This window comes from Marmota flaviventris, chromosome Y, assembly GCF_047511675.1.
Source record: "Marmota flaviventris isolate mMarFla1 chromosome Y, mMarFla1.hap1, whole genome shotgun sequence".
In the NCBI taxonomy this organism is placed as follows: domain Eukaryota; kingdom Metazoa; phylum Chordata; class Mammalia; order Rodentia; family Sciuridae; genus Marmota; species Marmota flaviventris.
In genome coordinates this window covers 12099076-12243254 of record NC_092519.1, presented here as the reverse complement: position 1 = coordinate 12243254, position 144179 = coordinate 12099076, and the positions used below count along the sequence as shown (strand labels likewise).

Below are 144179 nucleotides of genomic sequence, written 5' to 3'. Positions count from 1 at the left end.
CAGATCATCTGAAGCATGTATATCCTGAATTCTTTATCTGACATTCCATCTGCTGCAGCTGTTACCTCTTCTAAAGTTGCATTGACCTGCATTGCTTGTGGTCCTTTCTTTCCTTGTCTTTTCATACTGCTTGTGTTTCTTTCCTGCAGTCACGGGCGGCGGCTCTGCTCTCTCCTTATTCCAATTGGGGTGTCGTGACTACCATGCCGGCAGGTCACTGGGCCTGTTCTGGGCGCTGGCGGCGGCTCTGTTCTGCCCCTACTCCAATTGGGGTGAGGAGTGTACCACGCTGGCAGGCCACCGGGCCTGATCTTCCGGTTGGTTGCAGGTTTGCCTACCCTGCAGGCGCGGGCAGCGGCTCTACTCTGCCCCTACTCCAAATGGGGTGACGTGTCTGTCGTACCGGCAGGCCACTGGGCCTATCCCGCTGGTTGGTCGCAGATCTGCCCACCTTTTGGGCACGGGTGGTGGCTCTGCTCTGCCCCTACTCCAATTGGGGTGTCGTGACTACCCCGCCGGCAGGTCACTGGGCCTGTTCCTGGCACGGGCGGCGACTCTGCTACCACGCCAGCAGGCTCCTGGGCCTGATCCGCCGGTCTGTCACAGGTCTGCCTACCTTGTAGGCGCGGGCAGCGGATCTGCCCTTCCCCTCCTACCACGCCTGCGGACCGCTGTGCCTGATCTGCAGGTTGGTCACAGGTCTGCTCACCCTGCAGGCATGGGTGGTGGTTTCGCTCTGCCCCCACTCCAATTGGGGTCACGTGACCACCACACTGGCAGGGCCTGATCCGGGCATGGGCGAAGGATCTGCTCTGCCCCTACTCCAGTTGGGGTGACGTGTGTACCACGCTGGCAGGCCACTGGGCTTGACCCGCCAGTCTGTCACAGGTCTGCTTACTTTGCAAGTGCGGGCGGTGGCTCTGCCCTGCCCTTCCTACCAGACCCGTGTACCACTGGGTCGCGGGTCTGCCCACCTAGCGGGCGTGGGTGGCGGTTCCGCTCCGCCCCCTCTCCAATGGGGGTCACGCAGTCACCACGCCGGCGAGCCGCTGGGCCTGCTCAGGGCGCTGGCAGCGGCCCGGCTCCTCCCCTCTGGCTCGACGACAAACTGAGAGAGACTCAAGTGTCTGTGCCTCACCCCCCCCTACCAGGAGACCAACTGTTTCTGTCGCTGCTGGTATTGATGAAGTTCTCTCCTCCGCTGCTTTCTGATGACATCAGATCTCTGCCATGTTGGTATCCTATGCGAATGGCAGCATTTCGTTCCCCTTGCCGGGCAACCAAAGCAACGGGTGAGTCCTGACCGGCCCTCAGCAGGACCCGGACCGAGAAGCAGTTTCCGCGGGCTCCTAGCCCCGGGCCAGGGAAGTTCCGGGAGCCGGAACTCGGCCGCTCCGTGCTCGGTGTATGCTCTGATAAGAGCAGACTCCAAGAAGCAGCCTCCACAGGCTCCCCAGCCCTGGGCAAGGGCGGTTCCGGGAGCCGGAACTCAGCCGCCCCGCGCTCGGTGCTCGCTCCATTAAGAGCAGGCACTAGGAAGCACCCAGGCACTGAGCCCGAGCAATCTGTCTGCAAGCCACAGGCGAATGGCAGCCTGAAATTACCTGTTCTATGGCTGAATGAGCTGCAGTCAGTCAAAAACAGGGATGGTGACGTCAGCTTTCCAACATGGTGGCCGCTGGCCTCCTCTGTGGTCTGACCGGTGTGGAGAACTGAGATGGACCACTTCCTTCCCCGTCTCAAACCCAGAATTCAGCCCTGAGTAAGGTGCTTGCACAGCTGGCAGAAACTGCAGCACTGTATCCCTGCGTCGCTATCTCCTCGTTTCCCAGCACGTGCTGCAGACTCTAGCCGCGGCACGATTTGCTGAATAAGCAGTGTTACCCTCCGTGCGACAAACCTCTCGTGTTTGAGTCCCCGTAGCCGATCCTCATGCGATGGAAATCCTTCCTCCAGGTTCCGGAGCACCCCACTATTGCTGGAAATTCCTAACAAGATAGCCTTTAGCTGTCCTGACTTGTCATACTCCCACACAGTGAAGCAGCACACGGGGGCAATGCACTCCCCTCGCCACCATCTTCCCAGTCAACTTCTTCTCCTTTCTTCCATTGACCTTCTTTCATTTTCTACAGATATTTCATGTTAATAATAATAGTTTTGTATATACTATAACATACATGAATAATTCACACGTTTTAAAATTTCCACACACAGAGAAGGTAATAGGTTAGAAATCATCAACATTAAAAGCAATAAATAAGTATAGCTTACATCTGGCTTTGTAACTAGGTGTAAAGTATCTACAACATGAATAGCACAAGTGGGAATTTTATAAATCAATTATTTCTAAATTTGGGAAATATAATTAAGGAAAAGAAAAAAATGTATAAATAGCAACAGGGAAAATGATGAAGAGTTGTAACAAGTTTGTTTATAATAAATGAGGAGAAAATGGAAAACCTAAGGTAAAGATAGAGAGAAAAAAAAGAACAAGGGATTTCAATATAAGAGAAGAAAAACAAGAATGATCATTAACAAACAAAAATAAAAACAAAAAAATAAAGCAAAACAAAATCAAGAAATGTAAAGCAAACACACTTATCCTCAAAATAAAAGGCAAGAAACAATAGTATTAAAATGTACAAATAAGAAAAAAGTAAGATATATCTATATCTTTATGGAAGTTAAATAAATAAAATGAGGAGGGAAGAAAAAAGTTTATTATATTAGACAAAGGAGAACAAAATGAAGAGAGATAGGTATAGTGAAGACAGCAAAATAAATCTCAGATAATTTTCTTATGTGCACATAAAAATACTTAAGTGAATTCAATATTCATGCTACCCAAAACAATGAGGTTTTTATTAGAAAATAAATATTTCTTTGCTTGTAAAATTTTGTTAAAATGGATTCAACAGTCATTTGTAACTAAAAGAAACCAATTTAAAAAATCAGCAAAGCAGAAACACTGGAGAGAATGAGAGAATGTGTGTGTGTGTGTGTGTGTGTGTGTGTGTGTGTGTGTCGTGACCCCTTGCCCGCAAGGAAGACGCAACTCAGGAATCTTCTTTCAGCAGTTTATTCAGGTCCTTGGTATTTCTTCTTCTAACCCTCGGATGCCCCTCCCAGCCTTAATAAAGCATCTCAAGCCCCACGTGGAGCTTTCTCATAGGGTGGTGAAAACCCATGCGCCAACTCTCCCAAATAAGGAGTTGTTTGTTACAGACCACAGAGGAGCCAGCGCCATCTTGTAATGGCGACCACGGTCTAATTAGAATGGCTCACCACAGTTCCCCCTTTCTGTTTTCTTAAAACAATACAGGCGAGAGTAGAGGTCCTATCCCACTGTGCAGAAGTGGCTGCATAGTATGGCTCAGTCCTAAGGAGGGCCCTTCCCCAGATCCGAGGCCATATCAGCCGACGCCTTTTTCGTGGGGCGGGGCGTGGACGCGTCTAACCCTCATGCAATAGGACATGCTCTCCTTGAGGTCCACGTCAAGGATCACTCAAGTGCAGTGCCTTGCCTCGCATCCTGTATCGTGACAATGGTGGACGAAGGGGGATAGCTGAGGCTGAACTGTGGCTGTATTAATGACAAACAAGTTGACAGCACCCTGAAAGAAAGGCACGGACTTTAAAGCGATAGTAAAGCACTAGTGTGGAAACCCATCTGCGTGCAATGGCAGCAAGACCAGCAGAGTGCAAGGGCTTTCCAACACTAAGAGAATAACAAGGAAAGTCATGTCGATCCCAGTGCAATGTTATAATAACTTGGGGTGCAACGACCATGACAAAGGTTTACTGTTTAAGATGCGCAAGCCAGACTTGAGGTGAGTTGCCATTTTCTAAAGCTGCAAGAGCTTGTATGATCATAGCCTTATCGTGAGCACTGCGGGCCTTAAGGTGACAGAGAAACCACAAACAGAGGAACATACCGAAACAACACATTGCACCAAAAATGCCTACCCCCACCCACTCTTTGAAGAAGGAAAAAGCAGAAGATATCCAATCGGTGAATTGACCCAAAGTCACGGGATCGACACGGGTACTGTTTAAGACAGCTATCTGGGTTAGTTGAGACTGGATCAAGTCTTCCGCTGCCATGGACCAATTTCCGGCCAAGTATTCGCCAATGATGCTGGAGGCATTCCTGGAATCATTAAATCTGACAGAGGTTATGCATAAATGTGCACGTTGGTCAACACAACCCAAAAGCACCAAGTCAGCCAATTCTTCTACCTGAGCTTGGAGTAAATCTATTCTTTGGTTGGCAGCTAAAATCCCTGACAAAATAAGTTGATTAATTGTATTTTGGGATTCAAGTATGGTGGAAGTTTGTTGAACAACTTGATTAATGGTGGCAGCAGTTTGTACTTGACTGGCCATGGCCACTCCGGCCGTGACCGCTGCAGCAGCAGACACTGCCACAGCTGTCACTATAGCTGCCGTAATTCCAAAATCCCTGCGGACTCTAAGTAGCTCAACAATGGGGAATTTATCTGGGTCCACAGTGACTGGGATTGGGACAAAAGTTGGAATTTTCATAACCACTGCTACAGTCCAAGAACCATTCCAACACTCAGATAAGAGACAGGTAACATTAGAACAATTAAGCATCCCCTGTAATGTAACATTAGCCAAAAGAAACAGGAACGGAGATTGGAGACAGACTGCTGCAGAGGGTAATGTAGCATTAAACAATTGTGAATTATTTGCAAAAATTTTAAGCCTCCTACCTCGCTCCGAGTCTTGGGTACTGCCAGAAACATTAAACAGCCAACTTTGGACTCCTAATATTTCCCTGGGGAAACACAAGCGTGGACTAGACTAGCCCAATCTGAGGGAGTCATACAAAATCTAGTAAGTCCCTCCACCTGAGTGAGAGTGAAAGCGGCATCTATGCCATAAGTGCGGACGGATTCTGCCAAGGTTTTAACTATCTTAAAGTCTAAAGGCTCATGATATCTTCCTCTATTATTGTCCTGAAACACCGGGTATGCAAGTCCCATATCTGTATTAACTGTCCTCCAAACTTGCGCATGAAAAGATCTCCCGGAACTTTGGCTCACCCCACATACGGGGGTGGGGCAACAGGCATCATATCTTCTTCTAAATTTTCAACCTCCTCCTCCTCAGAATTCTGTTGACCAATATTAGATCCCTCCCCCTTCTTACAGTAGGCATGCGTGCCTTGTGTCTCCTTTTTCTTCTTTTTCATTTTTATCTTATGTAGTTGTTGTAACAATATATCAAGGTCCTCAGAACACTCTGAGCCGCTTGTGTCCTCAGATGTTTTGAATTCGGTCAAGTCTGGATAGAGCCTTCTCCTATTTTTATCTTCAGGCTCTTTTGCCTTCTCACTACTGTTACTTTTGATACTCTCTGCCACTTCACTATGTGATCTTTCAGATTTTTCCTCATGTAGTTGTTCAAGAACGGCCTGGCCCTCACTCACAGCTTCTTGGCATTTACCATCTGTAAGGCAACTACGGACCATTTTCCAAAGGGGTATCACCCCACCCTCTAATATGCCCTGCTCAGATGCAAAGTCAAGATCTTTGCCTAATTTATCCCAACTAGGTACAGTAAGGCTGCCCGAAAATGCAAACCACGGTGCAGCGATATCTATCTTCTGTAAAAATCTCTGTAAAGTACTATGTTTCACTTCCAGGCCCTTGGAACGTAACAGGCCATCTAGGGCCAGGAGAAGCGGACTTGAAGATGCGGCACCCATGACACAACAACAAAAGAAGCACAAAAAACAAAAGCGAAAGTAGAAGCAAAAGTACACAGTGCAGCTGCAATAAAATGTAAGGCTCTCTCTGTGTTTACAGAGGAGCTGCCCCGCTTTGGTCGCGGATCCCACTTACTAGGGACTAACCCCGTTTTGGTCGCGGATCCCACTTACCTGGGACTAACCGGTGCACCACCCCTGACTGCTGAAAGTTCTGGTTCCTGGGTCTCGGCACCACTTGTCGCAACCCCTTGCCCGCAAGGAAGACGCAACTCAGGAATCTTCTTTCAGCAGTTTATTCAGGTCCTTGGTATTTCTTCTTCTAACCCTCGGATGCCCCTCCCAGCCTTAATAAAGCATCTCAAGCCCCAATGCAAAGCTGCCACGTGGAGCTTTCTCATAGGGTGGTGAAAACCCATGCGCCAACTCTCCCAAATAAGAAGTTGTTTGTTACAGACCACAGCGGAGCCAGCACCATCTTGTAATGGCGACCACGGTCTAATTAGAACGGCTCACCACATGTGTGTGTGTGTGTGTGAGAGAGAGAGAGAGAGAGAGAGAGAGAGAGAGAGAGAGAAATAAGGGAGAGAGACTTCTTATGGCAAATTAAATTATTATCTACTATAGTGAACAAAACAGTCAATGAGAATGGTGATTAATTTACTGTGACAAACTGTATTTTTCCTTTTTTTTTTTTCAGGCTATTTACGGCAAAAAGATCGAGGGTTATTAACTGCTTCTAATGTTTCCTGTTGTTCACTGAGTAGCCATTTTTAATTGCCTAAGAATAAAGCTGTTTAAATGAGTTTCAGTTTTCCTTCTTATCAGTGCAATGTGGGATGAAATAGAAAGTTTTTTTCAATTGAATTCTCATCTGCATAGACCAGTCCAAGGCACTCTCAGGGTAGGACTGCTGAGAGTTCTTTTAAGCAGATTCCAAAAAACTTTAGTTTATATATAAGCTGGGGATTTATTAGGTGATATCTTTTCTGTAGAAATTTAGTCAACATATCTTGTGGGCCAAGTAGATGACAATATGGGATGGGAGTCTGGTTCTTAGGAGCATAGATTGAATTCTACTTGTGGGAAAAGAAAGACAATTTCAACACACTTGACTACCAAATAATAATTTTCTCATATATAGTTCTTCAGTTTATTCACACATACATCTTCAGATTACTGACCTTCTTCTTGTCACTTAGGTCACCAGACTCAAAGAAGAGTCAAATTTTGGTGTTGCTGCAAACATCAGTGAGAAATATAGGAGATTTATAATGCTCTAAAAGAATTTGAAGTGTTAACCAAAAAAGAGGTAGTAAATTAGGATAAAAATGAGGAGAGCATATCTCTGTCAGCAAAGCAGCAATATGAGCAAATTTTGGCCTTGTTAAGTAGGAGAGAAATCTCAGTCCAATGATATAGTTGACTATCATATTGAAAATTACACATAGCTTACTGATTAGAAATCAGTACCAGCTAATGAAAGACAGGCATCAAAAGGCTACTGAAGTCATTAATTATTCTCTTCTCTCATTACTTGTCCAATGTTTGGAAGAGTCTCTATTAGGGTGGAATTGTTTTCCCAAACTCTGTGGACTGGGAGGCTGAGTGAGGAGAAAACTCTTCTCATGCTCCATGTTTGGAACCAGTGGTAAGAAAAATAAAGAGGGAACACAGAGACAAGTTGCAGAGGCAGGAGAGATGGCAGAATGGCACTGTGGCCAAGCTGCCAGTTTTATATTAATAAATAGGTTACTTTAGGTCATTGACATCCTTAGTATATGTTGTTCATTGTACTACTAGACAGGTTGCAGACTTAGTAACATTATGAAGCTTATTTTTCAGTTACATACTAAATTGCAATGTGAAATATTGAAGATTTGTGTAGCTTTCAAGAAAGTCCATTGTGTAATGTTACTGTTATATGGACAGCTCTAGGCTCAGTGAAACATTGTGGTTTTCTAACAAGAGAGTTTCTTTATTCCCAAGAGCTGTATGCTTAAGATCAAGGTTTAGAATATAGAGCACATGTATCAGTTACCTTACTTGTTCCTGTGAAAAATTGCAGGGCATTCTAAAGTAGGAAACAGTGCCAGTTACCCCCGCCTCCTGCCTTGAGAGTTTGATTATCAGAGGAACACTTTCCTGTATATTCCCATGGTCAGAATCCCTACAATTTATGTCAAATTTAGTTAATTTATTTTAATTGCTAAAATTTTTAAATCAGAAAAATGTAATTATTAGCACTAATCACCTTTTTTGTTGAAGAAACTTTCAGAAATAATGGATATTATTTTAATTTTTTAATTTTTTTAAAGAAAACAATGCTTTATTTTCAGGACAACTAGAAAAATTGTGGGAAAAATGTAAGTTAAAATTTTAAAGCTAGAATTTTAAAAATGTCTATATTTCTATGTAATTATTTGTTTTGAACTAATTATTTGGGTCTATTTACTAATTTGTATTTTAATTGATAAGAGGCTCACCCACCTGCCCTGTCACATTGCAGCCAGAGAACTGGAGAAAAGACTGCCTGACCTTCTCACCACACATTAGCTGGAGACCCAAACAGAGGCCCACATGCCCATCCTCCCCATGACACCAAGCAGGAGACAGGGACACAGGACTGTCCATCTTTTGTGACAAACTGTGGCCAAGTGATACAGACAGAAGACCAACCCATACCCATATATGGAGCCACCCCACTCTGGAGTTCTGTATTCACCAAAGAATGTCTCCCAACAGCAGGGTACATATAGATTTGAGGATTTCACTGATACAAAACTGGGTTATCTCCACTTCTATCAAGGCACAACAATAAATACCTTTTAAGAAGTCACCAAGGTTTCTGAGGGCCTGGCTGCACCAGAGCTTTCTATACTAGGGGTGCTAACAGTTATCCTCTTGCTGAGGTAACTGGGAGTCTTGCATGGGTTGCCTATCTCTTGTTTTTCCTACTAATAGACAGCTTCTTATGATTACCATCTCACTAGTCATATAATCTAATACCTGCGTATTCTCACATCTTTGTCAAAAGCATCTCAGCCAACCTCCCAGTTTCCCTTTCTATCATTAGAAACTGGAAAACATTATGCAAACCTATTGACTATATGGTAGAAGATAAACAAACTCATTATTTCTGTATATAGCAACAAAACTATAAATGTAAACAGAAGATAACTGATATATGATTGCACACTGGGTATATTGAGTACTGTAACAGCAATCTCTCTCTTAAAATGAGGTATTGATAACATTTAGGGACACTATAAGTCAATAAGGCAGAAGCTGTAATATCTTAAATCTACACTGCAAGAAAGGAAGACACATAGGCACTATGAAAAAAGAAAGAAAAAAGGTGGAGGGAGGAAAGTGCCCCAAAGAAACCAAGATATTATACTACAAAAATAGAATCCATAGATAGTGCAGTAGGTAAAAAGTCAGAGAAAGAGTTCAGAAAATCCATAACTAAAATGATTTGGGAATTAATGACATAAGTGAGCTGATACAGGCAAAAACTGATCAATACAAGAAAAAAAAGAGAACAAATACAGTGACCATCAATCATACTAACAAAGAGATAAGAGAGCAAATACAGGTTTCAAGAAATTAGTTCAAGAAAAAGAGACACTGAAAAAAATTATTGAAATTAAAGAAACAATAAGCCAAATAAAATCTTAACAGATAGCATCACCAACATGGTAGATAACTTAGAAGGCAGAACCACAGGTAATGAAGACAAAATATGAAACCTTGATGCTAAAGTTGACCTCACAGTGAAAAATAAAATAAACCATGAACAGAATATCCAAGAATTATGGGATACAATCAAAAGATCAGATTTAAATTTCTTGGGATAGAGAAATGTTCAGAGACTCAAACCAAAGGGATGCACAATCTCTTCAACAAAATAATATAAAAAAATTTCCCAAGCTTGAAGAATGAGCTAGAAAATTTATATTCTAGATTCTTCTAGTACACCAATTGAACAAAATTATAATGATATACACCAAGACACATTATAATAAAAAATTTACCATACAGAATAAGGGTAGAATTTTAAAGGCTTCAAGAGAGAAAAATCAGATTACCCATAAGGGAAGACCAGTTTGGATCTAAGCAGATTTTTTAACCCCGACTCCCAAAGCCATAAGATTCTAAAACAACACACACCAAGTTTAGAAAAAAATGGATGTCAACAAAAAAATTATATCCAGAAAAATAAAACTTCAAATTTGACAATGCAATGAAATCTTCTATGATAAACAAAGCTAAAATAATTTACAGCAAAAAAACACTGCAGACATACTTGGCAAAATATTCTATAAAGAGTAATTGAAAAACAATAATAAAAATCTACAAAGGGAAGAACTACAATGAAGAAAAAGCCAACCAAAGGAGAAACATAGTTAAGCTAAATTTAAAAAATATATATATATTGGCAATACTAGTTATATCTGAATAATGACCCTAAATGTTAATGCCTAAACTAACCAACCAAAAAACTTAGGCTGATAGATTAATTTTAAAACAACAATATGCTGCTTTCAAGAGAATCATCTCAAAAGAATAGGCTGAAGGTGAAAGCTTGGGATTAAAATATATTTTTCACATCAAAAGGACATAACAGTTATAAATATATATGCCCCAAACAATGGAGCAGGCTATATTCATCAATCAAACTTTCTCAAGTTCAAAAGTAAAATAGAGCACAATAATTCTGGGAGACTTCAACACAACTCTTTCACCACTTGATAGATCTGCCAAACACAAGCTAAACAAAGAAACTGTAGAATACAATAATGCAATCAATAACTTTGACTTAACTGGCATATGTAGAATATACTATCCATTAATGAGTGAATTCACTTTCTTCTCAGCAGTAAATGGATTCTTCTCTAAAATAGACAATATATTATGCAACAAAGCAAATCTTACTAAATACAAAGAAGTAGAGATACTACCCTGCATTATATCGGACCACTATGCAATTAAATTAAAAAATCAATGATAAAATAAAAAAAACAAAAGCTACTCCAACACCTGGAGACTAAATAATTTGCTATTGAGTGAAAAATGCATTGCAAAATATATCAAGAAGGAGATTAAAAAATTCTTAGAGGTTTAAGGGATCAGAGACAAAACATACTGAAATCTCTGGGACATTACAAAGACAGTTATAAGAGAAAAATTCATTACATGAAGTTCATTACTTAAAAGAAAAAAAAGTAAACAAATAAATTGCCCAACATTATATCTCAAAGTCCTAGGGAAAGAATAACAAATCAACCCCCAACCAGTATAAGACAGGATATAATGAAAATCAGAGCTGAAAGCAATACAATTGAAACAAAAGAAACAAAAAAAATGACAAAACAAAAACTTTGTTCTTTGAAACACTAAATAAAGTTGATAACTATTAGATATGCTAATAAAGAGAAAGAGAGAAACTCAAATTACTGACATTTGGATAAAAGATAAAATACTATATTGGAAACTACAGGAATGCAGAAGATAACTAGCAATTATTTTGAAAATTTGTACTCCAATAAAATAGAAAATACTAAAGGCATTGACAAATTTCTAGAGGCATATGATATGCCCAAACTAAATCAGAATGGTATACACAATTTAAACAGATCAATTTTTTTTAATCTTTTATTGTTGGTTATTAAACAGATCAATTTAAACAAAGAAAATAGAGGATGTCATCGCAGAGCCTACTAACTAAGAAAAGCCCAGGACCAGATGGATACACAGCAGAGTTCTACAAGACTATTAAAAAAGAACTAACACCAATATATCTCAATCTATTTAATAAAATAAATAAAGAGGGAATGCTTCCAAACATATTTTATAAGGTCAATATCATCCCAAACCAAAGACACAACAATGAAAGAAAATTTTAGAGGACTCTCTAATAAATATAGATGCAAAAATTCTCAATATAATTCTCACAAATCAAATACAAAACATGAAAAAGATAGTGCCCCATGATCAAGCAGGGTTTATCCCAGGGACACATGATTGTTTCAACATATAGAAATAAATAAATGTAATTCATCACATCAACATACTCAAAGATAAATATTATATGATCATCTCAATAGATGCAGAGAAAGTATTTGATAAAATACATCATTTATTCATGTTCAAAATGCTAGAAATATAAAGATATCAAAATGCTAGAAATATTAAGATATCTATAATAAAATAGATATTGAAAAAAGCATACTGGTTCTGTTGCAGATGTAAGAATAGCCAAACTGGAGTTTTGGATATCAGTTGTTATGGATTTGAGCCAAATCATCTTCTTTTTGGTCTGTAGAAATCGCTTTAGTTAATCTTTCTGGAATCCAAATCGGCTGCTGTTCTCCCTGTGGAAACACATAAACAGACCCCCGACTCCAGACAATCACTGGGTCAGGACCTTGGTAAATCTCTCTGGAATCCAAATCGGCTGCTGTTCTCCCTGGGGAAACACACAAACTGACCCCTGACTCCAGACAATTACTGGGTCAGGACCTTTCCATTGTCCTGTTAGAAGATCCTTCCAAAGTACCTTGGGCTTATGCACATTTTTTGGACACATATGCCTTTCTGCAGCACTAAGTCCTGAAGAATCCAAATTTAAAAAGTTTAGAGTAAAAAGGGTTATTTTAAGTTTATCTTTGGGAAATATATACCCCTTGCCAATTCCTTCTTTTTGCTTTAATAAGTACATTTTAATAGTTTGATGAGCTCTTTCAACTATGCCTTGTCCCTGTGGATTGTATGGGATTCCTGTTATATGAGTAATGCCAAATGTTGAGCAAAATTGTTTAAAAGAGGTAGAAGTATAACCAGGGGCATTATCTGTTTTTAACTGTTTTGGAACACCCACAGTGGCAAAATTTTGTAAGCAATGAGCTATAACATCTTTAGTTTTTTCTCCGGCATGAAGGGAGCCCATCAAAAATCCAGAAGAAGTATCAACTGTAACATGCAAATATTTTAATTTTCCAAATTCTGGCAAGTGTGTGACGTTCATCTGCCAAATATGGTTAGGTATTAATCCTCTAGGATTGACTCCAAGATTAACTTGTGGTAAAAAGGTCACACAATTTTGACATTGTTTTATTATTTGTCTAGCTTGTTCCTTAGTTATTTTAAAATGCTTTTGTAAAGTATTAGCATTGACATGGAACTTTTTATGAAAATTTATAGCTTCTTCTAGTGTAGAGAAAATATGTATGTCATGTGTAGTTTTATCTACTAAATCATTGCCCAAACTAAGGGCTCCAGGCAATCCTGTATGTGCCCTGATATATCCGATAAAGAATGGATCTTTTCTGTCCCAGATTAGACTTTGTGTAGTGGAAAGCAAAGAGAAAACAGTAGAAGAAGGGGAAATCCTACCAGCATCTTCAAGAGATACTATAGCATTAACTACATACTGACTATCAGAAAATAAATTAAATACAGAATCTTTAAACATCACAAAAGCTTGTAATACTGCATTAAGCTCTACCTTTTGAGCTGATTGTTTGGGTACTAAAAATGTAAAAGTTTGATCAGGTGTAACTATTGCTGCTGTACCATTATTTGACCCATCAGTGAATATATTTGGAGCATTCATGATAGGTGTTTTTCTTGTCATTTTTGGAAAAATTACAGGATGCAATGACCAAAAAGACAATAAAGGATTAGATGGTAAGTGGTTATCAAATGAAACATTAGATTTGCACATGATTATTGCCCAAGTATTTAACTCATTAGGTAACTCACCAATTTAGTATATGGAGTAATAATTTTATTGGGAGAAATTCCAAACACTCCCTTTGCCCCTTTTATTCCTTTGAGTATTAATTGTCCTACAGCCTCAGGATACCTAGTAAGAATAGTGTTAGGAGAATAAGATAAATGTATCCATAATAATGGACCTTCTTGCCAAAATACTCCTATACGAATATTTTTGTTGGTAGGACAATAAATAATAAAGGCAAACTTATATCAATTCTATCCAAATGCATATTTTCCATATATGTTTCAATGATTTTTAATGCCTTTCTTGCTTCAGGCGTTAACATTTGGGGTGAATTTGGATCTGATGGACCTTTTAGGATATCAAATAAAGGTCCCAACTCTCCTGTTGGTAGACCTAGATAAGGCCTTATCCAATTTATGTCTCCTAATTACTACTGAAAGTCATTAAGTGATTTGAGTTGATCTACTCATATTTGAATTTTTGGTGGACAGACCATGGTTGAGGATAACAGAACTCCTAAATAATTAATTGGAAAATTTAATTGTACTTTATCTATTGCTATCTCTAGATTATAATTTTTTAATAAGTTTGTAAGTGTGGCATAACATTCTAGCAATGTGTTTTTATCTTTGTGTGCTAATAATACATCATCCATATAGTGAAATATTTGTAGTTCAGGATTTTGATTTCTAAGTGGCTGGATTACTTTGTTAACATAAATTTGACACATAGTTGGGCTGTTAGCCATCCCTTGAGGGAGTACTTTCCATTCATATCTCTGATCAGGACCTCCATGATTTAGTGCAGGGATAGTAAATGCAAAACGTGGACTATCCTCAGGATGAATTGGAATTGAAAAAAAACAATCTTTAATATCTATAACTAAAACATACCAGGTTTTTTGCAAAGCAAACAACTGAGGAATCCCTGATTGAGCAGGTCCCATAATAACCATCTCATTATTAATGGTTAAATCTTGCAATAATCTCCATTTACCAGATTTCTTTTTGATGACAAAAATGGGAGTATTATGGGAAGATACAGAAGGTTGTATATGTCCTTCCACTAATTGTTGTTTGACCAGGTCATGGGCTGCTTGTTTCTTTTCTTTAGTCAGGGGCCACTGAGGAACCCATACTGGTCTTTCTGATTTCCAAGTAATTTTTATTGTCTCAGTGGCCCTTTCTGAATATCCAACCCATGTCTGTCTGTTCCTTGATCTATTTGTATTGGTGCTGCTATACCTTGTTCTTGTTTTTCTAATCTTTTTCCTTTCCTAAAACCTTGTCTAGTCATAATAGTGGGTGCATTTGGGTTGATGTTATTTGTTAATGTCAAACCTAATTGATCTAGGACATCTCGTCCCCATAAATTTACGGGAAGATGATCCAATACATATGGCTGTATAGTTCCTTCACATCCTTCAGGATCCTTCCAATCTAATACCATTGCACTTCTATGGGGATTAGTCGCCACTCCTAGGCCTCGAAGCGTTTGAGTGGCTTGTTGTAATGGCCAATGTTTTGGCCATTCTTGACGAGAGATGATGCTAAGGTCTGCACCTGTATCCAGTAGCCCATTAAATTCATGTCCTTGAATATTTAGTTTTAGCATGGGGCAAGAATCTAAATTTAAAGAAAGCATAGCCCAATCTACACCTGTGGAGCCTAATCCCTTGGAACCTCTTTATACAGTACTACTGGAAAATTTATCATGTAGGCTGGGTATTATTAGTAACTGTGCTATTCTATCTCCTGGTGAAATTACTGATATACCCTTTGGAGAACTGGCTATAATTTTTATTTCACCTTCATAATTGGGATCAATTACCCCAGGACTTATCATAAGTCCTTTTAGAGTAGAAGAGATGCGTCCCAATAATAAGCCTACTGTTCCTTTGGGAAGAGGTCCTTTCACCCCTGTGGGAATGATTTGAACTCCCATCTCTGGAGTTAGTACTGCTCTGGCAGAGGCGCAGATGTCCAACCCTGCGCTCCCTCTGGTTTGTCTGATGAGGGATCTGATGGACAATGTGTCCTGGGCACTACCCTGATGGGGTTGCCGGGTTCCTCCAGTGCTCCGTATATTTGTGGTTTTGGGACCCGGAGCACTGGGCCCCCCTGTCCATTTTCTGGCAATGGAGCCCGATGCCTTTCTCCATGATATCGTGGATAAACACCTGGTCCTTGTTCGTTTTTTGATAATGGAGTGCCCTCTATGGTGGTTTGAGAACGGCATTCATTAGCCCAATGTCTCCCTCTATGGCATCGTGGGCAAATACCCGGTATTCTACTCCTTTGATACCTAGTTTTGTTAAACCCTCCTCCAATGGGGCAATTGCTTTTAAAATGTCCTGTTTGTTCACAATTGTAGCATGTTCTTGGCCTGGCATCTAAGGCCTGTTTTACTGCAGCTGCCACAATTTGCCCTTGTTCATTAATGTCTCTGGCATCTAAAGCCTGTTTTACTGCAGCTGCCACGACTTGCTCTTGTTCATTAATGTCTCTACATAATTTAATATATGTGTTTAAATCTTCATGTTTCCATGGTCTAATGATATCTCTGCACCAACGATTCGCTTGCTCATAAGCCAGGTGTTTTAGTAATGGCATTGCTTGTTCTGTATTCCCAAAATCTCTGGTAGCTGTTTGAATAAGCCTATCTACAAATTCAGCATAAGGTTCATTAGCTCCTTGTATTATTTTAGATAATTGACCTTGTAAACCTCCATGTCCTTGTAAAGTCTTCCATGCCTTAATTGCATCTACAGCAATTTGTGCATATACACCAGGATCATATGCAATTTGTTGCTGCTGATCCTCATAAGGTCCCTTTCCTAAAAACATATCTAGATTTCTCTGAGGATAACCAGCTGCTGCATTTCGCCTAGCCATCTCCTTGCAAAATTCCTCATTGGCAACCTTCCATAACAGGTATTGTCCTCCATTTAGCACAGCTTTACACATATTAGCCCAATCTGCTGGCGTCATGTTCAAGTTGTTAATGGATTCGACCATGCTTACAGTGAAGGGTGCTTGAGGACCATAGGTTGTTACAGCCTCTTTTAGCTGCTTCACTGTTTTGAAATTTAAAACAAGGTAAACTCGCTGCCCTCCTGCCTCAAATACAGGGCATGTTAATATTTGAGATCTTGTCTCAGGATCCCAACTATCAACTGTGGGAGTTGGGGACCTCCCAGCATATGGAGGTGGCCTTGTTAGTTGGAAATTTATGTCCTCTGGTGATAGAAAGGTGTTAGTAGCAGTCTCCTGTAGAGGTGGTGCTGTTGGTTGGACACTTACACCCTCTGGTGATAGAAAGGTGTTAGTAGCAGTATCCTGTTGTAAATTTCCCCCTGATGGCTTTTTCTGTTTTACACTTTCTTTCTCTGTCTGACTAGCTTGAGAGGCCTTCTCTTTTACTTGAATCTTTTCCTCTGTCTGACTAACTTGAGAGACCTTCTCTTTTACTTGAATCAATATGTCTTCTCCTTCCTCTACCATTGTCTGAACTGAAGGCTTTGGACTAAGCAAACAAGATATGAACGTCCACAATGGCAATGTGCCAACTGGCAGAGTCCCTGGGCTTTTCTTTTCTATTCTTTTTAAATCTTCACCATGATGGTTCCATTGTGATATATTTAACAACTCCTCCTTAAAAAGCCATGGGCTACATTTTTATATTGTATCAACGTATGCCCTGACTGTTCTTGATTTTACTGAGATGCCTCCTTCCTCTAACAATTTACTTAACACTCTTTCAGTTTGTTTTTTTTACTAATTTCTGATCCCATATTTCTACTATAATACAACCCAACAAGATGATGCCAAACAAAACCGAGACAGAATGAAATAAAAAGGGAACAACAAAAAGTCATTATAGCCTTTCTATCCTCCTGACATGTGCATCCGTCCTTTCTCCCTATCTGTTCCTCAGACGTAAATAGTTTTTCCTCAGATGTGAGCGGTTTTTCTTCCATCTCACTCATCTCCAGGGACAGGCAACTTAAAACAAAAGTGAAGCAAAATAAAAGAGGAATCTTAAAATGGCTACCCATCCTCTCGCCCTGCCCTCAGGGGCGAGCAGTTTCACTTACCCTCAGTCGCTCCCCGTGCGAGCCACCAAATGCCGCAGTCTGGCTGGACACAATAAGGAGCCACTTTTCAAAAGAAACTAACTTTATTTTTAGAACCACACACACCAAACAAAACAGCCTCTCAGGAAAAACCCTCAGAGCCCCAACTGCCACCACCGGCTTTCCACAAGCCTCTCTCTCCAACACAAGCTTCTCTCCACCTCCCACAATCCTCCTGCTCTTGAGGCCGATTGGCTGGGTCACATGGGCAGAGCCAAAAAAGTCCCCCAATGAGCAGCTCCGTGGTCTGAAAGGGCAGGGAAACAGCCCAATGAGCATCACCGCAGAGGAGCCAATCAGCTAGATGTTGCTGGGGCCGCTGTGAGCCAATAATCAGCCGGCAGCTGGAAGTTTGCTGGCAGCTGGAAGTTTGGGCCCCTTCTGCTGTGGCTCTCAACACACATGGTTGTTTCAACATATAGAAATAAATAAATGTAATTCATCACATCAACATACTCAAAGATAAATATTATATGATCATCTCAATAGATGTAGAGAAAGTATTTGATAAAATACATCATTCCTTCATGTTCAAAATGCTAGAAATATTAAGATATCAGAAACATACCACAATATTGTAAAGAATATCTATACTAAGCCCCATGCCAACATCATTCTAAAGAAAGAAAAATTAAAATCATTTTCTCTAAAAACTAGAACAAGACAGGGATGTCCTCTTCCACCACTTCTCTTTAACATAGTCATTGAAACTCTAGCCAGAACAATCAGATAGATCTATATATATATATATATATATATATATATATATATATATATATATATATATATATAGATAGATAGATATAGATAGATATAGATAGATAGGTATATATATAGATATAGATAGATAGATATAGATATAGATAGATAGATATAGATAGATAGATAGATATATAGAGATAGAAAAAGAACTTATCACTATTTGTAGATGATACGATTATATACCTATAAGACCCAAAACATTCTACCACAAATTTCCTAGCTCTAATAAATTAATATGGCAAAGTAGCTGGATATGAAATAAACACCCATAAATCAAAGCCATTTCTGTACAACAGTAACAAATCCTCAGAAAGATAAAATAGAAAAACAACCCCATTTAGAATAGCCTCAAAAAATAAAACACTTGGGGAAAAACTTAATAAAAGAGGGGAAAGACCTTTATAATGAAACCTACAGCATGCTAATGAAAAAAATTAAAGAAGACCTTAGAAGTTGAAAAGATCTATTTTGTCTTGGATAGGCAGAATTAATATTGTCAAAATGAACATACTACCAAAAGCACTATATAGATTCAGTGTTTCACAAGCAAGAAATTGGGCCAAATAGCTCTGGCAATATTTTCAAAAACTGAGTTGAAAAGAATTGGTAAAGAATACCATCTTTGTTTTGTATCAGACTTAGAGGTATTTTTTCTATTTTTATACATTTAAAATGATTTTGACCTTAGACTTGTTATATATGATTTTTCCACACTGATGGATGTCCATTCTCTTATTATTTTTTCCTAGGGTTTTAAAAACAAATAGATTCTGATTTTTTTATTGGTTGTTCAAAACATTACATAATGCATGACATATCATCTTTCATACATTTGATTCAAGTGGGTCATGAACTCCCATTTTTACCCCAAATACAAGTTGCAGAATCACATTGGTTACACATCCACATTTTTCCATAATGCCATATTAGTGACTGTTGTATTCTGCTACATTTCCTATCCCCTACTATAACCCCCGACCTTCCCTCCCCTCTTCCCTCTCTACCCCATCAGCTGTTGTTCAATTCTCTCCCATTTTTTCCCCTTTCCCCTCAACATCTCTTAAATGTAATTATGTGTAACAATGAGGGTCTCCTTCCATTTCCATACAGATTCCCTTCTCTCTCCCTTCCCTCCCACCACTCATCTCTGTTTAATGTTATTATTTTCCTCATGCTCTTCCTCCCTGCTCTGATCTTAGTTGCTCTCCTTATATCAAAGAAGACATTTGGCATTTGTTTTTTAAGGATTGGCTAGCTTCACTTAGCATAATCTGCTCTAATGCCATCCACTTCCCTGCAAATTACATGATTTTGTCATTTTTTAGTGCTGCGTAATACTCCATTGTGTATAAATGCCACATTTTTTTATCCATTCATCTATTGAGGGGCATCTAGGTTGGTTCCACAGTCTAGCTATTGTGAATTGTGCTGCTATGATCATCAATGTGGCAGTATCCCTGTAGTACGCTCTTTTAAGGTCTTCAGGGAATAGTCCGAGAAGGGCAATAGCTGGGTCAAATGGTGATTCCATTCCCAGCTTTCCCAGAAATCTCCATACTGCTTTCCAAATTGGCCACACCAGTTTGCAGTCCCACCAGCAATGTACAAGAGTACCCATTTCACCACATCCTCGCCAGCACTTGTTGTTGTTTGACTTCATAATGGCTGCCAATCTTACTGGAGTGAGATGGTATCTTAGGGTGGTTTTGATTTGCATTTCTCTGACTGCTAGACATGCTGAGCATTTTTTCATGTACTTATTGATTGATTGTATGTCCTCCTCTGAGAAGTGTCTGTTCAGGTCCTTGGCCCATTTGTTGATTGGGTTATTTGTTATCTTATTGTCTAATTTTTTGAGTTCTTTGTATACTCTGGATATTAGGGCTCTATCTGAAGTGTGAGGAGTAAAAATTTGTTCCCATGATGTAGGCTCCCTATTTACCTCTCTTATTGTTTCTCTTGCTGAGAAAAAACGTTTTAGTTTAAGTCCCATTTGTTGATTCTTGTTATTAACTCTTGTGCTATGGGTGTCCTATTAAGGAATTTGGAGCCCGACCCCACAATATGTAGATCGGAGCCAACATTTTCTTCTATCAGACGCAGCGTCTCTGATTTGATATCTAACTCCTTGATCCACTTTGAGTTAACTTTTGTGCATGGCGAGAGGAGGGGATTCAGTTTCATTTTGTTGCATATGGATTTCCAGTTTTCCCAGCACCATTTGTTGAAGATGCTATCCTTCCTCCATTGCATGCTTTTAGCTCCTTTATCAAATATAAGATAGTTGTAGCTTTGTGGATTAGTCTCTGTGTCCTCTATTCTGTACCATTGGTCCACCCGCCTGTTTTGGTACTAGTACCATGCTGTTTTTTTACTATTGCTCTATAATATAGTTTGAAATCTGGTATGGCTATACCGTCTGATTCACACTTCCTGCTTAGAATTGCTTTTGCCATTCTGGGTCTTTTGTTTTTCCATATGAATTTCATGATTGCTTTATCTATTTCTACAAGAAATGCCATTGGGATTTTGATTGGCATTGCATTAAACCTATAGAGAACTTTGGGTAATATCGCCATTTTGATGATGTTAATTCTGCCTATCCATGAACACGGTATATTTTTCCATCTTCTAAGATCTTCTTCTACTTCTCTCTTTAGGGTTCTGTAGTTTTCATTGTATAGATCTTTCACCTCTTTTGTTAGGTTGATTCCCAAGTATTTTATTTTTTTTTTGAGGATATTGTGAATGGAGTGTTTTTCCTCATTTCTGTTTCAGAAGTTTTGTCGCTGATATACAGAAATGCCTTTGATTTATGCGTGTTGATTTTATATCCTGCCACTTTGCTGAATTCATTTATTAGTTCTAGTAGTTTCTTTGTAGACCCTTTTGGGTCTTCTAGGTATAGAATCATATCATCCACAAATAGTGATAATTTAAGTTCTTCTTTTCCTATTTTTATGCCTTTAATTTCTTTCGTCTGTCTAATTGCTCTGGCCAGTGTTTAGAGAACTATATTGAATATAAGTGGTGATAGAGGGCATCCCTGTCTTGTTCCAGATTTTAGAGGGAATGCCTTCAATTTTTCTCCATTCAGAATGATGCTAGCCTGAGGCTTAGCATATATAGCTTTTACAATGTTGAGGTAAGTTCCTGTTATCCCTAGTTTTTCTAGTATTTTGAACATAAAGGGATGCTGCACTTTGTCGAATGATTTTTCTGCGTCTATCGAGATGATCATATGGTTCTTATCTTTAAGTCTATTGATGTTGTGTATAACATTTATTGATTTCCGTATATTGAACCATCCTTGCATCCCAGGGATGAATCCTACTTGATCATGGTGCACAATTTTTTTGATGTGCCTTTGTATCTGATTCGCCAGAATTTTATTGAGGATTTTTGCATCTAGGTTCATCAGAGATATTGTCTGTAGTTTTCTTTCTTTGAGGTGACTTTGTCTGGTTTCGGAATCAGGGTGATGTTGGCCTCATAGAATGAATTTGGCAGAGCTTCATCTTTTTATATTTCCTGAAATAACTTGAAAAGTATTGGTAATAATTCTTCTTGAAAGGTTTTGTAAAACTCCGCTGTATACCCATCTGGTCCTGGGCTTTTCTTGGTTGGTAGTCTTTTGATTGCTTCTTCTATTTCATCCATTGTTATAGGTCTATTTAAGTTGTGAGTATCCTCCTGACTCAGTCTGGGCAAATCATATGACTTAAGAAATTTATCGATGTCTTCGCTATGTTCTATTTTATTTGAATATAGGTTTTCAAAATAATTTCTAATTGTCTTCTGTATTTCCGTAGCGTCTGTTGTGATATTGCCTTTTTCATCCCGTATGTTAGTAATTTGAGTTCTCTCTCTTCTTCTCTTCATTAGCATGGCTAAGGGTCTGTCGATCTTATTTATTTTTTCGAAGAACCAACTTTTAGTTTTGTTAATTTTTTCAATAGTTTCTTTTGATTCAATTTCATTGATTTCCACTCTGATTATAATCATTTCTTGCCTTCTGCTACATTTGCTGTTGTTTTGCTCTTCCTTTTCTAGGGCTTTGAGATGAAGTGTGAGCTCATTTATTTGTTGGTTTTTCCTTTTTTTGAGGAATGACCTCCAGGCGATGAATTTCCCTCTTAAAACTGCTTTCATTGTGTCCCATAGATTCCGATATGTTGTGTCTGTATTTTCATTTATCTCTAAGAATTTTTTGATTTCCTCCTTTATGTCTTCTGTAACCCATTGATCATTCAGTAACATATTGTTCATTTTCCATGTGATGTAGGATTTTTCCTTCCTTCTTTTATCATTGATTTCCAGTTTCATTCCATTATGATCAGATAAAATGCATGGTATTATCTCCACCCCTTTATATTTACTGAGGGTTGCCCTAGGGCATAATATATGGTCTATTTTTGAGAAGGATCCATGTACTGGTGAGAAAAAAGTATATCCACTTGATGATGGTTGATATATTATATATATGTCAGTTAAGTCAAGGTTATTGATTGTGATATTGAGTTCTATAGTTTCTTTATTCATCTTTTGTTTGGAGGATCTGTCCAATGGTGAGAGAGGTGTGTTGAAGTCACCCATGTTTATTGTGTTGTGGTCTATTTGATTCTTGAACTTGAGGAGAATTTGTTTTATGAACGTCGCAGCACCATTATTTGGTGCATAAATATTAATAATTGTTATATCTTGCTGGTGAATGGTTCCTTTTAACATTATATAATGTCCTTCCTTGTCCCTTTTGATTAACTTAGTCTTGAAGTCGATTTTATTCGATATGAGGATGGCCACCCCTGCTTGCTTATGAGGACCATGTGCGTGGTATATTTTTTCCCAACCTTTCACCTGCAGCCTGTGTATGTCTTTTCCATTCAGATGTGTCTCCTGGAGGCAGCATATTGTTGGGTTTGTTTTTTAAATCCATGTTACCAGCCTATGTTGCTTTTTTGGAGAGTTTAAGCCATTAACGTTTAGAGTTACTATTGATATATAGTTTGTACTTCCAGCCATGTTTGATTATTTTCTTCTCCTTTTTTTTAATTAGTTTGTTTCTCCATGATTAACTTTCCCCCCACCCTCTGTCTTTACAGAGGCACTTCCCACTGATGGTTTGGTTATTGTTTTTCATTTCTTCCTCGTGTAGTGTTTTGCTCAAGATGCTTTGCAATGCTGGTTTTCTGGCTGCAAATTCTTTTAGCTTTTGTTTATCATGAAAGATTTTTATTTTGTTGTCATACCTGAAGCTTAATTTTGCTGGATACAGAATTCTTGGTTGGCAACCATTGTCTTTCAGTGTTTGAAATACGTTGTTCCAGGATCTTCTCACTTTCAGCGTCTGTGATGAAAAATCCGTTGTTAACCTTATTGGTTTACCCCTGAATGTAATCTGCCTCCTTTCTCTTGTAGCTTTTAATATTTTCTCTTTGTTCTGTATATTGGATATCTTCATAACAATGTGTCTTGGCGTTGGTCTACTGTGATTTTGTGTGCTCGGTGTCCTGTATGCATCTAAAATTTGTATATCCGTTTCCTTTTTTTATTTCTGGAAAGTTTTCTGTAATTATTTCATTCAGCAGGCTACTCATTCCCTTGGTTTGAATCTCTGTACCTTCCTCTATCCCGATGACTCGTAAGTTTGGTTTTTTTATATTATCCCATATCTCTTGGATGTTTTCCTCATGATTTTTTACCAGCCTTTCTGAGTTGGCTAGACTCTTTCAAAGATGATATATTTTGTCTTCATTATCTGACATTCTGGCTTCTACTTGCTCCATCCTGTTAGTGATACTCTCAATTGAGTTTTTAATTTGGTTTAAAGTTTCCTTCATTTCTAGAATTATTGTTTGATTTTTTTTTATAATCTCTATCTTTTGATAAAGATGCTTAACTTCTTCTTTTATCTGTTTATGTAATTCACTTTCAATGTGTTCTTTCACTGTTTGCTTTTGCTGTCTCGTATCCTCTTTAAGGTTCCATTCCATCTGTCTAAGGTATTCCTTGAGATCTTCATATGACCATTTTTCTAATGACTCTAGATCCTCCTGAATATTTAGGCTGTCCTTCATTGTTTGTACTCCTTTTCTTCCTTGCTTTTTTATCCTGCTCATGTTACTTCTTGTTCTATTTGACTGCTGAGTTACTGTTTATTCTTATAAATTTATTTGATGCTTGTGAGGAAGTATAATAGAAGGGAAGGGAAGAAGTCACTAAAGAGAATGAGAGTAGGCAGGTAGAATTAAAGGAAGGGGGAATAAGAAAATTGAAAAGAAATGAAAAGACAAAAGAAAAAAATAGAAAATAAAGAAAGAAAGAAAAATTTTTTTAAAAAAAATAATAAAGATAATAAAAAATAAAAATTAAAATTTAAAGAAATAATACTAATAATAATAAAATAGAAAAATTTTTGAAAAAATTAAAAACATTAAAAAAAGTTAAAGAACAACAACACCAACAAAAAAATGAAAATGAAAGAAAAAGAAAAATATAATAATAATAAATGTAGTCATAGAGTTCGATTAACTTCTCTTCCAGTAGGTGGAGCTGTGCCCACTGGGCCAAGCTTCTCCTCTCAATAGGTGGGAACCATTCACTGTGCAGCAGTTCTTCATCCCAGACTGGGCTGGTCTCCAATCCTGAGTGCCTAGGGCCTTCTCTTGTGTTTCCTCAAGCCAGGCCCCACTCACCTGTGACGCTTACCACAATACTGGTTACACGCCAGGTCTGCTGCTCCTGGGAGCCCTGTGTTCATGAATGCCTGGGCACACTCTCCCTGTTTGCCTCCCTCAGACCCTAAGTTTGTAGAACTTGGGGGTGAGAACCCCCAGCGAATTTGCTTGCCCTCCAGTAGCCACGCTCCCGGTAGCTGGTGCAAGAGGCCTCAGTTGTCAGCACTGGTGGGAGCGGTAGCCGGGAGTTCCGCGCCGCCAGTCCCGCGCCTCTCCTGATTCCCTCGGTCTGGCTATGGAGCTCACAGGAGAGCTGGGAGGGGCTCTTAAGGTTTCCCCGCTGTGTGGACAGAGATGGCTAGGGGATTACACACCTGTCGTGCTGGTTTCAATGAAGTTATCTCCTCCACCCGTGACGTCAGCTCTCTGCCAAGGTGGTATCCCGTTCCCCGTGGTGTTCGCGGGGGTGTTTGCAGTGCCGCTGGGCGGGCGTGGGCCTGTTCGCTGTGCGGGCGGGGCTGTTTGCATTGCGGGGCGGGTGGGGCTGTTCGCAGAGCCGGGGGTCGGGAGCTGTTCACCCGAAGGGGGGGGGGGTTCGTTTGCAGCGCCAAACCGCCGGGGGCGGTTTACAGAGCTGGGCCAGCAGGGACCCGGGCAGGCAACGGCTGTTTGAACGTTCGTCCCCGGGCTAGCAGCAGCCTTTCGGCGGTGGCCAGCGGGACTGGGCCCCTGTACCTCGTGGCCGAGACAAACTGATACTTCCAATAGACTTACTAATTCCCGGCAGGTCTCCATTCAGCTGAATTTTGCTAGAAGTTTCTCAGCAGGTAGCATGTAGGTGTATTAATGGGTCTCTCTGATCCCGTTACTGTGGAAGTATTGAAAGTGCTGCTTCCTCACCGGCCGCCATGTTGGGTTTCCACATATTTTATTTTTTTTGAGGATATTGTGAATTGGGTGGTTTTCCTCATTTCCATTTCAGAAGTTTTGTTGCTGATATACAAGAATGCCTTTGATTTATGCGTGTTGATTTTATATCCTGCCACTTTGCTGAATTCATTTATTAGTTCTAGTAGTTTCTTTGTAGACCCTTTTGGGTCTTCTAGTTGTAGGATCATGTTGGCTGCACTATTTGCGTTCTTATTTAAGTTGTTCTTTTCCTATTTTAATGCATTTAATTTCTTTTGTCTGTCTAATTACTCTGGCTAGTATTTCAAGGACTAAATTGAATAGAAGTGGTGAGAGAGGGCATCCCTGTCTTGTTCCAGGTTTTAGAGGGAATGCCTTCAGTTTTTCTCCATTTAGAATGATGCTAGCCTGAGGCTTAGCATATATAGCTTTTACAATGTTGAGGTATGTTCCTGTTATCCTTGGTTTTTCTAGTGTTTTGAAATTAAAGGGATGCTGTACTTTGTAGAATGCTTTTTCTGCATCTATCAAGATGATCATATGGTTCTTATCTTTAAGTCTATTGATGTGGTGAATAACATTTATTGATTTCCGTATATTGAACCAGCCTTGCATCCCAGGGATGAATCCTACTTGATCTTGGTGCACAATTTTTTTGATATGCTTTTGTATTCAATTCGCCAGGATTTTATTGAGACTTTTTGCATCTAAGTTCATTAAAGATATTGGTCTGTAGTTTTCTTTCTTTGTAGTGCCTTTGTCTGGTGTCGGGATCAGGGTGATGTTGGCCTCATAGAATGAGTTTGGAAGAGCTCCTTCTTTTTCTATTTCTTGAAATAGCTTGAAAAGTATTGGTATTAATTCTTCTTTGAAGGTTTTGTAAAACTCCGCTGTATACCCTTCTGGTCCAGGGCTTTTCTTGGTTGGTAGTCTTTTGATGGCTTCTTCAATTTCTTCCTTTGTTATTGGTCTGTTTAACTTGTGTGTGTCTTCCTGACTCAATCTGGGCAGATCATATGACTTAAGAAATTTATCGATATCTTCACTGTCTTCTATTTTATTAGAATATAGGATTTCAAAATACTTTCTAATTATCTTCTGTATTTCTGTAGTGTCTGTTGTGATATTGCCTTTTTCATCCCTTATGTTAGTAATTTGAGTTTTCTCTCTTCTTCTCTTCGTTAGCATGGCTAAGGGTTTGTCGATCTTATTTATTTTTTCAAAGAACCAACTTTTAGTTTTATCAATTTTTTCAATGTTTTTTGTTTGTTTGTTTGTTTCAATTTCGTTGATTTCTGCTCTGATTTTAAGCCACTCCTGCTTGCTTCCGAGGGCCATGTGAGTGGTATGATTTTTCCCAACCTTTCACCTTCATCCTGTATATGTCTTTTCCTATCACATGAGTCTCCTGAAGGCAGCATATTGTTGGATTCATTTTTTTGATCCAGGTTACTAGCATATGTCTCTTGATTGGTGAGTTTAGGCCATTAACATTTAATGTTACAATTGAAATATGATTTGTACTTCCAGTCATGTTTATTTATTTATTTATTTTAGTTTGGCTAATTTTTACTTTTTGGTTATTTTCCTCCCCCTTTACTGAAATACCTCCTGCTGTTAGTTTTGGGCGCTATTTTTCAATTCCTCTTCTTGTAGTATTTTGCTCAAAATGCTTTGTAGTGCTAGTTTTCTGGCTGTTAATTCTTTTAGCTCTTGTTTATTGTGAAAGGTTTTAATTTCATTGTCAAATCTGAAGCTTAATTTTGCTGGATACAGTATTCTTGGTTGGAATCCATTATTTTTCAGCATTTGAAATACATTGTTCCAGGATGTTCTGGCTTTCAAAGTTTGTGATGAAAAATCAGTTGTTAACCTAATTGGTTTACCCCTGAATGTAATCTGCCTCCTTTCTCTCGTAGCTTTTAATATTCTCTCCTTGTTCTGTATGTTGGCCATCTTCATAATTATATGTCTTGGAGTTGGTCTATTATGGTTTTGAATGTTTGGGGTCCTGTAGGCTTCCAGGATTTGGCAATCCATTCCATCTTTCATCTCTGGGAGGTTTTCTAGAATTATTTCATTTAATATGTTGTCCATTCCTTTGGTTTGAATCTCAATGCCTTCTTCTATCCCGATGACTCTCAAATTTGGTTTTTTTTATGACATCCCATATCTCTTGAATAGCTTGCTCGTGGGATTTAAGCATCTTTTCTGTGTTGACTATATTCTTTTCAAGTTGATAAACTTTGTCTTCATTATCTGATGTTCTGACTTCTACTTGATCTAGTCTATTTGTAATATTCTTGTTTGAATTTTTAATTTGGTTTATAGTTTCCTGCATTTCTAGGATTACTGTGTTTTGTTGTTGTTGTTGTTGTTGTTGTTGTTTTTTATCTCCTGGTAAAGCTCGTTCTTTGCCATTTGAATTTGTTTTTTTAATTCATTTTCAAAATATACTTTTATTGATTGGACTTGTCGTGACCCCTTGCCCGCAAGGAAGACGCAACTCAGGAATCTTCTTTCAGCAGTTTATTCAGGCCCTTGATATTTCTTCTTCTCTTTCCCAGATGCCCCTCCCAGCCTTAATAAAGCATCTCAAGCTCCAATGCAAAGCTGCCACGTGGAGCTTTCTCATAGGGTGATAAAGGATTACGTGCCAACTCTCCAAAAAAGGAGTTGTTTATCACAGGCCACAGTGGAAGCCGGCGCCATCTTCTAATGGCGGCCACGGTCTATAGGAACGGCTCACCACAGTTCCCCCTTCTGTTTTATAAAACAATGCAGGCGAAAGTAGAGGTCCTATCCCACTGTGCAGAAGTGGCTGCAATGTATGGTTCAGTCCTAAGGAGGCGCCTTCCCCAGACCTGATCCCATATCAGCCGATGCCTTTTTTCGTAGGGCGGGGCGTGGACGTCAAACCTGCATGCAATAGGACATGCTTTCCTTGAGGTCCGTTGAGGGATCACTCAAGTGCAGTGCCTTGCCTCGCATCCTGCATCGTGACGACGGTGAGAAGTAGGATAACACAGGTAGCCTGGTAATGATGACAAAATTTAAGTTGGCAACACAATCCCTAAGCCCCAGAGGAAGGTAAAAAGTCTGCAGCCGAGAAGAAAGACCAGTCCTGAAACCCATCTGCGTGCAATGGTAACAAGACCTGCAGAGTGCAAGGGCTATTCAGTACCGGGAGAGCATAAAGAAGAGGACATGCCAATCCCAGTGCAATGTGAAACTAACATGGGGTGCAATGGCCATGCCCAGAAATCACTGTTTAAGATGTGCAAGCCAGATTTGTGGAGAAATGCCATTTTCTAAGGCCGCAAGGGCCTGTACAATCATAGCTTTCTCTTGCGCATGGCGAGCTTTAAGGTGACAGAGAAGCCACAAACAAAGTACAACACCGAAGCAACACATTGCCCCAAAAATGCCTACTCCCACCCATTCCTTAAAAAAGGAAAAGGCAGAGGACAGCCAACTGGTGAATGGACCCAAAGTCACTGGTTCGACACGGGTACTATTCAAAACAGCAATCTGAGTTAGTTAAGACTGGATCAAGTCTTCCGCTGCCATGGACCAATTTCCGGCCAAATATTCGCCAGTGATGCGGGAGGCATTACTGGAATCATTAAATCTGACAGAGGTTATGCATAAATGTGCACGTTGATCAATACAACCCAAATGTACTAGGTCAGACAATTCCTCAACTTGAGCTTGAAGCAGATCTATCCTTTGATTAGCAGCCAAAATCCCAGATAAAATGTGTTGATTAATTTTACTTTGGGATTCAAGTACAGTGGATGTTTGTTGAATAACCTGATTAATAGTGGCAGCAGTTTGTACTTGGCTGGCCATGGCCACTCCGGCCATAACCGCTGCAGCAGCAGACACTGCCACAGCTGTCACTATAGCTGCCATAATTCCAAAATCTCTACGGGTTCTAATCAATTCAACAATAGGAAAGGATTCTGGATCTGCAGTAACCGGGATCGGGACAAAGGTTGGAATTTTCATAATCACTGCCATAGTCCAGGAGCCATTCCAACACTCAGACAAGTAGCAAGTAACATTAGAATAATTAAGTATCCCCTGTAATGTAACATTAGCCAAAAGAAACAGGAACGGAGATTGGAGACAGACTGCTGCGGAGGGTAATGTAGCATTAGATAATTGTGAATTATTTGCAAAAATTTTAAGCCTCCTACCTAGCTCCGAGTCTTGGGTAATGCCAGAAACATTAAACAGCCAACTTTGGACTCCTAATATTTCCCTGGGGAAACACAAGCGCGGACTAGACTAGCCCAATCTGAGGGAGTCATACAAAATCTAGTAAGTCCCTCCACCTGAGTGAGAGTGAAAGTGGCATCTATGCCATAAGTGCGGACGGATTCTGCCAAGGTTTTAACTATCTTAAAGTCTAAAGGCTCATGATATCTTCCCCTATTATTGTCCTGAAACACCGGGTACGCAAGTCCCATATCTGTATTAACTGTCCTCCAAACTTGCACATGAAAAGATCTCCCGGAACCTTGGCTCCCCCCACATATGGGGGTGGGGCAACAGGCATCATATCTTCTTCTAAATTTTCAACCTCCTCCTCCTCCTCAGAGTTTTGTTGACCAATATTAGATCCCTCCCCCTTCTTACAGTAGGCATGCGCGCCTTGTGTCTCCTTTTTCTTCTTTTTCATTTTTATCTTATGTAGTTGTTGTAACAATATATCAAGGTCCTCAGAACTCTCTGAGTCGCTTGTGTTCTCAGGCGTTCTGAATTCGGTCAAGTCTGGGTAGAGCCTTCTCCTATTTTTATCTTCAGGCTCTTTTGCCTCCTCACTACTGTTACTTTTGATACTCTCTGCCACTTCACTATGTGATCCTTCAGATTTTTCCTCATGTAGTTGTTCAAGAACGGCCTGACCCTCACACACAGCCTCTTGGCATTTACCATCTGTTACACATCCTCTAACTAACTTCCAAAGTGGTATAACACCACCCTCTAAGGTGCCTTGCTCACGAGCGAAATCTAGATCTTTCCCTAATTTGTCCCAGCTGGGAACCGTAAGACTCCCTGAAAAAGCAAACCAAGGAGCCACTATATCAGCTTCTCTTAAAAACATCTGCAAAGTACTCTGCTTTATCTTAAGTCCTTTTGAATGTAACAACCCATCTAGGGCCAACAAAATTGGGCTTGAAGAAGCAACACCCATAATGTTTTTAGAGCTATAAAGAAAGTGAAAGTACAAAAGTCCCCGCTCTCTTCCTTTTACAGGGGAGCGTCCCTGTCGTCACAAAAACAAAAGAAGCACAAAAAACAAAAGTGAAAGTAGAAGCAAAAGTACACAGTGCAGCTGCAATAAAATGTAAGGCTCTCTCTGTGTTTACAGAGGAGCTGCCCCGCTTTGGTCGCGGATCCCACTTACCTGGGACTAACCGGTGCACCACCCCTGACTGCTGAAAGTTCTGGTTCCCGGGTCTCGGCACCACTTGTCACGACCCCTTGCCCGCAAGGAAGACGCAACTCAGGAATCTTCTTTCAGCAGTTTATTCAGGCCCTTGATATTTCTTCTTCTCTTTCCCGGATGCCCCTCCCAGCCTTAATAAAGCATCTCAAGCTCCAATGCAAAGCTGCCACGTGGAGCTTTCTCATAGGGTGATAAAGGATTACGTGCCAACTCTCCAAAAAAGGAGTTGTTTATCACAGGCCACAGTGGAAGCCGGCGCCATCTTCTAATGGCGGCCACGGTCTATAGGAACGGCTCACCACAGACTTGCTGTCTCATGTCTTCTCTAATATTCCTTTCCATCTGCATTAGGTATGCCTTGAGTTCTTTCCATATCCATGCTTCTGATGCTTCTAGGTCCTCCTGTAGACTTAAGTTGTCCTGCATTGTTTGTAATCCTTTTTTCCCTTGTTTTTTCATGGTTTTCACGTCACCTTCCAGCTCTGTTTGACTGCTTTGTAACTGCTTTCTCCGATACATTTGTTTTGGCTTTGTATATCTCTGTTGTCTCTCCTTTGTGGTGGGAGATTATGCCTAGAGATGTTGGACTTTATTGTACTTTAAAGCTGATTCATTCAATTTATAAAGGGCTTCCGGATTCTATATGCATATAGTGATTTGTTGTTTGTTCTTAGGACTTTATGTTTAGGTTAGGTGCTATGAAGGTATAAGGGTTAGTATGTCTTGGCTACTTTAGAAGGTTGCTCTACTGAAGGGGGATACTAACCGTTGATTGGATCAGGGTGTTGGTAGTAGCTAGGTATTTAGGAGCCCTGTAGACAGCCTCGAAACATTCACCTATTTGCATTTAGACAATTACACATAATGGAGGACGTAATGCTTGGGATGAAAGTTGGGGATAAGGGGAAAGAAGGTGCTCTTAAAAAGAAAGAAGGAGAGGGAGATAGATAGAATAGAAGAGAATGGAAAGAACAATAAAACTTGAAAGGGGAAAGAAATAAGGAAAAGGGGAGAGAAAAAATAGAATAAAATAAAATAAGAAATTAAATTAGGTCTTAGAGATCCATTTTCTTCTCTTCCCGTAGGCAGAGCTGTGCCCTCCGGGCTGAGTTTTGCCCTCTATGTGTCAACAGCAATCCCTGTAAAGCAGCTCCTAGGAGTCTCTCAATCCTTGTTAGTCCAGAGTCGTTCCACTTCTCCGGCCCCTCCTCCCCTTCCTCCTGCCAGCCAGCCAGGTCCTGCTCACCAGAGGTGGTTCTCCAAGGATCTGGTTACACTTTCAGCCCCACTGCGTGCCCTATTTCCCGAATGACTCAGCACTCTCTCTACCATTCATCTAAGCCCCAGTGCTGTGGAGCTGTGGTCTGGGAGTCAATAGTTTAGTTTTTCCAGACCCCTTTGGTGGGCACGCCCTGGGAAGCTGGCGGCTAAGACCTTGGGTGTCGCCATTGGTGGTAATGTGAGTTGGGGGTCGAGAATCCCCTCTGCTACCCTCAGCCCCTATAATCACGACCACTCCACTGGGGGTAGGAGGAGTTGGGGGTCAGGAGTGACCTCTGTTTCCCTCCGCCCCTACCATCACGCCCTCTCTGTTGGCGGTTGGGGGAGTTGGGGGTGGGGAGTCTTCTCTGCTTCCCTCCGCCCCTACAGTCACACCCACATCACTGGCGGTAGGGGGAGTTGGGGGTCTGGAGTCCCTTGGCCCTTACGGTCACGCCCACGGAGAGATTTTTGAAGTTTCCCGGTTGTTTGTATCTGGTGTTGATGGGGGTCACACACCTGCTAAAGTAGATTCTGCTGGGAAGGAATCTCATTGGCAGAAATCTGGTGACTTCCCCTCTCTGCTATGGCGGGACCCTGGCTCCTTGCCGGAGTATCCGAAGGGAGGGGTGGGACTGGCTTGTCTCTGGTCTGACTCAATCTCTGGTTTTAGCTCCCAGTTCGCTATTTCATAAAGGCTTGGTTAGAATCCCTTCACGTCGCCTCCTGAGCCGGGCGGGTGAGGCCTTTTGCCGGTTGGGCGGAGCTGTTCGCAGAGCTGGGCTGGCGGGAGCTGTTCACCCGAGGGGGTGGGAAGGGGGGGTCGTTTGCAGCGCCTAACGGGGGTGGGGTCGTTTGCAGCGCCGAACCGCAGGGGGCGGTTCACAGAGCTAGGCCGGCAGGGGCCCGGGCAGGCAGAGGCCTTTCGGCGGCGGCCGGCGGGACTGGGCCCCTGCGCCTCGTGGCCGAGACAAACTGACACTTCCAATAAACTTACTGATTCTCGGCAGGTCTCCTTTCAGTGGAATTTTGCTAGAAGTTTCTCAGCAGGTAGCATGTAGGTGTATTAATGGGTCTTTCTGATCCCATTACTGTGGAGGTATTGAAAGTGCTGCCTCCTCACCGGCAGCCATGTTGGGTCCCTTCGATTCTGAATTTTTTAATATATTTTCTGCTTTTATTTAAATAATCACATGAAACCAAAGTTTATTTAGGTGGTTGGTGAAAGAGTGATTTCACTATGATTTAACACCATGCTCTCAAAAGAGCTTGTGGACTCAAGATGCTGGGTACAATAAAATTCCATTTATTGATTTCTGTACATTAAAACCTAGCTTCCCATTAAAGATCCCCTCTTGATCATGATGTACTATATTTTATTATATGTAATTTGCTAGTAGTTTATTAATTATTTTCATCTATGTTTATCAAGGATATTGGCTGAAGTGTTTTTTCCATGATGGGTCTTTGTTTTGTTGGTGGTGAGACGCTAGTTTTATAGAAAACATTAGGATATCTTCCTTTTTTACTTCATGAAATAACTTGAGGGTGTTAATTGTTTTTAAAGATGTAGTAGAACTCAATTGAGAATCCATGTAGTCGTGGGTTTTTCTGTGCTGTTAGCTTTTGATGGCATCTTTAATTTTATTATTTCAAATTTATATGTATAAATTTTCTATATTCTTTTGGATCACCTTGGTTCAGTCATATGTCTCAAAAAACGTGTCAACCTTTTTTTAAACAAATCCTTCACCAGCTCCATCACCCAAAGATGCCCTTCCTACCATTCCAGACTCGGTTCCCAAAGACACCATCATTACTGCCTTCATGTTCAATTGCCAGATTATCCCTGCTAGTTTTCAAACTTCTAACTTCAAAGGGAGGAACCAAGTATCGCTCAGGTCTCAATCTCTTATAATTTTCTGAATAAATCACTTTCTATGACAGATGTTTTCCTAGTCTCTTAAGCATATTCTAAATCACATCACAGACCTCTAGCTGGTCTTTTTTTTTTTCAGACCCAACTTATATTTTCCAGTTTTGGGCTCCTGGATTTGCTCCAATATGCTCAGTGGCTTTTTACTGTCTTGGTACTATCTTGGAAGATGCTCTGCATCTTTTCCGTTGAAGTGTAGAGTGAAGCACAATCTCTGGATCTATCTGATTGTGTACTTGATCTCTGATTTCTTTATACCAAGATATGGCATTGTGCCACCTGAAATGCTGTTTGTCTTAGTAACACTCTCTAGTTTGCTCATGGATTGTTTCTGGAAGTTTGTGGCACTGACAGTTGGCTTTCTTCTTGAATTTTATTGTATCCAGCATCTTGAGTCCACAAGCTCTTTTGAGAATCCAGTGTATTAAATCATAGCGAAATCACTTTCACAAATCTCATTGAAAAACTGCTTATCAATATGTTTCATCTCATGTCATGGAGCTGCTGGGAAAGCTATGTATTTACTCTGTCATCTTCCAAATTTTCCAAATTACTGTCTTTTATTCAATGTATTTTTAATAACTTGTCAACGTCAGATGACTGTTAGTATTTGTATTTTTCATCTGTTCCATTGGTCTTTATGTCTGTTTTGTAATAATTATCATCCAGGTTTTGTTACCATAACTCAGTACCATAATTTGAGTTCATAAATTGTGCTGCCTTCTGTATCACATTTCTTGAGAATTGTTTACTTGTTCTGAGTTTCTTATTTTCAAATAAGTTGCTCTGTACAGAACGTCATGGTTATTTTTAAATAAACATTAAATTCTTTAGATGTCTTGAAAATATGATCCTTTTAGCAAAATTAATTTTAGTTATTCAAGAATAGAAAATGTTTTTCCATATTCCAAGGCCTTTTTTAATTTATTTTTTCAGTTTTCCTTAACATTGAAGAGATCTTTCAACACCTTTATTAGATTAATTTCCAAACTTTGTGGTTGTTTTTTTTTTTTTTTTTTTTTTTTTTTTTTTAATTTTTAGATTATAGCACATGGAATAGAATTCTTGATTCCTTTCACAGCACAATTGCTAGCAGATTGTAGACAAACTGTTGAAATATTAATATTGATCCCATATTTTACTGCATTGCTATATTTAATCACTGATTAAAATTCTCTACAGTTTTTATGATATCTAGATCTGGGGTTATGCGTATAAATATAGTATTATATATATTTTTGAAATTTCCTTTGAAATTTTTCTTTTGCCTGGTTTCTCTTTCTGGCCTTACAGTACTTTATTAAATTATTTAGGATTTTAGAGTAAAATTTTTTTATTTTTTTTCCAGGTAATAAAATGCTTTCTTTGGGTTTCTCTTTTATAACCTTTATAATGTTGAGGAAATTTTTTCTTTCTTAATTTCTCCATTTTTTGAAAAAATTGAATAGGTGTTTGGTTTATGAAAGTAATGTTTTAAATATATGCAGTCATAAAATTTTGGCATTAATTACATTTATATTGTGAGTTACATTTATTGAATTTTATATGTTTTAACAATCTTACATCCCCAAAATTAAACTCATTGAGCTAGTATCTTGATGTATATTGACATGTAGTTTGCTAATATTATAAAGCAATTTTGTCATCTAACTTCTTCAGTGATATTGGCTACTAGATTTTTTTTCCTTGAATTTTCTCTCTGGGGTTAGTTTGAGGATTATACTGGCTTTGTTAAAAATATTTTGAAAGATTTCCTCATATTTTGTGTTGGAATAACTTTATGTTTACAGCCAGCAGCTAGCAGCTATGAGCAGCTCAGAGTGCTTGAAGAATCTACATTCCTTCAGGCCTGATATGGAATGTCTGCAGGATGGGATGCTCTCTTCTAGCAAGCCATTAGTTTTACCACATTCTTAACACTTGTGATTAGTATTGCCAAGCTGCCAGATAAGGATAATAATAGCCAGAAGCTTCAGACATGAAAATCCTAACTTAGAAATCCCCCTCCCTTAGGGACAAAGACCCTTTCTGATGATAGCAATATTTACAGCATCCTCATAGTGTGGTTACATTAGGCATAAGATGATTGGCTTATGGATATTATCTTGCTCATGCATAATTGATGGGAATGCTCCACTCAAACCTTATAACAATTGTATGCATTTCAAAAATAAACTGAGCTACTGGATGTCAGCTAGGTCACCACCAGCCAGTTTTCTCAACAGCTCCCAGTGTCTGTGTGTTGATTCTGTGTCTGTACCCCTCACAACTGAGGTAGCTGAGCAACTAATTGACCATATCAGTGACCAGAACTTCAGTATTTTGCTCCATATAATAGTTTGAGAAGGACTGGTGTTGATACTCCAAAACTCTGTTAGAATACATCTGAAAATTCATCTGGTATTGGACTTTCCTTTGTTGGGCTTACAATTACTGTTGAAATTTTATTGTTTTATATTGTGCTTTTTAATTTTTTAAAATCTTCCTGATTTAATTTAGGCATTTCTGATTGTGTTTATATTTCTCACCATCTTTTCAATTTTTCAGTATATTGAAATATAAATATTCAAAAGATGCTAATGACTTTCTGCATTTCACAAGTGTTCATGACTATGTTTTTTTTTTATCTCTGATTATTCTAAGTTGATCCTGTTATACCATCTCTTTTAAATGGCAAATGTTCTATCATTCTTATTTATCTTTTCAGAGAATAAACTCTTTGTTGCCTTAATCCTTTGCCCTTTCAAAACTCTAATTTTGTTAATTTGGGCCTTCATTATAATCAATGCCTCTCTTCAGCTGGTTTGGGCATTTATTTGCTTTTCTTTTTATAAGATCATGAAAAATATTATTAGATTATTTATTTCTGAACTTTTAATTTTTAAAAGTTTCCATTGCATACTTTAAACCTATCTCCAGAGCAGCTTTTCATACTGTCCCAGAGATTTTCATATGTTCTGACTTTGTTATTGTTTGTTTTTAAATTTTTTATTTCTTCTCTCATTTCTCTATTATTAACTCATTTAAAAGAGTACTTCAGCTCAATCTTCATATCATATCTCTCTCTCTCTCTCTCTCTCTCTCTCTCTCTCTCTCTCTCTCTCTCTCTCTCTCTCTCTTTTACTTTTTAATTGCCTTGATTATTTTTAGGTTTCTTTCATTCTGATCTTACACGGGTGACATAGAAAATGGTTCATTTTGGAAAAATTTGCATGACCTGTGCAGATAAAGGTGAATTCAATTGTTTATTAAAAGAAATGCTGAATTGATATTTTAGTTCCATTTGATTAATGGTAGTATTTAATTCTAATATAACTTCATCAATTTTATGTTTGAACAAATACTGTATTTATGATATTAATATGTTGAAATCATCCAGTAATATTGTATTGGGATCTATCTTGAACTTATAACCTAAAAGTATTTTTGTAGTAATTAAATGCACTGAAATTTGTACATAAATATTTACTACTATAATATGTTCTTATTTGTATGTTCATTTTATCAGTATGGAGTGGTCAACTTTGTTCTCTCTGTTTAGACTTTGCTTTAAGTTTGAATCATCAGGAACTAAAATAACTAGTCCCATTTTTTTATGGACTTCATTTGCATGGAATAACTTTTTTATTCTTTCATACCTTCTGGCTTTTTGTTGTATATGACAAGAATTATTTGCATATATCAAAACTGCTAAGTATATTGTTTTAGATATTTCACCATTATATAATTAAGTTAGGAAGCTGAGGCCATTTTCCTTCAATTGTGTAATCAATATGTGTTTGTTAGTTTCATTGTTTTGCTTTTACTATCCACAATTATTTCATAATTTTAATTTACTTTATGTTGTGATGGTTTTTCTTTATTTGAGACTGTTTTTAGTTCTGTGTATTATATCTTTTACTATTTTTAGAGCTTATTTAATTATTATCATTATTATTATTATCATCATCATCATCATTATCATCATCATCATTATTTAGTTTATTCTATAATAAAATATTTTTTATTTCATCATCATCATCATCATCATCATCATCATCATCATCATCATTATTTAGTTTATTCTATAATAAAATATTTTTTTATTTCTCCAAGACAGATTTACCAGATATAGCAATACTACTTTGCAATTGGCAATACTACTTTCAGAGGTTGTACATTCTCATTTTAATCTTCATTGATTTTTAGGGTAGGGTTTGTGTATGTAATTGAAAAGTGTGCCTTATTGATTTGTGTCTAAATGTGACCTGGCATTTTTATCATGTAATTTTAATGCCTAAAATTTTCAGTGACATGTGTTGGAGAGTCTCTTTTTGATTTTATTTATTGAGGTTATACTTACTTCTATATTTGACTGCTTATCTCATTTCTAAGGTGAAATAAAATATATTTTTATCTCTCTCAAGAATTCTTAATGCCTTTAGCTCATATCTCTATTTGCATTCTATCCCAATGATTTTAAATTTGATGATACCTTGATGTTGTCCCAGAATTCTTCTCTGTTTAGTTTTTTTGCATATTAATTAAGTTTTATTTCTTGTTGTTATTATTAAACTTCTTAGTTTCTTTCTTATGAAAGAATGAACCCATTATCATGTATAATTATAACACAGTAGTATAAACATTTTTCCAATGTAAGTGTTGGTAAGAATGTTGGAAGAAAATCCACTTTAAGTGAGAATGCAAATTTGTGTAGTTTTCTTTACAAGATTGAAAGACCTCAGCTGAGATTAAATCTGTCCCTAGACTTTTGTTTTTGGGAGACTTTTAATTATTTCTTCAATCTTCGTTTGATTTGATCTGTTTAAGTTTTCTGTGCTCTCATTGCTCACTTTATTATATGAAACTAAAATTTTTATCTACATTGTTTATCTTTTTTAAGTAATCAACTCTCTATTGCATGGATTCTTTTTATTCTCAATAATTTTAACTTTTATCTTAATGTTCTGCCTTCTATTGGTTTGGAAATTAATTTGCTCTTTTTCTAGAGTCTAATGTGTAATATTAATTTGTTCAAAATATTTCTATTTTTAATGTATGCATAATTACTTGAAGTTTTCTCTTCGAATTGTTTTTATAATCTGTGAGAGGTTTTGATATGTGTGTATCTGTTCTTACTAATGGTTCTAAGAATTTTTTATTTCCTTCCATGATTTCTACTATGACTCATTTATTATTTCAAAAGTGGGTTATGTAATCACCAGGTTTTATTTTAAATTTTTTATTTATTGATTTTTAATCTTTCCTTTATAATTTCATAGGATGCAAGAAATTAACTCACTTTTTGTGTTGCTAAAACTTTATTATATCCTAACATATAGTATTTTAGAGAGGGTTTTGGCTGAGAAAAATGTAAATTTGGTTTTTATAAAGAAAATACTCTGTGAATTTTAGTCTGTTCCATTTAATAATAATAACTATTATCATTTCTGAAGTATCTTTATTTAGCTTTTGTCTATATAATCTATTTATTGAGAAATGTGTGAAAATTATCTAGTACTTTAATATTGGGCCTTATTTAGACTTTATATTGAGCATATTGCTTTTTATGTATATAAGTGCACTGATGTTTGGAACATAACATCTATTTTACCTGGATTTTGAATGATTTTACTAACCAGTATGAAGTGACCTTTTTGTCTCTTTTGATTAATTGTGTTCAGAAGTTTACTTTGTCAGATTTCAGAATAACTACTACTCCTTTTTTTAATTGGTCTTCATTTGTATGGTATGACTTTTTTATTCTTTCACTTTCAGTTCAAGAATGTCTTAGAACTTTGTTCTAAACAACATATGGTTTGGCCTGTTTTTAAATCCATTTTGTCAATCTATGTCCTTTGATTAGACAGTTTAGAATATTTATATTTACTGATACTTTAAAGAAATGATTTTTAATTTCTCTCATTTTATTTCCAATGCTTAAATCAGACTTGATTCTTCTTTTTTGATTACTCTAATGATGTTCATCCATACATTGGTTTACATTTTTGTTGTTGTTGTTATTATTATTATTATTATTATTATTATCATCATCATCATCATTATCATTATTCATTATTATAATAATAATAATAATTTCTGTCTGGTATGTGATGTATATCAAATCAATTTGATGTATAATATATAGAAGATCTAAAATGTATTCCTTGATTTTGACTGTATGGTGTCCCCAACAATAATAGAGTTGTGTTAAAATCACCCAGTATTATTTTATTAATGACCGAAAGTTTATGTTAAGCAGTGTTTTTTTACATAAATAACTGCACCAACATTTTGGTCATAAATATTTACTACCATTACATCATATTGTTGGATTTTTTTTTCTTCACCAATTTTTAATGACCCTCTTGCCTCTTCTGACAAATTTGGCTTGTATTCTACTTTGACAGACATTAGAGGAGTCACTCCCACTTGCTTTGGTTTTTCATTTCCTGAAATATCTTTTTTCCATTATTTCATTTTTGAGCCTGTGGATATCTTTGCCTATAATATATAACTGTTACAAACAACATAGAGAGTGGATCCAAGATGGCAGAATAGAGGTGGTCCCATTTCTGGCTGCTCTGTAGTATAAAACAAAGAAGGCAGACAGGCATTTCTCCACAGGGTCTAGATATAATACAACATCTCAGAGAGTGTGAGGAGACTCCTATACAGTAGATTTTCACAGAAATCAACACTGCTGAGACCACCCACAATAAATCACATCCTCTGTGCTCAAGTAAATCTCTGGATTCCAGACCCCAGGCCCACAGTTCTAGCTCATTCGTGGCTCACAAGTGGCTTAGCAGAATCACCTATCAACACATCTGCAGAAATCCAGACTGATCTCCACTCCCACACAAGCCACTTGGCTGCTTCCTATCCACAGCACAAGGCCATTGCACAGCTCTCCCCACCTCACCAGAGGCCCCAGTGCTGGAAACAGACCAACTCCATTTTGGAAAACCTTCCTCGCCATTTTCTGGTGGACATGGCTATAAGATCAGATCACCATTTGAGCAGGTACTGCTTCCCAATTATTTGCCCCTCCTCAGGGTCAATAACTTAGCACAGTGAGCACCCAAAACAAAAACAGCTCTCAGTTGGACAGGAGTGCAGGCGAACAGGGCACTGCTCACCTGGTGTGAGCCTGGGGGTGAGATGTCCCACAGTTGGAACCTAATAAGTAAAAGAGGGAAAGGACTAAAGTATGGAGCTTACCATAGAGTCCAGGATAGTAAAAATCTCCAGGCAAGAGAGGAAGACAATACTAGGAGCACAAGTCAGATGAGTGGTCACAAAAAAAAATGAACCATGAGGTGCAATTTCCAAGCTGGGACTGGTGGGTAGCACTCACTGCTTCCAGATTCTCCACACCAGGTCCAGTCTTCTCACCCTGGTTACATACACCATCCTGAGGGCAGAGACACCAGCTTAAAACAGACAATTCCACCTACTGGATAAGAAGAGAAGCAGGAAAGAAACAGATCTCTAAGTGTATTTTCTTCTTTCTCTTCTACTTTTCTATCCTCTGGCCCTCACATCCTCAACATATGTAAAACCAAGAACTTTGCATGAAATAGGACTTTGAGGACTGAGTTATCTGAATAATATAATATACAGGAGTTGAATAAGCTCTTTTTCTATCTCTCTTTCTTTTTTCTTTTTCTTCTCTTTTTTCTTTCTTTTTCTTTTTTTCTCTTTCTTCTTCACTCACCCTCCAAATTTTACTATTTTTACATCCTGTATTTTTTGAATACACATGTATTTGTTTAATATACTATATTATCTTCCCACATAATTGTCTACCCTAAATTATTTCCTGTTATGCACCTCCTACTAACCCTTTTCATTAGATTTCTCCTTCGTATTTTCTAAGATATATTAACTCTATACCACAACATCTTTTCCCCTCAGCATATTTTCCTATACCAGATCCCCAGTTCATTGTTCACCACCAGAAACTGTAAACCTATTTTGTAAAACTACTGATTATATTTTAAATAATAATTGAATTCAACATTTCTGGACATTGAGACTAAACTGTAAATGTCTTAATAACAAAAATTTTTTCATAGGTGATGTATTGTTGATATTAGTATCTGTTAACATTGTTCTTCCCCAAAAAGGAGAAATCTTGTAACTCTACAAGAGCACTACAAATGTGTAGGGTAAAAACAATAACACATAAGATCCACATAGCTGGATAGGAAGACTCATGAGCAACATAAAAATACAGGGAAGAAAGTACCACAAACAATCAAGACCACACATCATTAGAAGCATTGGCAGCTACAGCAGGAAAAAAATGATAGAAAAAGATTTCAGGATATACATGGTTAAAACGTTTTGGGATCTCAAAAAAGACATAAGAGAACAAATACAGGTAGTGAAAGATCACATTGACAATGACCTACATAAACAAATCCAAGAAGTAAAAAGATCTCCTCAACAGGAAAATGGAGGCTCTAAAAATAACCAAACAGAATGCCTTGAAGTGAAAAATAATAATAATAAACCAAATTAAAAACTCAAATGAAAGCATTACCAACAGCGTTGACCATTTAGAATATAGGACATCAGACAATGAAGATAATATAAATCATCTTGAAAAAAACAAAGACCACACAGTGAAAATCATAAGGAAGCACAAGCAGAACATTCAATGAATATGTTATAGTATAAAAAGACCAAACTTTTTTAATGGGATAGAGGAAGTCATAGAGGTAGAAACCAAAGGAATGAGCAATCTATTCAATGAAATAATATAAGAAAACTTTCCAAACATGAAGAATGAATTAGAAATTAATTCAAGAAGCCTACAGGATGCCAAATGTATAAGATTACAACATATCCACACCAAGGCACATTATAATGAAAATGTCCAACATATAGAATAAGGAGGGAATTATAAAAAGCCACAAGATAAAGGGATTGGATTATATATAAGGAAAAACAAATTAGGAAAATGGCAGATTTTTCAACACAGACACTGAAAGCTACAAGATCCTGGAACAACATATATCAAGCTCTGAAAGATAATGGGTGCCAACCAAGAATCTTGTATCCAGAAAAAATGAAACTTTAGATTTGGAGAAGAAATGAAAGCCTTCTACAATAAACAAAGTTAAAAGAATTTATAGCTAGAAAACTGGCACTAAAAAACATCCTTGGCAAAATATTTTATGAAAAGGTAATGAAAAACAGCAATGAAAATCAGCAGAAGGAGGTAGTACACTAAAGAAAAAAAAATAATCAAAGACAAAAACCAATTCAAGCAAAATAACAAAAACAAAAAATATGGCTGGAAACATAAACCATGTCTCAATAGTAACTCTAAATGTTAATGGCTTAAACTCACCAATCAAAAGAGATGGGCTAGCAGATTGGATTTTTTAAAAAGACCCTACAATATGCTGCCTCCAGGAGACTCATCTGATAGTAAAAGGCATACACAGACTGAAGGTGAAAGGTTGAAAAAAAATCATACCACTCACATGGACTGTGGAAGCAAAGCAGGAGTTTTCATACTCATATCAAATAAAGTAGACTTCAAGCCAAGGTTAATCAAAGAGATAAAGATGGACATTACATACTGCTCAAGGGAACCATACACCAACAAGACATAACAATCATAAATATATATGCCCCAAACAATGGTGCAGCTATTTTAATCAAATAAACCCTTCTCAAGTTCAAGAGGCAAAATGACCACAACACAATAATTTTGGGTGATATTAACACACCACTGAAAAGATCTTCCACACAAAAGTTGAATAAAGAAACTATATAACTCAATTACACATTAATATCTTAGACTTAATTGACATATATAGAATATTTTAACCTACATCAAGGGTTACATCAAAGGTTACACCAGATACACTTTATTCTCAGCAGTACATGGATTCTTCTCTAAAATAGACCATATGCTATGCCACAAAGCAACTCTTAGTAAATAGAAAAAAATAGAGATACTATCATGCATTTTATCAGATCATAATGGAATAAAATTAGAAATCAACAACAAAAGAAAAAAGAAAAATTTCTTCATCACCTGAAGGCTAAATAATATGCTACTGAATGAACAATGGTTACAGAATACATCAAAGATAATATTAAAAAATTCTTAGAGGTAAAGGAGAACATAGACAAAACATATCAAAATCTCTGGGACACTATGAAAGCAATACTAAGAGGGAAATTACATTGCACAGAGTTATTCCTTTAAAAAAAAAAAGAAAAATCAACAAATAAATGACCTCACACTACATTTCAAAACACTAGAAAAGAAGAACAAATAAACAGCAAAAAGTGTAGAAGGCAAAAAATAATTAAAATTAGAGCGAAATCAATGAAATCGAAATAAAAGAAATAATTGAAAAAATTGACAAAACAAAAAGTTGGTTCTTTGAAAAATAAATAAAATTTATAGACCCTTAGCCATGCTAATGAAGAGAAATTATCAGCATACATGATGAAAAATGTAATATCACTACAGAAATACAGAGGATAATTAGAAATTATTGTGACATTGAAAGCATTGACAAATTTCTTAAGTCTTATTATTTGTCCAGATTGAGTCGGGAAGATATACTCAATTTAAACAGACCAATATCAAGTGAGGAAATAGAAGAAGCCATCAAAATCTTATCAACTAAGAAAAGCCCAGGACTGGAAGAATACACAGCTGAGTTCTACAAGGCCTTTAAAGAAGAATTAATACCAATACTCTTCAATTTATTTCAGGAAATAGAAAAAGAGAAAGTAAATCCAAACTCATTCTATGAGGCCAATGTCACACTGATCCCAAAACCAGATAAAGACATATCAAAGAAAGAAAACTTCAGACCAATATCTCTAATGAACATAGATGCAAAAATTCTCAAAAAAAATTCTAGCAAATTGAATACAAGAGCATATGGAAAAGATTGTACACCATGATCAAGTGGGATTTACCCCAGATATGCAAGGTTGGTTAAACATACAGAAATCAATAAATGTAATTCATCACATTAATAGACTCAAAGATAAGAATCATATGATTATTTCAATAGATGCAGAAAAAGCTTTTCACAAATTACAGCACTGCTTCAAATTCAAAACACTAAAAAAACTAGGGATAACAGGCATATCTCAACACCATAAAGGCTATCTATGCTAAGCCTCAAGTCAAAATCATTCTAAACATAGAAAAATTGAAGGCTTCCCCTCTAAAAATTGAAACAAGACACAGATATCCTCTTTCACCACTTCTATTCAACATAGTTCTTGAAACACTAGCCAGAGCAATTAGACAAAAGAAATCAAAGGGTTATGTATAGGAAAAGAAGAACTTAAATTAGCACTGTTGGCTGATGATATGATTCTGTACCTATAAGACCAAAAAAAACCATCAGAAAACTTCTAGAACTAGTAAATGAATTCAGCAAAGTAGCAGGATATATAATCTACACCCATAAATCAAAGCATTTCAGTATATCAGTGACAAATCCTCTGAGAAGGAAATGAGAAAAACTATGTCATTCACAATAATCTCAAAAAAAAAAAAAAAAAGACACTTGGGAATCAGCTTAACAAAAGAGGTGAAAGACCTATACAATGAAAGCTAAAGAATCTTAAAGAGAAAAAAAAAGAAGAGCTTAGAAAATGGAAAGCTCTACCTATCTGGTTGGATAGGCAGAATTAATATTATCAACGTGACCATACTACCAAAGCACTATTTAGATTTATTGCAATTTTAATCAAAATCCCAATGGCATTACTCATATAAATAGAAAAAAAGTCATTAAATTCATCTGAAAAAAATAATAAACACAGAGTAGCTAAAGCAATCCTTAGCAGGAAGAGTGAAGCAGGTGGCATCGGTATTCCAGAACTTAAACTATTCTACAGAGCAATAGTAACAAAAGCAGCATGGTTTTGGCACCAAAACAGACTGGTAGACCAATGGTACAGAATAGAGGACACAGAAACTAACTCACAAAAATTATAATTATCTTATATTAGACAAAGGTGCCAAAAACATGAACTGGAGAAAAGATAACCTCTTCAACAAATGTTGCTGGGAAAACTGGAAATCCATATGCATCAAAATAAAATTAAACTTCTATCTCTCACCATGCATAAAACTTAACTCAAAATGGATCAAGAACCTAGGAATTAAACCAGAGACTCTGTGTCTAATAGAAAAAAAAGTAGGCCCTAATCTTCATCATGTCTGATTAGGCCCTAACTTCCTTAATAAGATTTCTACAACATAAGAATTAAAACCAAGAATCAATAAGTTGGTTGGAATCAAACTAAAAAGTTTTTCTCAGCAAAAGAAACAATCTGTGAGGCAAACAGAGGTTTCACATCCCGGGAGAAAATTTTTACCCCTCACACATCAGAAGAGCACTAATCTCTAGGGTGTATAAAGAACTCGAAAAGCTAAGCACTGCAAAAACACATAACCCAATCAACAATAGGCCAAGGACTTGAACAGACAATTCTCAGTCAAAGAAATGCAAATCAAAACTAAACAATATGCTACTGAATGAACAATGTAAACACTAATCAGTTTTTCCTTTAGTGTCATTCTTCAGTCAGAATTGCAGCTTATGAAGACAAACAACAATAATTTTTGGCAAGGATGTGGGGAAAATGGTATACTCATACATTGCTGGTGGGACTGCAAATTGTACAGACAATATGGAGAGAAGATTTTTTGGCAATTTGGGAATAGAATCACCATCTGAGCAGCTATTCCACTCCTCAGACTATACTCAATGGACTTAAAAACAGCATACATAGCTGCTGCAGTCTGGCTGGGCACAATTCAGGAGCCACTTGTCAAAAGAAACGAAATTTATTTTTAGAACCACACACACCAAACAAAACAGCTCCTCAGGAAAAACCTTCAGAGTCCAACTGCCACCACTGGCTTCCCACAAGCCTCTCAACCTCCCCCACTCCTCCTGCTCTTGAGGCTGATTGGCTGGGTCGCATGGGAGGAGCCAAAAAAGTCCCCCAATGAGCAGCTACATGGTCTGAAAGGGCGGGCAAACAGCCCAATGAGCATCACCACAGAGGAACCAATCAGTTGGCCGCTAGAAGTTGCTGGGGCCGCTGTGAGCCAGTCATCAGCTGGCAGCTGGAAGTTTGCTGACAGCTGGAAGTTTGCTGGGGCCCCTTCGGCTGTGGCTCTCAACACATAGCCACATCAATGTTTATAGAAGCACAATTCACAATAGCTAAATTGTGGGGCCAACCTAGATGCCCTTCAGTGGATGAATGGATTAAAAAAACAATGTTCCATATATACACAATGGAATTTTATTCAGTAATAAAAGAGAAAATAAAATCATGGCATTTGCAGGTAAATGGAGAAGATAATGCTAAGTGAAGTTAGCCAACCCCCAAAAACCAAATGCCAAATGTTTTTTGTGCTATAAGGAGGCTGACTCATAGTGGGGTAGGGAGGAGGTGCTTGGGAGGATCAAATGAATTCTAGATAGAGAATGTGATGGACATCATTATCTGAAGTACATGTATGAAGAATCAAATTTGGTGTCAACATACTTTATATATTAACAGAGATATAAACAATTGTGGTATATTTTTGTAATAAAAATTATAATGCAAAAAAAACTGAAAAACCACATAACCCAATCAACATGAATTGGTGTGAACATACTCTATATACAAAGATATGAAAAATTGTACTCTATATGTGTAATAAGAATTGTAATGTATTCTGCTGATGTGTATATAAAAAATAAAATCAATAAAACTAAATAAATGAATAAAATAATGGAAAAAAACATAGAATTGGTATTGTTCTTTAATTCACACTACTCATCTGTAGCTATTAATTGAGAATAAGTTACATTAGTATTCAGTTTATTATAGAGAAGTTTATTATTTCCTGCCATTTTTATTTGTTTCTAATGTTTAATTTGTTCAAAATTAGCTCAGTTACTCTTCTAATACATTTCATCCACTCAAAAGATTTGGAGTTGTTTTTAAATTTCTTCTTTACTGTTTATTTTAATCTAATCTGATTTGATTATTTTCTGCCATGTCTATTTGGGGGGTTCTAACTGTGTTGTGTGTCTGGATGTCCACTTCATTCCACATGTTGAGAAATAAGTCTAAATTATTTTATTAGTAAGATTATTCATGCCCAGAGTTCTTGTATAGCATGATCATGTTTACTTAGGGTTTTTATTACTTAGTTTTTAAGTTTGTCTTGCCTTCAATGCCTGAAATTCTACCTTTGCATGATCTATAACTGAGATTACAATGGAATTTTTAATTATTTTTAAAAATTACTAAATCAATTAATTACTTTAAAATTAACTAAATCAATTAATTACTAACTAAATCAATAAATTATTATTTTTTAAAAATTAACTAAATAAATCAATTAATTATTATTTTCAAAATTAACAAAACAGTTCTGGAAATGAAAGACCATCAGCTATAGGGTATCTGTAGATTTGGGGGAGCCTGAAATTTGCCCCACTTTATTATTATCTGAATTCTGTTTTTGTGCACATATTGAAATGTGCTCCTATTTTAAGTGAAGGTCTTCTAGTGAGTTAGCTCTTACTATTTTTTAGGTGATTCTATGGATAAAAACATCTAGCCCCATTTGTGTATCTCTTGATGATAAACTCTAGGCTGGGGATATGTATTATAATGGACACATAGAGTCCGCATAATCAAAGTGTTAATTTTAACCACCAGTATCTCTTTGAAAGGAGAAAGTAAACACCAGTAACATAGTTATTTAAGAACAAACCATATATCAACATTAGCAATACATGTCAATATTTTTGGTCTCTGAAAAAAAATTTGTGAGAATTCAGAGTGGGCTGAGAGGATTAAGCATTTATGACAGTATATTAAGTTGTATAGAAAAAAATGATTAAAATTAATAAAAGCTAAAAAAAACAAAAAAAAGAAAGGAAAAGTGTGAAAAAAATTAAATTGTGGTACAAAGGGGAAAAAGAGGAGAAAGAAATTGAGATAGAAGCAAAGAAAAGAGGTATCAAGAGAAGTTTCCCACTAATTGACAGGACACATAAAATTAGGTATAATTCTGACAAAATATAAAAATATGCAGGAACAATGTAAATAAGTTAATAGCATGCAGTTGATAAAATTCTGTCCTATAGAGATATTTAGAATATCACATCTAAGAGGAAGCTAGTATAATGCAGATTTTACTGTGCCTATTTTTCTCAGCTCTAAACCAAGGTTGTTGAATTTGTTGAAAGAATCCATTCACGCCTTTGAGACTCTGTGATACCTTTTCTATAGTCCCTCTGCTATGTGTGTTGGAAGAAGGTGTGTAGATCATTTAGACTGTTCTTCAGGACCTTCTGTACTGGGAGGAGATACAAGAGACAATGCTTTCCATCTGATTTGATCACACCCAGTCCTCTCATAACATCAGGCACAGTCCTTACTTAGAGCTCAGACCTTCAGATTTATATAAACCTGTCCATTGTTCTTCTCCATTCTGCATCTTGAAAAAGTCCAGTGTTGCAACTTTCCTGAGTTTCTTCTAAGTCTCTGTTGCAGTCTTTTCTTCTATACCCAGGCATTAGGACTTACAAACCAAATGAAGGGCAGAAGCTAAGTATTTTGTTAGCCTTGTATATTTAGAAATCACATGTACAAATAAAAGATCCAAAAAAGAAAGGGAAAGGGATATTTTTTTAAATAGTGCAATATGAAAAAATATATATATAGCCTGCGGAAATGTCTGTTTTGCTATCCATAAAATCTAAATTGGATATTTTAAAATTGTTGAGACCTCTCCCTTTAATTGTTTGTGTGTAGAGAAGCAGGGGCTTTTTTCCACTTTTTTAGCTTGCTTTGGATATTGTTCACTGCTCAGATTTGTGAGTGAGTTGGGAAATTATATCTTCTTTTCTCAAATTCAAAGGGAGAAATTATTTTACTTTGTAGGAAGAGAGCTTCCCCTACTCCATTAAGCTTTATTCACTGGAGGCTACTGTTTATTATTTCTTTTTTTACTCTAGAAACTAATGTTTTGAGTTTTCATATGTTTTCTATTTCTCTGTATTCCTGCAGTATTTCTATTGCATATTGCTGCTGGAGAACTGCTGTTTTAATTCCATCAGAGTTACTCTAATATTGTCCGTTCCTCTTCATCATCATCAATACTCAAACATCCTGTTGGTTCTGCTAAAACTTGTTGTTAAAAAGAACTCAAAATAAAAAGGTTTAAGAAAATGTGTATGGACACTTGAAAAATAAAAATGCCTGGAATTAATTATATTTTCTTTTGGTCTCATACCAGGGTTTATAAACTGTGCTACCCAGCTACTTTTCTGGTTTTTATAACCCACCCCTCCAAAAAAACTAGGTTTATTTCACATTTTCATACTTGTTTGGAAAGAGTAAGTATTTTACATACATTAAATTTTTATAAAATTCAGATTTCAGTAATCATAAATGAAATCATACTTAATTAAAATGTAGCCATACCCTTTTATTTGCAAGTAAGTTGAGCAATTATAACAGATATATGGGGCTTTTATTCCTTTGCACTCTTGTTTGGCACAACATGAAGCACATTACAGAATTTATAATTCAGTAATTTTATAAATTGAGTAGGGTCTGACTTTTTTATTATTACTAGCTAATAATCATCTCTAATGAAAGTGGGTAATTAATGGTATGGAGTGATTGTGTTAAAATAGATAATAAAGATTTATGCTTATTACTCAATGTCATGGTAACTGTTAAAATAACAATGTGGCAGTGTCTGCAAGAAGATAGAATAGGAGGTCACACATTTAATTCTTTACCCACTCAAGAATTGTACACCCATATTTCATAAAAGTCACTTGATGGGAGCCATGGAGCTGAAAGCTGTTGTGTAAGATCCCGGTATAGTCCAAGAATTAAAAAGGTCATTTTGAGATTTCAGAGCCTACTTGGATTATTCTCCCCATTTCAAATGCATATGTGATACTATAGAATCATTAGTTAATGTTAATTACAAATAATTTTGGGATTCATTTTAACATAATTTTAAAAGCAAAGAATATAATTTGGCTCACCTAAGTCCCCCATACTTTCTATTTTTCTCCTCTTCTTCCTTATTCCATTTTCTTTGCTGTACTGATATTTCTTCTATTTCTATGTAGTTTAAAGTAATTAAGGAGTTATGGATATATGTAATCACTGTGATATATGCACATACTTTCTTAGGTACATAGTAAATTTGGTCAGATTTATTCCAATGTTCCTCCCTTTCTCATTTCTACTATCCCTCTCAATCACCTCCCCTACTCTAATCTCTCTTCCATAATTCCATAATTCCCTCGGCTTTTTCTTTTCTTTTTTTATTTATTGGTTGCTCAAAACATTACAAAGCTCTTGACATCATATTTCATACATCTGTTTCAAGTGGGTTATGAACTCCCATTTTTACCACGTATACAGATTTCAGAATCACATCAGTTACACATCCACGTTTATACATACTGCCATACTAGTGTCTGTTGTGTTCTGCTGCCTTTCCTAACCCCTGATATTCCCCCCTCCCCTCCCCTCCCCTCCCATCTTCTCTCTCTACCCCATCTACTGTAATTCATTTCTCTCTCTTGTTTTTTCCCCTTTCCTCTCAAATCATCTTATATATAATTTTGTAAAACAATGAGGGTCTCCTTCCATTTCCATGCAATTCCCCTTCTCTCTCCCATTTCTTCTCACCTCTTGTCCCTGTTTAATGGTAATCTTCTTCTCATGCTCTTCCTCCCTGCTCTGTTCTTAGTTGCTCTCCTTATATCAAAGAAGACATTGGGCACTTGTTTTTTAGGGATTGGCTAGCTTCACTTAGCATAATCTGCTCTAATGCCATCCATATCCCTGCAAATGCCATGATTTTGTTATTTTTTAGTGGTGAGTAATATTCCATTGTGTATAAATACCACATTTTTTATGCATTCATCTATTGAAGGGCATCTAGGTTGGTTCCACAGTCTAGCTATTGTGAATTGTGCTGCTATGAACATTCATGTAGCCGTGTCCCTATAGATTGCTCTTTCTAGATCTTTGGGGAATAGTCCAAGAAGGGAAATAGCTGGGTTGAATGGTGGTTCCATTCCCAGCTCTCCAAGGAATCTCCATACTGCTTTCCACATTGGCTGCATCAATTTGCAGCCACCAGCAATGTGTAAGTGTACACTTTTCCCCACATCATCACCAGCACTTGTTGTTGTTTGACCTCATAATGGCTACCATTCTAATTGGAGTGAGATGGTATCTTAGAGTGGTTTTAATTTGCATTTCTCTGAGTTCTAGAGATGGTGAGCATTTTTTTCATGTATTTGTTGATTAATTGTATATCCTTCTATGAGAAGTGTCTGTTCAGGTCCTTTTCCCATTTGTTGATTGGGTTATTTGTTTTCTTATTGTTTAATTTTTTGAGTTCTTTGTATACTCTGGATATTAGGGCTCTATCTGAAGTGTGAGGAGTAAAAATTTGTTCACAGGATGTACGCTTCCTATTTACCTCTCTTATTGTTTCTCTTGCTGATAAAAAAATAAAAATAAAAAAACATTTTAGTTTGAGTATGTCCCATTTGTTGACTCTTGATTTTAACTCTTGTGCTATAGGGGTCCTATTAAGGAATTTGGAGCCCGACCCCACGAGATGGAGATTAGAGCCAACTTTTTCTTTTATCAGACACAGAGTTTCATATCACTATGCCACCTGTTTCACTCTTCCTGCTTAGAATTGCTTTTGCTATTCTGGGTCTTTTATTTTTCCAGATTAATTTCATGATTGCTTTATCTATTTTTACAAGAAATGCTGTTCGGATTTTGATTGGCATTGCATTAAACCTATAGAGAACTTTTGGTAATATCGCCATTTTGATGATGTTAGTTCTGCTTATCCATGAACAGAGTATATCTTTCCATCTTCTAAGATGATGATGTTAGTTCTGCTTATCCATGAACAGAGTATATCTTTCCACCTTCTAAGATCTTCTATTTCTCTTTAGGGTTCTGTAGTTTTCATTGTATAAGTCTTTCACCTCTTCTGTTAGGTTGATTCCCAACCAACCTGTTAGGTTGAGGATATAATGAATGGGGTGGTTGTCCTCATTTCCATTTCAGAGGATATTTCACTGATATACAGGAATGCCTTTGATTTATGTGTGTTGATTTTATATCCTGCCACTTTGCTGAATTCATTTACTAGCTCTAGGAGTTTCTTGGAGAACCTTTTGGGTATTCTAGGTATAGGACCATGTCAATCGCAAATAGTGCCAATTCAAGTTCTTCTTTTCCTACATTTATACCTTTAATTTCTTTTGTCTGTCTAATTGCTCTGGCCAGTGTTTTGAGAACTATGTTGAATAGAAGTGGAGAGAGAGGGCATCCCTGTCTTGTTCCAGATTTTAGAGGGAATGTCTTCAGTTTTTCTCCATTTAGAATGATGCTAACCTGAGGCTTAGCATAGATAGCTTTTACAATGTTGAGGTAAGTTCCTGTTATCCCTAGTTTTTCTAGTGTTTTAAATATAAAGAGATGCTGTACTTTGTTGAATGCTTTTTCTAAGTCTTTCAAAATGATCATATGGTTCTTATCTTTAAGTCTATTGATATGGTGAATAACATTTATTGATTTCCATATATTGAACAAGCCTTTCATCCCAGGGATGAATCCTACTTGATCATGGTGCACAATTTTTTTGATATGTTTTTGTATCTGATTTGCCTGAATTTTATTGAGGAATTTTGCATCTAAGTTCATTAGAGATATTGGTCTGTAGTTTTTTTTTCTTTGAAGTGTCTTTGTCTGGTTTCAGAATCGGGGTGATGTTGGCCTCGTAGAATGAATTTGGAAGAGCTCCCTCTTTTTCTATTTCCTGAAATAACTTGAAAAGTATTGATATTAGTTCTCCTTTAAAGGTTTTGTAAAACTCTGCTGTATACCCATCTGGTCCTGGGCTTTTCTTGGTTGGTAGTCTTTTGATGGCTTCTTCTATTTCCTCACTTGATATTGATCTGTTTAAATTGTGTGTATCCTCCTGACTCAATCAGGGCAAATCATATGACTTAAGAAATTTACCGATGTCTTCACTATCTTCTATTTTATTGGAATATAGGGTTTCAAAATAATTTCTAATTATCTTCTGTATTTCTGTAGTGTCTGTTGTGATATTGCCTTTTTCATCCCGTATGTTAGTAATTTGAGTTATTTCTCTTCTTCTCTTCGTTAGCAAGGCTAAGGGTATGTAGATCTTATTTATTTTTTCAAAGAACCAAATTTTAGTTTTGTCAATTTTTTCAATTGTTTAATTTGTTTCAATTTCATTGATTTCAGCTCTGATTTTAATTATTTCTTGCCTTCTGCTACATTTGCTGTTGTTCTAGGCTTTTGAGATGAAGTGTGAGATCATTTATTTGTTTGTTTGTTTTTTTCTTTTTTTGAGGAATGAACTCCAGGCAATGAATTTTCCTCTTAGAACTGCTTTCATTGTGTCCCATAGATTTTGACATGTTGTTTCTGTATTTTCATTTATCTCTAAGAATTTTTTGATTTCCTCCTTTATGTCTTCTGTAACCCATTGATCATTTAGTAATATATTGTTCATTTTCCAAGTGATGTAGGATTTTTTCTTCCTTCTTTTATCATTGATTGCCAGTTTCATTCCATTATGATCAGATAAAATGCATGGTATTATCTCCACACCTTTATAATTTCTAAAGGTTGCCCTATGGCATAATATATGGTCTATTTTTGAGAAGGATCCATGTGCTGCTGAGAAAAAAGGATATCCGCTTGATGATGGTTAATATATTCTATATATGTCGGTTAAGTCCAAGTTATTAATTGTGTTATTGAGTTCTATAGTTTATTTATTCAACTTTTGTTTGGAAGATCTGTCCAATGGTGAGAGAGGTGTGTTGAAGTCACCCATAATTATTGTGTTGTGGTCTATTTGACTCTTGAAATTGAGGAGAGTTTGTTTTATGAACGTAGCAGCACAATTGTTTGGTGCATAAATATTGATAATTGTTATGTCTTGTTGGCGAATGGTTTCCTTTAACAGTATATAGTGTCCTTCCTTATCCCTTTTGATTAACTTAGTCTTGAAGTCGATTTTATTCAATATGAGGATGGCCACCCCTGCTTGCTTCCGAGGACCATGTGAGTGGTATGATTTTTCCCAACCTTTCACTTTCAGCCTGCATATGTCTTTCCCAATCAGATGAATCTCCTGAAGGTAGCATATTGTTAGATCTGTTTTTTTAATCCAGGTTACCAGCCTGTGTCGTTTTATTGGTGAGTTTAAGCCATTAAAATTTAGGGTTACTATTGATATATGGTTTGTACTTCCAGTCATGTTTGTTTATTTTTTTTAAATTTGGTTTATTTTTCCTCTTTGATCAGTTTTTCCCCTTTACTGAGCTACTTCCCACTGTTGGTTTTGGTTATTGTTTTTCATTTCCTCTTCGTGTAGTGTTTTGCCCAAGATGCTATGCAGTGCTGGTTTTCTGGCTGCAAATTCTTTTAACTTTTGTGTGTCGTGAAAGATTTTTATTTCATTGTCAAACCTGAAGCTTAATTTTGCTGGATACAATATTCTTGGTTGGCACCCATTGTCTTTCAGTGTTTGAATTACATTGTTCCAGGATCTTCTCGCTTTCAGAGTCTGTGATGAAAAATCAGCCATTAACCTAATTGGTTTACCCCTAAATGTAATCTGCCTCCTTTCTCTTGTAGGTTTTAATATTCTCTCTTTGTTCTGTATATTGGATATCTTCATAACTATGTGTCTTGGAGTTGGTCTACTGTGGTTTTGTATGCTAGGCATCCTGTATGCTTCTAGATTTGGACATCCACTTTATTTTTCATGTCTGGAAAGTTTTCTAAAATTATTTCATTCAACAGATTGCTCATTCCCTTGGTTTGGACCTCTATAACTTCCTCAATCACAATTACTCTTAAGTTTGGTTTTTTTAATGTTATCCCATATCTCTTGGATGTTTCTCTCGTGGTTTCTTACCAGCCTTTCTGAGTTAACTAGATTCTTTTCAAGATGATATATTTTGTCTTCATTGTCTGCTGTTCAGACTTCTACTTGATTTTACTCTACTAGTGATACTCTCATTTGAGTTTTTAATTTGGTTTATAATTTCCTTCATTTCTAGGATTATTGTTTGATTTTTTTATAATCACTATCTCCTGGTAGAGTTGATTTTTTGCTTCTTGAATCTGTTTATGTAATTCATTTTCAGTGTGTTTTTTCATTGTTTGCATTTGCTTTCTAATGACCTCTTTAAGATTCCATTCCATCTGAGTTCTTTATCTGACCATTTTTCTGATGCCTCTATCCTCTCCTATAGATTTAGGCTCTTCTGCATTGTTTGTACTCCTTTTCTTTCTTGTTTTTTCATGATGCTAATGTTACTTCTGGCTCTGTTTGACTGCTGAGTTACTGTTTACTCCTATAAATTTATTTTGGTTTTGTGTGTTTCTCCAGGGTCTCTCCTTTGTGATGGGAGACTATGACTAGAGATTATGAATTTTATTTTACTTTAAAGCAGATTCATCATTTCTTAAAATGCATATAGTTTCTGATGGTGTAGAGAGATCTGAGGTTTGGTCTTTGGACTTGATGTTTAGGTCAGGTGATGTGATGGTACAGGGGTTGGTATATCTTGCCAACCTTGGAAGATTGCTCTACTGAAGGGGGATATTAACAGGAGAATGGACTGGAGTATTTGGGGGTAGCTAGGGTCTTGGGAGCACTATAGATTGCCTCAGAACATTTACCTATATACATTTAGTAAATTACACATAAACAAAGTTGTAATGCTTGGGAGAAAATGTAGGAGAGGGGAAGGAAGAAGTCACTAAAAAGAATGAGAGAAAGGAGAAAATAAGTAGAATACAAGAAAAGGGGGAAAAGAAACTTGAAAAGAAATGGGGGAAAAAGATAAATGCAGTCTTAGAGTTTGATTAACTTCTCTTCCAGTAGGTGGAGCTGTGCCCACCAGGCCAAGCTTCTCCTCTCAATACACAGGAAACAATCCCTGTGAGGCGGCTCTTCCTCCCCCACTGGGCGACTCTCCAATCCAGGTCGCCCAGGGCCTTTCCTGGTCTCCAGCCCCCTCCTGCTTCTCCTGCTAGCCAGGCCCCACTCACTGGTGGCGTTCACCACAGAACTAGCTACATTCCAGGCCTGCAGCCCTCTGGGTGCCTGATTTTCTTGAATGACTGGGCACTTTGTCTGTTTGCCATTCACCCAGACCCCAAGTTTGTGGAGCACAGGGCTGGGGACAGTCAGCTTATTTTGCCTGATTGCCTCCAGTAGCCATGCCCCCAGGAGCTGTCGCAAGAGACCTTGGTTGTCAGCGCTGGTGGGTGAGGTAGCCGGAGGTCAGGTGCACCTCCTGACTCCCTCAGTCCGACAATCACACTCACGAAGAGCTGGGGAGGGGCCCTTGATATTTCCCAGCTATGTGAAGGGGGGGCCAAGGGTCACACACCTGCGGTCGCCAGTCTCACTTCACAGCGATCCCATCTTCCAAACTCTGGTGACGTCAGTTCTCTGCCATGGTGGACACCAGTCTCTCTGCTCAAGGAGAGTGGGTCCGGTGGGACCCACCTTTCTGATGGGAAGGGTGGGTCCGGTCCGTATCTCCCAGGTCCCCCCTCAGCTCAAAATATTCACAAAAGAACCAAATATATGTTTCTCTTTTCTGCTTGAGTCTCTGTAGCGCTGAGTCATGGCAGTTTAGTGGCAGGACGCCAAACAATCAGCCAGTAACTCTGCATGCAGGGCAGCCTGAATTCACCTGTGCTGAGCTCTCTGTGGCCTCTGAGAAGCTCAAATTGCTCACCCAAGATCCACTTCAGCCCAGCATTGCCAGATGTTTCTGAGCAGACAGCATTCAGTCAGTCTGATGTTTCTCTTTGCTGGCGCAGTTGAGGAGGTCACAGGATTGATCCCTCCACGCTCACCACCATGTTCCCTGTATCAGCTTTTTCTTTTTCTTCCTTATTTTAGTCTATCTTTTGCATTTGAGGGAAAATATTGAGCATTTGACTTCACAGTTCTTGCTTTCTTTACTCATTATGATATTTTACAGTTCCATTCATTAACCAGCTTATATTAAATCAATCTTATCCCTGAGGTGTAACCAACTTAATAATGATATAGTATCTTCTTATTGTGTTTTTGAATGCAGCTTGCCAATATTTTATTAAGCATATTATCCTGAATTTTTCTTTTCTTATTCTTTATCTTGTTTGGGCATGACACTAGATTCACAGAATGGATTTGGCTGAGTGTCTTGTCTTGGCTTATCTATTTAAGTTTTTTGGTAGTCTCATGGTTTAATTTGGTGCAAAGAAGTGACAGGAAGTGAACTCAGGGGCTAATAACTTAGCCACATCCCCAACACTATTTTGTAACTTATTTAGAGACAGGGTCTCACTGAGTTACTTAGGGCCTCCTCATTGCTGAGGCTGTCTTTGAACTTTTGATCCTCTTGTCTCAGTCTTCCCATCTGTTGGTATTACAGGCATGTGCTACCAAAAGTGGCCATAGATTTGTACCACTCACACAAAGATACAAAATGGTACTTCTGTGCTAGCCTCCATGCCACTGTGAATACTGAAGCATAACAAATTTAACATTAAACATTCTGCTTCAATGAGTTATAACAAAAAACACAGGAAACTTTTCAGAGAAATTCTTATCTAATCCATAGAAGAGTTAAACTTTTCTCTGTTTCATAGCAGATGATGAGGGAACTTGTCATGGTTTCAATTGTGTTCCACAAATGACTTAAAGATCTTCCATTAGACCCATCTGTTAAAGTATTCATCATTTCCCAATATTGCCAATCAGGGGACCAACATTTTAATACATGGTCCTTTGAGGGGCATCTAAGTTTTAATATGTGGTGATTATGAATCAAGTAATTGCAATTGAAAGCCACAATAACAACCACATTATACTCTTTGTTATGATTTTAAAAAGAATGACAAAGATAAGTTATGACAGATCAAAAGAAAATTTTTGTACACTGTGGTGTACAAAAGATAATATAGACTTGAAAAATATTACAAACATTTCTCAAAAGCTGAAATCAGAGCTATCATGTAATTTCAGTATTGTACCCCTGAGTATATAATCAAAGGAAATTAGTGTGCTATAGAAAGAATTGCACTTTATTGTTTATTACAGCTTTACTCCCAGTAGACAAAATATGAAGGCAAACTAAATCTTTATTAAAGAATAAAAAAATATTATAGATGACTAATAGAATATAAACACAAAAGACTAAAATCCTATCTGGTATAACAGTATCAATGAACCTGGAGAAGAAAAAAACAAAAGTAAGCCAGGAACAGAAATAAAAATATTCAAAGGTGTTTTCATGTATAATAAAAGAAGTCATTACATAGAAGCTAAGTGGAATTGCATATTTATATACTAGAGAGGAGGGGTTGTATGAATAGAAATAGTATGGGTTTTTTAAAGTTTTAAAATATTTAAAATGAATACTAATTGTATCTATTAATGAGATTTAGTATGATACGTCCATGCATCCATCCACACATAACACATACAAAAGTTACTAACAAAAACTCTAATTTGTATTAATCATGGTTATATTCTTAGGTCTGCTTTTCTTGACTTCTACTTATGAGAGAAAACATTCAGTATTTCTATGTCTTGATTATTTTACTTAATATCATGAATCCTCAATGTCTACCCATTTAGCTACAATGACAGGATTTTTTTTCTTCATGATGGAATAATATTCCATCATGAATACATACACTATATTTTATTTATTAATGTACTTTCTGATGTGAATCTTCACTGATTTAATGTTTTAGCTATTGTGGAAATGGTGCAATATCAGTCTTTTTGATACCTCTAATATGTTGACTTCATTTTTATATACTCAGAAATATGTTAGATAGATTTCATGATAAATCTAGTTTTCATTTGTTGAGGATATTTATATTATTCTTTATAATGGTTGTGCTAATTTACATTCCAACCAATCATAGGAAAGAATTTCTTTCTCTACATCCTGTCAGCATTTGTTCTCTATGGTAGCCACTATATCTTAGATGAAATGGTATCTTATGGGTTTACTGACAGATGATGAGAGATTCTTTTCTGAGGCAAGACAATGGTGCAAATTTTGGATTACTTTTCTAAGTGTCCCTCAAGTGTATGAAAATAATTATTTTTTTCCAGTAAGTAGAATTGCCAAATTCTGCACGTAAAACTTTTGATGAAGCTCTTTTTCATCTGTACTCAACCCAGCAGGAAAAAATATTGAAAGTATTTTTCTTAATGATGTATATTTCTCTTAATGCTGTTTTTGCAGGTCCCAACCCTTACAAAATTCCAGATTCTGTTGGTACTTACCAATATTCTCCCTTAGTTTCTCACCTCAAAATGCCACTGTATACCTATTCTTTTGATTCTTTTTTATGGAAGATGACATGCATGTTTGGCACATCTACTTAGTCATCTTAAGTCTCCCCAAAATGAAGAGAATGTTGATGAAACATATAAAATTTCAGACAAACAGAAGAAATAAATTTCACTCATCTTCTGTTAACAATAGTATATGTAATAAAAATGCATAATATTTCAAAAACAGAAGTGCAATTATAATTATAGGTTAATCCAAACATATATATATATATATATATATATATATATATATATATATATATATATATATATATATAGAGAGAGAGAGAGAGAGAGAGAGAGAGAGATTTATTTTTTATTAGAGCATTGAGTTATATATAGTAGTTGGATTCACTTTGGCATAACCACAAATACATGAAATTAGACTTAGCACATTTTAGCTTTCAGTACTACTCCAACATTCCACAATTCTCCTTTCTCTATTCTATTAATCTTTTTTTAAGGGATACTTTCACATAAATAGAAAGGTTTAATTTTGTGGTACATTTTATACACAGTATAATTTTGTAAGGTTAACTATATTTTTCCTATCCTACTATAACCCTCCTTCTAACTCCATCTTCATTTCCTGTTGCATAGATCTTTCTTATATCTTTGTGATATCTTATGCCTCCTCTTACCTTATTTTGCTTTATCTTCCACATACGAGAAAAAACATTTTACCCATGATTTTCTGAGTCTATTAAGATGATTAAAAAATTATTGATCTTAATTTTATTTGTGGTGAATTACATTTATTGATTTGTGTATGTTGAACAAAACTTGTATCCTCAAACTGCACCTGATTGTCAAAGCCATTTGATCATGATGTACTATCATCTTGATGTATTTTGTACTGCAGTTTAGTAATATTTAATTAAAAATTTTTGCAACTATATTTATCATATACATTGATCTGTAGTTTTCTTTCTTTAAACTGTCTTTGGTTTTGAAATCCATGTTATACTAAAACTTCATAAAATGAATTTGGGAGTGTTCCCTCCCTTTCAATTTTGTAGAAGAGTTTGTGAAAGACATGTGTTAGTTCCCCCTTAAGGGTATTATAGGAGACAGTAAAGAATCCATGTGGTCCTAGTTTATTAGAAGAATTCTAATTGTTTCAATTTTATTTCTTGATATTGGTCTTTTTAGTTTTTTTTTTTTTTTTTATTCACTTGGTTCAATATCATACGTGTCTAGAAATATGTCAATGTCTTCTAGATTTTCCAGTGAATCAAAAATTTCTAAAAGTTTTTAATGATTCTGTGGATTTCAGAGTGGCTGGTGATATCTCCTTTTTCATCTCTAATTTTTTCTTATTTGTACCTTCCCTTTCTTTTGGTTAGTTTAAATGAGGGGTTTTTTCCTTTTTTTTTTTTTTTTTATCTTTTCAAAGAATCAACTCTCTTGCTTTATGTTATCCTCAATTTCTTTAATTTTTTTACTCTGATATTAATTTTTCCCTGTCTCCTACTAATTTTGAAACTTGTTCCTTCTTTCCCAAGGCCTTAAGTAGTGTATAACTTTATTTATTTGGGATCTTTCTGTTTTTTTAGTGTGTGTGTGTGTGTGTGTGTGTGTGTGTGTGAATTTAATGAAGGCTATTCTATAAATTTTCCTATTACAACTTTTCTTATATTGTCACAGATTATGCTATATTTCTGTGTTCCAATTTGTTTATAAGAATTTTTCCCCTCTCATTTCTTCTATACTTCATTCATATTAAAACTATTGCTTAATCTTCATATATTTATGTTGTTTCTATTATTTTTTTCTTGCTGTTGATTTCTACATTTATCCCATTATAATCTAATAGGATAACCAGGATTAATTATATTTTTCTATTGGTAAGACTTACACCATTGTTTAACCTGTGCATGTCATCTCAAAGTGGATTAAACACAAGAATTAGGCCAAAACCTCTTCAATTGCTGGAAGAAATAAATTTAACTGATCAAATAATAGAGGTCAAAGACCATTTTAATGAAGAAATATATATTGAAAAGAAGCCTATCAGAACTTCTGAAAATGAAATGACAAAATAATCAAATTAACTCACTTGAAAATATCACCAGAGGAGGATCCAACATGGCGGCGGGCGGGGAGGCAGCGCTTTCAGTACATCCTCAATAACGGGGACAGAGAGACACATTGATACGCTTAGATTCTACCTGCTGCGAAACTCCTAGCAAAATTCCATTGAAGAGAGACCAGCCGGGAATTAGTAGGATTTTTGGAGGTGACAGTTTGCCCCAGACGAGTGAATCTCTGCCATGTGGCGCAGAGGTCCAGACGCGCCAGCCGCTGCCCGCGCAACTCGGCGACCATCAGCCGCCCGCCCTCAGCCCCTGGAACTGGGCGACTAGCCTCTGAGGAGCAGCTCAGCAGGAGCGGCGCAGGGACTCTAGGAAGAGGCCTCTAGCCAAGCTTTCATGAAATAGTGAACCGGGAACTGAAACCAACCAGAGATAGACCAGTCCCACCCCTCCCTTCGGACACTCCGGCAAGGAGCCTGGAGCTCGCCATAGCAGAGAGGTGACATCACCGGAGTTCAGCCGACGGAATTCCTTCCCAGCAGAATCCACTTTAGCAGGTGTGTGACTCCCACCCCCTCCAGATACAAGCAGCCAAGAAACCTCGGGAATCTCGCCGGGGGCATGTCTGTAGGGAAGCAGAGGGGATTCCCGATCCCCAACTCCCCTTACCACCAGCGGCGACACCCAAGGTCTTAGCTGCCAGTTTCCGGGGGTGTGCCCACCAAAGGGGTCCGGAAAAATTAAACTGTTAGTTCCCAGATCACCACACCACAGCACTGGGGCTTAGATGAATGACAGAGAGAGTGCTCAGTCATTTGGGAAATAGGACACGTGGTGGGGCTGCAAGTGTAACCAGATCCTTGGGGAACTGCCTCTGGTGAACAGGACCTGGATGGCTGGCTGGCAGGAGGAAGGGGGGGAGGGGCCAGAGAAGTGAAATGGCTCTGGACTAACAGGATTGAGAGACTCCCAGGAGCCATCTTACAGAGATTGCTGTCGGCACATAGAGGGCAGAAGCTCGGCTTGGAGGGCACAGCTCCGCATACTGGAAGAGAAAAAAATGGATTTCTAAGACTTCAATTTTTTTCTTTTTTTTTTCTCTTTGTTCTTTTCTCCCATTTTCCTTCTTTCTTTCTTTCCCATTTCAAGTTTTATTGTTCTTTCCATTCTCCTCTAATCTATCTAGCTCTCTCTCCTTCTTTCTTTTTTAAGAGCACCTTCCTTCCCCTACCCCCCAACTTTCATCCCAAGCATTACGTCTTCCATTACGTGTAATTGTCTAAATGCAAATAGGTGAATGTTTCGAGGCTGTCTATAGGGCTCCTAAATACTAGCTACTACCAAACACCCTGATCCAATCGCCTGTTAATATCCCCCTTCAGTAGAGCAATCTTCTAAAGTAGCCAAGACATACTAACCCTCATACCATCATAGCACCTAACCTAAACATAAAGTCCTAAGAACAAACAACAAATCACTATATTCATACAGAATCCCGAAGCCTTTTATGAATTGAATGAATCAGCTCTAAAGTACAATAAAGCCCAACATTTCTAGGCATATTCTTCCACTACAAAGGAGAGACAACAGAGATATACAAAACCAAAACAAATTTATAGGAGAAAGCAGAAACACAGCAGTCAAACAGAGCTGGAAAGTAACGTGAACAATATGAAAAACAAGGGAAAAAAGGATTACAAACAATGCAGGACAACTTAAATCTACAGGAGGACCTAGAGGCATCAGAAAAATGGACAGAGAAAGAACTCAAGGCATACCTAACTCAGATGGAACAGAATATAAGAGAAGACATAAGACAGCAAATCCAAGCAATGAAAGTATATTTTGTAAATGAATTAAATAAACAAATTCAAATGGCAAAGAACGAGTTCTACCAGAAGATAGAGATTAAAAAAAAAAAAAAAATCAAACAGTAAGCCTAGAAATGCAGGAAACCATAAACCAAATTAAAAACTTAAACGAGAATATTACAAATAGACTAGATCAAGTAGAAGTCAGAACTTCAGATAATGAAGACAAAGTTTATCAACTTGAAAAGAATATAGTCAACACAGAAAGGATGCTTAAAACTCGCGAGAAATCTATCCAAGAGATATGGGATGTCATTAAAAAAAACCAAACTTGAGAGTCATTGGGATAGAAGAAGGTATAGAGGTTCAAACCAAAGGAATGGACAACCTATTAAATGAAATAATCCTAGAAAACTTCCCAGATATGAAAGATAGAATGGATTGCAAAATCCTGGAAGCCTACAGGACCACAAACATTCAAAAACCATAATAGGCCAACTCCGAGACACATAATTATGAAGATATCCAACATACAGAACAAGGAGAGAATATTAAAAGCTATGAGAGAAAGGAGGCAGATTACATTCAGGGGTAAACCAATTAGGTTAACGGCTGATTTTTCATCACAGACGTTGTAAGCGAGAAGATCCTGGAACAACATATTTCAAATGCTGAAAAATAATGGATTCCAACCAAGAATACTGTATCCAGCAAAATTAATCTTCAGATTTGATAATGAAATTAAAATATTTCACAATAAACAAAAGTTAAAAGAATTCACAGCCAGAAAACCAGCACTGCAAGGCATTTTGAGCAAAATACTACAAGAAGAGGAATTGAAAAATAGCACCCAAAACTAACAGTGGGAGGTATCTCAGTAAAGGGGGAGAATAATAACCAAAGAGGAAAAACTAGCCAAACTAAAATAAACAAACAAACAAACAAACATGACTGGAAGTACAAGCCATATTTCAATAATAACCTTAAATGTTAATGGCTTAAATTCACCAATCAAGACACATAGGCTAGTAACCTGGATTAAAAAAAACAGATCCAACAATATGCTGCCTTCAGGAGACTCATATGATAGGAAAAGACATACACAGGCTGAAGGTGAAAAGTTGGGAAAAATCATACCAATCACATGGCCCTCGGAAGCAAGCAGGAGTGGCCATACTCATATCAAATAAAATCAACTTCAAACCTAAGACACTTCAAAGAAAGAAAACTACAGACCAATATCTCTAATGAACTTAGATGCAAAAATTCTCAATAAAATCCTGGCGAATCGAATACAAAAGCATATCAAAAAAATTGTGCACCATGATCAAGTAGGATTCATCCCTGGGATGAAAGGCTGGTTCAATATACGGAAATCAATAAATGTTATTCACTACATCAATAGACTTAAAGATAAGAAACATATGATCATCTCGATAGATGCAGAAAAAGCATTCGACAAAGTACAGCATCCCCTTATGTTCAAAACACTAGAAAAACTAGGGATAACAGGAACTTACCTCAACATTGTAAAAGCTATATATGCTAAGCCTCAGGCTAGCATCATTCTAAATGGAGAAAAATTGAAGGCATTCCCTCTAAAATCTGGAACAAGACAGGGATGCCCTTTGTCACCACTCCTATTCAATTTAGTTCTTGAAATACTAGCCAGAGCAATTAGACAGACAAAAGAAATTAAAGGCATAAAAATAAGAAAAAAAGAACTTAAGTTATCACTATTTGTGGAAAACATGATTCTATATCTAGAAGATCCAAAAGGGTCTACAAAGAAACTACTAGAACTAATAAATGAATTCAGCAAAGTGGCAGGATATAAAATCAACACACATAAATCAAAGGCATTCCTGTATATCAGCAACAAAAGTTCTGAAATGGAAATGAGGAAAACCACTCCATTCACAATATCCTCAAAAAAAATAAAATACTTGGGAATCAACCTAACAAAAGAGGTGAAAGATTTATACAATGAAAACTACAGAACCCTAAAGAGAGAAATAGAAGATCTTAGAAGATGGAAAAATATACCCTGTTCATGGATAGGCAGCACTAACATCATCAAAATTGCGATATTACCCAAAGTTCTCTACAGGTTTAATGCAATGCCAATCAAAATCCCAACGGCATTTCTTGTAGAAATAGATAAAGCAATCATGAAATTCATATGGAAAAACAAAAGACCCAGAATAGCAAAAGCAATTCTAAGCAGGAAGTGTGAATCTGAATGTATACCAATACCAGATTTCAAACTGTACTACAGAGCAATAGTAACAAAAACAGCATGGTACTGGTACCAAAACAGGCAGGTGGACCAATGGTACAGAATAGAGGACACAGAGACCAATCCACAAAATTACAACTTTCTTATATTTGATAAAGGGTCTAAAAGCATGCAATGGAGGAAGGATAGCATCTTCAACAAATGGTGCTTGGAAAACTGGAAATCCATATGCAACAAAATGAAGCTGAACACCTTTCTCTCGCCATGCACAAAAGTTAACTCAAAATGGATCAAAGAGCTTGATATCAAATCAGAGATTCTGCGCCTGATAGAAGAAAAAGTTGGCTCCGATCTACATATTGTGGGGTCAGGCTCCAAATTCCTTAATAGGACGCCCATAGCCCAAGAGTTAATAACAGGAATCAACAAATGGGACTTACTTAAACTAAAAAGTTTTTTCTCAGCAAGAGAAACAATAAGAGAGGTAAATAGGGAGCCTACATCATGGGAACAATTTTTTACTCCTCACACTTCAAATAGAGCCCTAATATCCAGAGTATACAAAGAACTCAAAAAATTAGACAATAAGATAACAAATAACCCAATCAACAAATGGGCCAAGGACCTGAACTGACACTTCTCAGAGGAGGACATACAATCAATCAATAAGTACATGAAAAAATGCTCACCATCTCTAGCAGTCAGAGAAATGCAAATCAAAACCACCCTAAGATACCATCTCACTCCAGTAAGATTGGCAGCCATTATGAAGTCAAACAACAACAAGTGCTGGTGATGATGTGGGGAAAAGGGTACACTTGTACATTGCTGGTGGGACTGCAAATTGGTGCGGCCAATTTGGAAAGCAGTATGGAGATTCCTGGGAAAGCTGGGAACGGAACCACCATTTGACCCAGCTATATCGCCCTTCTCAGACTATTCCCTGAGGACCTTAAAAGAGCGTACTATAGGGATACTGCCACATCAATGATCATAGCAGCACAATTCACAATAGCTTGATGTGGAACCAACCTAGATGCCCTTCAATAGATGAATGGATAAAAAAAAAAAGTGGCATTTATACACAATGGAGTATTACGCAGCACTAAAAAATGACAAAATCATGGAATTTGCAGGGAAATGGATGGCATTAGAGCAGAATATGCTAAATGAAGCTAGCCAATCCTTAAAAAACAAATGCCAAATGTCTTCTTTGATATGAGGAGAGCAACAAAGAACATAGGGAGGAAGAGCATGAGGAAAAGATTAACATTAAACAGAGACGAGTGGTGGGAGGGAAAGGGAGAGAGAAGGGAAATTGTATGGAAATGGAAGGAGACCCTCAATGTTACACAAAATTACATATAAGAGGTTGTGAGGGAAAAAGGGGAGAGAATTGAACAACAGCAGATGAGGTAGAGAGGGAAGATGGGAGGGGAGGGGAGGGGGGATAGTAGGGGATAGGAAAGGTAGCAGAATACAACAGTCACTAATATGGCATTATGTAAAAATGTGGATGTGTAACCGATGTGATTCTGCAATTTGTATTTGGGGTAAAAATGGGAGTTCATAACCCACTTGAATCAAATATATGAAAGATGATATGTCATGAGCTTTGTAATGTTTTGAACAACCAATTAAAAAAAGAAAATATCACCAAAAAATTAGATTGCGTGAAAAATAAAATTCTGACTTTGAAGGCAGTCTTCAGACCTTGAAGTTTATGTGCTTAAGAAAACAATATGCACTACAGAGGAAGATGATAATAAGATAAAAATATGCAAGAATTCTTGGAAGACACCATAAGACTAAACTACGGAGTCTTTGGATAACATAGAACCTAGAGATACAGGCTAAAGTAACCAAGAACATCTTCAATATATGGTAACAAAAAAAATAGTTTCATTATTTGAAATGAGATACACATTTACATATAGGACATGATCAGAAGAGAACATCTCCAGGACATGTCATAATCAACATGCTTAACAGAAAATAAGGAAAGAATATTAAAAGCTGTAAGAGAAAAATGTCAGGTCATATTTAGCTGCAAATTATAAAGATTTATTTTTGACTTCTCAACCCATACTACAAAATTAAGAAGGGACTGAAATAAGATATTTTAAGCCTTAAAAGTAAAAAAAAAATTACCAGCATAATTAATATATCTGACAAAGACTTTTTTGATAGAGAATTAAAATTATCCATGGCAAGTATGATATAAAAGAATTTATAACCATAAGCCAGCACTACTATGAATACTCCAAGAACACACAGAGGAACCTAAAACCAACACCAAAACTCATAATCATATGGGTTAAGATTTATTTATTTATTTGACTGAGTTGTGAGAATTGCTTGCAGCAGGATCTCTACTCTGTGACCATAAAGTGTTCCAATCATGTTTAGCTCCTCTTAAAGGAAGTGGGGGCGGGGTGGGGGGGGGGAGATTGAAATAGCCATAATGTTGTCAACAGAGATGTGCAGACTGAAAATAAATGTCTGGTGTCATTTTTGTCATCTATAATATTAATTGCCACCAATATAGGAATGGTGGGGCCAGCAATAACATCAGCACCAAAAATAACAAAAATGAACTAGATCAGACTTTGAGTAGGAATAATATAAACTATGTAGTTCTATTAGACAGTGGGATTACAGTTTATTAAGTGAAGATAAAATAGGATGGAAAGGCAAGAGGAAGTTTGAATATTTAGAAAGTAAACAGAGGAGAGTCAGGAGATAGGTAGCAGATGATGGGTAAAAAGAAGAGGAAATAAAAAATAACCATAAGAGAAGCATGGGAGAGAGGGAAGAAGGGAAGGAGACAGGGAATAAAAAAAACTTAACTATTAGTAAAGAAAGTGCAGACGGGCTAAAAGGAGAGACATGGTACAAACAGATATAGATCAAAACATTGAAATACAGATGTGTTTATCCTACAAATCAAGATTAAATAATAAATATTTGAAGAAGAAAGCATTTAAAATGGATGTAAAGTTGTGTATATTTTCTTATTTATCAATTTATATTTGAAACTATTCACTCATTTAAAAAATCCACCTCCCACACACCCACAAAAAATTCACATAATGAAAAAAGCAAAAATTCATGAAACAATTAAGTGATATTTTAAAACATTCAAATTTTAAAAAGTTAAAAAATGGGGAGGATGGCTACAGAGAAGATGGATACAGAGAAAAAGAAAACAAGAAAAAAAGATAAAATCTTAATAAGAAGTAAAGAACTTGATTCTCTAAAGTGTTAAAGACTATTGACAAAAATAAATTTTTATTTTTTGTGTTTATTTCTGGGCTCTGTAACCTTTGGGCCAAGGGTTGGGGATTGTTAGCTCAACATCTTTGTGTTCTTCACCTGGTTGCCAGCTATTGTGGCTAAGAACTAAAGCTAGTTGCAGTAGCTCTTAGTTTTATGCCTCTCTGTACAGGGTGACATAGACTGATAAGTGCTGACAAAGTGTGCATTCTTATAGTACGGATGGTTCAAAGTTCCTTTTTCACTCTGTCAGAGGCTATTTGAGATTTGATTCACACCTTCCTTTTTCTGGGGAGACTTCAATCTCTGCTGGATATCTGGATCTCAGGGGCTTCCCATACGTTCTACATTAAGAGAATAGGGTCTAAATTTTCGATTTTCATCTTCAATACTATGAATGTGAAATAATCATTTTGAGTCCTGGAGTGCAGATTCTGTGTAGCCATAATTGGTGTCTACCCAAATCTCTTATGGAGTACCAGCTGCCAGTGAAGCTCTCCCCACTTGGTATCTAGAACTTGAATGCTCTAGCCATAATTTTCTTTTGCCCATTTCATTCAGATTCACTCAGAGACACTCTGGGGCTTGTAGTAGGTGACTGCTAGGACAGCTGGTAACTAGACGAGTTCCCAATCTTCTGCCTCAGCTCTCAGCCATGTAGTGCTTATGGTTCCCATGTTGGTGAACCCAGTTCCTGCCAACTTATCTACTTGTGGTTAAAGTGATTGAGTTGCTTTTCACTCAGCAATATCTCCCAATCCCAACTCTGGATCCATTAAGATGAGCTGCTTTATTCTTTCTAGTTTCTTCCAAGACACTTAACCTCCCTCTTTTAAAAAATTTTGTTGTTTTTCCTTGGTTATACATGAAGAATCCATTTTGATAAAATTACACAAGCCAAAAATATATCATATTCTAATTAGGACCCTTTTCTTGTGGGTGGGCATGTTGGTGAGGTTCACTTAAGTAATTTCTTATGTATACATAGGAAAATTACATTAGATTTTTTCTACCACCTTTCTTGTTTCTATCCCCTTCCTTCCTTTTGTTCCCCCTTGTATAAAGTACTGAACTCCCTCCCCCATCACAATATGGTTTAGCTCTCACATATCAATAAAAACATTTGACCTTTAGTTTTTAGGGGATTGGCTTATTTCACTTAGCATGAATCTCAAGATACATTTATTGACAAATGTTGTAAGTTATAACTGAGTAACATCCCATTGTATATATAATAAAGTTTATTTATCCATTCATCTGTTAATGGCCATCTAGGGTTGATTCCATAGCTTAGCTATTGTGAATTATTCTGCTATTAATATTGGTGTGGCTATGTTACTCTAGTATGCTGATTTAAAATCTTTTGAATAATTGCCAAGAAAGGGATAACTGGGTCAAATGGTGGTTCCACTTCTAGTTTTCTGAGGAATTTCCATACTACTTTCCAAAGTATTTGCACCAATTTGCCATCCCACAGCAATATATGAGCATTCTTTTCTCCCCACATGCTTACCAACATTTCTTGATAACTGCAATTCTAACAGGAGTAAGATGGAATCTCAGTGTAGTAAAACTACAAGTATATCTATTTTTGCTTGGACTTCCCCTCCCCTTAGAAACTACGATTGTCACCACTACCACCATCAAGGTATATATTATTTTTTATATTTTGTTTGAAGTTTCTATGGTTTCTTTTACTCTTTAGAAGTTTGAAGTTTCTATATTTCTTTTACTGCCTCCCCAAATTCTCAGTGAGTTCCCTTAGTTACCCACCTCACTGAGAAGTTTTCCCAGTTTTTAAGTCTGGTGCTAAAGAAATGTTGGGACATTCACCTTGCTTTTATCTACATACTTCTCTTGCAATATATTTTGAAAGTAGCAAACTACTCATGATAGTTCCAATGCATAGGCAAGTAATAGTCTGGGGGGGGGGACCCACAACTTGTTATTTCATCACAGTAACATTTCTTCATAAAACAAAAATAAACTGTAAATAGGACAAACATAAGCTTTCAAGCAGTTTATTCCATAGCCAAACAAGGCAGGCATTTACAAATGCAAATTTATTCAATCAGTTATTGATAACAGTGGGAACTGTTCTTTGCAGAAAGAATAGTTTGAGAACACTGGGAGAAACATAGTCAATTTTAAAAAAAGAAAATTATTTCAAATAATTTCTTTATTTGATAAATACTCAGTATTATTACTCATTTTTGTCTTTTGAAGAATGTGTAAAGTTGGATGTGATTGAAGAATTTACTTTTCTGAAGTTCTTCAGATCAACTATTTTGGGTGTATTGGCAAACTATGTGGATTAGTGGCCTCTAAGCAACATTTTTTTTTCTCATGAGTCTGGAGGCTGGGAATTGAAGGCTACAGGGATGGCTTAATTATATCCACTAATAGACTTATTTCATAGTTCATAGATAGTGAACCTTGCTGTGTCCTCATATAGCAAGTGGCAATGGGAAGTCCCTTCAGTTTCTTTGAAAGTTGAATCAACATGATGTAGAATGAATCTTCATGAGATAACTGCCTCCCCCAAATTTCTACCTTCTAATTCCATGAAATTAGGGAATTTGTGGTACCAGAGCAAAAATATTCAGTTTACACTAGACAAGAATATTTTTTAAAGGAACCAAGAAAACACAAACTTGGTACAACATGTAGTATAATCTACCTAAGCCAAAACTGCAGTGCTAAAATATGTGTAAAACACAAAGTTAACATAAATCGTGAAAATATGCTTAAAGCATTTAAAAGAAAATACCATATACATAATATTTGAAACTTTTCTTATTTGTTCTTTCTAGATATACATGAAAGCAGAGTGTATTTTGACATAGTATACATTCATAGAATAAGTGCAACTTGTTCCCATTAGGATTCCATTATTGTGGTGTATATGATGTAGTTACACTGGTCACATATTCACATATAAGGATAGAAAAGATATGTCTGATTCGTTCCAATGACTTTTCTATTCATATCCTCCCTTTATTCTCTTTATTCCCCTTTGTCTTGTCCAAAAAATCTATTATTTCCCACACTTGCTTGTGGGTTAGCATCTACATCAGAGTAAACATTCTGCCTTTGGTTTGGGGGACTGGCTTATTTAACTTAGCATCTTATTCTCCACTTTAATCCATTTTCTAGCAAATGAAATTATTTCATTTTTCTTTTTGATTAATATTCCATTATTGTGTATGTGTGTGTGTGTGTATCACCATGTCTTTATCCAGTCATTTGTTGTTAGGCACCTAGGTTGATTCAAAACTTGGCTATTGTGAATTGAGCTCCTATAAATGTTGGTATGGCTGCATCACTGTAGTATGCTAATTTGAAATCCTCTTGGATATATGCTAAGGAGTGGGATAACTGAGTCAAATGGTGATTCCATTCCAAGTTTTCTAAGAAATCTCCATACTGATGTCCAGTTGCAATCTCAACAGCAAATGAAATTCTTGACAATTGCCATCCTGACTAGGATGAGAAGGAATTTCAATGTAGTTTTGATTTACATTTTTTTTTTCTTTTTTTAAAATAATTGGTAAGTTCTTTATTTTGGCTAATATCAACTGCATTCATTACTACCATTTGACTTTAAGCTCAGAGCAGACTCACTCATTAGAAGTTGAGTTGTTAATAGACACTTAAAAATTGGGATGAGACTGGAGAAGATGTTTAGATATAAAGAGAGGAGAAAGGAACTCAGGGGAGAATGTGGGATCCTGACAATTATCAGGATGGACTAAAATAGGACATGAGTAACTTGACCAGATCTAAGTCAATGACAGATCTCCCAAAAAAGGATTTTCAAAAAGTGTCTTATAAAAATTATTCACTGGACTCAAAAAAAGGTTGACATGTTTCAAAGAGAAGATCTCCTCGATATGAAAAACCCAACTCAACACATAGCAGTATAACAGAGCTAAGAGCAATTAAGATAGCACTGCAGACACAGCCGTCTCAGGGAACAAGCTCCCTTTCAGATGGTCACATTATGGCATAAAGATGTTATAGACCATTCTCAGTAGATTTCATCAGGAGGGAGCTGCTTCTTGCTTCTAGGCTCAAGGAATCTCTTAATTGTAGGGAAATTACTTAATTTCACTGTGTTTTCCTGGAAGAAAGGAAATGCAGACAGGATATTAGGAATTTTCTCTTCAAGAGCCAAAATGGTCTGGAGTAGAATCGTATCAGCAAGGCTCAGCTGATTACCAACAAGAAAGGAGCACCACGAACTGCACAAAGTTTGATTTACAATTTTCTGATTGCTAGATGTTGAACATATTTTTCAGACCTTTTATATTTTTTCTTCTATGAAGTGCCTGTTCAGTTCTATAGTCCGTTTGCTGATAAGGTTATGTTTTTGGTGTTAACTTTTTTTGAAGTTAAAAATCTTTTCAAACACAGGAAAATATCTAATTATAGCCTTCTGGGCCATGTTAACCACTTCCTTTTGTTGATCATCTTAAGAAAAGATGCATGATAAGCAGTTCAAGCAGATCCAGTGTCCCCTCCACATACATGTCAATCAGGGTTCTTTCCTTGAGGTCCTTGCCAAACAGCTGGTGCTTTTCTGCTATGTAACGGAGAATGCATCCACAAAACATTGGTGTATAGAGATCAGATTTCTTCAAAATCAGGCCAGGTTCTTGGTGGTTGGTGAGTATCACTATGCTCTATGCAGATGACCTAATTCCATGTTGATTGGAGCAATACCAAGGCTCCGGTTTCAGAGGTCTTAGTCCATAGAAGGTGGGCTCCATTCCTCAGGGCTCAATGTGAGGCTGATCATCATGGTGGGAGAAGGTGGCAGAGGGAAGCAGCTCACATCACAGCAATCGGGAAGCAGAGACAAAGCCCAGATTTGTTTTGAGTGTCCAGAATTAATTCCCAAAAATGCTTTCTTCTTGCCTTGCTGAGAAGCCTGAATATCTGACTTCACACCACAGAGCATCCAAGACAGTGACCCTCTCTAGTTAGCCATATAGAAGGACTGCAATATTTGAACAATGTGTTTTGTACTATTAATGTGAAGGTAATCTTTACCCAATTAACTTTTTGGTTTCATAATTTTGTTTCTTTTTTTGGTCAAAAATACAAGCAGAACTGCTTGCCCTCCCTACCATACAAGTGATCACTGGTGTTATGATCTAAATATTTGTGCCCCCTGCATTTCATATTGGAATATAAAAGCCTATGCAATCATAAAAAGAGATGGAGTCTTTGGGGGATGATTAGGTCACAAAAGCACAGCCCATAATTGAAATACTTCTGAGAGACCATGAGGAAACTGTTTATATTCTTTTATCTTTCCACTTTATGTCATATTCAAGGTTATCATGTTGCAAGCAGACTGTTTCTTTAGTGGATACTGACCTGTGCACCTTCATCTTAGACATCCCAGCCATCATAAATGTAGGCTATTTGTATATTACACATTCTAAGGTAGTTTTTGTAGCAGGAATGGACTAAGACAGAAATTAGTACCCAGATGAGAGTATTATAGGAAAAAATATTTGAAAATGTACAAGTTGTTTTAGAATTGATAATACATAGAGGCAGAAAGAATTTGAAGAACCATTCTAGAAAAACCTCTACTATCTTGAAGGAATTGCACAGAGTGAATCTAATGTGGGCAAGGAGAAGCACCTCAATCTTCTTGGAGATTACACATAAGTCTTTCTAATGATGTCTTACTGGAAATGAGGACTATATCATTTTGGAATTGAAAAATGGTTATAAAGTGGCAAAGAACTCTGTTGACTTGTACTCAAAATTCTTTATGGAAAATAGAATTTTAGAGCAATGAAATGTTACTTGGCAGAAGATAAATGTGAGCAGTGGGTGATCTGGCTTCTCTTTACTGCTAAGACAGAATGCTTACTTAAAAGGGAAACAGATTTTAGAAAATCCACTGACAGGCCATATTAACAATGAACTATATGTTGAGGGAAGAATTACAAGTGTGGGCCAAGCAGATATTTTTGATAGAGATTAATGAGAATATAAGGGGACTAGGGTGATAACGGAAAATGACTTCTCATGCATTTTTAGAATCTTAAGGGTTGCCAATCCCATCACAGGGCCACAGGGCCAGGACCTTGAACACAGAAGGCATCAAAAGAGAATTCAAGGCACCTTGGAACTGTAGAGCTTATCCAGTATTACCTAAAATAGACACAGGTGTATCTCAATCTACAGCTGTTAGTAAAGGTATTACTGTTAAAGCAATAAAGTCACACTGTTTATAATAAAAATTGGCCCAAGGTATTTTTTAAGAGCAGGAATGGATTAAACATGTGACTTTGCTTAGTAATAAATATTTATTACAATTTTTTTTTTTTTGCATTGGCAATTAAACCCCAGGGCGTACTCTACCAGTGAGCTACATTCCCCTCCCTGGTCTTGTTTTAAGATTTTTAGATAGCATCTTGCTAAACCACCCAGGCTGGCCTGGAATATGGAAACCTGCTGCCTATTTCCCAAATAACTGGTATTACAGGTGTGAGTTATGTCACCTGGTTATGTCACACTGTCATTTCTATGGCTTGAGACTGATGTTTCCTAAGGAACATATTCAATTCAGTATAATACCCTATAATTAAAGGGTAAATCGTCATTTACACACAAAAATTAATGTTGAAAGTTTGTGCATTGTTTCTGTGGTATTAGAACTTACTTCCTTAGTGAGACTAACACAGGAACAACTAGCAGAGGTGTCTTATGAAAAATGTGCAACTGTCCTGACTTCTGCCACTGCCTTAGTGGGAAGTAGATAAGTAATTATGAGTCAGTCCCTTTTTGAAGATATTTTAGGAAGTGCTCAGTCTATTCACTACATGCTTAAGTACTTAAAAACTTCTTGAGGACCTGTTTTGAAAATCATAGCTGTTCCCTCACATTTATGAGTGGAAGGGGGAAAAAAAGGATCAAACATTTCTCACATTTAGGTAAAACATCATAAAATTTCTTTGTTATCTCAATTGATCTCTATAATGAGGTAAGGCAGAATTACTGTATGTTGAGGTATAAGGAAACTATAACTTGAGAAGAGGATTATGATTATTTCCAGTTAACAAAGCTCTGCTTAGAAATGAGTAAAGTGGGAAAAAAAGGGGACAAGTAGTGTAGGCAAGAAGGGAAGTAGTGATACAGACGTCAGAAACACCAAAGTCTACACTGAGTAGTACCAAAAAAATAAACAAACAAATAGGAAACGATTTAAAAGATTCAAAATGAAGAGGACAACATGTAATTACCATAAAGATTAAGGGAAGCAGAAGAGTTTATATGATTGGATCATGAAAAAATGCAAAGAAAGAAACCTGTATTGCTACATGGGATTAATTGGTCTTGTCAAAGCTGCATAAGCAACTGGACAGAGAAAGGACAACCTTTCAATTTAATGATCCTGGAGCAAATGGACAATCATGAAGGGTGGATAAAATAACCTTCTCCTAATTCCTTACATCTTATGTGAATATTACTTACTCATGACTTCCCTCTGCCACAACAGAGTAGAATTTGTGTTGACTCATTATTGGGATGTGAACAGATTTCAGTCCTCTACTCCAGTGTTCCCAAAACTACAAGTAGATCCAGAGATTCATAATACAATCATATTTTATTTTTAACAAAAAGAAGCACATTAAAAATATACAACTGGAACCAATACTTTCAAATTTTTACCCTACTCTTTTGCCCTTAGCAAGTAATTACAACATACAATGTTTTTTCTTACAGTGTAAACCAAGGGAAGAAAAAAAGGAGATGATGAAGCCTTGAAGCACCAAAATATTTTAAAGATACAAGATCAAGAAAGAGTGTTTCAGACAAAGTGGACTAGGAGAAGGTCTTAAGCTTGGCCTTTCTCAAATTTTATTTGTTCCTATCCTTACTAGAATTAAGCTGGGTGAAGAAATCACTTTCTCTGTGCTAATCCCAGGGTTGTTGCTGGCAAGAGATTTCTGGCAGGAGGCAAACAGAAAATGGTTCTTGGGAACAGAGGACCATTAATATGGTATTATGGTATCATTAGGATTTAAAATCTGGTGACAGATTCTGGATAGGAAATAAGTCTACATCTCTACTTAAGTCCTGACCAGGAGGCAGAGCTTAAAAAGAAAGTAAAACCACCATGTGTGCTACTGTCACAACTCTTGGGGGTGATGGGAGGATTGAGGGAGCAAAGGCATTAAAGGAGAAGCTGAAGGGTACTGATCTTTCTGTTGTAAGCTATCCTGGTTCCCTTCCAAGATGGGACTGTGGTCTCCAGGGCATGTCAGGAACAGATTTCCATTGTCTGTTTCTTCTTTGAATGACTCTTCCTGAAGTTTAATCCCTGAGCTTCGGGCCCTTTTTGACTGTACCTCTTCCTGAATAAGATCCTCACCCTTCCTTCCCTGATCCACTTTTTGCCTCCGCCTCTGCTGTTGTCTCCCTAGTGCCTGGCCCCGTGTATGACTTCTTTGATGACCAGGCTTCTCAAGCTACAATACACAAACAGAAAGAGGTTGTGGGTGAAATGTTAAGACTCAACTTCTTGCCTACTTGGCCCCCGGCTGTGACCTCTCTCCTCACCTCCAGAAGTGTGCGGATCCGCTCTATGTCTGGAGGCTGTCCAGCCTGTAGCAGCTGCCAGATGCTGTGATTCTCATCCAGGGACACCTCAAGCAAGTCCCCCTCCATCATGAGCTCTTCTAGGGGAATCCGGGTTGCCTCTGGCAGTTCCAACACAGGACCGGTCAACTGTGGCAACAATGAGGATAGCAGTTCCAGATCTAGGGAGTTGGGAAACAAGTTCAGTTAAATTTGTCCTGAGTCTTAACACCACAGCAGAGCTAAAGACCACAGGCATCATTCATATGATACCCAGTCAACAGCCCACTTACACACATCTATACCTACCACTTTTATCTGAGACCTCCCCTGAAGCTAACTTCTCAAGACTGGTCATGCTTTCTCCAGTCTCCGGAAAACCCTCCACCTGCCAAAAGGACCAAGAATGGGTAGCAATAATTTAACTGAAGAACCAGACCTTATATTTCCTCTCCCAATTCTAAATTTGGGGTCTGCCCCTCCTGGAAGAAGGCAGAATCAGTCAGCTGGCAAGGAGCAGTATTTACAGACTTTGGCTGGATGCAGAATTATGTAGGCAGGAAGGTTGGAATATAAATCAAAACAGGGCCAGAAGACAAGAATTTGAGGACAAGGATTGGACTGAGCAGCTCACCTTAAGCATAGTATTGCTTCTGGCTTCTCTGACAGATTCAGAGGCAGGGGCTGAAGAATTCGTATGGGGTGTCTTGGACTTGTGTTCAGTCTGTAGCTGCTGACGAAGCTCAGCTAGTTGTCCCAACAGAGGAGTCACATCTTTAGAGGCTAGAGCCTGTCTGGCACGGCCCTGCCAGCCAATGGCCCTCTCTGTGAGGCACTGCAGAGCTTCACCCTCAGGCAGACGGACAGGCACTCTCTGCAGGGCTACCAGAAGTGTCAGGATGGTTTCCAGGCGTGGGCGCCGTGAGCGCATGCACAGTGGGCACAGAAATTTGGTGTTCCATTCCCACCAGGCCAGAAGTGGGGATGAGGTAAGGCTAGGTCTTTGGGAGCTGAGGAGATGAGGCACTGTCACACACCGACCATGGAACCAATCCTGACACAGGTCACACTGCAGTGCTCCCACCCTCGCCGGCACCTGTCCACACACACAGATGGAGCCTGCAGAGACTGGGGCAGATGATGCCAGTGGACTGCGCTTGGCTGAGTTGATGCGACGAAGCTGCAAGATACCTTCCTTTTCCTTCTGTTCCCCCTCCTTGAAGGCTATGATCTATTTGCCCGGAAGAGGAGGGGGAAACCATGTCAGCAGCCCATTCTCTCTCTGTTCTGGCCCCTGAATACTTCTAAACCAGGAAAAAGCCTCAAGCAGCAAACAATGCTCATGGTCATTCTGTTCAGATACATGCCATTGCTAGGTTTTTCAGGAAGACACCCAGAACCTAACTCACCCCATCTGTATCAAGTTCCTTACCACAGAGCCTGGATCCCTGAGATCCTGAGCAGACAGTCCCAGTAGCTCTGTGTCAGATTTGTATAACCCCAGCTCTTTCTCCACCCAACGACTGCGCTTGATGCGATCTGAGCCAGCATCTGCACATGGGCAAAGGACCTACAGCAGACAGACAAGAGAGATGACTGGCCTGTCTCTCCCCATTGTGCCCAAAGCTCACCTTCTCCTATGAGCTTTTCCAAAAGCTACAGGCAGGCACAGAAAGTGCTGCCAGGTCTCACCTCCAGCAGGGTGTAGCAAGAATTCTTCTTGAGAAAGGTCTTGGAAGCCCTTTCCTTCCAGGAATGTGCTGTCAGTACCTGAAGCTCCAGCTGTTTTAATTCCTCCAAACCTACAGGCAGGTCCCGGCCCACTGCTACCAAACCCTCCAAGTCATCCAAGCACGGGTAGTGGTCACCATTCTGGAAGATGGACAAGAAAGAGCTCAGTTAAATTATGTCAATAATTATGTCTAGACTTGTGTGAACAAGGCTGGCATTATGCTATATAATCATAGTACAGGGCAAAAGAAAACTGGACAGCAACAAATTATCTTCGGGGATCCTACTTCCATTAACTCAGAACAAAAATTTTCCTTAAGCCAGTAACTCCCTCAAAGTTTGCTTTTTTTTTTTTTTTTTGGTTTTTCTTTTATACTGGGGCCTCTGCTCAGTTCTTGGCCATGTTTCTTCTTTCCCCACTGATGTTACGTTTAATTCCTCAGCTCTTCAATTGAGCTCTTCAACCTCCCTCTTCACTATATAGCACAACCCAATGGAGTACGAAAACTGAAGTAGAATTCTCTCTTCTAGTGGAATCTAACCCTCAAGCCCCCATCATCAGTTTCTACAACAAACCCAACTAAGTAAAAAAAAAGTAGATTTTTTTTTCTCCTAATTGCAGGTCTATAGCAGGAAAATGGAAAGCAGTCCTCACCTGAATTTCATTCACATCAGCTGTCCAAGCATGTGCCTTAGTTAAAGCTTCTTTGAGTGCCTGAATGTTAGGCAGGTGAACGGGGATATTTTCTGCCTCACGAATTATAGCTTCCAATGTGGCTAGAGGATGTTTCTGCCTACGAATATTTGGGGAAAGAAATACACTATTAAATATTTTAGACAATATTTGCATGCACTTTTTGAGCTTGGTAAAAGCATAATCAATATAAGTCTGACAAAGAAAACAGCAATGGCCCACATCTGAGGAATGTTCTAATTACTCATGAGGAGTTCCTGGAAACTTACAGCATATACATACATTGAAAACATCTTCTATTATTCCACATTTACTTAGAAGTTTTGCATCTATGATCAGAAAACAAACTGGGCCATGGCATTCCTCCTGGATTATTACCTAAAATAAGGTAAGGGACTGCCAAACATGTCAAAGGATATGGGACTGGATGGTAATTTGTTAGGAGTTTAGCAATGCCTAATTGGTAGTCTGGTGTCAATGACACTTGTAACCAATGTTTTGGAGTACCCCTAAACTCTAAGGTCAAAATTACTGTAAGGGTTCAGATGGGAGAGTTTGGGCCCCACCTGGCCTCCAGACAGAAATGGGCTTTTTCTTCCCAGCGTTCTGCAATGGTCAGCAGTTCTTGAAGCTCAGCCAGCGCCTTGTCCACAGAAGGGCTGGAGGCTATCTTGGCACCCATTACCAACAGCCCCTGCATGATAACAAGAGACCTCCTTTTGGCTGAGGGGGCCAATGTCTGCTTCACTTCATTTAGCCATTGTGCCTGCTGCACCTGTTGCTGAAGCTGATGGGCTTCAGGTACTTCCACACCCAGCTTCTGTCCTTTCTCCAATAAGGACTGCAACAGCCCTAAATTAGGGGGCAATGAGGTCAGAGCCTCACGAGCCTCAACCTGGTAGGCCTCCACCTGTTCCAGGACATCCTGTATAGGAAATTAGGAGACAATAAACATTTTTGCCATTCAGTCACTCAAACGACCTAGTCTTAACCCATTTCCCATCTTCTCTCAGACACTTTCTTTTGATTTACACTTGTCCTAAGCCATGATCTTTAGCTGAGTAAAAAAATATGTAAAAAAATTATATTAATATATAATATCTGTTTACTATCTTTAACATTAAAGTTGTATTTGGAAGAAATCCCTGGGAACTATAACCTGTAGAAACAAAAACAACAGGGAACCATCCATTTCTATATCTTCTAGAAAAGAATCTGACATTGTAAGGGTTGTTTAGAACAAGCAGGTTTTGAAATTCCCCTTGTCCTCAGAATTCTCCCCATATATCCTGTTCACAAAAATTCCAACTGGAAAGGTCTCTCTTACCTTAACATCCCTAATCTGATGAATTGCACAGGGCAGGCTGCCCATCTGTTCAAAAAGGATCTGAAGCTCTGGCAAAGTGAGTAGCGGGGCTTCCATCCTGCAGGAGCCAGGGAGGAAAGACTAGCTCAGTGAACCTGCTCAGGTCACACATGAACATTCTTATTTCTCGTTCCATGTTATACACTTACAAAGATCTACCTTATAAATTCAGATACTGAACCAAAAAGTTAAGACAAGACTTGAACATTTTATAGCTGACAGAAACAAAAATGAAAGAGCCTTAAAATAATAATATGAAAGTATTCAAGTTTCTGAGGAAATATAGTGTGGAAGCTATTACCATTAGATAGATGGTTGGTAATATTAGGCAGAAGAAAACACATTAATACAAGTAGGTTACTTTTTAATGAGAACAAAAATATGACTGTCTCTTAAAGAGCTTTTAGATCTATTTTTTTTATGGCAATTCAGTTTTAAGAGTAGAAAGGAAGAATGAGAAAAGTATGTAAAAATAAAGAGCCCATCAGACTTGAGTATTAGCTTTCAAACTGAAACTAAAAATAATAAGTCTAATAGAAATGTTTTTACAATAATTTTTATAAAAAAAGGAGTTTATAGAGTAATGATATGAACGCTTAAAAGAATAAATATGCTCTAGAAAAGAAATAAAAAGTTCATTTTGTCAGAAATGGAAGAGTTCTAAGGGAAGATCAAGTTCTAAGATAAGAGTCTCACTGTCTAAAAATGAAAAATAATTTGGGGCCACAATGTTAGAAGGAAAACTTAAGATCAATTAAAATCAAAACCATACAGATAATTTATGATATAGTTCAAATACAACCAAGAGAAATGATACAACATCTGTAGAGATAGACAGGCTCACCTTTATCTGATCATTATGCAGCATACACATACACTGAAAACATCTTATGTTATTCCACATATATTTACAAGTTTTGTATGTCAATTAAGAAATCAATATTTTCAAAGTTTTATAATTTTTAAAACCCAAAGCCTTCTGATAACAAGTGTCACTGGGGATCAAGGTGAAAAAACTTGGTTTCTTTTGAAAATAAAACAGAGAAAGAAACTAAGAAAAGGCAATTTATTTAATTTAATATTTTAAATTTTTCATCTCTTCAACAAATTCAGTATTGAGAAGACAGGTTCAAAACAAAAGCAGAAGTAAGTGAAATAATGTATTTCTAAAGTATGGCAGTTATGAAAATGAAGACATTAGAAGAAAATTTGTTTGAAATTCATGTTATTGAAAATCAAGGTGGTAGAGAAAGGTAAAAAAAACAAAAAAATACCATCTTAATATATGGATTCCTCATTATAGATCAAGTTCATGATTTATGGCTGAGGCATCCTTGTTGGAACTATCCTCCATACAGGTCTGCAATATTGAACTTTCTATTTTTTATTGTACTTCTCCATTTCAATTTTTTTTACTGTCTCCTCATATCTGGAAAATTTATTCAGATTCTTCGGTAGAAGTGGTTTCAAAGAAATGATACACTTATTTTATCTTTTTGATTCTCTGATAGTGGCACTTAACCAAATGACCATTCCTGATGTAGTTTACATTCCTTGTTACTTTTTATCTTTGTAAATATCCTTTTTTATCTTTTTATCTTTGTAAAATTTTATTTTAATTTCTTAAATTATACTTGACTTAATACTGCAATTAGCTATTAATATTTCTATTTTTTACTAAAACATACACAATATAATCATTTGAATTTGCAAGTAGATGTACCTAATATCATCTATATTTGACAATCCAATAAAATCTGTGGATTTAATCACTGAAATTCATCCAGCTACAGAGCCAGGAATAGATTTCCAAAGAATTCTGATTCCTGAATCTTTTTGTAAGATTTTCTATAAAGTTGGGCAGTAAAGAAATTTTGCTGACATCTTCATTGTTACTGCCATTTATGGTATAATTCCAAACTACATCTTATCATAGTTTGAAACTGTCTACTTACATGATTTCTAGTTCATACTCCACTCGTAACGTAACGCTCACGTGTTATGTACATTCTTTCTATAACTTGCCCAATATTGAGTCTGTATTTCTTAAACTGGGCTATGTAAGTTTCATTTACCAAATAGCCATATATAACATACTAATTTTTGTTCAATAAACTCCTCCTTGTGGCCTATCCATTTTTGCTATTCACTGTTACACACTACACACTGTTATTCTCTCTCCTCTACATACCTGGTTTCTTGGCCACTGATCAGCCTCAGGACTTGGGAAACACAAGCCTCTGCCTCATGCAGGCAGTTCTTCAACTGTTGAAGGAGCTCACTATTAGGAAACCTCCTTTCATGGGCCTCAGACTCCAGTGCCTTTAGCTCTTCAACACCTACAGAAATAATCCAATTTGCAAGAGGAGGGCAAGGTTATAAAAGGCAGAAAAGAATGTTTAGGAATACTGAAGAAAGAATGTGCTGAAAACATCCTTCCATTTCCCATTACTCACTGCGCTTCCGTCCATCCTCCACCTTTAGGGCCACTCGCACTTTGCTGGCCCAATTGTCAAAAGACTCAGCCCGAACCTTCAGCTTATGCAGCATGGTTGGCAGCTCATCCAAGGTATACCGATATCTGGAGGAAGAGGGTTGAAAAACACATCTGGCCCAGTTCTGTAATCTTTCACCTCTTGAAGACAGACTTCAGACTCACCGTAGGTACTGCTGGCTACTTGAACACTTGCAAAGATCATTGATGTGTGATAGGCAGACAAGGCCATCTGGGCAGTTGTAGCATGCTAGAGCTGATAGGAAACACGTGGTCTTGCACTTGATGCACTGACGTTCATCATCTGGAAGCAGCTCAAAAGCCTCTCGCTCAGCCTCCGTGATGCCCTGGGGGTGTTCAACCCATATATACTGTAAAGACTAGGAGCAGGGTTGTGAACACCCCACCTCAGCCAACACTGAGCCCCTGTTGTGGGCTCAACCTTGTAAGGACAGCTGTAGAGAAATTGGAAGAAGAAAATATGAACACATACAGTCTGCCCTTTCATTTCAAAATGCATGATTTAAAGATATGTCGTAGAGTGCTTATACAATGCAGGTCTGTGTCTCTCTACAATAGGATATCCACTGAATTCTGAAACCCTGGTCTTCACCACCCACCTTCTCTAACAAGGCCTTTCGTAGACGTCGCTCCTCCTGAACCATAATGAACATCTCCTTGTGCACAGCCACTGCTAGATTCAGATCCAACTTCTCTGGGAAGGCAGCCATCTTGCAAATAAGCTCCTCATGGGAGAAGACACAATAGCGCCGAAGCCGGCGGTAGTGTTCAATACACTGGCGTCCAGCAGGTAGCTGCAAGTGTGTTTAAAACTGCATATGGCTAGCTGGAAACCACAATGCTTACCACAGCCACAATTACTCAAATTATTTTTATCTTTCTATCTGCAGGTTCACTATGTTTTAGACTTACCCAGTCAGCAGTACAAAAGTTGACAGCCTCAGCAAAGTTGTAGCCTTGGTTAAAGCCACTGTGGTAAGCACGGGGAAAAGTGATGACAAACTCACCTGCACACTGATTTGTGCGGACAACCTGAAAAGAAGAAAATAAAAATAAGTAGTGTGGGTGAAAACTAATGGCAGGATGTTGACTTACGAATGTTACAAATGCTGTTTTTGATGTTGGAAGCTCCATCTTCATGTATAGGCCCTAAGAAGAAAAGATTGTGAATATTAAAAATAATATTCAGAGAAAATCACAAAGAAAAATAATACACAATTAAAAATACAAAATGTTCACAAACAAGTAAAGAAGATTCTTAGCTAAACAAGACATGTGTATTTCAGAAGTCACCAAAAATGATGGAATTAGAAGGTATAAAAACTTTGTCCCTCCACAAAAATGTTTCGCTGGTAAAATGTAAATCATTTAAAAAACTTTGTACTAAATTCACAAAATTCTGCATTTAATTTCTTATAAAGTCCAGAATACTTACAAAAGGAAAAAACAAAACTTGGGGTATGTTTTGATCTATCTGATGACTTCTTGTAGGAGCAGCTCAAGGGCCTGATTTTAATCTTACTTGCCTGATGGCTTCCTCAGAATAGGAGAGACTTTCCTGGCTGTGTTTGATGAAAATATATAAAAGCAAATGAATTAGCCACAGCTGCTCTTGAGAGAAGAGACTCGACAAACAACAGACACTCTAAAATATCACAGAGGGATAAAATGGGGGGAAAAATACCTTGAGGAATAAAGACTCTACAAAGCTCCCTTCTATACTGTGAACTGACACATATAATCAGAAAAGACGTCAGAAAACTGTAGCTCTTGACTCTGATTTTTCAAGCACTGCCCAAGTAGGAGGAGAAGGGCTGAACAAATTTAAATAGTACTAAAAATGATTCTAAAACAGATGCAACCTGGGAAGACTAGTAGAGGGATCTAAAGAAAACCATGACCAGTAGATAAATATTCTAGGAAGAATACAGAAAAGCAAAGTAGACTTTAAAAGAGCATATAAGAGGATTCAAAACATTGTACATTAGAAGGAAAATGTAAATCAAAACCATACGAAGGCCACTGTAAAGAAAATTTTTACCATGATGAATACATGCCGGGGCAGGGAAAAAACAATTTTGGTGAGGATGAGAAGTTGGAACTCATAAGCACCATTTAGGGGACTGAGAAAAGACCCTGGAACTAATATATATTTTGGAGGTTTTTCAAAAAGTAAAAGTGAATTATCATATGACCATACAATAATATTTATTACTTTTGGTGTATGCCCAAAAAATTGAAAGCAAGGGCTTAAACAGGTTTTATAAACAAATATTCACAAGAACATCATTCACAATAGCCCCAAAGTGGATAGAACCTTATTGCCCATCAGCTGATGAAGGATAAACACAATGTAATTTGTTTTTATCCTTCATTATCCTTCATTATTTTTATTCAACCATAAAAGCAAGGAACTACTGACATATGCTGCTACACTATGGATGATCACACCTAAAGTACAAGTAGTCTGACAGAAAAGACCACATATTCGGTTTATAAAAAATATCTAGAATAAGTAAGTTTATCATAAACATAAAAACAAACCTATGGTCTCAGACCTAGCTGAAGAGGTAAATGGGAAATAACTTCATGGGTTTGAGATTTCTTTGGGGCAGTGGGGTGGTGATAAAAATGTCCAGTAACTAGATAAACATGGTGGTTACACACAAATACTTGAATCGTGTAGTGTCACATACTTTTTAAAAAAACATTAATTAATTTTACACCATGTAAATTTTACTTAGTAAAATCCCACAAAAGAAAGTAAATTCAGAAGTCATTAATTATATAAGCACTACAGAAAAAAAACAAGAAGAGGGCAGGAGGAATAATGCAATGGCTTGAGTTGAAAACCACACACAAAATTGGCAACACATACTTAATAAACCCACCAAGTATGACTATAAAACAAAAGAAAAGAAAAGAAAACCAAGCACAAAAATTGAAATACCAGTGCACTGTACTTACAACACTGAGACTAAATAAACTCTATTAAGTACTCTCAAATACTTAAAGAAGCGATGCATAAATAACCAAAGAAAAAGAATGATGTCTCCCCCAAAGTCCCAATCAATCAATGATAGCTACAAAAATTAAACAATTAAAAAAACTGGTTCTGATAGCCCTATAAGTGAGTGAATATTCATTACATTCCAAAGCAGGTCTTAAAATGTCCAATAACTAGATAAACATAGTGGTTAAAAACTAGTAGGCAGAAAAAAATTAGCCAACTTTAAGAGGTTGATTTAGGTTCAAATCTGAGAAGCAGAGAAAATAAAGGCTGAATAAAAACAAGAGTCTATGAGACCAAATGCACCAGCATATGCAGAATGCATGTTCCAGAAGAGGCAGAAAGAAAACTGAAGAAATAATGTCTCAACAATTTCCAAACTCTATGGAAAACATGAAACACATATTCCAGAAATTTAGTGCACGTTGACCTAGAAAAAATGAAAGACACATCTTTGGCCAAAAGAAAAGACATAAAGAGAATCTAACATGCAATAAAAGAAGAGATGCATTACAGTTACAGATTCTCAATAAAATTCTCATTAGAAATCACAGTCTAGGAAGATGTGGGGTGACATATTCAAAGTGATGGTGTGTGGGCCAAGCACAGTGGCACACTTCTGTAATCCCAACAACTCAGGAGGATAAGACAGGGGGATTTACCTGTTCAAGACTAGCCTCACCAATGTAGTGACAATGTAGTGTCTCAAAATTTAAAAAAAAAAAAAAAAGATCTGAGGGTGGAGATTATGGTAAAGCATCACAGATTCAATCTCAAATACTGGAAAAAAGAGAAAGATGAAGATGGTGAATTCAACCCAATGTCAAAAATGAGGCAGTCTGTCTCTAGTAGGCTTGCTTATAAAATGCTCAAAAAAAATCCTTTCAGACTGAAATGAAAGTTCACTTGAGTTTAACCAAGGATATATAAAGGAAGTAAAAATATTGTTAGAGGTACATATACAGGCAAATACAAAACATAGTGCCAGTATATGTATCATTTACAATCTTCTTGTCATCTTATACTAAAAAGAAAAACATGAAATAAAAAAGGACAAACGTTTAACAATAAAATTGGTGGTAAGAAAAAAGGATAGATCTATAAACCTGAAAACTGTATAATTCAATTAATCTGTTATAAATGGAAATAATGTCTATAGTATTGGCCAGAATGCTGCTATTTTAAAGAAGTTAATTCTAATAAAATAACTATATTTATTAAAAAAGAAAAATAAGATGGACAACAGACAAGTACTCTAGAATAACCAATTAATCACAAACAAAAAAGCAATTGAAGAACTGAGGAATATAAAAATATACAATATGTAGAAAGGAAATACCATAAGTGGCAGAAAGAGGTCCCTTCTTAGCAATGATTCCATTTATATTAAAATCACACACTTAAGAAACCAAAATGTTGGTACCAAGAATAAAAACATGTTGCAACTATCTTGTCTGAAACACAGTAATCTTATTTGCAAGGGCACATAGAGACTGAAAACAAAAGAACAGAATATTCCAAACACCCATTGAAAAAATAGGACTGGGATGACTGGAGGTGTAGGAGACAAAAGGAACAAATGACAGACAAGCTGATATATATTGATGGGCTGATTTATCAAGAAGATAAATGAAATAAAGAACAGAAAAACAGTAGACTGAGAAAAGCAACTTTACTCCTTGAAACAACTAAGAAAACTAAGGAGCTTTTTTTAGTTTGACCATGACAGAGAAGGCAAAAATCTGCATTAAAAATGAATGTAAAAATCAGCTTAGGAATTGATTTCCAAACAAGACTCCTAAAACATTAGAAGTAAAATTTAAAAATCAATAAATGAGATAAAATCAAACTAAAAAGATTCTTTATAGCAAGGAAACAATGAAGACATGAAGAGAGAGCCTACGGAATGGGAGAATTTTTGCCATATGCACCTCAGATAGAGCATTTATCTCCAGAATATACAAAGAACTCAAAAAACCTAACATCAAAAAACAACCCAATCAACAAATGGGCCAAAGAACTAAACAGACACTTCTCAAAAGAAGAATTATGAATGGTCAACAAATATATGAAAAATATTCAACATCTGTAGCAATTAGAGAAATGCAGTTACACTGAGGTTTCATCTCATTCCAGTCAGAATGGAAATAGTCAAGAATACAAGTCAATAAATGTTGGTGAAGATGCAGGGAAAAGGGAACATTCATACATTGTTGAATGAGTACAACCATTCTGGAAAGCAAAATGGAGACGATTCAAAAAACTTGGAATGGAACCACCATTTAACCCAGTTATCCCACTCCTCTGTATATACACAAAGGACTTACCATGAGCATTCTAGAATAATGCAGCCACATAAATGTTTATAACAGCTTAATTCATAGTAGCTAAGTTATATCAATAGATAAATGGAAAAAGAAAGTGTGGAATACAATGGAATATAACTCAGCCACAAAGAAGAATGAAATTATGACATTTGTCTTTAAATAGATGTATCTGAATAGTATTATGCTATGTGAAATAAACCATTCTCCAAAAGCCAAAGGTTAAATGTTCTCTCTGATATGTAGAAGTTAAACCACAATGGGAGAAAAGGAGTGGGGAGGTTAGAAATAGTAGTTCAGAGGATTAGACAAAGGGACAAAAGAGAAGAAAGGACGTTAGAAATAGAAAAGAAAGTGGAAAGAATTTGACCTAACTTTTCTACTGAGTACATCTCTGTGGTTTCACAGCAAATCTCACCCCTGTGAACATCCACAAGACTGGAACCTCATTAGAATACAATACATTCCATCCTTGTATAAGTTGATTAACATGAACTCTACTCTATAACTAAAAAGAACCAATAAAAAAAGAATGTGAGGATATTAATATTTATAGAAATGCAAACATTAGAGAATTCTATGAGCAACTGTATAACCGCAAATAGGTTTCCTAGTAAAAAGCAAGTGCAACCTAAAGTGTGCATGGACTTTGTGCAGAGCATATGTAGGGCACATAGATAACAAAAACAAAAACAGAAATACTCACAATAAAATGTTATGATTTATGTGTAAGATGTTCCCCAAGAGCTCAAGTGTAACACAAAGCAAGAGGTTCTGAGTAATATTATTGGATTATGAGAGCATCAATCAGTGCATCAATCCCACATGATAGGGATTAACTAACTAGGTGGTGACTGCAGGCAGGAAGAGTGTGGCTGGAGGAGCTAAGTCACTGGGGTGTGCCTTTGGGTTATATTTTGTCCCCCGTCAACAAAGCTCTATGCATTCTGCCTGTGATGTTCTGAGCTGCTTTCCTCTGCCACATCTTCTGCCTTGATGTTCTGCCTCATTTAGGCCCAAGGACCTTGAAACTGTTGAATTCTAAATATGTTCCTCCTCTAAAATTAATTTTGTCAGATCTTTTCTTCACATGCATGAAAAAGCTGACTAAAGTAGAACTAGAGTCATGAGGAAGGAGAAAAGTGCAACTATAGAGAGCTGGATGATTTCACTATCTTTAACATTCTATTTTTTCCGTATAAGATAAAATAATATTATGAAAAAGAGGAAAACCACGCAAGATAGCATTCAGGAAACATCAGATAAGGAAGGGAATCTTGGAGATGCCAAGTCCATTTTGTTCAGATGGAAAAACTCAAGGAAATGGCAATCGAATATAAATTTTTTTTTTTTGTAGAAGTTCAATAGTTTAGACACACTGAAATGAGAAAAAGTATTGTGTAAAAAAAGCATAGTGTGCCAAAAGAGTACCCACCTTCATTCATCTCTGACAGACTGATGGCTTATTCCTTTGCAGAGCAAGCTGATAAAAATCAATCCTGAAGAATCCCAAAAGTTTACAACCACCCCCTCATTCCATTGAGTTTTCTTAAAGTTAAAATTAGTGCCTAGTAATGCTAAGAGGAAAATGATTGTTCACTAATTAAGATGCAGGATTCAAGTTTTCATTTTCACTTTTATGTTTCTAAGTAATCCTCTCATATCTCTTCTTTGCTACAGCAGTGGCTTACACAGGACAGCAACTTGACAGCAGCATGGAAGGGGAGACATATGTGATGATAAATCTAGTCTACCCAGTAAAGTGCTTATAACTTTACTTCTTCCAAAATTGAGCTCTTATTATGTCTTCCTATTCCTCCAGAGATTACTGCATTTTTTTCCCCTTTCCCCTTACTTCCAGGTACTCACTGGCACACCATGTGACATGAGGGTGTTGGGATTCATGAGGGTGACAAGCTGGTGTAGAAGATCAGGCTGGCTATCGAAGAGCTCGGGTGTCAGACTCTTCATCACCTCCTCCAAATGCTCTGCTGCCAATGAGGGTACTCCATACCAGGTCTTTGGCTCACCCCTGCTCAGATAGAGAGGACATATATTAAAGTCTACATACACTGTGCCTAGTGGGAGGAGTCTTGGTATTTGATATTTATCCCAGCCACTGTTGGTCCTGCTCACCAGTGCAGGTAGTTAATGGAGTAACTCCAGTGATCCTCAATATGCCAACAAAATGCTGAAAAAACCATGCCCACATACAGCCAGGGCACTTTCATGCCTGAGATGTCTGCATTGATGTGGCAGAGAACAGACTGATCCAGCACGGGCATCACATTCAGGTTCCAACCACAGGTTGCATACTCCTGTTGGGTCAGAGATTTGTCAGAGTGGCAACAGAGCAGGACTGAAACAGACCTACAGAGGAAGATAATTGTGTTCTTAGGGATGTTTCTAGTTAGCATTCAAAATCCTTTCATCCATGTATAAAACAAATCTTTCTTCTAGGGACAAGAGCCCTATAGCCTAAAGAATTAGTTATCCATTTTATAGACTAAGATACAACTGGCTTCAGAAACTTTTCATAAATATTCTTTAAGGTCACTTTAACCCATTTATTAGTTATCTGCTAAACTCCAGACCCTCTGTTGGCCACTAATTAACATTTATAGACAATGTAATAGTGTTACTTTCTCTTGATTTCTTCAATACCAAAAAATATATCATGTTTTTATCTGAGGTGGTGGTTCAAGTCTGCAATCCCAGTCATCTGGGAGGCTGAGACAGGAGGATCCCAAGTTCTACAGTCTCAACAAATCAGTAAAGCCCTAAGCAATTAATAAACCCTGTGTAAAAATACATGAATAAACAAATAAATAAAAGACTGGAGATATAGTTAAACAGTAAACTGCTCTGGGCTCAATCCCAAGTATTAAAAAAAAAAAAAAATGTTCTTAAGTCTTATTTTTAATCATAGTTCTATTTTACTTTAAATTTATTTTGTAAATTCTTATTAGTTACATGTAATACTGAGGTACATTTTGAAACAATTACAAAAGGATGAGATATAATTTGCTTCAATTCAGTCTCTGAATTGGAGAAGTACTACCACTTTTCTCTCCTCCTCCCTCGGCTATTCCCTTTCCTCTATTCTACTGGACTTTTATGTAGAAATTTGTATATACGATGCACATATATGTGTGTGTGTGTGTGTGTGTGTGTGGGTGTGGATGTGGGGGGTAGATACCAATATTAGTATATTCACTACTTTCCTTAGGTTATTTTAGGTTCTCCTATTCCCAAGATTATAAATTATTAATTACATTGTCTTATTCATTTCTTTATTTTCTGCGCTCCGAAACTAGTTATTAAGCACTTATTGCTACATCAAAAGCTGATGGCCAGAGAGGGATGTCTGTGAAATTTTAAGAAAGTTTCAGAAACTTCAAGGGACATCTCTCCACGGAAATATTAAAATAAAAGTGAAAAAATTATCAAATTCAAATTTATCACAATTTAGGATAAAACCAAAAATTATATTGCATCAAGAGAAAAGAGAATCAAGCACAACAGAAAAGCGTCATAACATTTTAACTTATCCTTTCCCAAGCCTCACTTCTTGATTATTGGTAGATGAAGACAACAGCCTACATTTCTGGGGTAGGCACCATGGAACAGAATAGATATTTGCTCTCAGAGTTGTGTTTAGAACTAGTTGTGAATGTGCTTTAGAAATGCAAAGGATTTATTTTGATTTTGTGTAATTTTATTATCTTAGGGTCAAAGAGCAGAGACTTGAAGGGCAAAATATGATAATGAAAATGGTCTAGCCATTCCTCCCAGGGAAAAAATAGCAGTTGAGGCAAACAATGGACAAGATATTAAAATCTAAAAGTGGAAGAGCCCTAAAATGCTTCCACTTAACACAAGGAATCTAGAAAACCACATGTCTCCAGGATAGAGAATAAGCTCAAAAGAGGAACTAGAATCTGTAAGGGATAAAAAGAAAATAGAAACTGTCACTTGCTTCAAGTATTATGCAAGCAGATAGTGAAGAGAAAAGCTGTAAATGGCAGGCCACACGCCAACCTAACCAACATAAGGTCACAGTAGAGTCACAGAGCAAATAATGAAAGAGTATTCAGGGCCAAAATGTGACAAAGAAAAAAAAGTCTTAATTAATAGATTAGAAAAGTCACTATAAACAATTTTAAGTCATGAAAGGCAGAAAAATAAAATTCAGATGTGCAAATCCTGTTTTGATTTTCAGGATTATCACACGAAAAACAAGAAGAATGCACCATTCACTAAAAAACAAACTAACTAAAAATAACAAAAACAAAAATGAGAAAGAAGAATAGAAAGGAAATAGAAACTGTTACTGAGAAAGCAAACATGTAATCTATATTATATATGTTTATTTTATATTTTGTATACATAGATCCTGTAAAACAAAATCTGGGTTTAATATAATTATACAGAAAAATGGTAAAGAGAATTATTTAGGCAGAAATAAAGAAAACAACCTATCAAACAAAAAACACTGAAGGGTAACTCAAGACTATACAGTAAGGTATGATAGCGATAACTACATATGTAAAGGTAAAGGTCATTAGTATTGATTGCACTTTTCTTTGAAACTTTTTAGCCCCATAAGACATGCAATACAGACATAACACCACTAATCATGTTAAGAAGCATACAAGTTATAAAAATTAATTTGTTATAGTAATGACAAGGGGATAGGAATAGAGGAACAAAGCTGTTGTACACCATGGAAACTAAATTGGTTTCATTTACTCTAGACTGTTGTAATTTATAAGACATTTGCTTTATTCACTGATGTATCTACTAAATAGATTTAAAACAATAAAAAGGAAAGAGAATTCAAATAATACACTAGAAAATAATGATTTTAAAGAAGACAGTGGGTCAATATTTTGAGAAGTATTAGGAACTAAGTTAAACTAAACTAAATTGTGTGAAGATTCCCAACCCTTTCCAGAAAGAAGCAGAGAGGGAAACGATGACCACAGTGGAAAGACAACCTCTAGGCCAACATCATACTAAACAGAGAAAAACTGAAAGTATTTCCTATAGGAACAAGACAAGGATGTCCACTCCCACTTCTATTTATGTTTAATCAGAAAAGAGAAGGAAATTAAAGGGAAACAAGCAAGTAAAGAAGTCAAATTATCTCGTTTCCTAACATTATCCCACACTTACAAGACCCAAAACACTACAAGACTCAAAACACTCCACAGTAAGACTTCTATAGCTAATAAACAAATTTATCAAATCAGCAGGATACAAGATCAACGTACACAAATCAACTGCTTTCCTATACTCTAATACTTAACTTACTAAAGATGAAAAAAAAAGAAAAGGTAAAAACACTGTTCCATTCACAATTACCTCAAAAAAAAAAATAAATAAAAATAAAAAAAGGAAGGTGAAGGTGCTCCACAAGGAAAACTATAGAACACTAAAGATGTCTAAGACAATGGAAAAAATCTCCCATGTTCCTGGATAGGCAGAATGGCAGAAAATAGCCAAATGGCCATACTACCTTGAGTGTTATACAGATCTAACATAATTTCTATCAAAATACCAATGACATTCTTTACAGAACTAGAGAAAAACAGTTTTAAAATTCATTTGGAAGAATAAGACTTAGAATAGCCAAAGCAATCCTAAGCAGGAGTAATACTGGAGACATCAAACCACCACAACTCAAATTATACTACAGAGCTGCAGTAACAATAACAGCATGGTACTATCATCAAAACAGACCCGAAAGCCAATGAAACAGACAACGAGACAAAGAAACAGTCAAATAATACTTGATAAATATGCCAAAAATGTATGTTAGGGAAGATAGACTATTTAAAAAAGCACTACTGTGGAAACAGGATATCCATACATAGGATGAAACTTGATCATTCACCATGCACAAGTCAATGCAAAGTGGATCAAAGACCTACAACTTAGATCAGAACTTTTTCAACTGCTAGTGGAAAAAATAGTATCAACTTCCTTGAGAAGACTCCTGAAGCACAAAAAATAAAACCAAGAATCAGAAAGCAGGCTGGCATATATCAAAAAGTTGTATACAGCAAAGGAAACAAGAACAGAAACAGAGAGCTTGCAGAATAGAAGGATATCTTTGCCTCCCACTCCTCAGTTATAGAATTACTACTCAGAATATATGAAGAATTCCAAAGACTTAACACCAATAAAACCAAACAATCCAATCAACAAATGGACAATGAACTATAGAGATGCTTCTCAAAAGAAGAAATACAAATGGCCAATATATGAAAAAATGTTCAACATCCACAGTAATCAGGGAAATGCAAATCAAAACTACACTGAGACTTCTCACTCCAATCAGAATGGCAATTACCAAGAATATGAATAACAGTAAGTGTAGGTGAGAATGTGAATGAAAACATACATAATAAATTGTTGATAGGACTGCAAATAAGAGCAACCACTCTGGAAAGTGATGTGGAAATTCCTCAAAAAAACTAGGAATGGAACCCAGCTATCCCATTCCTGGGTATTTATCCGAAAGAAGTGAGATTAACATACTAAAGGGATACAACCATATCAAGGTTTATAATAATACAGTTCACGATAGCCAAGTTATGGAATCAGTCCAGATGTCCATCAACATATGAGTAGATAAAGAAAATATGATATATGTAAACAAGGGAGTTTTAATCAGTCATAAAGACAGATGAAATTATAGCATTCACCAGTAAATGGATAATACTGGAAATCATCATGCTAAATAAAATAAGCAACCATAAAGTCAAGGGTCAAATGATTTCTCTCATTTGCAGAAGCTAGACCAAATAAGAAAAAAAAAAAAAAAAACTTAAGTATCTTTGGGATGGAGGAGGAGGAAATCCCATAAAAACAGATAGCAATGGAATAAAGGAAGGAGACTGAGGGGCAGGAGAGATAGGAAATGGGAGAAACTGTGAAATAAAACTGACTAAAGTAAACTATAAATCCAAATATAAACATATACAAAATAATGAAATTCATTGGTGTTTGTGTGTGTGTGTATGTATGTATGTCATGTGCATGTGTGTGTGCATATATATATATGCACACATACATACATGTGTATGTATATATATTCACAAGTGTGTGTGTGTGTGTGTGTGTGTGTATATATATATATATATACACATCATATGTCTGTGTATATATGTATTTATATATATAAATCCATGTATGTACATAAATACACCCCAGTGAATTTCACTTCTTTGTGTATCTACAAAGCCACTACTTATAAAAACTATGTATATAAATATATAAAGAAAGAAAGATCAAGATTGGAGGAAAGGGTGGGAGGGAGAAAAGGGAAAAGTACTTAGCATTAAATTAGAGCAAATTATGTTTTATGCTTGTATAACTATATCAAAATGATCCCCAAAATTATATACAACTATAATGCAATAGGAAAAAAAAAGAGGAATAAAGAGAAAAGAGTCATTTTGACAAAATTTTTAGACTGGCTAAAATTTTAATCAGTTTTGTAAAATTTATCTTAGGGCACTCTCTGTACTTTCTTGTACAAGAAAACCCAGTTTTCATACAGAACCCTAAGTTAGCAAGAAAAGAATTTCTACTCTCAACATTGACCAATTTTTTCATCTACCATCCACTTTCCTACTTAAGTGTATATCCCACTTGTTTGGGCTGTATTTCAATAAGAGGTTATTTCTACATGAGATTTTTATTTTCAAAACTTTAAATCCTAAATAAAAGCTGCCATCAATATTTTAATTTGTCAGGCTCTGATCTTCTTTGAGACTATCAAAACAGAAACAGAGAAAAAGAGAAATGAATCATTGACAGAAAAACAAGAAAGAAAACAAAAAACAATAGAATTACACTTACCTACTTTATTGCTCAACAATATACTGAAAAAACATCTGGATTACCATTTAATATATACTATTTATTTTTCAAGGTGATTATAGTTACATGTTCAAAGAAATCACAAAGCACCTCAGGTTCTGCATACAAATTTTGTTTAAATAAGAAGAATATTTGAAAGACGAAACAAGACAAAGCACACATGAACAGAAGTTCTGAAACTGATGTTACCCTTTAGTCAATTAATTTTTGGATATCAAGTTTAAGTAAGAAAACAAGACTTGGTACTTCCAAAAGACGGAATACAATAGATTGCAACATAAAGTTACCATAGCTGTGATAAACATTACCCTCTGGCAGCAAAATGGAGGAATAAGACACTGAACATATTTGCCTATCTTAGCTTCTGTGAAGAGAAAAGAAAGAAAAATGTTTGTGAAATATTTTATCCAGATTTATTCATGGCCTATCAAAACAGACTATGGCTAGACTTCACACATGCAAATGTTAAGATAAAAGTATTTTTATAAATTTCTGGATTACAGTGTCCTTAGGTATTTAATAGAACCGGTGTTAAGTACCCTTGAGCAGGACATTTAAAAATCAACTTCAAAAAAAAAAGTTTGTTCTATGTATTTATATGGCTCAAAGAATTCACAATAAACTAACAGAATAAAGTCACAACATATGGATGAAGTTGTGAAATTAGTGAAAATTTATTGAGGAAAAAAACACCACTTAGGTAATTAACACTATACTGTAAAAGCACAGGAAAGGAAGCATGAAGAAGAAATGACCTCAATATTTGCTAGGTAAATCTGGTAAACAATCAACCAGCAATTCTAAAAATAAAAAATATATTTCAGAAATTAAAAGGGTCATTTAAATAAGAAAACATACATTTTGAAATTTAGAATATAATAAAAAAAACATTTTTATAAAACACTTTTATACATTATATATATATAATATATAAATTATAAGTATATGATTATATAAATATATAATATAAAAATATAAATTTTTATACATAAAAAATATAACATAAGAAATGTGGAAGAAGAAAAAATTAGAATAATAATTCTTAAAAGATACAGTCTGAAAGAGGGGTTAATGGCCACATATTTTCTAAAATTTATAAAAACTGAACTCACATATAGGAGAAATCCTTTAAATCCCTAGGAGGTTAAACAAAAGGTCATATCTATAAGGAGAAACTGCATAGCTTAAAACAAAGAGATCTTAATAACCATCTAGAGAAAAAAACAGATTACAGTACTTTTAGAGTTGACTTCAAAAAGGAGTCAAATTAGACTTTTTTTTAATGTATTCCAGAGTAAACAAGAGAAACTACTACAAGAATAAAGATTTTATTTATAAATAAAAAGAAAATAATTAACAATTCATTTTAATAAAGGAAAACAACCAATAGGAAAAAGAGCTGTTGTAGGAAAGGTGAGATGATGAGTAAAATAAGCCAAAAAGACACGAAAAAAACCAGACAAATAATAAGTAAAATTCTGTTTTTAAACAGAAAAAAGCATGCTCCCAAAATTTTACACCTCAGGAGGACTGAATAACAGTCTAACATTGCTCAAAAAAATAATAAGTACTCTTAAAATGTTAAGAAAAGTGTACTTGGACTTGCTGAATTAAAAGCAACAGATAATGGAAAGAGAAACGAATTAGAAACAAAGCAAAAACGAAGTATTAGAAATTATGTTCATAATGAAAATGAAAGAAAACCACTATTAATTCACATCAAATGAAAACTGAGTGATTCCTCAGTTAAAAGATTTTAAAAAAAGAACAGTTCTATATTAGTTACAAAAATAAACACCTAAATTCTAAGCACAGAGCACAATAACTTAGGAGAAAAAAAAAAAAAAAAACCTACATCCAGAATCCAAGAGAAACTAAAAGGAACAGAATTGAGGGACATAAGAGAGACTGGTATTTATGTGTTTCATAAAATCATCAAATTAATTATAGTAAGTATATAAAAGGGTATATATACTATATATAAATATACTGCATATACTCAGGTCTCTATATACATACGTATATATTATACATGTGTAAATGCCTGAGAACTTCTAACAGTTTATGAAATATGAATCATATGTCTCAAGTTGTTCAACTGTACAATTAACCCTAATGAAAAGTATTTGGCCTCATTAATTAATAATATAAAGCATATTTGATTAAATTTATAGCTTCTAAATCAGCAGTATAACCATTATCATTGATCAAAATCTGAAGTCTTCTCACTAGTTTGAGCATAACTTGTATCTCACTTTATTAATCAATTCTGAACATACCTCAATTCAACTGCAAATATAAAGCAAAAATAAAAAATGATTCATATAGGAAAATATATCAATGTTGTTGTTAGAATAAATCTGGGATACAGTATTATACAATAGTGAAAAGCAAGAATTAAAGCTAAGAACAATGCAGATGAAACTTCAAAGCATAAAACTGACCAAAAAGGCTTTGTAGATACATACATATATGTAATTAAATGCTAAAAAATTGTAAGAAAACTTATAATTTAAGATACTGGGTCCTTTAGTTATTAGTGGAAATATAATACTTATAGAAAAGCAATTTTCTCAATGTAATCATATTTGAAACTAATGAAATGTATATTTAAGAATTTGATTACTATGTTTTATAATTAATGAAAAGGCTACATATTTTTGTGACTTCAAACATCACATAATTTTTATTTAATTTCAAAACACATCTGGAAATATACTAAAATATTATCAATGGAGACATAAGTGATTTCCTTCTTTTCTCATAAATATAAATCAGTATACTATGTTTTCCATAACAGTCTGTTTTTAAAAATCCAAGGCAAAATGATACTACATATATAGTAGAAATTATACAGATATATAAATATATTGAATATTTTATGGCTGAACTATCTTCTCAAAACACTACTTTTGCTATCTAGATCATCTGTCTAAAGGCCAATCTATACACAAAGCCAAATATTAATTCTTTTTACTCTGGCCATCTGATCAGCATGATAATAATTACAGTAGGAATTCCATATTATATTATATACTACATAATATATCTAATTATATTATATTGCATTCCCTATACTACATATGGAAGATTACTTTTTAATTTCCTCTTTCCAAATATTTTGCTTCTCTACTGAAGGAAATTTTTAATATAATGAGCATTTAGAACATCTATATGATCTAAGATAATATCTTGTATTAAAGGATAAAGTGAGTGGTCTGTCTTACACCTCAAGTAAAAAAAAAATGGCAAATTTAATGAGTGCACTAATTCTGGCGGGGAACTGAATCCAAAGACCCTTTACCTTAAGCCACAACTCCTAGTATTTTAAGAAAGTATCTAAGTTGCTAATGCTGGACTTGAACTTGCAATCCTCCTGTCTCAGCATTCTGAGTTCATAGGAATGCATCATCATGCCAGGGCATTTCTTGAAGACCCTTTTAGTTCTTTTAAGCTATGACTATAAAAAAAATCATCATAGTACTTGTTTTTCGCTATATATAACTAAAAAGTTATATAAAACTAAATATTTACATTTAGAGAACGATGACAAAGTAGTACAACTCCTAAATGATCATATCAAGTTATTATCCTCTTAATGTAAAGAGTAAAAAAAGTGGTAGTAATGACAGATGTTATACTTCTGGGTAACTAACAGATAAATTAATCTCTCATTGTGAAAAAAACACTGTATAAGAATACAAGGACAAAAGATTTTACTTTTCTTTATCATAATATTAACATAAACCACCAACTACATTACCTCTTCCTCAGGGGACAGGTTCCGTTTATTACTGCTGACAGGAAAGCCACTGCCAAATTCTCTGGAATGAATGTCTGCTCCATATTCAACTGTCACATCTTCCTCAATGCTGCTCACCAACCTCCAGAATTCCTTCTCCACGACTTCTGTAGGCACCATCTATGATATCAGGTGAAAATATGAGTATAGCCCTCTATACTTTATTACCTTGTCTTCATGAAAACTAAGATTACCAGACACTACTCCATATCATCCCAGTCCCAGTCACATACATGTACAGGCATGTTGAAGTAGTCAGCCTTGAAGGAATCAGCCATCTCACCAAAACTCTGCAAAGTGTACTCCTGGGTAGCCTGTTCAAAACCAAAAGCTTCAGGGGGCCGTTTACACTCCTGAAATAAAAACGTATTTTAGCAAAACAAAAGCAACAGGTGAAGAAGTACTAGGAATAAAGCTAAAGAAGTTTCTTTAGGTTGTTCAATATCTTACTCTATAACTTCAAGTTTTCCTATGTTTCCAGGTAGGATAATTTCTTCAGTATCTACCAAACCGAATGTTTCTGTCTTTGCTGCCATCATTTAAGCCATATAATTACTGTCCTTTTTCTCTGGTTGTTCCCATCTTATGGATACTTTACTCATGCATTCTTGAGATACATAATTAAAAGGTACTCAGAAAAGGATACAAATTATCATATACTCTTAGTTTCCCTTAATTCAGGAAGACAAATGACAGAAATTAAAAAGGACTAAAATTAAAACATCTATGATGGACAAGACTTACTGCCAAGATGCATTTTGGGCATCTCCACACCCCTCTAGGAATCTCAGGAAGGGGTGGCAATAGGCAGAAGATATGGTAATTATCTTCACAGCCATCACAGAGAAGCAGTTTATCATCTTCATCCCCCCGAGAGCATATTCGGCAAACATATGAATCAATCTAACAGGAAAAATAAAAATATAAGGTACTTGCTCCAGGATTCGAAATTCCAGATTGTGAAATCATTCATTCTTTAGTTGTTGTTTAATTTAGTTGCCGTCGTTGTGGACGGACCTTTATTTTATTTATTTACTTATTTATTTATATGTGGTGCTGAAACTCAAACCCAGGGCCTCACACGTCAGGCAAGTGTTCTACCACTAAACCACACCCCCAGGCCCAGACCATTCATTCTTAACATCAACTACCATACCATGTTTTGCTCTTGAGTTCACTTTCTGGTAAAAAATACAACAAACAGGACATGAATAATTAACTAAGCAATATAACACATTAATAAATGAATGAACCATATTTAATGTCTCTTGGGGGCAGTAACACTGAGGACCTTTTATTAAAGTTTCAGAAATGCAAACTAAAATCATAAGATATGAACTAGCATTGATCATTTACAGAATTACAAATTGCTGAAAATATTTGGTATAGATCGCAAAATAAATTAAAAAAAAAAAAAAGATCAAAAGACTGAATAACCAACTATGCCTATTCTTTTAGTAACTTTTAGTTTAGTAAATAATCATTTTCACTCTAAAAATGTCTGGTTTAAACAATGATTCAATCAGAGACCCAAATGGTAAGTCACAAGAATAAACATTAAGGACAGACTAAAGAACCTGAATTCTTAAGATACTACTGAAAAACTCTAGTGCCAAGGACTAAGAAAGAAAACGTGTAAATAAATACTACATAAATAAAAATAAATAAAACAAAGGTATTGTGTCCAACTACAGCCAAAAATAAATATTAAAAAATAACTGAAATCTACCAAAAATTCACTGAACAATAAAATAGATACAGTTATGGTACTCTCAGAAAAATGAGAAATTATATCCCATCTGATTCAAATGTATGATATGTCAAGGTCGTTGTACTGTCATGTGTAATTATTTAAAACAAATTTAAAAATTTTAAAAAATAAAAAAATAGATAGTTGTGTAAAAGTCGGAGATAAGAAAACAAAAGCACAAGAAATCATTAAGCAATAAAACTTTTCAACTATAATAACATGAAAGAGAATATACTGTCCAATACTGAAAGAGCAAACAAAACTAATCTACTTATTTTTATGTATCCAAGTTATACTTTAGTAAAAAAATAAATAGAAATATAACTATACCAGGACTGAGAGAAACATAATCATTCCCAAATTTGGATAAGATCTATCTATGACAATCTATAAGAAACCCAGGACAAATGAGGACATGATAGTGGTATTAAAGATAATCTCTAAGTTATCAGATGAAGATTATTTGGAGAAATATGAAGAGTATGTAATGTGATATAAAACATACGTTCAAAGATAAGCCTTCCCTAACATAAATACTTTCACAGGAGAAGGCATAAGCAATCAAAATAGTGAAATTAGCTGAAGAGAAAGATGGACAATAAAAAAAAAGAAATTTAAAAAAACAGACTGTAGAAGATTATATAAATCTTTCAAGTAAGAGGAGAAAGAAAGGTAAAATAAAGAGAATAAATTGCAACTGTTCAAAGCACATAAGTAAATCAAAATTACAAAAGAACTACTACACAAAAATTGACAGACTCTCTGAAAGTCCTAAAGCATTTACCGGAAACAACTGTTCTTTCACATAATTTATATGTGACAAAATTATCTTCTATAAAATTTAACTATGAAAATTCAAATTTGTTTTTAAGGAGTTGAAAAGAGAACACAATTTGGTGGAAAATCCTAACCTAAAAATTAAGAGGAATTTTGCTCTTGCCTCTAAATACCTTAAAATTTTCTTCCTTTTTCTAGCCATAATCTTCTTATACAAAGGGGAAAGGGCTAAATAGCAAAGGAAAGTAAGATGTCATAAAATATAATAACAACTGAATCTAATTTAAATAGTTTAAAACTGCTAAAAAAAAAAAAAAAAGAAAACAGATGAATTCTTACAAATGGGGTAGTGTGGTGATTCTTCCTGAGTCGCATAGTCATCTTGGTGCAGGGTTCTATGCTGTGACTCAAGTCCTCTTTAGATAATGCTGATACTACTTTCCCATCCCCACTATGTTCTTCTTTCACCGTAAGAGTTGGGGGACACGACATAACCCCTTCTTTACCTGTGGAGTCAGAAATAACTCTGAAAACATCCTTTTCTGGCATCAGGATTTATAAACCATTCCTCTCATGGTATTTTAGTAGTCTATCTTTCACACTGACTTAGCCAGTTAAGGTTTACCTTTCTTCGGTAGAGTTTTATCCTTAGCCACAAGCCCCAAGCCCATCATCTTGGGGCCTGCCCCATATATTTGTAGTTTCTTTAGCTCTGGATTTTTCTCAATGTCCTCTTCTGTGGGCGTTGGCTATTAAAATAAAGTTCAAACAAAGATGAGAGTTTTATATGTAAAGACACAATACTTTGAAGGTAACATACAGACTTTCATATTTAGAAAACACCCCTGTGTTATAAAAGTAAAAGAGATCACAAAGATTAAAAGCTTCCAACAATTTTCATCCATTTGTGAATGTTTTACCTGAGGGCAAGGTATAATCAGGTAAGAAAAAAATGAATAAAAATATTTCTAAGATAATTTTTCTCAGTTTTTTCATATTATAAAAAAAATATTGAAATAACCATGTTGGCAACAAAACGGATGCTTAAATTTCATAAGTTACACCATATAGTAAAGAATCCAACATAAATCACCTTTCTACAATGATATAAAAGATACAAAGTTAAAAGAGGATTCCTTTTCTCTTTAAATGAAAATGATTAGAAATGAGTCTTCTCTCCAGTGTAACAAGAGACCTAGGAAAACGTAAATCCATAATTTGCCAAAATATGTATTTTTTATGTGTGTATGCATATATATCAATCATTTTCAGCATGTAACTATTTTTAGTGAACATTGAGAGATGTATTTTATTTATATTTTATGTGTATTACACTTTCAATTAATCCTATTACATTTCTCCTTCCCATATAACATTTCTTAGATTATTTTCTATACATAAGTTTATATACACTTAAATCTATATAAATTTTCTCTATATAAAAACACACATGGAAACACAAATAACATTCTTTTTCTCATATTAATTTGTGTAACTAAGTACTCTGTATGAAAATATCAATGTGTATTCATCGGTCCACCTATATGCTGGTATTCTAGACACATCTTGGTATTCTAGAACTAATATAATCTATTCTTTCATTACACAACACTGAAGGTATTTCCAACTTTGGGGCATCATAAATAATAATGCTATTTATTCAATTAATTGTATTTTTTTGTTTTCCCTATTTTGTAATATTCTAAAGTTGAGAGAACTTATTGACTTCATTGTCAATAAGAAAATTGAAGGATATAAAGTCAACACACAAAAATTTTCTTGTTCCAATAATAAACTGGCTGAAAAACAAATGATAAAAGCAACAATCTCATGCAGAGATAACTGCCAAACTTGTTAAAGAGTTCATCTTTTCACACATAAATCAACCTATCTTAAATTATAACTACATCAATTTCTCCATCTAACCTACAAAACCATTATTTCTCCTGCTGAAAATCAACTTAGGGTCAGATACTTGAAAATTAAAAGCAGTCCCTATGCTCCAGAACCCCTACAATTATTCAAATTGGCTCTTTCTAAAATGTTTACAATTGCTACAACACAGGCTATGGTTGGTCCTTGTGCTTTCTGCCTCTTGACTAACTGATGTTGGTACGTACCCCTGTAATCCTGTGTACTATGCTATGTCACTCATTTTGAGAAGTATAAAAAAAATCAAACTTTTTTTTTTAAAGTCATTGATCTCTCCATGTCATCAGTCACTTCTATAGATTAAGACTGGCAAATAATTCTTCTCAAACTATGGTGTAGAATCATCAGAAGAAATCATTCCAAACTCATTCTATGAAGCTAGCATTAGTAGCCCATTACCAAAACTAGACAAGGACATTACAAAAAAAGAAAACTAGAAACCAAATTCCCTCATGAGTGCAAAAATTCTCAACAAAACACTAGCAAGTTGAATATAACACATGAAAAACATCATTCACCATAATAATGTTGTTTTCATTCCAGGGACATAAGGATGCTTCAGCATGTAAAAATCAACAAATGTAATCCACCACATAAATAAAAATGAGAAATAAAAACCACATTATCAATTATATCATGTCAACCAATACAGAAAAGCATTTCATGATATTCACTGGGCTTTCATAATAAGAGCCCTAAACAAATTAGGTACAGGAGAATCATCTCTTGATAAAGGCACAACAAACTTACAGCTAAGATCAGAGTAAATGGAGAAAAACTGAAAGTACTTCTTCTAAAATTAGGAACAAGACAAAATCCTCTCTTATAGCTCTTATTCAATGTAGTACTAGACATTTTAGCCAGATCAATTAGGTAATAGAATAAAATAAAAAGGTATACCACAATCAGGAAGGGATGAAGTCAAATTATCCCTGTTTGGAGATATAATTTTCTACTTAGACAAAAATTCCATCATAAGATTATTACAAATGATTAACAAATTCAGGAAAATTGTAGGATATAAAATCAACATATAAAAATTAGTAACTTTTCTTGTTCCAATAATAAATTTTCTGAGAATGATAAAAGCAAACCCATTCATGATAGCCACACAAAGATAAAACTGCTAGGTATAAATTTAACCAAGAAAGTGAAAAACTTCTAAATTAAAACTGAAGGGGAAAAAAAAAGCAATTAAGATGACACAAAAAATGCAAAGAACTCCCATGTTCATGGGTTGGAAGTATTAACAGTCCACACTTCTAATTCTAATTGAATGTCTACATTACCCAAAGCAATCTAAAGACTGAATGCAATCCCAATCAAAATATTTATAGCATTTTTCATAAAACTAGAAAAGAAATCATCAAAAAATTCACAAAAAGATTCCCAAAGGCCAAATAATCCTGAGCAGAAAGAGTAATGCTGGCGATATCACAATACCTGATTTTAGGACCTAAGTACAGAGACTAACAAAAAAACAAAAACATGAACCACCACCACCAAAAATCAGTATGATATTGGCATAAAAATAAGACACTTGTACTCTAGATCAAATAGAGTCCAAAAACAAAAGTAAATAAATAAAGTTTGTCTACAGCCAACTGTCTCAAACACACAAAAGTATTGACAGAGAAAGGTCAGTCTTTCCATAATGGTACTGGGTAAATTGCAATCCACATCCAGAAGACTGAAAATTCACCAGTATCTCTTACTCCATATAAACATCAACTTAAAATAGATCAAACACCTTAATATAAGATCTAAAACTGAAATTACTAGAGAGAATCTTAGAGCAAACACTTCAAGACACTGGTATAGGAAATGACATTCTGGATAGAAACCAAAGCACAGGAAACTAAAGCAAAAATTGACAACATTTCATCAGATTAAAAACTCAAAATAGTGAACAATAATAAAACAACAAGAGACCATTTATAAAGTGGGACAAAATATTTGTCAGCTATTCATTTGACAAGTTAGTATAAGAAATTCAAAATCAACAAAATAAACAAGCAATCCAATTTTTAAATGGGCAAACATTCGGGAAAGTTCTCAAAATAAAAAATATAATGCAAATTTAATTGCAAACAAATGAAAAATGTGCAATATTATTATTCATCACAGAAATGCAAATCAAAACTAGGAGATACAGTTGCATCCAGTTAGAATGTCTATTACCAAACCAAAAAAATATAAGAATAAATACTGGTTGCGGGGAATGTAAATTGGTTTAGTCATAAAAGAACAGTCTGGAGATTCCTCAAAAGCTAAAAATAAAACTATTACATGATCCAGCTACACCACTCTGAAATAAATCAATATGCCAAAGACATTTCTAAGTCCATATTTATTTCAGCAGTATTCATGGTAACTAAGATAAGGAATCAGATGCTTCTATGCAATTAGATATTATTAACAAATAAATGAATAAAGAAAATGTGATGGAAAGCTGGGAATGGAACCACCATTTGACCCAGCTATCCCCCTTCTTGGACTATTCCCTAAAGACCTTAAAAGAGCGTACTACAGGGATACTGCTACATCGATGTTCATAGCAGCACAATTCACAATAGCTAGACTGTGGAACCAACCTAGATGCCATTCAATAGATGAATGGATAAAAAAAATGTGGCATTTATACACAATGGAGTATTACGCAGCACTAAAAAATGACAAAATCATGGCATTTGCAGGGAAATGGATGGCACTACAGCATATTATGCTAAGTGAAGCTAGCCAATCCTTAAAAAACAAATGCCAAATGTCTTCTTTGATATAAGGAGAGCAACTAAGAACAGAGCAGGGAGGAAGAGCATGAGAAGAAGATTAACATTAAACAGGGACGAGAGGTGGGAGGGAAAGGGAAAGAGAAGGTAAATTGCATGGAAATGGAAGGAGACCCTCATTGTTATACAAAATTACATATAAGAGGAAGTGAGGGGAAAGGGAAAAAAAAAAACAAGGGAGAAATGAAGTACAGTAGATGGGGTAGAGAGAGAAGATGGAAGGGGAGGGGAGGGGGAATAGTAGAGAATAGGAAAGGCAGTAGAATACAACAGACACTAGTAAGGCAGTATGTAAAAACGTGGATGTGTAACTGATGTGATTATCTATATACGGGAAGAATTGGGAGTTCATAACCCACTTGAATCAAATGTATGAAATATAATGTGTCAAGAGCTTTGTAATGTTTTGAATAACTAATAATAAAAAGAATTAAATAAAAAAAGAAAATGTGACTGTTAGAAAATGTAACTGATATTCACCACATCAGTCAAGAATAATCATTACAATTTCCAGAAAAAGGGATATTCCGTTACAAAACAAAAGATGTCTATATCTGACTGATCTTAAAAAATTTTGTATACAAGGCTGGAAATTTCAACCTTTATTGGTTTCCGTATTACATGCTACTCTTCTTTCTTTTTTCTTTTTCCCAGATGCAATTCCTTCCATAAGGTATTAAAGCACTAATGTAGAATCCAGCTGAATTTTAATAGAAAATTCTCAATTTTTTGTTCTACATGCTCAAGTTTAAAATTTTCAAAATTTAATATTATTTAGACATAAGTCTGTAATTCCAGCTAGACAAAAGAGCAGAGCACAAAAATCACAAATGCAAAGCTATAAAGGGAAACTCAGCAAGACCCATCTTAAATTTTAAAAAGGTTTGAAGCTGGTGCAGTGGTACATGCCTATAATCTTAGAGGCTCAGGGGGCTGAGGAAAGTGGATTATAAGATCAAAGGCTTCCTCAGCAATTTAGCAAGGCCCTAAAACAACTCAGTCCTATCTCCAAAATAAATATGAAAAAGGGCAGGAAATATGGCTGATAAGTGCTCCTGCGTTCAAATCCTGGTATCAAAAAAAGAAAGGTTTGGAGATGTAGCTCAACTGTGCAGTCCTTGCCTAGCATGCAAGGCCCAGGATTCAAGCTCCAGTACCATGCACACACAAAACAAAGCCACAAAACTCCTAAAAATATACAACTTCAGTCTGATTTATTTCACTGTAATTTATGTTACAGACATATAAAATAGTATGAAAAACTGTATGCAGAATATTCAAAATTGGCTTAGCTAGAAGATAAGTAATAAAACTATACTGTTCACAGTTTCAACTCTTTGTTATATTTGGCAATGGTAAAGCTTGCTGTCCAATTCTTAAGACACCATAAGGCACAAGCTTGTGTCTCTGGTAAATGCTAATTAATCCAGAGCCAAGCTTCCTCTAAGAGAGTGGCATAAACACCTTAGAGTTAGCCTGTCTGTCCAGCCTTAGTTAGGGGACTATAATATTCTACCTTAATTATTCCAGACTAGATATCATACAACAAGGGAATACCTGCATAGCTTATATAGCTTAAGTCTCCTAACCGTATTCCAATGACTCAATCCTCCTAACCTGTTTACTAAGACTAACTCCTGACTAAGACTGCAGTTTCCCAGTAACCTTGAGTGATATATAGTGACTTATTTTTGAAGACTTATCAGTATGAAAAACTACTTAATTGAGCCTCTCCTGTGTCCTTCCTTGCAGCAAGGTTTTATTAACCATAACTTAAAAGATCACAGAACAATAGTTAAAAAAACAAATTGTATGATCTACTTTACAAAACTCATCCTGTTTCAAAAAATCAAGTGTATTAAAAGCTTTATGTTTGCTTTTAAAATGTGAAATAGTAAAATTGCAAAAACAAAATAACTGTAAACAATAATAATAAAATAACTGAAATTCATTTCCAACCAACTTCATATTGAACCAGTGTTATATTAAAAATGGGAGGGAAAAAAAAGAATACAATACAAAAATGAATTTTCACCAAGAGCAAGTTTAAGATAAACTTTACCTACTTATAAAAAGTTAAACATATACTCACTTCAGGTTGTAGTCTTTTTGCCCGCCGACTGTAGCTGCTGAACTTTGAAGGCTGGACAGACTGTCTAAGGGGGATGCTGTGGGGCTTGTATTCCTTGTCTTTTTCCTCACTGTCAAATGGATGTGTATTACACTGCTGAACAAGAAAAGGATTGGGTCAGGAATTTAGTGACCATTACAGTTAACTAAAGACCTCTGGAGTAAAAAAAAATATAATTCAAATAAATCTACTCATTCAGCAATAGAGGATATTTAAGTAAATATCCTCTAATTTCCCTGGACCTTTATGAGCAAACTGAAAAGCAGAGTGAAACAAATATGGTCTTTGGACTATGGAGATCTGAACCTTAAGTTTTATCACCAGTCTTAAGATCTGGTTCATTTAAAGGTCTTAGCAGACAGGGAACTGCTGAGTTAACAGGGTAAGTACCCTCTATTGCTTATATAATTAGCAAAGCAGATATAAGATTTCTTTATACAAACAGGTTGCCCAGGGCTAAGTTCTGTATCTCCAGACTCTTTATACAAATTTAGAACATCACAATGTAGGAGAAAAGCACAAATTAAAAAAGGGAAGATAACAACAAAAACAATTAAATCATATTAGGGCCCCAAACCATCTAAGGGTCCTTACCACAAGGTTGGCTCCAGATTGAAACATTTCATAGGGGTAAATGATGCGTTCATAGTGAGATCGTAGTAGAGATCCGATATTTTTTCCTGGTGGGTAATTAAGGCGCTGGGCTACCCGAGCCCACCGACGGTCCTTGCATATGGCTTCATACCCACCCTCTTCCATTACAATCTGAAAAGATACAAAGGAATGTGAATAAACTGTGACAATACTGGAGAGATCTCCACCCCCCACCCAAAAAAAGAAGAAACAGCACTAAAACTTGAAATCTAGGATGTAATCACCCCCAATGCCAACCATTTTAGGACCAAATATATTAAAAATATTATCAGGTTCTACATTCATTCCTTTACTACCACAAAGATACAATGTTCTACTACCAAGCACAAGCATCCTCTATAAAAGAACACTTTCTTTCTTTTTTTCTTTCTCCTTTTTTTTAAACACATCAACTACTCTTACCTTACTAAGACTGTAGAGGTCCAAGATCTTCCGCTCCACATTGGGAATCTTTAAAGAAGAGCCTTGGATTTCCCAGAACTTTGCAATCTGATCCAAATAGTTCAGTTTCACTCTTGTCTGAGCCTGAGGAGGAGAAGGCCCTATGAAGCTGGCTTATTCCTTAACTTGACTTTGTTCCAGTGCAAAGTGGGTGAAGAAGCAGTATCTTTATAGTACCAGTTCTCTACTAATATACTACACTTCAGGCTTTACTACGTACCTTCCTATGAATATCCACAAAAAGCTCAAATAAGCTGGGTCTTCAAGAGGAAATAAGGTGATACTTTAAATGAAAAAGTCTTCAGAGCCTACATTTAAAGAATTATGCAGGGCTTAAAGATGGCTTGCTCAAGACTTTTTAGGCTCTATTTAATGTTTTCCTTCAGATATCCAACTACAGATAAAGCAATCAAAAAAAAAAAAACTAAAATATTTTTCCATTCTATGTCAAATATTATCAAAATTCATTTTCTGAAAATTATCCCTTTTTAACTTTTCAGTCAAATGAAGCTTCCAGTACCCATTCTACTGAAAACACAGCAGTAAAACAAAGTGTCAGTAAAACAAAATTGAATAGTAATTTGAATATGAACACTTGGTTGACTGTTTTAAGATGCAATCTTTGCTTCTCAGAGTCTACTTTACTCAAGATGTTTTAAAGGCCCTTTTACTACCTTGAAAAAATTCAAAATGATAAGAAAGGTTGATATAGGAAAAGAAATGAGAAACTAGTTATTTATCTATTTTTGAAAGCTCTAAGCTTACTCTATTGCAGAATACATGAATCATTTCCAAAAATTTAAGGCCTTCCTCATAATCCCACCTTTTACAACAGTAATAATACATTTTCAAAAGACTTCCTGAAAAATCAATACTCTAAAAGGAAACTGTAGTTAAAATGAAATATGCATGATTTCAAAGCCTAGATCCTTAACTACATTATTATAAAACTAACAGACAAGATTAAAACTTAGGTTCCTCTATAAAAGTGAACTTCACAAACTTACTTCCAGTTCATTCAGCCTCTGGATTCGAGGAGTAAATCTAAAGTTGTCAACTTCTACTGCAAAAGGAGGTTGCCAATTCTAGAAGGAAGTTAAAAAAAAAAAAAATAGGTGATTACAGTGCAAAGGAGAAGAAAGAGGATGAGAATTATAATCATTTGTTTCTATCTTCCTGGTACTTATTTGCATTTTCAAAAGCTTCCAATGATTGCTTCTTGAAAATAAAGTTAAAAAAGAAAAGTCATAAGGAAAAAAGCCTATTAATCAATGCTCTTCCTCCTTAAGACTCAAAAATCAAAACGAATAAAAAACCTCCACATCCTAAGAGCCAACTTTACAGAAGGAAAAAAGAGAAAAGGCATAAGTGAATAAAAGTATGTCTTAAGAAGAATGAAAATAAACCTAATGTGAACAAAATTTATTTTCAAACCTAACCCAATATTTCTTCTTATCCTCAGCACTCTGGAAAAGTTGCATCTAACTATAATTATGAATTCTAAGAGAAATATGAACATATAAATAAAAAAAGCAAATGTGCACAAAGTAAAAACCTGCCAAAAGAGCAGTAGGCTGTGCATAAATTTAGCCATCATTGTAGTTAGAAATTTAAGGCCTTAAACATTGTTTTGTTTAAATAATGATCCATCTGTTAGCATTCCTTATTTTTAATCAAAGCAGGGTATGTAGCTCAGTTGGTAGAGTGCTTGCACACGGCCCTGGGTTCAATCCCCAGCAACTCCAAAAATTTAAAGAAATATTTTTTTTAAAAAGATACACTTTTAATTAAGCCAAATTCCTACCAGTTTCAATTAATAGTTTCAAATCATCAACAGAAGAGGCCTTTCCGCATGCCCCGTGCCTTTTTGTTTTTACACACTCCCAAGTTAAGGGAGAGAGAAAAAAAATCCCAGGCCAAGTTGCTAATAACAACACAAATTTCTGTCTTATTCGCTGTTTCTGTTATTAAATCAAGTACTTCTGACTACGTTAATTTCTTCAGCGTATGGCTCTTTGCAGAAACATTCCACGTCAAATCTTCATAACAAAAAATGTGGCAATTGGGCAAGTTTCCTGAGGCCCGGACTTAATAAGTAAGATAAGAAATGAGTTAGAAAGATTCAAATCTCAACTCTGAGGATCTAAACTTCAGATTCATAAATCTGAGGCCTTGTTAAATAAGGGAAGCCTAACGCAAATGAAAGCACTACCCTATTCCACGTTAAGCATACTTACCGCAGGTGGGCGTATTTTGCAAATGCCGGACTTCTCTGCGATCGGCCTGATTTTGGCTATGTAGCCAAGGGGGTCTCGAAATTCTGCCCAGCTAGGTTCGAACACAGGGCACTCAGGTGGCGGTAGGAAATCTTCGGACGCCGGCTCCATGTCCGACCTGAGTACTAAGACGCAAAATGAAATTCAATCTTTTCAGCGATGCATGGAACTTCCAGCTAAACACCGCTGCCGCAGGAACTTTACTTGCTTCCAAATTCCAGAGTTAGTTTAATCCCTGAAGCTGTTTACCAAACCTCGTGGCTCTCAGTTTTGCAGCCACCATCTTGACTCTTCAGTGTTCTGCCTACTAATTCCGTGTCACTCCGCGGATCTATACTTCAAGCGTTATCTCCAAACCTGACACTCGTTTTACATGCTAAGTAAAAGATGAAAATGGAAGACCGAGTTCACCACGGGAAAATATTTTCAGCCTGACCTGACGGTTCGCCCACCTAACTTAAAGAGTTCTCCAGCGGAATGGAAGGGAAGATTTTAAACAGTATCGCCGGATCTTTTTTCAAGGGAAGCATTGCGCACGTCACGCCTGCGCAGTAAACAAGAAGGAGTGTAAAATATTTCTATTTTTTCTGCGGGTGCAAGCTACAAGGAACTTAATGTGTTTACGAAAGTTCATGCCAACAGCATATTAAGCCTTAATGTATTTCCAGATACGTACCTGTTTGTTGGCTTTTGTGAAGAAAACTGTTACTACAATTTTATGATCCTGTTACAATTATGTTCAAATACAGTGTTCCACTTACACTTAACTTTCCTTGTGTATATTTGTTATCATTGCACTTCAGACAGGAAAAAGGTGCTAAAAAAAGTTGTATAAAATGTGTTATCCAACGTATGTAAAATATACAGAACATGATTTTAAAAGAAGACACTATGGGCAGGGGAGCAAAGCAAACTTTTGAACTGGCAAGAACAGTTCTTTCATGTTTAATGTTGAAGCACAACTGCAAATAACTAAAAGAAACTGCCAGAAATCCAGTCTGTCAATACAAACAAAACTCCGAATCTCCCACTCCCCCGCCCCAGCCAAGGACACACACTTTATCAACAGAAAGTGACCAGATAGTAAATACAGCATAGTAAGTGTCAAATGATGAAATAAAATAAAAAATTTTCTAGTTCCATTTCTCTCAGAGATAACATATTTAAGAGAAAAACCGGAAAATGGTTGATCAGATTGATAAATGAGGAAACATTTCTTTTTAGAAGTGTATTTCAACTACACCTTGATAAATGAGGAAACATTTCTTTTTAGAGAAAATATGTATATTTGACTGAGTCTGGCTTACTTTGATCAACATAATAATCTCCTATTCATTTTCCTGCAAATGGCATGATTTTTTCTTTTGTATGATTACAATTGCATTCATATACCACATTGCATTCATATACCACATTTTATCCATTTACTAATTGATGGGCACTTAGTTTGATTCCATTACTTGGGCAATGGGAATCTTGTAGTGATAAACGTGGATATGCTGAATTCACTTCCTTCAGATACATACTAAGGAGTAATGTAGCTGGATCATATGATAGTTCTCCTTTTAGTTTGGTGAGAAACTGCCATACTATTTCCATAGTGGATGAACTAATTTACATTCCCCTTCATTTGTTCCTATTTTTATTATTGATGATTGCCATCAGACGGGGATGGGAGGAAATCTCAATGAAGTTTTGATTTGCATTTCCCTGATGCCTAAAGATGTTTGAAATAAATTGTGTAACATTGGTCACATACTTTATGGAGAATTATTTGTTCAATCTATTCTGTTCAGTTTATTCTAAACAACACATTAAATATGGATTTGGGACAAACTTGAGTTCAGGTTGCCCTCTAGTGCTGAAATAGTGACAACCGCACTAACCTTAGTCTTGGGGCAAACCTGGACTGTAACCTTGCAATAGTTTAAAGATCCACAGCATAAAGAAAAGGAGCAACTAGCCTAGAATTTCTTGAAGGACAAGAAAAAACAAATTCAAATTATAAAGACTAAAATGAGTACTCAATTCTTTAATGTGCAGATGGCATATGCATTTAAGCCAACAAAGGTCAAAAATCTTCAAGAAAGCGTGACCTCAACAAATGAACAATTGATGTCAGTTGTTATGAGCCAGGATATAAGTGCCTTCACCAGACAAATTCCATTTTACCCCAAGACTCCATTTCATAAAGAAATGCTTCTCCCATGAGAAAACTCCCACCTCTGCAACCCACATCTCGCTTAGCACACCCTGTTTGTCAATGGCATAGTGGTATAGTGATTGAAAAATATTTCTTTTATTCTTGTACAATGTATTCTCGTGTAGTGTACCCTGACTTGGGTCACTCTGGCCCATTTCCTATGTTGCCATGGTATTGAATTCCTGGCAGCTTGTGGTTTGGAGCTATAAAAAGGTACCCTACCTTCTACAAAGGGTCAAAGTTTGCAGAGGTAACTTGCTTGCTGCCCTTTTCCCCTGCCAGCAAATAAAGTTCCATGTTCCGCTTCAAGACTGACCTGGTGATTTATTTCAAACATGCCATAAACAACAAACTTTTGGATGCAGAATTCAAACAGTTTCTTTAAGGAAATTAAGTGAGCTTCAAGAAAACACAGGAGAAGATTCAATACTCTGAGAAATTTAGCAGTGAGTGAGTAATCAATTGAAAAAAAAGAGAACAGATTATTCAGTTTAAAAGTACACTAAGTGAAATTTACAACATGATAGGAGGCATCAGTAACTGATTACATCAAACAGAAAAAGAGATACTGAGTTTAAAAGCATGCTACTTGAAAATATAGTCAGAGAAGATTTTGAAACGGAAAGAAAGAAGAATGGAAAAAGCTCACAAGACATTTTATATCTCATTGAAAATGCAAATATTTAAATTCTCAGAGTTCAAGAAGGAACTGAGAATGCCAGAGGAGATAAAAATATAAAGCTAAATGGACTGGGGATATTCCTTAGATGATAGAGTGTTTGCCTCACATGCACAGGGCCCTGAGTTCAATCCCTAGCACCACCCCCTCCCCCAGAACAAATATATACAAATATATATATATATATATATATATATATATATATATATATATATATATATATATGTGGCTAAAAGCAGGGGGAGATTAAAAAAACAGAAAGTGTAGGGAAAGGAAAAAAAACACTTAGGAACAGGAAGATCAAAAGGCCCCCCCAGTATACCCTAAGATATCCAGCGGTCAATCTCTCCAAGTTTAAAGATTAAGATTTAAAGATTAAGTTTAAAGATTAATTTCCTGGCAGTCAGAAAAAATAAATAAATATTGTACAAATGCTGAAAGCAGACTTCTCAGCAGAAATTCTAAAGTCAAAAAGAGAATGTCATGATATTTTCACAGTTCTGGAGGAATTAAACAAACAAAAAACACTGCCAACCAAGAATACTGTAGCCAGAAAAGATATTTTTTTAGGTGGACACAATATCTTTATTTTACATTTATGTGGTGCTGAGGATTGAACCCAGTGCCTCATGCATGCTAGGCGAGCACTCTACCACTGAGCCACAACCCCAGTACCAAGATTTTTTTTTTTTTTTTTGAAAAGGAGAAAATAAGAAATTCTCAAACTGAAGCTGAAATAATTTATCAACACCAGAACTGCCCTACAAAACCATGTAAAAGAAGTTCCTCAAACCAAAAGAAGTGATAAAGACTAAAGTGGAAATATTAGAAGGTATAAAAATGACAGGTAACAATATATAGATTAAGTAAGAATACTTGCATATTTTACATGGTAGAAACATGGTTAATATCTTTATTATGAAGACTAAAAACACCCCAAAATGAAAGTAGTAACTACATTATTGTGCCAAAAAGTAGAAAATAAAGAAAGATTAATTGTGAATGGATTAATTTACCTAGTTAAAAGGCAAAGAGTAACTGATGGAGTTTGAGTAAAGACCCACTTGTATTATGCTTCCAACTCTAAGAGCTCACTTCAACTCTGAGAACACACATAAACCACAATAGTTGGATGGCATAAGATATTCCATGCAGATGGTATACAAAGAAGGCAATAGTAGCATTTAAAGTAGCATAGACTTTAGATCAACCACAGCAAAGGGAGGGGAAAAGGCCATAAGGATGGTAGATGGATCAACTCAGCAAAAAAGAAATAATTTACAAACCAACTTGCATGCAATATTGAAACCCAAATATCTCTGGGACCCCTTAGGGATTCCAGTACACTACTTCAGTGTGTAGTCACAATGGAGACAGTTTTGAATAATGACTTTATTTAAATATGATGAAAATTCTATGCTCTGGGAAAAGTGAACTAGGATGCAGAGAGAAATAAAATGTTCTGCCTTCCAGAATGAGCAGATCAGGGAACATGCCATCTGAAAGTAGAATATGACCAGTAATGTAATGTTCCCAAGACTGAGAAGGCCAAAATAATGAGTAGCATGTCACATGGATCCCATCCCAACCACACCCAGCATATATCTTGACAATGGAGACATTGAGAGATCTGTCACATGCTACCTTTGCCCATCCCCAGAGAAACAGCTTAAAAATTCTGAAGTGTATGTATGCCTGTAAATATTACATACCATAGGTCATTCTGGCTAACAACACAGCTGAGTTTCAGCTAGTTTCAGCAACCAATCATTCCCAGTAGATATTTCATAATTACAACTGAAAAAAAATTGAAGGCTGAAAAATTCTTAGCTATCACTGAATTGAAGGGTGAAAAATTCGTAGGTATCATTCTACCTGTTGGGCACATAACCTAAGGAGACCTAGATTAAAGGGTACTTGGAATAAGTTACAATTGATCACTGTGTTTTTAAGACATTGTTAAAAATTTAATTGTCTTCTTTTTCTCTTTTTTGAAATAAAAAAGGTTGTTGTTGTTGTTGTTATTATTATTACTATTGTGTATTTTGTTTTTGTTTGTTTTGTTTTGTTTTGGGCAATAAGCCTGGACACGTTGGATGGATGCTTTATAACTAGGCTACCCTACAAGCCCAGCTGACAGTGATTCCCTAATCCATCCTAACCTTGCAAGATACTTCAAATTAAAGAAGAGGTAAGGAAAAAAATACGCCACTATTGATTCTTCCCCACGTAGGCACAGCTTGATTGGTAACAGAGAGACATGGGCAGTGGGAACTAAAGTTGAAGGGGATAAATCTATAAACTGGGCACACTGCTTTGACCCCCACATGCCTTCTTTTAAAAAGCAGTTCATCTGGAGCCCTGCTTGGCTTAAGTCTATGAGATCTATCACACTCCTCTGAAAACAACCTGTTATCTAGAGAAATGCAGGCCCAAAACACAAATAAGAAGACCACAAGTGATCCTGAAGGGCAAATTTTTGTTTCCTTCCTACAGGTCAGAGCCCAGAACCCTTAGAGTTCAGACAGAACTATCCTGCTGTCGGTCAAATTGCACAAGGTATATCTGGGTGGAAAAATTTCCTGGGGCCCCCAATAAAATAAAAGGGGAGGAGAGGCATGTTGTTTTCTCCTAAGAGGACTCACTGTCTCCCTAGACAGATTCCTCTTTTCTCTTTTTCCATCCTTTCCATGACTTCTACTCTTGAGTGATATGTCTGAAACGTGATTGCGATTGTTAAGAAACATTGAGAGTACTACCATGGCTGCTTTGTCTCTTTGGCAGGTCCTTGCCCTGTAACAAGAAGAAAGAGGATTCTTGGATCTTGCTACTGTGAAGACACCTGTACTGTAGGAGCAAGGGGAATAATGCAACTTTCTATTACATCTCACCCATATGGGTGCTTTACATTGATTGCATCTGCATCCTATTCTCTCATGTGCAGCCCAGTTGTGCCAGAGCAGTAGGGGAGGCTTTCATGCAGACATGCCAAATAAAGTGCCTGGAGACAGCATTGGGTGTACAATTTATTGGGGAAAACTTACTAGAAATCAGACTATTCCAATAAGAGAGGCTGGTAGCCCCTCCATTTCTTGTGGTGCTTTAATAAGGAGCACCTTCATGGTTCAGGCTGGATGAGTGACACATATACCTTGCACAGTGTCCTCAGTTTTCTGCCTGTGCCCTCTCAGTGAGGGGTTTTATATGTTAGGCTGCAGAAGCAGTGACATCAGTAGCATTAGCTTAATTAGTTTCCCTATTTAATCAGCATGAGAAGGGTACACACAAGAACATTTTATGAAAAATGTTAATTGCAGGAAAGATAGCCAAGTCTTTTAAGATAATGTATATCTGGATTTCTGGCCCCAGGTTGCTCTTATTATTCTCTTAACTTAGCTACAATTCTGGGAACAGAGGTGAGGAATGTTTTTAACTATTCCCCATTTTTCAAAACAATATACCTCTTATTTGCAGGAAAATGGGTGAAACCAGAGGACATCATGTTAAGCACAATAAGCTACAGAAATATGAGTATCACATGCTTTCTCTCATATGTCAAAACGAATGTGGAAAATGACCCAACTTTAAAATAAAAGAGGTATTATTTAGGAAGAAGGCCAGAATGGGAAATACAGCAGAAAATAAAATAAAAATGGATGGGCATGATTGTTAAGAGTCTGTAAACAAGTCAAAATAACACCTGGCATTTTGCCAGGGGAATGTTAGAGTTCATAAACAAGTCTGGATGGTGCCTGGCAAAATGCCAGAGGGAGTGGTTTGAGAAGTAACAAAAGTGAGCCATTAAGTGTGGAGATTCCTGATTGGTTGACTGATGTATCTAGTTTATGCTAATTAGATAAGCTGTGTGGAATGTATAAATACTGCTCCTGTCCTGCAATAAACGGCTCCTACTCCTGCTGTATCAACGTAAACAAGTTATTCGTCACCCCCCCCCACCCCCCACCCCCCCACCCCCCCGCTAGTTTGCTGGACTGCGGCAGATGGTGGCCCATTACGGGGAGCCCCGGGACACTTGGGGGTAAGTGACGAAAAAAAATGCTGCCTGTCCATAGATAGGACGGGAGCAAATCTGCTCGTCCCTAGGCAGATAGGGTGAGAGGAAAAATGACCAGTTCGAGAAAATGGAGAAGATTGATACAGTATGTTTGTGTCTTGTTTTGTCTCAGTGTATTGTATTGTCTTTATGATGAAAATATGGAAGGGGTGAGAAGTAAATTACTAAGGGAAGAAGGCACCCCAGTGGAACCAAGAATAGTTAGGGTGTGTGTTGATAGAAGCCCAGGGACTCTAGTCAGAAAGAAACAGAAAGTTCAGAAGAAGAAAGATTATCAGAGGAGGAAGGATTATCAGGAAAAAAGTTGCAGCAAAAGGCTATTACTGAATACTTTTCATTACTGGAGGGTGCGTGAAGCGGAGAGGCAGCTGCCGAGTGTGCAAGCCGGTCACAGCGCAGCAAGGATTTTCCAAGAGGCAGAGGCGACTGGCCCTTCCCCGCCTCCTGGCCAGGGAGCTGGCTCTTCCACTACCACGAGCCCAAATCTAGACCTGACCTGGAGGCACAGTCTCCCAGGCTCTTGCTCCCTGTGCCCAGTAGCAGTTTGAGTCCGGGACACTCCCCAGGGCCATCTGGGGCTGCCCAGGCTCTACAGCCAGCAGAAGACGCTACTGGTGTCCCTGATGTTTGGTCATTTTCAATGCCAATAACTAAACTACAATGGTTCTCCCACACCTGGAAGCTGATGAGTAATGAGCACTATTAATGCTATTTCAAATGTAAAAAAAAACCTTGAGATAATGTACTAAATTGTTCAAAAGGTTGTTTTCTTAGTGGAATACTACAGGATTTTCTTTAGCCATCCGGAGTTCCTGCCTTCGTCCCAGTGCCAGTGAAGATGAAGGTGGAAGAATTTCCAGTGTTGCTGAGAACCAGAGGAGACTTCAGCTGAGAAAGGGACGAGACTTCGGATCAAGCTAGTTGCCTGCAGAATTTACCTGGACTGTGATTTAAGCTAGCTGCCTGCAGAACTTACCTGGACTGTGATTTACCTGGACTGTGAGTTAATCTATTGAGACACTACTTTACCTGGACTGAGACAACAAACTGTAATCTACAACAAATTGTAACTCTTTGTATCTTTGCTAACAGTGTCATTGCTGGTATAATTTTTCCAAGGGCTTCTTGCATGGAGCCATCAAGTGGCTTGGTATTGTGGCATTTTGTATCCTCCCTTTCTGTTTGTAGCAGGTTATTTATGGTGTTTCTGTAAAAACCACTATGGTCGTTATTTAAATCAAACAAAAGGGGGAAATGTTAGAGTCTGTAAACAAGTCAAAATAACACCTGGCATTTTGCCAGGGGAATGTTAGAGTTCATAAACAAGTCTGGATGGTGCCTGGCAAAATGCCAGAGGGAGTGGTTTGAGAAGTAACAAAAGCAAGCCATTAAGTGTGGAGATTCCTTATTGGTTGACTGATGTATCTAGTTTATGCTAATTAGATAAGCTGTGTGGAATGTATAAATACCGCTCCTGTCCTGCAATAAACAGCTCCTACTCCTGCTGTATGAATCTACACAAGTTATTCGTCAGCCGGACTGCGGCACATGATCTTATAAGATGTATGCTTATTTGAAGTAGCACAAAGATCATATTAATCTGTAGAATTAATATCTTAACATATATTAGGAAATCAAATGAGTGGGTGTCAAAACTGTGATGTTTTCACACAATGGAACAATATTTAGTCTCAGAAAGTTATGAAGTATTGATATTTGCTGCATCATGAATAATCCTCCAAAATAGATAAAATATGCAACATTTTGTAACTCAATTAAAAGAGAAAGATAAATGTTTATTTGGGAATAGAGAAGTAGTACTGAGTTCTAGTTTGCTTTTGGAGAAACACAAATATTTTGGAAACAGAGGGATTCACAGCATTAAGAATGTACTAATCTCAGGCTGGGGTTATAGCTCAGTTGGTAGAGTGCCTGACTCACATGCTCAGGACACTGAGTTCAATCCCCAGTACCACAAGAAGGAAAAATAACAAACATACTAATTTCATTGGTTTGTACTTCACTGTGTGTATTTATATGGTTGGTTTTCTGTATTACAAAGATAAATCAAAAGAGAATGTTTTAATTTGCTATAAAAAAATTTAGTTTTCTCAGTAAGTGCTCTAAAATTACTATGTCCTAAGTTCTTTATTATATCATCATTGGATTTGCTGCTTTCTATTTTTTAAAATCACTCAATTTTAATCTTGTAAAATATAATTTTAGGTTACATGAATATAATAATGGTACCATAATCTCATTTTACTCTGCTTGAAAAGGAACTGCAAAGCTTTTCCTTCCTGTGTCTTCTAGAGGAATGAGAGGAGTCTTGAATACATCATTGTTCCTGATAAGAGGAATTACCTTTTTTTCTCTACCTGTAAAATTAAGAAAGCACTCCAAGAACATTTTAACTGTAGTAAAACTGGAGGACAGTGTAAGAGTATTGCTTTCTTCTAAAAATAACAGTTAAGAAAAAAATTATATCAATCTACACTTTTTTGATGGAGATGGTGGCATCATGGTAGACTTAGAAATTTGAATAGATATTCAGCTGCCCTACAAAATCAGAAGACATTAATTTATCCATTTTTATAGACACTTATAAACTATTATAGATTTGTTGTTGTTGTTGTTGTTGTTACTGGGCATTGAACCTAGGGATGCTCCACCAATGAACCACATCCCCAGCCCTATTTTGTATGTTATTTAGAGACAGGGTCTCTGTCTAAGTTGCCCAGGGATTCACCATTGTTGAGGCTGGCTTTGAACTGGAGAGCCTCCTGTCTCCGCCTCACAAGCTGCTGGCATTACAAGCATGTACTGCCGGGCCCAGCTAACAATTATGGATTTTAACATGATACCAAGCAGATAATTTTATTTTTAAAAAATGAACAAAACTTATCTTTGAAAGTCTGGACTAGTTCATGTACCACAAACTCAAATGAATTTTATTCATGAACCGCAATAACAACTCATTATTTTCTCTAAAATCAATGCCTACATAAGGATCAAGTGTAAATGTCAATAAACAAAATGTTCTCTTTAAAGACATTCTCCCTATAATGGAGAAGGAAAAAATAGAAAGTAGCATTTAATTGTATGACTTTAAGAAGAGTTTTTGTAAAGTTGCGCTGTCTGGGTAGGTCACCATATCTAATAGAAGCACTTTTAAAGAAAACAAGGATCCTAGTATCCATGCATGGTCAAATAAAGATAAGTTCTAGACAGTGAAGGGAGTAAACATAATTGTCATTTTTGCCAGGATTTCCCATGTTTAGCAATATGATAATCTACACTTCATCTTTAGTTATAAAACACTCTCCATATTTTATTTTTTAAAAGCTTGTAAATTTAATCATAATAAAATTAAGCAACTCTTTTCTTTAGCTGTTCGGCTTCTCATTTTGAAAAATCTTAGTACCAAAAAGCAAGTAACCCAATCAGTAAATGGGCAAAAGTTGTAAAAAAGACAGTTGCTAAAAGAAAAAAATGCATATGTCCAACCAATAAATGGGAAAAATTATTCTATATCCTCAGCAACCTGGGAAATATAAACCAAAACTACATAGATATTTCATCTCACTCTGCTCCAATGGCAATCATCAGGCAACAACCCACCCCTCACCCCTCCAGCGCGCGCACGCACACACACACACACACACACACACACACACAATAAATGCTGGTCAGAATGTAAAGGAAATGGTACACATACATTTCTGGTGGAACTAAAAATTAGTATAATGAATTTGGAAAACAGTCTGGGATTCTGCAAAAGACTAACAATAAACCACCGTATGACCCAGGTAAGTACCCCATTTATCAAAAAAACTAAAATCAACATGCTTTAGACATACATGCATTTATAGCAGTGTAATTCACAATAACCAAGTCGTGGAAATAAATTTTTATCAATATACAGTTTACTTAGAAATAAAGAAGAATATAACCATGGCATTTGCTGGTAAATGAACGAAACTGGAGAACATCATACTCAGTGAAATAAGCTAGTCTTAGAAAACCAAGGGTAAAATGCTTTCCCTCTTGTAAAGCTAGAGAGAGTAAAAAAGTTTTTAAAAGGATGATCTCTCATGAAAATGAAAGAGAGAATAGTGGACTGGAGGAAAGAGATTGAGAGTGAGGGGAAAGGGGGCTGGAAAAGGGGAGAAATTAGGGAATGAATTGCCCAAATTAGGCTATGCGCATGACTACATCATAATGAATTCTACTTTCACGTATAATTATCATGCACCAATTAGAAGACTAAATAAATGGAAGAAAGGAAGAAGACAAAGGGGGAAGACAATGAGGAGGAAGAGGTTAAAAGGGAGAGAAGAAGGAGGAGGAAGTGAGACTGAAAAGTGGTGCAACAACTCTGGAAAGCAGTATGGAGATTTCTCGGAAAACTTGGAATGGAATAGTCAGACCCGGCAAGCCAAAGTTGATCTTTGATGCTGTTGGGAGCTCCCAAGCACTAGAGGTTTACTGGACTGATGGGACCACGCTGCTGCTAGGAATCCTGGGGATGACGTCCTTCTACGGGCTCCGCTCTCCTGGGACTCCTGCTTCAGGCCTAAAACGCCCTTACATCAAAGATCGCCACAAGCTAAGGACCCCAAATCATAAAAGAGACAAACGCGGCGTCCACGACGAGGAACAGCATAGAGACAGAAGCTACCAGGTTTGGGGGATTTGTCTACCCCGCCAGGATCCCCAGAGCCCTGAAGGCGGTGGTCATAGAAGCAGCCCTGGTCCAGCCACCGGTAGACAAGCTGGAGCAGCAGTAGCGGCACCCGCAGCTACTGCCAAGGATCCTGGCCTCTGGGCAGTGAAGCGTTCCAGGCATTGGATGCTAATCCGGCCTGCGGATCTAGCCAGAGCAGGCACTACTTGCTTCTGCAAGGGGTCTTCTGGTGGGAGGCAACCGAAAAAGGCCTTCGCCCCACAAGGCATCACCTCGGGAGCCAACGATAATTGGCCAAAGGACTCAGAGCAATGTCGGAGTCCCCGCGCGAGGGATTTTCGCTGGCTTTTTCTTAGAAGCTTCTCTCCTCAGGAATCACTCCCCCTGACTCGATATCTGAAAGCCACTGTAGCCCCGCTGTAGGGATTGGGACTCCTAAATCCTTCCCTGCTAGGATTGCCTTCCCGTGGCATCCTTGGACAGAACTCATAATTACTATTCGTAATTATGCATGAACGAGTCAGAGGGTCTTTGGAGGTTGCCATTCCTCCTGTTCAACCCTACTTGTGCATCCCGAGGGGGCGCTAACCACAGCACTTGGCCTTTGGGTCACAGCGCTGCCGAACCTGAGCCAAGAGGCTGCGGAAAGCTTACCTCTCGATTTTGGTGCACAAGCCGGCTCCCTCTTAATTCTAGAAGGAGGATCGTACTAGCAGAGGTGTAGGCAGAAAGTGGAACGTCCATCAGAACTCCAGCTCCTCTGCTCCAGACTTGATTCGCTTGACTCCTACCACACCACGCTGGCAGCTTTCTAGAGAGCAGTTCTCACACTCGGCTCAGAAAAAGACTGTCAGTCCTCCTAGCCCTCCCAGCCCGCTGCCCAGGGTCCCACAAGTCTCCTGCTTCAGGTGAGCTTGCCAGGCAGAGCGCCATCTACCGAGGATGCTCAGAGGCCTCCTCGCTGCAAATCCATCTCCCTCTGACAGGCTCTTCCTCGCTGGCCTACTGGTGAATTTACCATGGAAGTTTCAATCCTGGAGGATAGAGGAGAATCCCAGTTCAGTGGTCGTCTGAATGGTGGCCTCGAGGGCACGAGGCCAGCTGCGAATATATTCTGCCTACTGCTTCTAGAATGCACCAACCAAGAAGTAGCAAAAATCACTCTTTAAGGACGAACTTCTCGTCCTAGAATTTCAACTGCTTTTTGTTGTTCTACCTGTTTATCTACAGTCGATCTAAGTTTGATGTAAATGATTTCTATTTCAACTCTTGTGGAGAGTGGATGAGCCCCTGCCTTCCGCTGACCTTGCCGTGTCTTCAAAAAGCCAAGCCCAGGAAACGTTCCTTGCCAAAGGTGAGGATGTTATCACCTTTGTTTCTGAGCTCTAGCTCTTAACAGTTATCAAATGTCCCAGGACAATGAGTGTCCTGGGTACAGCAGGATAACTGCAGAATGTTCTTAGCACTGCAACAGGGGGAGAGCTGCAAAATATCTTTCTAGCTCAGTAACTTTTTAGGGCACAAAGAAGCCTTTGACAACTTATAAGCTTTGAATAATTTATCATGCCTCTGTAGTTTAACTTCATGATTATGAGACCCTATATATTAACATTGTGGAACTTGTTCTGAGTCACTGTACCTCAGTCAGAGTACAACATCCCACCCGGCCCCACCTTTTTGTGAAAATATCCATGTTTCTTCTTTGTCTCTGTGCTTTTCTTCATCTCCTGTCACCGCTATAGATAATCCTTTGATGATGCTGCACTGGTCAGGACAGTCAACCCAAAGTTTCACTATAAAACACGTTGATTCCTGGGGCTGTGGCTCAGCAATATGGCACTTGCCTGGCATGTGTGCCTCACTGGGTTCAATTCTCAGCACCATGTTTAAATAAATAAAGGTCTATGGACAACTAAAAGAATTAAAAACAAACAAACATCAACAACAACAACAAAAAAAAAAACCACGTTGATTCCTTAGGTACAGTGGTCATTTTTCAAAGTGGCCCTAATACTAATAGTTTACAGAATTCATCCCAGGGCTGGTTCTTCAACTTTTGATTAGTATCTGTGCAGCTCAATGACTCCTTCCTTTTAGAGGCCTCTTAGTCTAAAATGTTTAACAATCTCACCATTTTCAATCCAGAAATTTTCTTCATTTCCTATATTCACAACTTAATATCATTCAACTACACCTCTAAAAGAATTTAATAGTGCAACATTTGCTTATATCTACTAAGAAGAAGAATTATTTATCAGTAAAAAGATTGTTATATTTTTTATTTGGGGATTAAAAGAAATACAAGCAAAGCTACTTAAAAAGTGTTGACATAAAATGTTAAGAAATATCAGAGAGAAAAATGACAAGTTAGCAGAAAATGGTGGTTCTTACAGCTGGTCTATGTCCTAGGTCTTTGATCCACTGAATTAGCTTTTTCATTTCATTTTATTTATTTATTTATTTTTGCAGTGTGAGTGATGGGATCCTACTTCATTATTTTACATAGGAATATCTTGATTTCTTAGAACCATTGGTTAAAAGGACTATTTTCTTCCAATGTGGGTTTTTTTTGTTTTGTTTTGTTTTTGATGATGAATCCAGCCTAATTCCAATTTAAGTTTTGGAGCCATCTCTTCAAAAACGTTAATTTCTGTTTCACTATAAATTATTGAGTTTTTAAACTTGTTTGGAATTTCTGCCTGTGCTTTGAACTCACCTATGCCTAGCTTTTCAGAAAACAACCCTCTGCAAAACCTTAGTAGCACCTCATAAATCCTGGCTCCTCCTGACCAGATAATAACCGTCTCTAAAACTTCAGTGGTGCCTCATAAATTCCCATATTGGGATCTGAATTTACTCCCTACCTTAAAATATCATGCCATGTAGATAATTAACCTGCAGTCTGCCTTTGTATTACACTTGTCAAAATCTTGTTATCTGTAAGCTCTCAAGACCCCCCACCCCTTTGCAACTTTTTGTACCATAAAACCATGTTCCTGGAAAGCTGGGGTACTAATCTCTAGCCCAGGGTTTCAAGTGAGAGAGTTGCTGACCAGACTTTGTGTACACAAATATAAGCTGGCTTTTATTTGATTTAAAATTGGAGTCTGTGGTCTTTTCTTTCATCGAAGTTCAATATTTTGTTGTTTTTGTCAAAGATCATATTACTGAATATATGTGGATTTCCACTGTGTTTTCTGTTTTGTTCCTTTGGTCTTGATATCTGTATTTTTTTGAATACATGCTGATTTTACTACTAGAAATCTTTAATGTAATCCAATTACAGTATTTTGGTGTTTCTTGCATCTTATTGCTTTAGAATTGCTTTGGCTATTCTGGGTCTTAGTTTTCTTCTATAGAATTTTAGGATAGTATTTACTTAATAATCTGTAAAGAATGACATTGGTTTTCCTTAATAATTTTATAGATTTTATACAGCACTTTTGGTAATATGGAAATTCTGACAAGATTAATTTTGCTCTCCAGAAATTAATGGGTATTCCATGTTCTAAATTTATTTTTTCAGTGCTTTGTAATTTTTATTGTAGAGGTTTTTAATTTCTTATGTTAATTTTTTTGGGGGGTGGGGATACTCCAGGGATTGAACTCAGGCATACTTCACCACTAAGCCACATCCCCAGCCATGTTTTGTATTTTAAAGACAAGGTTTCACTGAGTTGCTTAGTGCTCTACTTTTTGCTGAGTGTGGCTTTGAATTTTGATCCTCCTACATCAGCCTTCCAAGCTACTGGAATTATAGGCGTAAGCCAGCTCACTTGGATCCTTTGTTAAATTTATTCCTAGGTATTGTAATTTATTATTTGAGGTTATTATGAATGGACTTGTTTTTCTGATTTCTTTACTAGAAAGTTAATTTTGGGGTTTGGAAAAGCCATGGTATTATGTGTGGTCTTATATCATAGATTTGTTTGCCAGTTCTAGCTATCTTCTTATGGAGCTTTTAAAATTGTCTGAGTATAGGATATTGTTATTCGTGAACAGATGATTTGATTACTTTTTTCCATTTATTATCATTTACATTAATTACTTCTTCAATGTCTGGTAGAACTCAGACAGACACCATCTGGCTCATAGAGTTTTCTTACTGACTCAATGTTATTACTTTTATTGTTTATTATTATTTATATTCCTTTATTATCCTTCCCTTGTCTAATTGCTCTGGCTAAAATCTTAAATGCTCTTTTGGATAGGAATTGAGAGAGTAAACATCCTCTCTTGTTTCTGATTTTAAGGCAAAATGCTTTCAGTTTTCCCTCCATCAGTATGATGCTAGCCTTTGGTTTGTTGTATATTTTCTTAATGATTTTGAAATATGTTTTATCTACTCCTAGGGTTTTTTTTGTTGTTGTTCTCAGGGTTTTTACTATGACTTGTTGGATTTCACTGAAGATGTACTCTGTATCTATTAAAATGAGCATATGATATTTTTAGTTCTTAATTTTCATTATGTGAAAAATTACATTTACTAATTGTGTATGTTGAACTAAACTGACATCCTTCAGAGAAAAACCTCACTTGATCATATCATACACTCTCTTTAATGTGTGTGTGTGTGTGTGTGTGTGTGTGTGTGTGGTGTTGAACCCAGGGCCTTTATAATTTGAGGCAAATACTCTATCAACCAAGTTATATCCCCAGGTCATCCTTAATGTGTTTTTGAATGCAAATTTATTATTGAGTTTTTTTGCATCAGTGTTCATTGGGGATATGGGTCTGTAGTTTCATATCTTTATCTTGTATTACTATCAATGTGACATAGGATGATTTCAGGTCATTTTCATCTGTTTATATTTCATGAGATAATTTGAGAAGAATTTACATTAATTACTTTTTCAATGTCTGGTAGAACTCAGCTAAGACACCATCTGGTTCCTGGAGTTTTTTTTACTGGAAGAATTTTTCTTACTGACTCAACGTTATAACTTAATTTGCATTAGATTTTTTGTATGTACTCTTGTTTCAATTTGGTTAGGCCAGATGTGTCTAATTTTTTTTTCAAATTTTCTATATTTAGCATTTAAGTTTTTAACATAGTTTCCAGTGATTATTTAATTTCCATATATGTCTGTGGTGGCTGGCATCTTCATTTTCATCTATCATTTTGCTAATTTGTATTATCTGTCTCTTTCTTTTTGTTAGTTAATCTATGGACTTTTCAAACTTGTTTATTATTTTAAGGGACCAACTGTATTGAGTTTTTTACTTTGGAAAATTTCTTTTACTTCATTAATTTTGACTCTGATTTTAATTATTTACTTTCTTCTACTGCTTTTGAAATTTGTTTCACCCTGATTTTTTTGTGGCCTTCTGGGCAAAGACTGAAAGTGAAAAGATGAAAAAAAAATACCACTTAGATAAATTGCATTAACCAGCAGAGGTGTCCATACTTATTTAAGATGAAGTGGACTTTATACCAAGGTAATAGAAAGAGGCACAGAAAAAAAGTTAGGAAATTACATATAACAATTATAAATATTTATAACAATTATAAATATTTATGCCCCAAACAATGAAGCATCTATGTAAATCAGCCAAACCCTTCCCGATTTCAAAAATTAACTAGACCACAGCATAATATTAGTGGGTGACTTTGATACAAGTCAGTTACTAGTGAACAGATCTTCTAAAACAAAACTAAATAAAGAAATTATAAAACTAAATAATATAATAAATAATTTAGACTTAACAGATATACAGAATAATTTACCCATTAATTAATAAACATATTTTTTTCTCAGCAGCACATAACTTCTTCTCTAAACTAGGTCATATCTCATGCCACAAAGCAATTCTTATTATATACAAAAAAGTACCCTCTATTCTTTCAAATCATAATATAATAAAATTAGAAATCAATGATAAAATAAAAAATAGAAGCTACCCTAACAAATGGAGAATACTAAATGATGAATGAATAGTAGAAATCAAGAATAAAATAAAAAATTCTTAGAGATCAAAGAGAACTACAACACAGCATATCAAAATCTCTGGGAAAATATGAAGGCAATACTAAAATAGAAGTTTATTACATTAAGTTCATCTGTTATGAGAATAAAAATCAACAAATAAATGACTTACCATTACATCTCAAAACCCTAGAAAAAGAAGAAGAAATCAACAGCAAAAGCAGTAGAAGACAAGGTATAATTAAAATGGGAGCCAAAAAATAAGTAAATAAATTTGAAACAAAAGAAATGATTGAAAAAACACAAATTTGGTTCTTTGAGAAAAAAAAAAAAAAAAAAAGAACAACAACAAAAAAACCCTGCTAGCTATGCTACTGAAGATTGAAAAATATATAATTTAAATTACTAAAATTTGTGATAAAAAAGAAAATATTACAACAGACACATCCAAATACAGAAGATCATTAGAAAGTGTTTTAAAAATTAATACTCTAATAAAATAGTAAACATCAAATACATTGAGAAATTTTTAGAGATATATGACCTACCAAAACATAATGAGGAGGCCATATATGTTTAAAACATATTAATTGAAAGTAATAAAATGGAAAATGCAATCAAATGCCTACAAATCAAGAAAAGCCCACCACCAGACAGATTCTTACTTGAGTTCTACAAGACCTTCAAAGAAACATTAACACAAATACTCCTCAAAGTCTTCTATGAAATAGAAAAGGTGGTAATCCTTCCAAGCTCATTCTATGAGGCTAATATCACTCTGATACCAAAAGCCAACACAGATACTTCAGGGTTAGAACATTTCAGACTAATATTTCTAATGAACATAGTTGCAAACAGTTTTATAAAATTCTAGCAAAATGCAAACAAAAAGATATTTAAAAATAGAGCACTCTGATGAAGGAAGGCTCATCCCAGGATGCAGGATTAGTTCAACATATGGAAATCAATAAGCATTACTCATTATATCAATAGAGTTAAAAACAAGAATCATATGATTATCTCAATAGATGAAGAAATGCACTTGACTAAAGATAGCATTTCTTCATGATTAAAACACTAGAGAAGTGGGAGCATACCTCAACATTGTAAAAGCTATTTGTGATAAGCCCCAATATAATTATAAAAAGAGAAAAATTGAATGCATTTCCTCTAACAACTAGAATCAGACAAAAATGCCCCTTTTCACCATTTTTATTTTACTTGAAACTTTAGCCAAAGAAATTAGAATAAAAATTTTAAGAGATGTGAATTTTAAAAAGTACTTCAACTATCACTATTTGTTAATGACATGGTTCTATACTTGAAAGATATAAAAATTTTTACCAGAAAACTTCTAAAAGTAATAAGGGAATTTGCTAACGTAGCAGGGCATAAAATCAACATCCATAACTCACATCAGCAATGAACCACTGAAAGAGGAAAAAGAAAAAAACTACCCCATTTACAATAGCCTCAAAAAAATAAAATACTTGAGAATCAATCTAACAAGAGAGGCAAAAGACTTCTACAATGTTTAAAACATATCATTGCAAGTAATAAAATGGAAAATGCCATCAAAAGCCTACAAATCAAGAGAAGCCACCACCAGACAGAAGAGAATTATTAAAGAATAAAATTAAAGAAGATCTTAGAAGATGGAAAGATCTTCTCTGCTCCCAATTAATTAATGTTGTCAAAATGGCCATACTACACAACTATTATACAAATTTCATAAAATTTCTATTAAAAATCAATGATATTCTTCATAGAACTAGAAAAAAGCAATCAAATTTTACTTCGAAAAATAAGAGACCCAGAGTAGACAAAGCAATATTTAGTAAGAAAACTAAGCAAGAGACTTCAAAATACCAGATTGTAAACTACACTACACAAAAATGGTGTGATATTGTAGAAAAACAGACATGTAGACCAATGGTACAGAATATAAGACACATAGACAAACTCACATAAATATAGTTACCTCAAACTAGACAAAGGTGCCAAAAACATTCACTGAAGAAAAGATAGCTTATTTAAAAAATGGTGCTGAGAAAATGGGAAAGCCACATGTAACAAAACAAAATTAAATGTCTCTCCCCCTCACTGAAACTCAACTCAAAGTGTATGAAGAACTTAGGCAGCAGAATAGAGACCCTGCACCTACCTAAACAAAATGGAGGCCCAAGTATTTACCATGTTGGCCTATCATCTGACTTCTCAGCAAGAAATTTAAAGTGCAAAAAGTAAAATCAAGAATCAATAAATGGGATGGATTCAAACTTAAAAAAGCTTCTTCTCAGAGAAGAAACAAACAATAATGTGAAAAAAAGAGCTTGCAGATTGGGAGAAAATCTTTACCACATGCACCTTGAATAGAGCATTAATCTCTAGAATATATAACCCCCCCAAAAAAAACTTACTACAAAAAAGAAACAAGAAACCTAATAAATAAATGTGATAGGGAACTGAACAAACACTCTACAAAAGTAATAAAATCTATCAACAAATATATTTTTAAAAATGTTCAACAGCTTTAACTAATACAGAAATGCAAATCAAAACTACTTTAAGATTCACCTACTTCAGTCAGAATGGCAAACATTAAGAATACAGGGAACATTAAATTTGGTGAGGATGTAGGGAAAATGTATGCTTATACACTGCTAGTGTGAATGCCATCTTGTGCAACCACAATGAAAAGCAGTACAAAGACTCCTTAGAAAACTTGGAATGGGAAAACCATTTGACTCAACAAACCACTCTTCAGTTTATACCACAAGACTTAAAATCAGCATACTATTGTGATGCAGCCATGTTGATATTTATAGCAATTCAATTCAAAAACTATTAAAACAAACTTGTTGTCTTTCAATAGGTGAATGGATAAAGAAATGTGATATAATATATATATATATATATATATATATATATATATATATAAATTGATATGTTAATACATATTTTAAATATATATATTTAATATATATATATATATAAATTGATATGTTAATACATATTTTAAATATATATATATATATATATATATATATATATATACACACACACACACAATAGAATATTATTCAGTTTTAAAGAATAAAATCATGGCATTTGTAAGTAAATCATGAAGTTGAGGAATATCATGCTAAGCAATATAAGCACATCCCAAAAGATCCAAAGGCTAGATGTTTTTTCTGATATCTGGATATGAATTCTCAATAAGGGGTAAACTAGGGAAAAAAATAGAATTACTTTAAATTAGATAGAGGAGAGTGAAGGGAGGGGAGGGGATATGGGTTAGAAAGGATAGTAGAAAGAACCATATATAATTACCTTATGTATATGTCTGACTGCAGGAACAATGTGATACCCAATATATGTACGATATATCAAAGTGCATAAATGCATTCTACTTTGGTATATAACTAATTGAAATAAAAAGTTAATAAGAAATGTAAAAAATGAGTTTTTAAAATTTTACCATACATGTTCTATCTTTGCAAAGTTGATTCAGGAATATTAAATAGAAACCAAATGTTCCTGAAAAGTTTTTTTTTTTTTTTTAATTTTCCAACATTGCTAATTATTTTTAAGCAATTATTAATTACTTTTACAAAATAAACAAATTTGAGAGGGTGCAGCTGGTCCTTGTTGGAGCAGGAGGTTGAGGAGCCGAGATAGTGGCAGACTGCGCACCAGCTGGTCCTGGATAATGAGAGAGCAATGTCCATCTTGGATATGTCTCTGTCTTCCAGAAGTAGCGGAGTACACACCTCTTAGAACCATAGCCCACCACACACTCAACAGTTTCTTCAGGGCACAGAGATGTTAGGGACCTTTTTCGTGTCTGCTGAGGCACCTGTGCAGAACATGGATGAAGTTCAATATGTTTCTGCCTGAGCACTGTATGAACTGATGTCCCCAAGCGGCTCTCATCCCTTCCCAGATGACTTAAGTATCTCCCTCCCAGCCAGGGATGATGAGGTGCAAGGAGCCCCAGATGATGATGCCCTTAGGAGAGCCCAGTATTCCAGGAATGGCCAGGACCTTCAGTGAGAATCTAAAGACTGCCAGTCCCAGATTCAAGTGGCATCTCAGTGTCCCACACCTGTGCCCCAACAATGCCTTATTTTGATCCCCAATCTCAGACCAAGGGGAACTCAGGCAGCAGGATACGCCCTATTCCCAGCAGGAATAATCTTAAACCTGGAACGCCCTAAACCCGATTATCCTAAACCGGGAACACCCTAATCCACCCTGGTCCTTGAGCAAGGTCACCTACATGCAATGTCACTGCAAAATGTCCTATTTCCACGAGTCCTTCCACTAAGCAACATGGGGTACGCTGGCAAGGAAATTGTCATACCTACTTGGCTAATGGCTCCCAGCATCAGACCCTCTTTAACTCCTAAAATGTTATGGGCCCCAAGCATTCCCTCCACTGAGACCCGGGCTCTGCTCTTTTCCATGGTTCATATGTTGCCACCTAGAGATACCTATGACCTTGGGATGCATCAGATAGGTCCCAGTCATTGCCGACCTTAGACTCCTTTGATTCTCTTGTGGATAAGGCAGACTGCCAGGAAGACCTCTTCCTACCTGAGGTGCCCATGCAGGCTCCAAGGAGAGTAGAGAACTCCAGTGGCCTCCATTTTCAAGGCCTTATTGCTGTCAATATAAAAACTGTGGAAAAGCCTGTACCAAGCACTCACCCTTGTGAGTCACCAGTGCAAACACACAGGTGAGAAGCCCTATAGATGCAACTGGGAAGGCTGCATGTGGTCTTTTTTTTGTTCTGATGATCTTGGACGACATATGAGGATACATACCAGGTATCGACCATATGGATGTGATCAGTGTGGCTGACAATTCATGATGGCCAACAGTTCATCTCCGGCAACACCAAGGGATTCATCAGCACCTGCCAGGGCATGCCAGCAGTGGACACACAGATGGTCCTCTTGCTCCTGGTCTTTAAGTCCATCTCTTCCTCAGTTTTGTTTTTCTACCCAGTTGCTGCCTGCCTCCAAACAACTCATCTCTTGGTAGGGAGCAGCTTAGATGAAGACCAAGTTTAAGAGGCAACATCAAAGACCACATGCAGCTCTGGACTCCATCATAGTTTCCTCAAATCCCTCAAAGCCTGTCTTGAATGGCCTTGAATTTTGAACCATCAAAATTCCCAATCTTAAATCATAGTACAGAGCTACAGTAACTATAGTAACAAAACCCTCACCATGTTAAACAAAGGCAGACATGAAAACCAATGGAACAGAAGTCAGAAGCAAACCCACATAAATACTGTTGTCTGATTCTAGACAAATCATCATAAGCATACATTGGAGAAAATGATTCTTCAAAAAATGATTCTGGAAAATTAGAAATTCATAGGTAGTAGAATAAAATTTAATCCCTGTCTCTCACCCTGTACAAAATTTAACTCAAAGGGAATCAAGCAACTAGGTATTAGACCAGAGACTCTGTGCCTACAAGAAGAAAAATATAGACCAACTATCTATCATGTCAGCTTAGAAACTGACTTCCTAAAGCACAAGAAGTAAAGTTAAGAATCAATAAATTAAAAGGTATCAACCTAAAAAGTGTCTTCACAGCAGAGAAAGCAAGCAAGAATGAGAAAAAAGAAAGAACTCACAGATTGGGGAAATCCTTTCCATCTGCACTTCAGATAAAGCATTAATATCCAGGATACACACACAAAAAAATTAACCCTGAAAAACTCAAATAACACAATCAATAAGTGGGGAAAAGAATTGAATAGGTGCTTCCCAGAATAAATATAAATGGCCAAAATTTATTATAACATTTATGTAAAATGTTCAATAGGTCTAATAACTAGAGAAATGCAAATAAATTTACACTGAGATTTCATCTCATTCCAGTTAGAATGACAATTATCAAGAATACAAGTGACAATAAATGTTTATGAGGATGTAGGGAAAAATCTTCACTTATACATTGCTGGTGGAATTGAAAACTGGTGCAACCAGTTTGTGAATCACTACAGAAAGTCCTCAAAACTGGGAATGGAACCACCATTTGACCCAGTTATACCACTCCTTTGTTAAACTCAAAGGTTTTAACATCAGCAAAGTGCATGGTCTCAGCAGCTGAATTCAAAATAGCTAAGCTATGGAACCATCCTGGTTGCCCTTCAACAAATAAATAATAATAAAATGGGAGATATATACATTATGGAGCATAACTTAGGCATAAACAAGAATTAAATTATGACATTTGCTAGTAAATGAATAGAACTGGAAGCTATCATGCTAAGTTAAAAAAAAAGCCAGTCCTCAAAATCAAAGGCCAATTTTTTTTAAAAATTTGTGGATACTAAAACAAAATAAGTTGAGAGGGAGGAAAGAATAGAAGTTTATTGGATTATACAAAGGAGATTGAAGAGAAGGGAGAGGGGAGAGAATGCAAATGATAACAGAATGAATTGAACATAACTTTTCAACATTCTTATATAAATACCTAGCCAGTGAAACTCCATATCATGAATGTTACCCTAGTTAGAATAAGTTATACTCCATGTATATATAATATGTCAAAATGCATTCTACTTTCATGTATATCAAAAAGAACAAACAAAATTAAACAGTTAAAAAAAATTTGGTGGAAGTCTGCAGGACATTTTTTTTTATTCTGTATGCCTGAGGAAACCACAACATGTGGCAGATGCCAAGGTCTGCCACTAGTATGAGGTCTATCTGGACAGACCTGGGTAGCAGGAATCTCTAAATGCCTGAAATGAATCCCTCAGAAACAATTTCCCAGGTATTTTTGAGGATGCAGGTTTCCCTGAATCTTCTTTCCAAAAAGAATATACTTTGTAAATTTAATCAGACTTACACCCCCACTGCATCTTCTGGCCTTGAATCACACTGAATCAACCTATGATTCTGTGCCCCTGACCAGTGCTTCTGAACAGGAAGAGATACAAACACCTAGGGAGAAGGGATAGTTGGGGAGCATTAGGAGACAGTATGGTCAGTATAACCCTTATTTATTTTGATTGACTATTTTTCTAGTTGTTTTTATATTTTTATTTTTTAAATTTTACCTTCATGGAATATTTTGCTAAAAATGTTTTATAATGCAGACTTTCTAGTTGTGATTTTTTTAGCTTTGCTTATTATAGAAATTTTTTATTTTATCTTCAATTTGTACCTTAGTTTTCCTGGATACAGTATTTCTGGATATAGTATTCCTTGTCATCATTCATTTTTTTTTTCAAGCTTGGCATGTGTTATTTCAAGACCTCCTAGCTTTGAGGATCTGTGTTGAGAAATCAGCTGAAATCTAGATTTGTTACCCATAAATGTGACCTATTATTTTTTCTCTAGCAGCCATTAAAATTCTACCATTATTCTATATGTTAGGAATTTTTTTGGGGGGGTAATATAACTTGGTATGGGTGTAATATAATTTGGTACATTTGGAATCATAGATGTTTTCATTCTTATTAAGATTTATAAAATTTTCTGATATTATTTCACTGAAATTTGTGCATTCCTTTACTTAAGAATCTTAGATTTGGCCTGTTCATCCTATTCCATATTTCCTGAAAATTCTTTTCCTGGTCTCCTAATCTCTTTTGTCTCCACAGTTAACTTTATTTTCAAGATTATATATCTTGTCTTATTGTGTGAAACTCTATCTTCCTAGTGTTCTAGTATATTAGTGATGCTGTCCATTAGATTTTTTAATTTGGTTTATTGATTTGTTCATTTTGAAAATTTTTGTTTGATTCTTTTCCAAAATCTCTATATCTGTATTAAAGTGTTTCTTATGTTCTGTATTTTCTCTGATTTTACTTCTTTAATTTTTCTTACCTCATAGATCAACTTAAGTATAAAATTTTAAAATTCTTTCTCTGGTTATTCCTGCACTGTGGTGTCATAAATTCTGTTTTTGAGATATTTTGATATGTTTGGTATGTTTCGTTTCCTTTATTTTTTCATGTGTCTGCCCACTTATCATTTTAAATCAGAGGTGGCAGAGTTTTTATTCTATAAATTTATAGTGTCCCTGAAGGTTTTCAGTACCTCATGGTTTAGGGTAAGTTAATAACAACCAATAAAAACAATATGCATAATAAAACTAAATATTTAATTCCGATTATAGCATCTTAATGTGAATTAACACAGTAAAGAAAAATTGACTTAATAAAAAAATTATGAAAAATAAAAAGAGTACATTTACAAGAGGCTCTCTATTTCAAAAGATGAACAGGGAGAATGCCAAAGAAATTTAAGTTGTGCTGATTATCAGGGAGGAGGAGACACTTGAAGGACAAGTGAAAAAACAATAGAATCTATCTGTTAGGAAATAATAGAGACAAAGAAAAGTAAAAGAAATAGGCAAGTGAAAAATGTAAAAAATAAAGCCAAAATATATTGATCAAAAATCTTTACCCTCAAAACACAGAGTCAAAAAAAACTACTTTCAAATTAAAATTAAAAATGAGAAAATTAAGACAAATACATTTGTAGATAAATGTCTATTGAATCACTCAGCAAATGAACAATGACCAAAAATAGAGAAAAAAGAAAGAAAAATAACAAATAACAAATAAAATAAAATAATGAAATAATAAAAAATAAAAAAGAGTTTTTTGATTAAAAAAACTCCATTTGAGTTTTGTTTCCATTGAGGAGCTCAAAAACTGTCAATGAAAATAAATGTTCATTGTCTGGTCCCAAATCTCTCACCACTGTTTTCTTGAGATATGAACAATATGTAAGTGTAGTAGCCACAGACATCAATTTTTTCTCTTTTTTGTGTTGCTTGTTAAGCTGCCAGTTTGAATTAAAAAATTCTTGGCTTTCATTATTGGCAGCAGCTTGGAGAATGTTGTCTGTCAACTCTCAGAGTGGGATCACTGCAGAGTTCTGAAAAGAGTTTCTGTAGGCTCTTGAAGGTAGGGTTTAGGTCTGATAGACCTCAGGTGTTTGTTGAAGGTAATTGGCCTGTAGATTTTAAATCAGGGCACCTCCAGGGCACAGCGGCTTCTAATCCACACCGAGAGAGGCTGTATTCTAGAAATTTTCCTTGGGTTCCACTTCTGTGGCAGAGTAACCAATTCTTTACCTCCTCTACCACCCATGGATTCTATCTTTCTTGGACTCCTGGGCTCAATCCCCACATGCAGTCCCTCCCATTCAAGAGATCAAATTTCTGACCTGCCCAGTGAGCCACCAGACCATGTATCTCTCAGGTTTCAATGACCTGTATTCAATGACTGGTAAAATACTTCTTGTGTCTAAATATTTCCTGGTCTCCTAGGCACACTCTATTTGTGACTGGCCTTTGCCATGTCTAATTTTCAAACTCACATCAGATTACCCAGGTATGGGTTCTGGGCTTACTCTCACAGCCATACCTGTCTGGCATAGGCTCCTGCTTGGGCTATCTGTCGACAACTGGGAAAGAGTATGTTACCTGTATGAGGATAGTGTAATATACCCTCTGGATCAGTCCAGCAGTGCTTCATTTCTGATATCTCCATATCAAGACTTGCCACAGTGACAAATGTAAGGTGGGTCTTTAATCCTTCTCCCCACTTTGCCTATAGTGAATCAGTTCTGCCAGTGTGTGTTTTTCTTATTTTATTTTATTCAGTCTTCTTAGTACCTAGCTATTTTCAGAGTGAGGTATTAAAACCCAGTAAAATCCCTCTTTCAACCACCTTACTGAGAATCTGTTTATTTGCTTTTTTGGTCTCATGCCATGGAGCAGCTTGGAAAGCAACCTTCTCTCTTCCACTGTCAGGGTTCCAGATGTGGAAATGTACAAGATGGTAAATTTTCTCTGATGAGCAAACTCCCAGGGAATAACAGACATTTTGTTTTCCATATATGAAATATTCTGCAGTTTCTCCTAGGGACTAGAAAGATAACTAATACATGTGCAATGTCTAGTTGCTTGGTAATGCTAAGAATAGGCTGTATGCTAGAGTCTTGTCAGCCTTGATCTTTTTTTTTAACTTTATTGTTTTTTAAATTTATTTTTCATATACATGACAATAGTGGAATGTATTGTCAGCCTTGATCTTAATCTCAGACACTGAACTTCTGGCAATAAAGGAACTCTCTTGTTAGATAATCACAATAGTTCACTGTACCTGAACCTGTCTACATAACATAACTTTTACAATGGACTTTCTTGTGAGATACACAAAGCTCCTAACATTGCACATTGCAACTTAGTATGCAACTGAGGAATAAGCTGCATAATTTTGCTAACTTTGTAACCCGTCCAGTAATAAAATGAACAGTATGTACTAATGATGCCAAAGACCTAATGTAACTTATGGATTTAAATAAAGCTGGCAGCTTAGAGAAGTAGCCTTTGCTTTGCCTTTGCACTTTGCTTTTATCTCCTTTTGCTTTCTTTGCACTCTACCATCTTCCAATCCCAGCATTTTACTCTAATTAAATGTACGAGAATATTTTATGTATGTTTATTGACCATTTTTAATTGTTTTCTTTTGAAAATTTTCTGTTCAGCTAACTTTTCCATTTTAGGAGTGGATTATTACGGTTTTGGTGCTTTAAAAAAATTCTGTATGTAAGTGAACATCTTTCCTGTGCCACAAGAATACCTTGCAAAGACCTTCCACAATTTTTAGGCTGCATCTTCACTCTTCTGTTTTTTTTTCCCCTTTGCTGTGTAGGAGTTTTTAAATTTGATGTAGTGCCATTTGTCAACATTTTTTAAATTATTCATTGTAATTATATAAACAATGGGATTTCTTTTTTAATTTTTGATTTTTAAAAAATAAATGACAACAGAATAAATTATAATTTTTATTACATGTATACAGCACAATTTTTCATATCTCTGGTTGTATATAAAGTATGTTGACACTAATTTGTGTCTTCATATATGTACTTTAGATGATGATTTCTGTCACTTCCAATATTTGTTTACATGCATAACATAATTTGATCAATATTTTGCCCACTTCCTGCCTCTTTTTTACTCCTCTCTACAAATAATTTAGATTTTCTTCACCACTGTTCTACTTTCTATTTTCATGATAATCCCCTTTTATTTCCGTTTTCTAGCTTCAAAATATAAGATTAAACATGTGACCTCTGACTTTCTGAGTTTGGCTTATTACACTTAACCATAAATAATATTCTTCATTTACCCCTATTTATCTACAAATAATATTATTTTGATTTTACTCAGAATCACATAAATACTTATTGTATATGCAGGCTAAACAACGTTGCTGGGCACCTCATGTATTGATGGGCATTTTCTGTGGTTACTTAACTTGGTTGTAGTGAAGTGTGCTTATATAAGTATTAATATATATGTATCATGGGAAGCTGAATAGTTTTTTGTGTAAATACTAAGTAATATATAGCTACTAAGTAATGTATAGCTGAGTCATATATTGTTTCCTTTATTAGTCTTTAGAGG

General features: G+C 36.2%; 1 protein-coding gene and 1 pseudogene across 7 annotated transcripts; one reads left to right on the top strand and one right to left on the bottom strand.

Annotated features, from left to right (window-relative positions):
• Nucleotides 1-78070: 78070 nt before the first annotated feature.
• On the bottom strand, nucleotides 78071-115621 carry LOC139703459 (lysine-specific demethylase 5D-like). Of its 7 annotated transcripts, XM_071606918.1 has the most exons (27): nucleotides 115601-115621; nucleotides 115110-115273; nucleotides 113880-113957; nucleotides 112834-112956; nucleotides 112372-112542; nucleotides 111739-111873; nucleotides 105551-105674; nucleotides 105265-105431; nucleotides 103143-103301; nucleotides 102632-102751; nucleotides 102360-102518; nucleotides 92840-93021; nucleotides 92573-92735; nucleotides 86282-86518; nucleotides 85969-86163; nucleotides 85514-85695; nucleotides 85311-85435; nucleotides 85046-85193; nucleotides 82816-82912; nucleotides 82055-82413; nucleotides 81450-81588; nucleotides 80756-80935; nucleotides 80496-80633; nucleotides 79698-80294; nucleotides 79373-79451; nucleotides 79046-79245; nucleotides 78071-78954 (listed from the first exon to the last, which is right to left on the bottom strand). In XM_071606918.1, the coding sequence occupies exons 2-27, from the start codon at nucleotides 115257-115259 to the stop codon at nucleotides 78616-78618; spliced, it is 4746 nt and encodes a 1581-aa protein (XP_071463019.1). In that variant the 5' UTR covers nucleotides 115260-115273; nucleotides 115601-115621; the 3' UTR covers nucleotides 78071-78615. The 7 variants fall into 7 exon arrangements, with proteins under 7 accessions (XP_071463019.1, XP_071463018.1, XP_071463022.1 ...); XM_071606917.1 differs by lacking the exon at nucleotides 115601-115621 and having other exon boundaries at nucleotides 115110-115585; XM_071606921.1 differs by lacking the exon at nucleotides 115601-115621 and having other exon boundaries at nucleotides 86282-86401; nucleotides 115110-115585.
• A 21433-nt stretch (nucleotides 115622-137054) lies between these two features.
• On the top strand, nucleotides 137055-137697 carry LOC139703575 (Krueppel-like factor 17 pseudogene; annotated as a pseudogene).
• The last annotated feature ends 6482 nt before the right edge of the window (nucleotides 137698-144179 follow it).

Excerpts from the sequence above, each read along its gene's own strand:
- LOC139703459 (XM_071606918.1), bottom strand. The coding sequence starts at position 115,259 with ATGGAGCCGGCGTCCGAAGATTTCCTACCGCCACCTGAGTGCCCTGTG. Across the intron at positions 111,874-112,371 it reads AATCTGGAGCCAACCTTGTG|CAGTGTAATACACATCCATT; the intron begins GTAAGGACCCTT and ends TTTCTTGTTCAG. Across the intron at positions 92,736-92,839 it reads TCCATTAACTACCTGCACTG|GGGTGAGCCAAAGACCTGGT; the intron begins GTGAGCAGGACC and ends CTATCTGAGCAG.